Consider the following 144179-nt stretch of genomic DNA (forward strand, 5'->3'; position numbering starts at 1 on the left):
AGCATTTAAATCCCTGGAGAACGCATTTCTGAACACAAAAACCGTCCTCGACTGTCGCAGATCTCTCAACGAGATGGCTGAACAGTTCAAAATTCACCTGTTCTGGGTGCCGGGCCACAGAGATATCCCAGCGAGTTGTAAAGCGGATGGCACATTAGAATCTAGCGACATGTAAGCTAAGTTTTCAGGACCAGGCCCGAAGGACAACGAATGATAGATGGTCACAAAGAGGGGGCTGTGAGCATTCCTAAACTATGTGGCCTAATCTAGACTTGAAGAGGTATACTGCTTTGCTGTCATTGGCTAGAACAGATGTCTCAGTCATTGTGGCCGTCATGACAGGTCACTGTCTAACCGGAAAACATGCTGACAAATTGAAGGTTGCCAAAAATGATTTTTGCAGAAGCTGTAGGGACATTGAAAAAGGAGAGACTATAGAACATCTTATGTGTGTGTGTCCCGCACTAGCAGTTAGAAGAAGTTCCACTTTAGGTTCTCATTTCTTTGAAAACCTGTCTGATTTAGCGGATGTGAAGATTCGCAAGTTATTGGGCTTTTTAAAGCGATCTGTATGGTTCAATGGTAGGAACTAGATGGCATCTTCTTTATTCAGTTCCTGTGGTATTACAATGGACAAAAACGTCTAAGTGAGTCTGATGGCAGACTGCCACTTAACCCTAACCCTAAACTAACCTGTTGACATTATATTGTGTTACATCTGATGGTTGAATTTTCCAATCATTAAACTTTCGTTCGTATTTAAAATGTATGAAATTAATTGAACGCGAATTGTTTTTTATCTCTTTTTGCAGTGCATGAAAGCCTATGTGGAATTTGAAATATCCGAGGGGGCCTATGAGATCTCGTGTCCTGACGCCCAATGTCCAGAGCAGGGAGCTATGACTTTGCCGGAAATAGCCATGCTTACAACAACCAATCTAATGAAAAAACATCACAGATATCGTTTAAATCGAGGTAAGTGCAAGTGGCCACGTGCACTGGGATTGAATTACTGGCCATCTGATTATATGTCAACATTATCAACCCCACCCACATCATAATTTATGTATGTTTGCCTTTGTTATAGAAATCGAATTGGATAAAACACGTACCTGGTGTCCTCGTGCTGGTTGTGAAACTGTTTGTTTGATAGGTTCAACAATATCTTCCGCTCAAACGGATGTGGCGCCTTCAACGTCATCATCGGCAGCAGCTGCCTCAACAAATGCCTCTACGCTAAGTCCCAGCAGCAGTGGTGGTGGTGGAGGTGATATGGCCATTAGTGCCAATACTCCTCTGCTATGTGCTGTGCAGTGTCCTTCGTGCAAGGATGAGTTCTGCTCAGCTTGCAAGAAAACGGTAGGTGTATAAAGGCTTAAAAATAGTAGTGAGATGGGGGACTAGGTGCTTTTAAATAAATATGAAATCCTGTTGGGATTATATGTAGTTCTTTTGTAATTGTATTTGTGTTTGGTTCCACAGTGGCATCCGAATATTACATGCGAGGAGCATAGTCGCCGTTTGGCTGCAGATGGCCAGGATGATATTGGTATACCATTCGATAATGACCTCATCAAGTGTTGTCCCATGTGTGCAGTGCCCATTGAAAAGGACGAAGGCTGTGCTCAAATGATGTGCAAACGTTGCAAGCATGTCTTCTGTTGGTATTGTCTAGCCAGTTTGGATGTAAGTGCGGGCAAAGCCCAACACCGTCAAAGTTTAAAAATAAAATAAATCAGATACGTTGAACAACATTCGTTATTTTTTCTTTATTAAAGGACGACTTTCTGCTGCGCCATTATGACAAGGGTCCCTGCAAGAATAAACTTGGACATTCCCGTGCCTCGGTGGTATGGCATCGAGCTCAAGTGATAGGCATTTTTGCCGGTTTTGGCATATTGCTGTTGGTCGCTTCGCCATTACTTTTACTGGCAGCACCCTGTATTATTTGCTGTAAATGTCGTAGTTGCAGTGGCTCCAAAATCGATGAGGGAGATGTTGATATGGATGAAGCTACAGCGTTACAAAGGTAAAATTATTAAGCTATATAAGTGTTTTATAAGAGGAACAAAAAACAAGTAAAAGGCGTTCGGCCGGGCCGAACTTTGGATACCTACCACCTCGGGTATATATGTAGACCACCTTTATGCCCCATAGCAGCTATATCGAAATATGTTCCGATTTGTACCAAATACTAATGAGGACAAGTTATTGTTCAATTATGTATAACAAAATATTGATCTTTTTATACCCTCCACCATAAGATGGGGGGTATACTAATTTCGTCATTCTGTTTGTAACTACTCGAAATATTCGTCTGAGGCCCCATAAAGTATATATATTCTTGATCGTCGTGACATTTTATGTCGATCTAGCCATGTCCGTCCGTCTGTCCGTCCGTCCGTCCGTCCGTCCGTCCGTCTGTCGAAAGCACGCTAACTTCCGAAGGAGTAAAGCTAGCCGATTGAAATTTTGCACAAATACTTCTTATTAGTGTAGGTCGGTTGGTATTGTAAATGGGCCATATCGGTCCATGTTTTGATATAGCTGCCATATAAACCGATCTTGGGTCTTGACTTCTTGAGCCTGTAGAGTGCGCAATTCTTATCCGATTAGAATGAAATTTTGCATGACGTGTTTTGCTATGATATCCAACAACTGTGCCAAGTATGGTTCAAATCGGTCCATAACCTGATATAGCTGCCATATAAACCGATCATGGGTCTTGACTTCTTGAGCCTCTAGCGTGCGCAATTCTTATCCGATCAGAATGAAATTTTGCACGACGTGTTTTGTTATGATATCCAACAACTGTGCCAAGTATGGTTCAAATCGGTCCATAACCTGATATAGCTGCCATACAAACCGATCTTGGGTCTTGACTTCTTGAGCCTGTAGAGTGCGCAATTCTTATCCGATTAGAATGAAATTTTGCATGACGTGTTTTGCTATAATATCCAACAACTGTGCCAAGTATGGTTCAAATCGGTCCATAACCTGATATAGCTGCCATATAAACCGATCATGGGTCTTGATTTCTTGAGCCTCTAGCGTGCGCAATTCTTATCCGATCAGAATGAAATTTTGCACGACGTGTTTTGTTATGATATCCAACAACTGTGCCAAGTATGGTTCAAATCGGTCCATAACCTGATATAGCTGCCATACAAACCGATCTTGGGTCTTGACTTCTTGAGCCTGTAGAGTGCGCAATTCTTATCCGATTAGAATGAAATTTTGCATGACGTGTTTTGCTATAATATCCAACAACTGTGCCAAGTATGGTTCAAATCGGTCCATAACCTGATATAGCTGCCATATAAACCGATCATGGGTCTTGATTTCTTGAGCCTCTAGCGTGCGCAATTCTTATCCGATCAGAATGAAATTTTGCACGACGTGTTTTGTTATGATATCCAACAACTGTGCCAAGTATGGTTCAAATCGGTCCATAACCTGATATAGCTACCATATAAACCGATCTTGGGTCTTGACTTCTTGACCCTCTAGAGGGCGCAATTCTTATCTGATTGGAATTAAATTTCGCACGACGTGTTTTGTTATGATACCCAACAACTGTGCCAAGTATGGTTCAAATCGGTCCATAACCTGATATAGCTACCATATAAACCGATCTTGGGTCTTGACTTCTTGACCCTCTAGAGGGCACAATTCTTATCCGATTTGAATTAATTTTTGCACGAAGTATTTCGTTATGATATCCAACAACTGTGCCAAGTATGGTTCAAATCGGTTCATAACCTGATATAGCTGTCATATAAACAGATCTGGGGATTTGATTTCTTGAGCTTCTAGAGGGCGCAATTCCTATCCGATTTGGCTTAAATTTTGCATGACGTATTATATTTTTACTTTCAACAACTGTGTCAAATAAGGTTCAAATCGGTTCATAACCTGATATAGCTGCCATATAAACCGATCTGGGATCTTGACTTCTTGGCCCCTAGAGGTCGCAATTATTATCCGATATGCCTGAAATTTTGTACGATGGATCCTCTCATGACCATCAACAAACGTTGTTTATTATGGTCTGATCCCATATAAATCGTTCTCTCTATTTTACTTCGTGAGCCCCAATGGGCGCAATTCTTATACGAATTGGCTGAAATTTTACACAGGTCTCCAACATATAATTTAATTGTGGTCCGAACCGGACCATATCTTGATATCGTTTTAATAGCAGAGCAACTCTTTTCTTATATCCTTTTTTGCCTAAGAAGAGATGCCGGGAAAAGAACTCGACAAATGCGATCCATGGTGGAGGGTATATAAGATTCGGCCCGGCCGAACTTAACGCCTTTTTACTTGTTTTAGCTATATCCAAAAATAAACCGATCTGAATCATATACGACACAGATGTGGAAAAGCCTAATATTAGACAGTGTCTCAAATTTCAGTGAAATCGGATTATAAATGCGCCTTTTATGGGGCCAAGACTTTAAATCAGATATCAGTCTATAGGGCAGCTATTGATTTGCATATCACTGTCCCAAATTTCGCCGAAATCGTAAAATAAATGCCCCTTTTATGGCCCCAAAACCTTAAATCGAGAGATCGGTCTCTATGGCAGCTATATCCAAATCTTGATCGATCTAGACCATATTGCAGAATGTTGTCGAAGAACCTAACGCAATTCACTGTTCCAAATTTTTGGCGAAATCGGACACTAAATGCGCCTTTTATGGTCCCAAGACCTTAAATCGAGAGATCGGTCTATATGATCTAGACCATATTGCAGAAAGATATCGAGAGGGCAAAAAACAACTCACTGTCCCAAATTTCGGGGACATCGGACAATAATTGTGCCTTTTATAGGCCCAAAACCTTAAATCGAGAGATCGGTCTATATGGCAGCTATATGCAAATCTTGATCGATCTAAGTCAAATTGCAGAAATATGTCAAGAGGCTTAATTTGACTCACTGTCCCAAATTTTGGCGACTTTTATGGGCTCAAAACCTTCAATCGGAGATCATTCTAAAGGGCATCTATATCCAAATCTGGACCGATCTGTGCCGTATTGCAGAAGTATGTCGAGGGGCTTAACTTATTTCATTGTCACAAGTTTCGGCGACGTCGGACAATAAATGCACCTTTTATGGGCCCAAAGCCTTAAATCGAGAAATCGGTCTATATGGCAAATCTGGACCGATCTAGGCCAAATTGAAGAAGGATGTCATTTTAACAAGTCCACCTATGCCGCTGAACGCCAGAGTTCAAATCTTGTCAAAAATATCAGCAAAATAAACAGCGCCGAACGCCGAGGGTTCAAGCCCGGCGTGAACATCAGGAAATTTTTCGGCGGTGCTTAACACCTTAATAATGCTGGTTACATTTGTGAGGTATCCTGTCATGTTAAAACTTCTCTACCACGTGGTGTCGCCGTTCGGACTCGCCATAAACAATAATTTAGTATTAATATGCCATGTGCAAATTTCTCCCCAAAGAAGTGTCGCTCTGCAGCACGACTATTAAAAGGAGGGCTTTACACCTGCAGGAGAGCTATTGGCAACAGTTGGGGGTTTAGACCGCGTGTCATGCATTGGGTATATAGTGCGGATGTCAGACCTATAATGCTATATGGTGTTGTGGTCTGGTGGACGGCGCTTCAAAAATCTTCCTACTGCTCAATACTTAACCGGATCCAAAGGATGGCTTGTTTGTGCATCACAGCCGCTTTGAAGATGACACCATCTGATGTACTGAATTTAATGCTTCATTTTATGTCTCTGGACATTGTGGCCATCGAAATTACAGCGACCACTGTCGTAAGATTAAGGAACATTTTTCATTGCTCATGTGGCGGCCACGGACACTGTGTTGTACTTGATACAATATCCGATGTCCCAGGCAGTGTGGATTACAGCCTACCTCAGCCGCTTTTTGATAAAAAGAACTGTACCACTATTCCTGATAGAACCGATTGGGACTACGATATCCCTGAGAACAGAAGTTACATAGACTTCTATACGGATGGTTCCAAACTAAACGACCTGGTGGGCTTTGGGGTGTACTCTAAACATCTAGAACTGGTCATATCGAAGAGGTTACTCGGCCACTGCAATGTGTATCAAGCGGAGATCCTTGCAATTAAGGAAGTGGTAGAATGGCTAAGATATAATGTCATTACGACGTTTGGCATAAATATCTTCTCAGGCAGCCATTAAATATCGAGAGAACGTATTTCTGAACCAAAAAAAAAACGTCCTCGACTATCCCAGATCTCTCAACTAGATGGTTGAACAGTTCAAAATTCACCTGTTCTGGGTGCCGGGCCACAGATATATCCCAGGGAATTATAAAGCGGACGAGCTTGCGAGACCAAGAACTACCTTACACACGCCAGGGACACTGGAATCTGTGGATATGCCTCTAGCGACATGTAAGCTAAGTTTTCAGGACCAGGCCCGAAGGACAACGAATGATAGAAGGTCACAAAGAGGGGGCTGTGGGCATTCCAAAACTATGTGGCCTAATCTAGACTTGTAGAGGTCTACTGCTTTGTTGTCATTGGCTAGAACAGATGTCTCAGTCATTGTGTCCGTCATGACAGGTCACTGTCCCATCGCAAAACATGCTGACAGACTGAAGGTTGCCAGCAACGACTTTTGCAGAAGCTGTGAGGACATCGAAAAAGAAGAGACTATAGAACACCTTCTGTAAGTGTGTTCCACACTAGCAGTTAGAAGGAGTTCCACTTTAGGTTCTCATTTCTTTGAGAACCTGTCTGATTTAGCGGATGTGAACATTCGCAAGTTATTGGGCTTTTTAAAGCGATCTGAATGGTTAAACGGTAGGAACTAGAAGGCTTCTTCCTTCTTCAGTTCCTGTGGTATCACAATGGACGCAAACGTCTAAGTGAGTCTGATGGCAGACTGATACTTAAACCTAAACTAACCTACTATACGCATGCTGCTGCCGAGACAGGCAATCTCCTGGGATCTTTGCCCTAAGATATGTTTCTATCAATCTCTCAAGAGTCGTCAGCATAAAGGTTGACAGTCTAATAGGGAGAAAATCTTTCGCCTTCGTGTGGTAAGGTTTTCCTGCTTTCGGAATGAAAATCACCTTCGTGTCCCTTCATTACACAGGTACATATGACATGCTGATACAAGCAGAATATATCTCTCTAAGACAATAAACCAGTCTATCAGACACAGCTTGCAATTCAACCGGCAATACATCATTAGGGCCTGGGGCCTTTAAGGAGTCGAAACTTCTTATCGCCCAAGGGATTTTCGGCTCAGACTCAATTTCCCTAAACCGCTGGCGAATGCATACCAGTGACAAATACAGAGACATGCATACGGTGGACGCAACCGGGAATTTTTAACAAGTCCGCCTATGCCGCTGAACGCCAGAGTTCTAATCAGAAAAAACTCAGCGCCGAAGGCCTGACTAATGCTAGCTACATTTGTGAGGTATTGCGTCATGTTAAAACTTCTCTACCAAGTGATGTCGCCGTTCGAACTCGGCATAAAAAAGGAGGCCCCTTAAATTTTTAATCGGACTGCACTCATTGATATGCGAGAAGTATCCCCTGTTCCTTAGTGGAATGTTCATGGGAAATTTAGTATTAGTGTGCCATGTAAGGCAATCCCAAGGCAGCCGGTTGTACGTACCGGATTGACCCGATGAAGTCCTTCATCGGCAAGGGCTGCCGTCTCAGTGTACAACACACTGCTACAACAACAACAACAACAACAACATGTAACTGACATAGCAGCCATGTGCAAATTTCTCCCCAAAGAAGTGTCGCTCAGCAGCACGCCGTTTAAGCTCGACTATAAAACGGTCTCTAATCATTCAGCTTTTAACATGTGTCGGTCGGTACTCATTGATATGTGCGAATTTTGCCCGCTTTTTTTCGCTGAAATAAAATTGCGACCACTTAATTTAATTTTTTTAATAAATTTAAATTTAAAAAATATTTTAATATGTTTATTTTTTTTCATATCTTTTCAGCCTCAACTAAAATGTACGACTGCAATTATTTTTGTTTTTATTTCTTATAGTATTAGAAAACAATTTTAAGTTTACTATAACCTTGAAACTACTTATTGACACTTGTTCCCATGCAGAGGGAAACCCCAAAAAGGACATTATTTTAGACAGGCCCCAAAGCAGACAACATAATATATAGGAAGAGAACAATAAAATTGTTTTTTATGTTGTAAATTTAGCTAAACTAACGAAAATAAAACAACAAATCAAATCCAATAAAAAGGAACAAAAACAATATGATACTTATAGTGTAAGGAATCTAAGATATTACCCATATTACATGCGTATGTACGTTGATGCTATATAATGAAGAAGAATGTATATGAAAGTGTCATACATATACATGCCAATATATATGCTCTTAAAAATTAATAACAAAAACTTCAATTTGTTATGAACAAAAAATACAGATTACTTAATACATATATCCATAAAACAAAAATCATGTAAATTCATTTGTGTTTTCTTTTTTTTTAATATTTTTGTTCGTTTATTATAATCTTTCTGTTTTATTTTTTTCTTTGTTTTTAATCTAATAGTTTGTAAACATACATTTTTGATTAAATAATTGATAGATTAAATTATCGTAAATAAGTGCACGTATAATGTTAACTAAAAAATTGTGATATTTACAGTGATTCGGTTTTGAATAATGGAAATTATTTAAATCGATAGCTTTACACAAATTAAACATTAAAATAGAAACAAACAAAACAAAAATCAATAACAAAGATGAGATGAAGGTAAATTGTTTTCTTTTAATTATTACTATATTGCTTTTTGACTTGTAAAATAATGAATTGTAATTAACGAAAAATCCCCATTTTATTAATAACATGTACCTATCTACATACTTGCATATGTATGCAAAACACATATGCAATGTATTATATGCAAATTGTAATTACATTTAACACTAACACACACACACAGACACACATATATATATATAATATACATAGATACAATATATGGTATATAGTCACCGTTCTCCCCTCCCCCAAGTTAATACATAAATATTTTGTTGAGTTTAATTAGTCCTAAAACTTGTAAAATGTATGCATTCACTTGAAAAGCTTTCTTTTTACATTTAAATAACTAGTTGCATAAACGCTAATAAGAAATGTATTAAAAACAAAAACAAATATATATATATATATATAATAAACAAATAAACGCAAAACTTTTGAGTGTATAAATCAGTCATTGATGTATGCATTTCTATATAAGATGTATGGCCAAAAATATGTTGGTGTTTCCAAATTAAAAAAAAAAAAAACAAGCAAAAGCGTGCTAAGTTCGGCCGGGCCGAATCTTATAAACCCTTCACCATGGATCGCATTTGTCGAGTTCTTTTCGCAGTATCTCTTTTTAGGCAAACAAAGAATAATGAATAAGAACTGTTATGCTATTGGAGCTATATCAAATTATAGTCCGATTCGGACCAGAAATGAATTGAATGCAGAACATTGTAGAAGTCATTGTGTAATATTTTAGTCCATTCGGATAAGAATTGCGCCTTGTAGGGGCTCAAGAAGCAAAATCGAGAGATCGGTTTATATGGGAGCTGTATCAAGCTATTGATCAATTCAGACCATATTAAACACGCATGTTGAAGGCCGTGGGAGAAGCCGTTGTACAAAATTTGTGTTAAATCGGATGAGAACTGCTTTCTCCAGAGGCTCAATAAGTCAAGATCCCACATCAGTTTATATAGCGGCTATATCAGGTTATGTACAGATTTGCTCCATACTTAGCACATTTATTGGAAGTCATAGCAAAACACCTCATGTAAAATTCCAGCCAAATCGGATAAGAATTGCGCCCTTTAGCGGCTCAAGAAGTCAAGATCCAAGATTGGTTATATGGCACCTATACCAGGTTTTGCAACGATTTTAACCATACTTCGCACAAATGTTGGAAGTGATACCAAAACACCACGTGCAAAATTACAGCTAAATCGGATAAGAATTGGGCCTTCTAAAAGCTCAAGAAGTCAAGACCCAAGATCGGTTTATATGACAGCTATATCAGGCTATGGACCGATTTGGACCATACTTCACACAAATGTTGAAAGTGATACCAAAACACCACGTGCAAAATTACAGCCAAAGATAAGAATTGGGCCTTCTAAAAGCTCAAGAAGTCATGATCCAAGATCGGTTTATATGACAGCTATATCAGGCTATGAATCGATTTTGACCATACTCAGCACAGTTGTTGGAAGTGATATCAAAATACTAAGTGCTAAATTTCAGTCAAATCGGACGGGAATTGCGCCCTCTAGAGGCTCAAGAAGTCAAGACCCAAGGTCGGTTTATATGGCAGCTATATCAAAACATGGACCGATTTGGACCATTTACAATCCCAACCGACCTACACCTATAAGAAGCGTTTGTGCAAAATTTCAAGCGGCTTGCTGTACTCCTGGAGGCCACCGTAGCGCAGAGGTTAGCATGTCCGCCTATGACGCTGAACGCCTGGGTTCGAATCCTAAGGAGACCATCAGAAATAAAACAAGTAAAAAGGCATTAAGTTCGGCCGGGCCGAACTTTGGATACCCACCACCTCGGGTATATATGTAAACCACCTTTCATTCCGAATCTCGACCGATCTGGACCAAATTGACGAAGGAAGTCGAAGGGCTTGACACAACTCACTGTCCCAAATTTCATCAAAGTCGGATACTAAATGTGACTTTTATGGGCCTAAGACCCTAAATCGGAGGATCGGTCTATATGGAAGCTATATCCAAATCTGGACCGATCTAGGCCAAATCGACGAAGAATGTCGAAAGGCCTAACACAACTCACTGTCCCAAATTTCAGCAAAATCGGATAATAAATGTGGCTTTTATTGGCCTAAGACCCTAAATCGGCGGATCGGTTTATATGGGGGCTATATCAAGATATAGTCCAATATAGCCCATCTTCGAACTTAATCTGCTTATGGACAAAAAAATAATCTGTGCAAAGTTTCAGCTCAATATCTCATCCCCATCCTTCGGTGGTTGGTATAAAAATGTGTCAAGTCTTATATCCTTCACGAAAAGTCACATATCTTATGAACAAAATGAGATATTGGTCATAAAAATGGGTTTACATTCTACGTTTCTATTTACAAATTAAGTGAGCGTACCTCATTTGCAATAGTCTTTTGAAAACCCGTTGACGAGTTTTTTTGTGATTCTCAGATTTAAAGAAAATTGGTGAGAAACAAAAGGTTGCATCATTTTTCTGATTGTGATACGAAACTAATTTACATTCATAAATTTATGCTGAAATGCCCTTTGGTTTTTATACCCTACACCACCACTGTGGTACAGGTAATTATAAGTTTGTGCATTTGTTTGCAACGCTAAGAAGGACACGAGGTAGACCCATTGATAAGTATACCGATCGGCTTAGAATCACTGATTCGATTTATCTATGTCCGTCTGTCTGTCTGTCCATGTATTCTTGTAATCAAGGTACTGGTCGCGTTTGTTGTTCGACTGTCACAAAATTTTGCCCAAGTCACTTTTTTGGTTCAAGGACGAACGCTATAGATCCCATATATATCTTTCTTCCGATATGGGCTATTAAGGTTGTGGAGGCCACAATTTTGGTCCGATCTTTACAAAATTTTGCACGAGCTGTTTTCCTTGACTTCCTAATACGTGTGCAGAATTTCAGAAAAATCGGTTCAGATTTAGATATAGCTCTCATATATATCTTTCATCTGATATGGCTTTTGAAGGCTATATAAGCCACAATTTTAGTCCGATCTTTACAAAATTTTGCTTAAAATGTTTTATTTAATGTTCCAACATGTGTGCAAAATTTCATAAGAATCATCCGATATGGCCTAATAATGCTGTAGAAGCCACAATTTTGGGCGCGTCTTTACAAAATTCTTCACGAGATGTTTTCCTTGGCGTCCCAATACGTGTGCAGAATTTCATAAAAGTCGGTTTAGAGTTAGATATAGTTACCATATATATCTGTCATCCGATATGGCCTTTGTAGGTTTTAGAAGCCACAATTTTGGTCCGATCTTTACAAAATTTTGCACGAGATGTTTTATTTGACGTTCCAATATGTGTACAAAATTTCGTAAACCTCGTTTCAGATTTAGATATAACTCCTATATATATCTTCCATCGCATATGGACTTTTAAAGCTATAGGAGCCACAATTTTGGTCCGATCTTTACAAATTTTTGGATAATATTTTTTTTTTACATGTGCAGAATTTCATAAAAATCATTTCCGATTTAAATATAGGTCCCACATATATCATTCATCTGATATGGCCTAGTAAGGCTGTAGATGCTACAATTTTAGTCCGATCTTAACAAAATTCTGGATGAGATGATTTATATCACATTCCGATATGTGGCATTTTAATGAAATCAGTTCAGATTTAGATATAGCTCCCATCTATATATTCCATCCAATCCATACAAAATTTTTCCCAGGTGGAAAATTTCATAAAAACCGGTCCAGATTTAGTTCCCATATATATCTTCCATCCGATATGCCCCCTTAAAGCTATCGAAGCCACATTTTTGATTTGATCTTTATCTTTATAAATTTGGCGTGAAGTGTTTTATTTGACGTCTTAGTACTTGTGATAAATTATATCAAAGTCAGTCCAGATATATGTAGCTCCCATATATATATGTATATATATATATATATATATATATATATATATATATATATATATATATATATATATATATATATATATATATATATATATATATATATTTATACGATATCGCCCTTAGGGCGATATTCTATTCAATATATCAATAGGTATGCAAAATTAAAATTCCATGCATTCAAAGTAGTACGCTGACTCGGTGGGGTAGAGTATTATATAGTCGGCTCCGCCCGACTTTTGCCTTTCCTTACTGGTTTTTTTATTAGTTTAAATTCCATTTTAGAAAAATATGAGAGTGCATTTTTTATTGAAGTGCGTTTTTCCTCTGCCTACCTGTTGGGAGTGATTTTGTTACAAAAACCACATTTATTCTGGGTCATTACACAGAAAAACAAATCGCAAAAATATTTTCAATTAAAAATGTAATTGAAAAAAAAATGTTTTCAATTAAAGAATTAATTGTTTAAATATTTTTTTTTAATTGAATATGATTTTTTCAATAACTGTCGTGACAGAAATTTTTGCCTTCTCAACTAAAAAATTAATTGATTCTATTACTTTGTTAATCGAATCTGAAATTTTTAACGAAAAATTAACTAAAAATTTTAATAATTTTTTAATTAATATGGAGTTTTTTTAATTGAAAAAATTTTCAATTACTTTTTCCAAAATGGTGATTGATATTATCATTTTCGTTGTTGAATCAATTTTAATTAAAAATTTAATTGGATCATATATTTCGTGATCGAAACCGATTTTTATTTTTTTTTTCTGTGTAATTTGGAAGTTTCGAAAAAATTGCAAATTACGCGTGCTAACTCGGGTGTACACAAATGCAAATTTGCCCATGACCAATCAATGAGTGCTGTCCGATTCAATTTTAATCTCAATGATAAGGGGCCTCCTTTTTCTAGCCGAGTCCGAATGGCATGTCGCACGGCAACACCTCTTTGGGGAAAAGTTTTCACTTCGCAAAGTACCTCACAAATGTTGCCAACATTACGAGGGAATAACCACGGCCGAAAATTTTTCTGATGTTCACGCCGAGGTTTGAACCCAGGCGTTCAGCGTCATAGGCGGACATGCCTATGACGCTGAACGGACATGCCTATGACGCAACCATTCAGCGTCATTGCAGATATTTCAACGGCGCGTCGCAGTGTGTGATTCATTACACGTTCGGACTCGGCTATAAAAAGGAGACAACTTATAATCGAGTTTAAACTTGAATCGGGCAGCATTCTTTGATATGTGAGAAGTTTGCCCCTGTTCATAAATAGAATATTTATGGACAAATTTGCATTTGCATAGGACTAAAAATGCTTACCGTAAATATGAGTTGATCACATAATACACGTTAGTTCATGATCTTTACTCACGTTTAATCATAAGTGGCTAGAAAATTTACTTTCAACAAATAAAACTAACTTTCGTGAGTATAGATGAAATGGTTAAAAACTCAAGTGGTGTTAGTAATTTTACTTAAACTTATTCCTTTAGAATAAACAAGCACTTTACCAAACATGGGTAAAGGCATATTATCGTCGACAATTCTATTTCTGAAATTTATTACTGAATGAAGTACTCAAAGAAATGTGGAATTTTAGTTCAATAAAAAAACTTAAACGTATACAATTTCTTTTCTTGAGTTCACAAGAAAATGGGCATTGTCAACTCCAAAAATATATTCAAATATTTCGTTTAGATCCCCAAAAACGCTTGGAATAATGTGGGACATAGTTTTAAAGTAGGAAATAATAAAAATCATTTTGCGAGTCTCGAACTCGAGACCTTTGTATTGAAGAGCAGATACATATGCTCTGTGCCACAAAAGCTTATACACTTTTTCTGGCTAAATTTTATTTTAAATTATGCTCACTTTCACTGTTTTGTAAACGGAAGGTTCTTCTAAATCAGACAGGTTCCAATGAAATGAGAACCTAAAGTGGGACTTCTAGTGTGGGAGATACTCACAGAAGGTGTTCTAAAGTCTCTTCTTCTTCGATGTCCTCACAGCTTCTTCAAAAGTCGTTACTGGTAATCTTCAGTCTGTCAGCATGTTTTCCGATTAGATAGTGACCTGTCATGACGGACACAATGACTGAGACGTCTGTTCTAGCCAATGACAGCAAAGCAGTAGACCTCCTCAAGTCTAGATTAGGCCACATAGAGATCATGGAGAATTTTATATGAATGTCTAAGAGAGAACTATATAATATTTAGAAATACAATAGATAGCATTTGCGGTAGATATTCCGAAATTCCATTGGAAAATTCCCTTATGATAAATATGGAATATTTGAAGGTTGTATATAAAATGGCAGTTAATTACATCGCGAAATTGTCTACATGTAATTGTGGTAGCGCACAGTGGTCCATGATCGATATCCATCGGCCAAAAGTCTATAACTTCTAGAAGGATTATTTTAGTTTTGATGTTCAATACTGAACTTTAAGTTATGGCTATGGGCACAGTGGAAAATTATTGAAAACATACTGAAAGGTGACATTTTTATACCCACCACCGAAGGATGGGGGTACATTCATTTTGTCTTTCCGTTTGCAACACATCGAAATATCCATTTACGACTCTATAAAGTATATATATTATTGATCAGTGTTAAAATCTAAGACGATCTAGCCATGTCCGTCCGTCTGTCAGTTGAAATCTTTAAAAATACAGATATTGGCTGAAACTTTGCACAGATTCTTGTTTTTTTTCTGTCCATTAGGCCGATCCTCCGATTTAGAATATTAAGCCCAAAAAAGCCACATTTATTATCCGATTTTGCTGAAATATGGGACAGTGAGTTGTGTTAAGCCACTCGACATCCTTCTTTAATTTAGCCCAGATCAGTCCCAATTTGGATATAGCTGCCATATAGACCGATCCGTCGATTTAGGGTCTTAGGCCCATAAAAGCCGCATTTATTGTCTGATTTTGCCAAAATTTGGGACAGTGAGTTGTGTTAGGCCATTCAACATTTTTCTTCAATTTGGCTCAGATCGGTCCATATTTGAATATAGCTGCCATATAGACCGATCTCTCGATTTAAGGTTTTGAGCCCATAAAAGGCGCATTTATTGTCCGATGTCGCCGAAATTTGGGATAGTGAGTAAAGTTAAGCCCCTTCACATATTTCTGCAATTTGGCCTAGATCGATAAAGATTTGCATATAGCTGCCATATAGACCGATCTCTCGATTAACAGGTTTGGGCCCATAGAAGGCGCATTTATTGTCCTATGTCGCCGAAATTTGGGACAGTGAGTTGAGTTAGGCTCTTCGAATTTTTTCTGCAACTTGGCCCAAATCGGTCCAGATTTGGATATAGCTGTCATATAGACCTATATTTTGATTTAAAGTCTTGGCCCTATAAAAGTCGCATTTATAATCCGATTTCACTGAAATTTGACTTTTTGACATCCGTGTCGGATATGGTTCAGATCGGTTAATTTTTGTTATACCAATTGAACAATGACTTTTACTTATGAGTGGTTGGTCCAAATCGGAATATATTTCGATATAGATGCTAGGGGGCATAAGGTTGCATTTTTCACCGGATTTTTACGAAAGGTGGTTTACATATAGACCCGAGCTGGTGGGTATCCAAAGTTCGGCCCGGCCTTTTTTACTTGTTGTATTTGTTGTTGACAATTGGCATGCCATATCCATTTCAAAACTTTGGCCCTTCTTAACATCTATATATGGGACACGTCTATAAAAAAGGCGGAGTAAAATAGATCAGAAAGAATGTTAAAATTTGAACAAGGAATCGGTTCAAAGTTTCATTTTATATCAAGAAACAAGTTGTTCCATGAAGGCTGGTACCATATTCACTTTTCACGAAATTTTTCCGTTATTACTAGTTTTAGATAATAGATTCTGAAGCAAAAAAAAACTTGCTGATGTCATTCAGTAGGACATTCCCCCATAACACTACAAAAATCTCAATGTTATCATTGCGATTTTTGTAGTGTTTCAAAAAAGTATTTTCGAAAAACATGTGTTTTCCATTGTGAAAAACGAACTTTGTACCAGCTATAAGGTGGGATGTAGAGTCTGCGCAGCCAAGACATTTATGTATCCACTGCAAAATAGTTGTGAAGACTACAAGATGGGGACAAAACGATTCATTTTTTGCCTGATTTTGAATAATTTTTGGTTAATAGAGTATAAAAAGGTGGATTAATGAAGGTGGTCCCACGCGAACAGCTGAAAACAGCCTGCCAGTTTGACGGTATAAAGATGTCAGTTTTGTGTTTACATCCAAAGAAAACTTCCCCATTTTTGCATGTTCTCTTTGTTTGTGTTTCTCTCATTTTACTTGCACACGTGCACACACGAGGTCAAGTTTCTTTGGTTGTGTTGAGAACGATGAGAATTTTGAACTGGCATCTTAATGGCGAGATGGCGGATTGCACCATATGATTTGTGGTTGTTGTACAAATGAGATCACCTTTGATGGTTTCGCCATGAGAGTATATATGTGCAGAAATTGACGGGTTTTATTTGCAAATAACTTTATATCATGTTGCATGGAGCTATTGAAACATACATTAGCACTCCCCGCCCTGTTACGAAAAAAAAAATCGAAACCGAAAATTTCGCTTAGGATACGTCAATGCATTTCTTAGGGCAACGTAAAATTTCGTTTGTTCGGTATGCACCGGCCTTAATGCATTTTATAATTCTCATGAGATATATTCGTTTTTTTATTAATGATTCCGTTTTTGAAAGTAGGATTCCTCCAGTTGAACGCGAAGATAGTTTCAGACCATGAATGCATATTGTGATGGCAATAACATGATGAACTTAAAACTATTATAATATACTTTTGCCTTTTGTAAATAAAATATGAAATCTTCATAAGTAAGAAACTGAAAAAAATAAATAAAAAAATTATGTAAATTACATTGATCTCCCTCTTCCTTTCGCTCTTTCTGTCTAGTTGAATAAAATAAAAAAATATGTAAAGAAGTATGTATATTAAAATCTTATTACACATGGATATGAAACGAAATAGTTACGACACTTATAAAAAATTTAACACAACTTATAAACAATTATACACGCATACACACTAACACATTGTATTTATATAGCCTAGCATACAAATATAAAATGTATTAAAAAAATTGAACATATAGTTATCGATCCTTTAAATGTAAAAAGAAAAACTTGAATAAATTATAAAAATGTTTAAACAATATTTTATGTGTTTGAAATTGTTTGGTACCAAAGGTAAATTTTGTTCTGCAAAACGATGCCAATTTATCTCTTCTGGTGGCTGAAGTGCACTTCACACATGAAATTACAGCTAGGTTAGATTCTCGTCCTCGCGTTAGCATCACACCGGATCTCCGCCTGCAGGGCCATACTATGGTCAGACAGTCTAAAACAGATCTTAGTCCCTGGGTTCTCAATGTAGACCCCCAGGTCCACACTGTCTCAAGCTTTGATCCATCCGTGTAAAATGATCTTCCAGATGGCAATACAAGGGTTCCGTCAATCCAAGACATAGTGCCCAACATCTGTAAGCCTTCTCAGTACGCTCCTGAATGTGACACTTCCAACTCAGTTTCCTCTTCAAGATCACACTTAAGATAGCGAAATCGTTTTTTTGAATAAACGTGGTGCGTCAAATTTGCCAAATTTACCTTCGACTTCCTCGTGAACAGGCATATTTCTGTCCCTCAAGACCCTTTCAATCTTTCGGCATAACTGGTTCGGATCCTTACCCCTTAGAAGTATTGTAATATTGCCTGTGTAGTAGACGGGTTCAAATCCCTCTTCAGTCAGAATCCGTAATGGGTAATTTATGGTTGTTGTTGTTGTAGCAGTTTGTTGTGTTCTTTCTTTCGTCTGATTCATTCTGTTGGGTGTCAAGAGCCAGGAACTCTGCGACTAAGATGGGGTGCGTCGACAAGGATCTAGGTCTGAGTCGAGTGGGTCTGGCTGGGCAGTTAAACAGGTGACTTGTATCGTGCGGTCCCTGGTTATAATCGGGACCTTAAGGCTTCTGGGCGGTCGATATCTATCCATAAGATGATGATTTGTAGTGAACAATGTGGTTGAAGATTTGGTGGCAGATATCTTCAGATTTTTAGCAGCGATATATAAGGCAAGTTCGTTGAGGTGATGTAGCTGCAGCTTGCACATTTGTCACGGATACAATATGCTACATAAGGATAGCTCAAGAAATGGAGGATAGCTCAAGGAATGGAGAAGGCCTTCATGCACCACCATTCTGTGAAATAAAGACCCATCTCGACTGCGCCTGGCGATAGTGACCCCTACATGAAGTGCATGGGAATAGCAGTCAGGACCGGTACTGCCGAGGTACAGCTATAAAATGTGTACATACCGCCGGATGGTAGCTTTGTCCCAATTAATGGCCAAGCTTGCAACCCCAACATAAGTGGGTTACTATCCGACCATAATCGTCTGGTTCTGGGGGATAACATTTCATGGCATTTCTCCCCTGCCGGTCGAATACCCCAAGTGCGGCCCAATTTCCCGCGCAGGCAGTGTTACTCGCAGACGAGCGTGATGGGATTCGTTGTACGGAACCCACTATCCTCAGAATCAGCGAGCTAAATGTGGAAATAAATAGAGAAATCAACGAACATAGGCGGAATTCGTGGCTGGAACACTTGGAGCAATGTAACTTAGGCATCGGTTAAGACAAGCTTTGGTCTACTGTTAAGTCACTCTCGAATCCCGGTAGACGGGAGGACCTCAGTCACTTTTGGCGACATAACCGTGACTGATCCGAAGAGGTGCGCCAGGTTGTTCAACCGTCAATTTATTGTGCATCCCGAGAGTGACAGGGCAACTGGGAGATCCGTATCCGTGGGTTCCGAGCCGATGGGCAGCTATCACAAATTACCGTGGACGAAGTTACGAATGTCATCCGTGGCGCCAAATCATCCAAGGCGTTGGGCTCCGAAGAAATCTCTACATTGATGTTGAAGAATCTGGATTTGCCTGGAGTTGAGTACCTTACTACTTTCCTCAACCTGTCTTTGATGTCTTGAAAATGGGCTGAGTGATCCCACTACTGAAACCTGGGAGGACCCGAGTTTAGGTGGGTCGTGCAGACCGATCTCCCTTTTCTCACCAGTAGCAAAGACGCACGATTGTCTCTATTGGTGTTCATGGCCTCTCGATGGTTATGGAGACAGAAAAACGATTCATACTTATTTGAGTTTTGACATTTTTTAAAATTTGCGATAGAGCTAGAAAAAATACAAAATGTTTGCAAACGCCGTTTAAAATTTGTATAGCTATTTTGTTAATAACAAATAAAAAGGTGGAGTTTTTTGTTTTATTTGCTGTTTTACTTAGAATATAAACTACTGGTTAACTTTCTTAACGAATCATTTCCTTAAATAACTTAACAATTCTTTGAATTGGTGCCTACGTGGTTAATTCGTAATAGCGCCATGGAATAGACCCTGCATAGCTTCCAGTAGAGCCCGTTGACAGGCATAGGTTGCTCGATAGCCACCAGCTCTTTCGGTGATATTCTCTGCTCGGACATGAGACATATAACCACGTTTTTCAATTTCTATTAGAGGAGGTGCAGCCGGACCTTCCATGAAAAGTACCGGCCTTTGATGTATATACACGGGCCCTTCTTCTACTTTGGGTACTGGCAGGAATTGATGATCTGCCGAGCGACCAAATTTAATGCCTGACGAGAACTGTGTCGCCGGTTTAGGTGGAGGTAAAATCTTTTCTTCTTCACGCAACTTCTCAACCTTTTCAGCAAATTCGCTGACAATGGCTGTGGCATCTTTACCACTGCACATAAGTTCATCGATGAGTGCCTCCTTCTCACGAGCCTTCTTCTTTTTTTGTTCCACTTCGAGGTTTAAAAGTTCCTGACGTCTAGCCTCTTCCTGGGTCTTCTCCAATTCGAGCATTTCTTCCAGCTCGTACTCTTCACGACCCATACGTGTTCGGTTGCGTTGTATGATTTCACGATTGTCCTTTTTGTATTGTTCAATTCGTTTGTTTGTGCCTATGATATCGATGTTGTTGCAAAGATTAAAGATGATAGTCTCAATCTCCTCCAAATAGTCATTGTATTCTTGCAATGAATTGAAGTCATCTTCTTTCTTATTGTAATCCCTGAGTATGCGTTTACGAATATCAACTTCCTTTTCGACCATAGGGTCTTCGAACAGTTGTATGCGAAAATTGTTGCGTCTCAGTGCCACATTGCACTGAGGGCAAGAGCCAGATCCTTTTAAGAAAAGTAGGTCCACACACGATTCGCATAGTGTATGCCCACATACATTGACCATCAACTTAAGTGATGGGTTGCGGTATTTTGTTGTTTTACATCGTGGACAGGCCTGATCATCCATTTTATATGGTTTTTAATAAAAATATGTTTTTTCTGTTTTTAACCGGCGAGATGTGCAAACAAATATGAACAACAGCTGTCTAATGCTATCCACGGCATTACCGACAAATAACTAGGTGTTGCCAATCTGCTACAAATGTAAAGGCATGTAAGCAAGGTATATTTTGATTGTAAGGGGTATACTAATAAGGTAAAGTCATGCGGTAAGTAAAATTTTTCTGATTTTGTCAAATGTGCGAAATTCTTTTGTGAGTTGTTTTATTTACCAATTTAACGGATTCGCTAGTTAAGTGTTAATGCTATATTCGACTTTTCACATAAAAAACTGTCAAACTCCATTTAAAAAATTGTCAATGACAAATTACAATGCTTGTTTTAGGCTAATGACTTAAATATATGTAAATATGTTTAAGTAAATTAAGGTTGGAATTCTCACAACATAATTTTGAAATGCTTACAACACTGCCTTTGTGACCATCAATCATTCGTAGTCCTTTGGGCCTGGTCCTGAAAACTTAGCTTAAATGTCGCAAGAGGCATTCCCACAGATTCCAGTTCCCCTGGAATGTGTAAAGTAGTTCCTAGTCTCGCAAGGTAATATCCTTTACAATTCCCCGGAATATCCCTATGGCCCAGCAGCCAGAACAGGTGAATTTTGAACCATTTAGCCATCTCGTTGTGAGATCTGCAACAGTCGAGGTTGGTTTTCGAACTCAGTAATAGGTTCTCTGGGGATTTAATAGCTGCATGGCTTTCTGAGAAAATATTTTTATCAGTTGCCGTTATGACATTATATCTAAGCCATTCCCCACTTCTTGCATTCGAAGGATCTCCGGTTATTACACATTACAATGGTCTCGATAAAAGCCCAAAGCCCACCTAGTTGTCTAGTTTGGAACCATCAGTATAGAAATTTATGTAACTTCTATTACCGGAGATTTTGTAGTTCCAATGGGTTCTATTAGAAATAGTGGTACATACATAATCACAAAGCAGCGCAGATAGTCTGTAATCCACACAGCCTGAAAAATCAAGGCAATCCATCAAAACACCCAGGTATTTTGTGCTTTCAGTAAATGGAATATTCTCTCCTACTAAGGAGACAGATATCAGATATTCAATACTACTTAATACTAATATGCTATATCAGTTAATCTTTTGATATAGATGCCATATAAACTGATCCTGGATCTTGAATTTTTGCGTCTAGAGGGCGAAATTCTTAGCTGATTTTGGTGAAAATTTGCATGATTTTTTGTTATAACTTCCAACGACTGTGCCAAGTATGGACTAAATCGGTTTAAAGCCTAATATAGTTCTCATATATTCCAATCTCGGATTTAGACTTCTTGAGCCTCTAGAGGGCGCAATTATTTTCCGATTAGCATAGAGTGTTTTGCTTGGCTCGCAACAACTATGTCAAGTATGGTCGAAACGGTTCATGTCCTGATATAGCTCCCATATAAACCGATTTTGGGTCTTGACTTGGTTCAAATTGGTTCATTATCTGATAAGCCCCATATAAACCGATCTCGGATATTGGCTTCTTGAGCCGCTGGATGGCGCAATTATTATCTGATTTGGCTGAAATGTTTGGTTTTACCTTCCAACAACTATTCCATGCATGGTTCAAATCGGTTCATAACGAAGTTAGGGGAAATGAAAGGGCAAACGATTTGGCAATGAAGGCCAGAGGTCTGCCGTCAATAAACTTGGTTAACCCGAAGCCTTTCGGGTCGATGCAGTCCAAATTAAGGGAGTAGGCGACGAATGCGCATGCAACATTGTGGAACAGCGAAACTGTCGGTAGGACGGCGAAAATCCTATGGGGGATCCAGATCGTGAGAAGACTAAGGCTATTACTGAAAGGAAGCAAGAAGGAGGTCAGTATAGCTATTGGTATCATAACGGGACACATAGGACTCCCAGCTCACTTATGTAAAATCGGTGCGGCAAGTGATAGCATGTGCAGGGCATGCGGGGAAGATGATGAGACATTGGAGCATTTCCTTTGTCATTGCCCGGCTTTCGCGTACAACAGATACCGGTACTTAGGAGGAGACACAATATCAGACATGAACCAACTTAGGGGAGTGGTATTGAAAACAATTAAGGATTTTGTAAGTAGCACGGAATTTTTAACTTAAAATTTTCTTTTTAGAGGTTACTTTATAGTTTTTAGAACGCACAACAAGCCGATTACTGGCTTGGGGCGGATTAATATCTGCACCCTCTTTTCAACCTAACCTAACCTATGTTTCCTTCCAGATCAACCTACACAATATGCGAAAATTTCGAGAAAATCGGTTCTGCCGCTTTTCAGTCTATACGGAAAAAACAAACCGAGTCCCATATATCCGTGATTGATTAATGTGCCCATTTTGGGCGTTTTTGTGGGGGTGGGGTAAGGCCCTATACTTCGACATGAATTTGTATGCCAGATTCGTAAGCTACTCCCGGGTCACTTTTGTATTTGGGTGGTGTTTTTGCCCCCCCACCCCCCCCCCCTAGCTACGTCCCTGGTACCATACATGGTAAATGGAAACAACCATGGCTGGATGATAATTAAATTCAACAACAGGTTAATTTTAATAATTATTAACCTGTGGGAGGAGAGGGGGGGCTCGGCCCCAAGGGCCCCACCTGTCTACGTCCCTGGTACCATACATAGTAAATGGAAACAACCATGGCTGGATGATAAGTAAATTCAACAAAAGGTTAATTTTAATAATTAGTTATATTTGTAATTTAACGATTTTTAATTATATGTTATAAAGTCATCGTATATAGATAAATTTTTGTAAGGAATATCTACTATATATCTATTTATTATGATTAATCGTAAAGCCAAATAATAACCAAAAGCAAGCACTTTAAAACGGTTTTAAAATTATTAAAAATTAGTTTTTAACTCTAAAATTCTTCATTTTTTTTAGTATTTATAAATGTATGCACTATATTGCCAACACACTGCCCAAATGATACAAGACTTCTTCTTCGATAACTGTTAAGCATAGAAACTGGTAAAGGTAGTAAAAAACGCTTTCTTAAAGGTTAATGGAAAAAACTAAAAAAGTCTTAACAACATTAACACAAGAAGATGGACTTGTTTTGTTAGGGCAGAATGCTGGTTAATATTAAAATGTTATAGAATACAAAGCAAAATAGCCATGATCCTGTTAACCAAGCTTCATTCTGATATTTACAACTTGCGTGTGCTTAATGATGTATTTGAGAGTGGGTGCCTGTTTTTGGTTGTAGGGGAAAAAATTTGGAATGTGGCAGTTTTTGTTTTTAATTACCGAATTAATAGTTTGAGTTAAGCAACCCGCCTGCCTACAACCACAACAACACAAGGATACATCACAGCAAGCACAAAAGTGGGGCGCTCGATTACGTTTTGCAGCATCAAGACCATGTTGTCGTCTTCATTTTCGTATCACTTTATCAATATTGCCAGGAGATTTGGAATCTGTTGTCTGCATTGGATAAGAATAATCTCAATACTTTTATAAAGCAACAAAATCATGGACCTTTGATATTCCATACTGGTACTTTCCCTACCTAGTATGCATGCAAAGTAGATTGTGGCTATGTCAAGGTGTGTTAAATATAAATAAGTGTGGCATCACTAAATATGTAGCTATAGTGGTGTGCTCTGGGACTCACTTTCCCTTTCACAACAAGATGTTATCACGTGATCATTCGTTTCATAAATTTTCCTCACGAGACTTCTTAAATAAAACCAAAGAAGTTCTTCACCACAAGCACTGAGTTGCGGATTTTTGGCATATGTGATAATTACAAATTCTTACCTTTTTAAGGGAATAGTGAAAGTGAATCCTAGAGCACATCCGATTGTTATAGCTTTCATAGAATATATCTAATTACTATGTACTTAATTGTTTAAAATATTGTTCTTTGTTTTTTGTTTTTTTTTTATTATTCTTAATTTTATATCAGTTGATGATGCAGCAATTACATTGTTATTTATTCTTTGTGTTCGGATTCAATTAAATACTGGGGTGTTCTGACAATTGGCTGTGGAACGAAAACCAAACTTGACAGGAGACTTGGTTGTTGGCGGCAAGATTGCCCATTCCATGTCAAATAATGGCTTCAACTTATTAAATAATTATCACAACTACAGTGTGGTTGGAACACCAATCTTGGTTTAGATGAAGCTTGTCTGGTATATCAGTTCTACATTGGATAAAACGTGTTTATTATTTCCTAAATACATTGCCATGGCTTAATTTGTTCATATATATTTTTAGAATACATTTAAATTAATTTGTTATATTTTTGTTGCTGTTGTAGATGTTAATAAAAAATAGTACAATTTGCGGGGCGGGGACGAAGGTGAGGGATAATCTTACATATATTGTAGATGTAAACATTTTTTCAATAGTTTCCTCGTCGCTCGTTTGAAACGTTTTGAGATTAACATTTTTAAACGTTGACGAAATTGTTTCACAGACAATTTAGGCTTATTAATGTTGATTTCATTGATTTCTTGTTGTAATTCTTGTTCCAGCACCTTGTACGGATAACACATCAAAGCCCAGGCTACAGAGGGCTTCAGCTTATCACATAACTAAACGGAATCATCTGCAAAGAAGAGATTAAAATTAATTGTGGATGAGTTTTGATGTTTTCATTTATTTTAATCAAAGATATAAAAGACTTCTATACATATGTGAATATTGGGCCGGGATGATGGATGAAAAAAAAAAACAAGTAAAAGCATGCAAAGTTCGGCCGAGCCGAATCTTATGTACCCTCCACCATGGATCGCATTTGTTGAGTTCTTTTCCCGGCATCTCTTCTTAGGCAAAACAGGAAATAAGAAAATATTTCCTCTGCTATTAAAGCGATATCAAGATATGGTCTGGTTTGGACCACAATTAAATTATATGTTGGAGACCTGTGTAAAATGTCAGCTAATTCGAAAAGAATTGCGCTCTTTGGGGGCTCAAGAAGAAAAATAGAGAGATCGATTTATATGGGGGCTGTATCGGGCTATAGACCGATTCAGACTATAATAAACACGTATGTTGATGGTCGTGAGAGGATCCGTCGCACAAAATTTCAGGCAAATCGCATAATAATTGCGACCTCTACAGGCTCATGAAGTCAAGATCCCAGATTGGTTTATATGACAGCTATATCAGGTTATGAACCGATTTGAACCTTATTTCACATAGTAGTTGAAAGTAAGATTAAAATACGTCATGCAAAATTTCAGCCAAATCGGATAGGAATGGTGCCCTCTAGAGGCTCAAGAAGTCAAGAACCAAGATCTGTTTATATGACAGCTATATCAGGTTATGGACCGATTTGAACCATACTTGGCACAGTTGTTGGATATCATAACAAAACACGCCGTGCAAAATTTCATTCCAATCGGATAAGAATTGCGCACTCTAGATCAAGACCCAAGATCGGTTTATATGCCAGCTGTATCAGGTTATGGACAGATTTGAACCATACTTGGCACAGTTGTTGGATATCATAACAAAACACGTCGTGCAAATTTTTATTCCAATCGGATAATAATTGCGCACTCTAGAGGCTCAAGAAGTCAAGACCCAAGATCGGTTTATATGGCAGCTATATCAAAACATGGACCGATTTGGCCCATTTACAATACCAACCGACCTACAATAATAAGAAGTATTTCACTCCTTCGGAAGTTAGCGTGCTTTCGAAAGACAGACGGATAGACGGACGGACATGGCTAGATCGACATAAAATGTCACGACGATCAAGAATATGTATACTTTATGGGGTCTCAGACGAATATTTCGAGTAGCTACAAACAGAATGACGAAATTAGTATACCACCTATCCTATGGTGGAGGGTATAAAAACTTATATACATATATGTGTATATGTTTGATGGAAGAAAAAAAAAAAATGAAGTCGTATAGCAAAAACGTAAACTATTGTGTTGCCCAAAAAGTAATAGCGGATTTTTCATATAGTCGGCGTTGACAAATTTTTTCACAGCTTGTGACTCTGTAATTGCATTCTTTCTTCTGTCAGTTATCAGCTGTTACTTTTAGCTTGCTTTAGAAAAAAAGTGTAAAAAAGTATATTTGATTAAAGTTCATTCTAAGTTTTATTAAAAATGCATTTACTTTCTTTTAAAAAATCCGCAATAACTTTTTGGGCAACCCAATACATACAGTTCTAAGAAGATTCTCCGAAGAAACCATGTTTTTAAAATAAAATCCTAATCCGGGCCTCTCGACTTCAAGCATTTTTATACCCACCACCATACGATGGGGGTATACTAATTTAGTCATTCCGTTTGTCAATGCAATGCAAGTTGCCCATGAATATTCCACTAAGGAACTGGGGCGAACTTCTCACATATCAATGAATGCTGTCCGATTAATTTTAAGCTCAATGATAAGGTGCCTCCTTTTTATAGCCGAGTCTGAACGGCTTGCCGCAGTGCGACACCTCTTTGGGGAGAAGTTTTTACATGGCAAAGCACCTCACAAATGTAGCCAGCATTAGTGAGGGGATAACCACCGCTGAAAATTTTTCTGATGTTCACGTCGGGGTTTGAACCCAGGCGGACATGCTAACCTCTGCGCTACCCATATAAACCGATCTCTCGATTTGACTTCTTGAGCCCATGGAACCCGCAATCTTTGTCCGATTTGGCTGAAATTTTGCATGCTGTGTTCTGTTACGACTTTCAACAACTGTGGTAAATATTGTCTAAATCAGTCTATAAACTGATATAGCTCCCATATAAACCGATTTCCCGATTTGACTTCTTGAGCCCTTACAAGCCGCAATTTGTGTCCGATTTGGATGAAATGTTTTGCTGTAGTGTTTTGTTATGACTTCCAACAACTGTGTCAAGTATGGTCCAAATCGGTCTATAACCTGATATAGCTCCCATATTAACCAAACTCCTGATTTGATTTCTTAGATCCCTACAAACCGCAATATTAATCCTTCTTGCCCAAAATATTGGATTTGAAGTTCAATTTCCTGTCCAACAAAACACCCAGGTATTTTGGGCTTTCTGCAAATGGAACATACTCTCCACCCAAGGAGACAGGTTCCACTGTAGGTAACCTGTATCTCCTGCTGAAAAGGACTACTTCTGTCTTGCACGGATTTATACCCAGGCCACTTTCGGTGGTCTGTTGTTTCACCTAGAGCTTCCTGAAGTATATCTCTTAGAGTGCTGGGAAACTTTCCCTAACCGCAATTGCCACGTCATCAGCATACGCGACCACTTTTACGCCTTTTTCTTCCAGAGACAATAATATATTGTTAATGGCTATATTCCAAAGTAGAGGAGACAGTACACCCCCTGTTCCTCTACTAACCCATCTTTTTAGATCTACATATCCCAAGCCTGTCGTAATGCATATTTTAGTAAATTAGTTATTAATAAACTTTCTAGCGGTAGAGTTGATGCCTAGAAACTCCAACTCATTCATGATTGACGTCGGTTTTACATTATTGAAAGCACCTTCAATGGCAAGAAATGCTACCATTGTATATTCCTTGACAGCGATAGAACCCTCTATGTAGCCGACTAGGTCGTAAGTGGATTTGCCTTTACTATGTGCATGCTGCTGCCGCGGCAGGCAATCTCCAGGCATCTTTGCCCTACGATATGTTTCTATCAACCTCTCAAGAATCTTCAGCATAAAGGATGACAGACTAATAGGACGAACATCGTTCGCCTTCGTATGGTAGGGTTTACCTGCCTTCGCACATCCCACAGGTATATATGAGATTCTGATACAAGCAGAGTATATCTCCCTAAGCCAGGGGACCAGTCTATCAGACACAGCTTGAAATTCAACCGGTGATACATTATCAGGGCCTGGCGAATTAAAGGAGTTGAAACTTCTTATCGCCCAAAGGATTTTCGGCTCAGACACAATTTCCCTAATGGCCTCAGACGAATGCATATCAGTGACAACCTCTTCTGGCGCCACGTTGTCCGTTGGAGAATTTCCCGGGAAACGTGTATCAACGAGTAGTTCTTCACTAGACATTGTCCATATATATTTTCTGACTTCTGGATATACCCCATCGTAACAGGTCTCGAGGACAGAATCTTCCTTAGCCTAGAGGCCTCAGATGCATCCTCCACTGAGCTGCAGAATTCTACCCAGGATTTGCTCTGAGCCTTTCTAAGCTCACCCTTATATTTTCTTAGCTCAGTCTTATAGATGTCCCAATTGTGTGGTGCTCTTGTGGCTTTTGATCGGTTAGAGAGTTTTATGTAGTCCTTCCTTAGACCAATCAGCTCTGGGGTCCACAATGGCGGTCGCTGTTGGCTTGGCACTAGGGCATGCTGATACAAGCGGGTCATTCAGGGCCTTCGTGATCCGCTTGACCACTATGTCTATATCCTCCGTAGTTTCCACTTCCGTTTCTGGTCTAGAATATAACGATGATCAGAGAAGCTGTGGTCATCTAACACGTCCCAGTCGCATTTTCTTCCACTTATATCTTCCGATACAAAGGAAATGTCTAGTGCCCCTTTCGTTGACATCCGAACTTTCCCAATCTGGTAATGTGCATTAGCATCACTCTCTACAATGAGGCTTTTCTTCCCTACAGAAGCAGCTTCAACCAGCGACTTAAGGTTTGAAGGCGGAAGCCAGCCAGTAATGAGACTTGTTTATTTCAAGGCTGGCTACTACAAAATCTTCAGAGCTTATACTACTACCAAATCTTCAGTGCTTATGCTGTATACACTAAACCAGATACAATTTCTATTTCAAAAATTCAAGATCCCAGATCGGTTTATATGGCAGTGATACCAAAACACCACGTGCAAAATTACAGCCAAATCGGATTGGAATTGCGCCTTCTAAAAGCTCAAGAAATCAAGACCTAAGATCGGTTTATATAGCAGCTATATCAGGTTATGGACCGATTTGAACCATCCTTGGCACAGTTGTTGGATGTCATAACAAAACACGTCGTGCAAAATTTCATTCCAATCGGATAAGAATTGCACACTCTAGAGTCTCAAGAAGTCAAGACCCAAGATCGGTTTATATGGCAACTATATCAAAACATGGACCGATATGGCCCATTTACAATACCAACCGACCTACACTAATAAGAAGTATTTGTGCAAAATTTCAAACGGCTAGCTTTACTCCTTCCGAAGAAATAATTCACAACTACAAATAATTCACAACTTTATAGAAGAGTTGGGATTAAGTACGACTTAGCCAGAAGCATACGAATTTCGAAAGGAGTTGACAGGCGAGCTGCCCACTGATTCCGCAGCATTCCGTGAACTTTTCCAACAGTTGCATTAATATGATTCGATCAAGTGATAGTAGACTTGAATGTTCAACCTAAGGTTGTAGCTACCTGAATATGGTTTATAATTGTGTTCCCAATTTTTACATCAAGGTGGTCAGGGATTGTAGCACTTGTTATATGTATGATGTTTAGCTTAGTTTTGGAAGGATTTAAACGTAATGCATTATTGACAGCTCAACAATATATTAAATTAAAAACAATTATTTACATCAGAGACACAAGTTTGGATGTCATTCACTTTAGTGCAGTTGAACAGTTGAACGTCATCAGCATACGTTTGTATCTTACATGTAACAGGTACTTCAGGCAGATCATTAATGTACATGATAAAAAAATAATAACCCCAAGATCAGGCCTTGAGGCACACCATTTGGAACATGAAGCCCATTTGTGGTATTTGGCAGATTTATTAAAGTTTAAATTGTCTTTGAACATAATCCTCGAGTTATTTGGAACGCCAGACCTAAATCATTCAATTGAATTATCTTTAAATTTGAACTTGAAGATGCTTCTTCGTGATGTTGATCAGTTCGAATTGTATGTGGTCCAAATAAGTGATGTTCTGTTATAACTTCCAACACTTAACCTAATCTTTGATAACTTGATATAGCTGTCATACAAACGATCCCCCAATAAGACTTCTTTAGCACCTGGGGTTCCCATTTCTTATAGGATTTAGTTGAAATTCATTTATAAATTGCAACATCCACGAAAAATATGCTCTGAAACATTCCTTAATCTGTTGTAGTTCGGTATAGAATCTGCGAGCCAACCCACACAATCGGAGAAATTTTCAAAAAATTTCCTATTTTTATATGATATGTATAGGGTAGAACATTAACACTTTGCAAATAGAAATTTTCAACTCTTTTTTGCAAATGCCAATTTTTACTATAAACATGATATTAAGAAACTGGGGGAGATTCTATGATTAAACTCACCATGATACCACCATTTAGTCTTTTTGGGATTCTTGTTGCATGTGTTCACATAGAGGGTGTTATCTGGCGGACGCTTCTTTTCCCGACAGCTACTCAGCATCGATGCTATGCTTAGGCACACCGATTGAACGGACAGCGCAGGCGACCAGTCTTCTGTGAGTATTGATAGGCAGATGTGACCATTTGAATAGACATGAGGATGCACTGGTATATTATTGCCAATGAATGTCACTTCCGGCGAATCGAATGGATATTTATGATTGAATTTGAACAGTAGCTGGAAATTTTCACCTTCATACAGTGTACCTTCAAAGCCGGTAATATTAATTTTCCACCTGAAAAGAAGCAAAAAAGAACGATTAGGAAAAACAGAAAATAAAACAATTAAAAAGGCGTTAAGTTCGGCCGGGCCAAACTTTGGATACCCACCACCTCGGGTATATATGTAAACCACCTTTCGTCATAATCCGGTGAAAAATGCATAATTTATGCCCGCATAACAGCTTTATCGAAATACGGTCCGATTTGGACCAAATTCGACATGGATATTGAGTGGTATAATAAGTACAAGTTATTGTTCAATGTTGTAGAATCAAATATTGATCTTTTTGGTAGCCATATCTAAATATAGACCGATCTGAACCATGTACGACACGGATGTCGAAAAGCCTAATATAAGATACTATGTCAAATTTCAGCGAAATCGAATTACAAATGTGTCTTTTATGGGGCCAATGCTTTAAATCGAAAGATCGGTCTATATGGCAGCTATATCCAAATCTGAACCGATCTGGGCCAAATTAAAGAGAGCTGTGGAAGGGTCTAACACAACTCACAGTCCCAAATTTCGGCGAAATCGGCCAATAAATGTAGTTTAAAATCGAAATATCCTTGATTGAGTATTGTATGTTCCATACGCGATTTTTGACTATTTGAGTTAGGTGCTTTAAACGGGTTTTCGCCATACTCTTGCGTAATTTTTGGTCGCTTTTCCTCTTTTAGTTTCTATGGTACTTTTTTCTATGCCGACTTCACATTGCGTTTTTTGCACTATTTTCCAAGATCTTATTTTAATTAATTTTGCAAACCGATTTAAAAAACATTGAGAATATTGAACCAACACAGCAATAAAACAAGTAAGAGCGTGATAAGTTCGACCGGGCCGAATCGTATATACCCTCCACCATGTATAGCATTTGTCGAGTTCTTTGCGCGGTATATCTTTTAAGGCAAACAAAGAATAATGAATAAGAACTGTTATGCTATTGGAACTATATCCAGTTGAAGTTCGATTTGGACCATAAATGAATTTAATTAGTGCTAAACATTGTAGAAGTCATTGTGTAATATTTCAGTCCAATCGGATAAGAATTGCACCTTGTAGGGGCTCAAGAAGCAAAATCGGATACTGCTTTATATGGGAGCTGTATCAAGCTATAGATCGATTAAGACCATATTAAACATGTATGTTGAGGGTCGTGGGAGAAGTCGATGTTCAAAATTTTAGCTAAATTGAATAATAACTGCGCTTTCTAGAAGCTCAAGAAGTCAAGATCCCACATGGGTATATATAGCATCTATATCAAGTTATGTATTGATTTGCGCCATACTTAGCACAGTTGTTGGAAGTCATAGCAAAACACCTCATGCAAAATTACAGCCAAATCGGATGAGAATTGCGCCCTCTAGCGAAATCAATATCGATTTATATGGCAGCTATACCATTTAAACCGTACTTGGCACAGTGGTTGGAAGTGGCACCAAAACACCACGTGCAAAATTACAGCCAAAACGGATATGAATTGCGCCCTCTAAAAGCTGAAGAAGTCAAGACCCAAGATCGGTTTATATGTCAGCTATATCAGGTTATGAACCGATTTGCGATATACTTAGCACAGTTGTTGGAAGTGATGCCAAAACACCACGTGCAAAATTTCAGTCAAATCGGACGAGAATTGCGCACTCTAGATGCTCAAGAAGTCAAGACCTATGATCGATTTGTATGGCAGCTATATCAAAACATGGACCGATTTGGCCCATTTACAATCCCAACCAACCTACACTAATAAGAAGTATTTGTGCAAAATTTCAAGCGTCTAGCTTTACTCCTTCGAACGTTTGCGTGCTTTCGACAGACAGATGGACGGACATGGCTAGATCGATATAAATAAAATGTCATGACGATCAAGAATATGTATACTTTATGGGGTTTTAGACGCATATTTCGAAGTGCTACAAACAGAATGACGAAATTAGTATACCCCCATCCTTCGGTGGTGGGTATAAAAAAAGAAACAAAAATTCATTGCAAAGTGTGTAGGAAAAATATGGATTTTTTGACGACAAACCTATTAAAAATCCCCAAAAACTGACATTTTTCTACATCTCTGGAAGCAAAAAGATTTTTTGATGGCATTTTCAGTCAAGTAATATTTAACTAAGACGGGTTTTTTTGTAATTCCAATGATAAAGTTTTTTCCCATTAAGTTTCAGTTAAGCGAGATGATGAACTTAAGTGTATTGCGACTAAGCGATTTCAAATATAGTCATTACGACCTTTTCCACAGTTTCATTATTTCTTTATTGAACTTACTGTGATAAATTTCTTGCCACACTGGCAGTATCAACTGAAACTCCTGGTGGGGGCTCCTTGATCAGTGACATTAATTCCTTTTGTAAACGTTTCTGCAAAAACAAAAAAGAAATTCGAAATATTATTTAAAGTTTCGCAATCTTTTTTGAGAACAAAAAAACAACAACAACAACAATAAAGTTGAACATTAGTCATAAGTCTAACTTGGCTAATGCGTCATAGTTAGCCACATTGGATGGAGATATTCTCACACTACCAAAACATGGCAAACATTGACGTCATTGGTGAAATGTTTCACTGGCTTTTGTTGTGATAACATGACATATAAGGGGGAGAATCATAAGAGCCAAGGTAAATAATTTTAAAAGTGCAAATTTTTATCTACGAGTAAATATATATGTGTGTAAAAAACAAAATTAAAAATAATAAAAAAAGATATAAAAAAAAAACTTAATCAATGAGTTTTTCTGTTCAAACGTCAATGGTTCTGATCACCAGTTCGTTCCCCATTCGTTTTGCTGTCAGTATTAGTCCCATGATTAGATAAGATAAATTAATTGAGTTTTGAGTTATCATTCTGCTGATATGACTATACGGAAAGGCGAAAGGGGCCGGTCGGGAGTAATTGTCAAAGGAAACAAAACACTTCAGATACGAATTTATTAGCCTTCACAAGGGTTTAGCATATAACTTTCACCGCCAACTTTTCTAGTAAATGCGAAAATATTTTTTGCGATTTAAAGACTTTGGTTTTGCGATTTCTATACCTTTGCCAATGATAGATGGGACATGAAAAAATACGGCACATATATTTTTTTTATTAAAAGTAAATAAGTATGGGAAATATAGCAAGGCTCAATAAAAATATTGCGTTGTATTCTTTTAGCGAATGACATATACCATTTGACAACAGCTTAGGGAGTACGTGTTTTCAATCGAGTCAATAAATGGAGTTTAAGTGGTTTCAAATAAAAGTCAGTATTAACTGGCTGTATGAAAGTATTTAATACCGATATGAATGAATGTAGAAACGTCTTATCGAAAAATACACAATTTTCTCCTGCATTTGGACTACAAACCAATAGCTAATTATCGCTTATCTTGATGATATGAAGCTTGATTGCTGTTAATAAAGAGGTCTTTGCCAAAACATTCTATTCATATACATATGTACTTTTAAATAAGTCAAGTCATAAAGCGAAAAAGCCAACATGAATGAAATGAAAAATTTTGGTGTTTTTTTTTTTTTATTTCCAGTATGAAATGAACCATATTTTGCTGCAAAACGTTCTTAAAAACTGAACTTTCTAAAAGAAAGTTTATAGCCAGTCCGGGAATACCCGCAAAGTTACCCGTCCGGGAATACCCGTAAAGTTACCAAATTTCACCTAATTTACCGTTTATCTACCATTTAGTTATTTACTCTTTATACAAGCTGCGGTAAAATATTGGTCAATTTTAGTAGCAATCCAAATTAGCATATAGATTGCCCTAAAATTTGGAGTCAAATTAAAATTGAATTGACGACAAATGAAATGTTCAAAGATTTTTCATGTGAGGCCAAAATTGTCCTGTGAGCGGAAACACTGACATTTGGATTTTGACTTCGTTATCACATTGAACTCTATTCCCATATACTTTTTACAAGTTACAGAGTTTTGCTCCATTTTCAAATAACTTTCATTTGAGATTAATATCGTCACGACAGGTTGATAAAAGGGTTTTCAAAAGGTAAGCTAAAAAAGTAGACCGATAGACAAATGTCCTCCAAGTCCATATCAACCAATTGGAGCCAAAAATATTCTGTTATCATTGAACGATAGCAATTCCTATTCATAGTAACGTGCCGGACTTGATCATCATGGAAGAAGTACGGCCTAATGACGCCGCCGGCCCATAAACCGAACCAAACCGTAATTTTTTCGGGATGCAATGATGAATCATGGATTACGTGTGGATTGCTGTCTAACCAATAACTCATATTTTGCTTATTGACGAAACCAATCAGCTGGAAATGAGACTTGAACGTAGCGCTCTTAACGTTGAGTCAACTGACTGCGAATTTCAGTAGTAAATTTTAATAATTTCGACTCGATATTTGATCGTATATCGTGAAATGGCACTATTTTTGATAGAACCAATTGGAACTACGATATACCTGATAACAGAAGTTACATAGACTTCTACACGAATGGTTCCAAACTAAACGACCAGGTGGGCTTTGGGGTGTATTCTAAAGATCTAGAACTGGTCATATCGAGGAGGTTACCCGACCACTGCAGTGTGTATCAAGCGGAGAACCTTCCAATTAAGGAAGTGGTGGAATGGCTAAGATATAATGTCATTACGACGATTGGCATAAATATCTTTTCAGACAGCCAGGCAGCCATTAAATCCCTAGATAACTTTTTTCTGAACACAAAAACCGACGTCGACTGTAGCAGATCTCTCAACGAGATGGCTGAACAGTTCAAAATTCACCTGTTCTGGGTGCCGGTCCACAGAGATATCCTAGGGAATTCTAAAGCAGACGAGCTTGCGAGACTAGGAACTACCTTACACACTCCAGGGACACTGGAATCTGTGAATATGCCTCTAGCGGCATGTAAGCTAAGTTTTTAGGACCAGGCCCGAAAGACAACGAATGATAGATGGTCACAATGAGGGGGCTGTGAGCATTCCAAAGCTATGTGGCCTAATCTAGACTTGAAGAGGTCTACTACTTTGCTGTCATTGGCTAGAACAGATGTCTCAGACATTGTGTCCGTCATGACAGGTCACTGTCTAATCGGAAAACATGCTGACAGACTGAAGGTTACCAGGAACGACTTTTGTAGAAGCTGTAGGGACATCGAGGAGAGACTATAGAACACCTTCTGTGTGTGTGTCACGCACCAGCAATTATAAGGAGTTCCATTTTAGGTTCTCATTTCTTTGAGAACCAGTCTGATTTAGCGGATGTAAACATTCGCCAATTATTAGGATTTTTAAAGCGATCTGGATGGTTTAACGGTAGGAACTAGAAGGCATCTTCCTTATTTTGTTCCTTTGGTATCACAATTGACGAAAACGTCAAAGTGAGTCTGATGGCAGACTGCCACTTAAATCTAACCTAACCTAACCTTAATCGTGCAGCACTCACTTATATTTTGCAATTGGCAAGGGTACAAAAAAGTCTAATACAACCCATTGTTCTAAATGTCTAAATATCAGTTTCAAAATTCGCTCTTTTATTGCCAAAATTTAATCCGCGAAGTTTGAGTTTTTAAAGACTGTAGCGTGATTACAATTGACAGACGGACATGGCTGGATTGTCTTCTTTAGCCCAATAAAAATATTTTTCCTTTGTCAAAAAAAAAAAAAAACTTCGCAAGGAACTATCTCTTCTCTCAAGGTGAAAGATGCCATTGTCAGTAACTTAATCTTCTGCTGAAAAGAACATGTTCTGTTTTAGACGTCGAGACCCTTTTCCTAAACCCACATCCTTGTAGAGTGGCGAGCTTTCTGAATAATGTCCCTAAGAATACTGGGAAATAGAAATGTGAACGTAAGTGATTTTTCACACGCGCTCACGAAACAAAAAAAATATTCACGCACGAATTTAAATGTCGATTCAGGTTCACGCACGCTCACGAGACAAAAATTTTACTCACGCACGACTCACGAAAAAATCACGACCTACGAATTAGTCACGACTCACGAAAAACTTGCGAATCAAGTCTAAAAAAATATTTTTCCATGAAGCGAAAAAAATTATTTCTACAAACGTTGGCGAAAAAGTACCATTCTGCTTATAGTGCGGAAATTGCCATAAAAAAATTATATTAGCAGCCTTTGGAACCATTATGGCTACCATTGCTGGCATCATTTCTCCTTGTTTTATTGGTTTTAATGGTTAGCTATGTTTTTTTATTTACGAAAAAAAAAAACAAATATTGAAAACAATAATTACTGATAAAAAAACGTGTTTTCGCATGTGAACAACAACATTTTATTGCTGTCAAATTTCACTCGCGAAAAAATTAAAAATGTTTTTCGAATGCAGAATATAATACCAACCCTTCGTCGTGATTTTCTTGTGAGTTGTGATATCTCGTGATTCGTGATTTTCTCGTGAGTCGTGATTCACGCTCATGCGCGAATAATTTTAATTCAATAACGCTCACGCACGATCACGTGATTGGATTTGGATCTAACTGAGGAATCACGTGACATTACTACTTACAACTCACGTTCACGCCTCTACTGGGAAACTTTCTACCAACTGCAATAGTTTCGTAGGCAGCATACGCGACCAATTTAACGCAATTTTCGTTTCGAATCAATAAGCTTTCAGGTGTTACTTTACTGACACATCAATGTAGGTTAATAGATTTGAAGATTGGCGCAATCCGTCTTTCAGATATATAAACTCCTAGTTTCCTGTTTCCTTTTTATGGACGTCGGTTCTTCTTTATTCCTATATTCCTTGACAGAGAGGCTTCTATGATTATGACTAGGTCACGTTGGGCTATACACTCGACTAGGCCTCGATACATGAGTTCTGCTGGTGTCGATACAGACGATCATTGCTGAGACATGTGTTTTATAAGTGAATCAGAGTTTTCAACAGGAAGGTTAAAAGTCAAGATGAATTAAAATCATTTTCCTGCTTTGGAATGCAATGACGCGTGTGCTCTCCATCTCACAGGTATATACCCTAAATAGTTGAGCCGGTCTGCTTGACATGGCTTGTAATTTAGCTGGTTTTTTATTTTTAGGACCAGACGATTTCAATTGTAAAATTAATGTTGGTTTGGCCGTCAATAATTTTATATTTCCTATACCAAATTCACATTTTTTCAGGTAAGAAATTCTATTTAGTTGGATTGTAATAAAAATGTATAAGTCTATATCATGAAATCTCTTTATATGACAACGGTATGTATTGGGTAAATAATTTCCAGCCGTATATGCACTTCTTTTACTCATCGAATATTGACAGAAAAAACTAAATTTCTTCTAAATATTTATAAATGATATTGAATGGTATTCCTTTTTTAGTTGAAAATAAAAAATAAAGAAATAAAAAAAAAACGCCTTGTACAACCAAGCACATAAAGAAAATGGAGAAAGTTGGGAACCACCACTTTGAGATAGTCATTAACTTTATCTACCTCGACACCGCCGTACCCGAAACAAATGACATCAGTTTTGAGATAAAGCGAAGAATAATACTGGCAAACAGATGCTACTTTTGGAATAAGTAAGCAGTTTAAAACCAGATAAGAGCGTGCTAAGTTCGGCCGGGCTGAATCTTATATACCCTCCGCCATGGATCGCATTTGTCGAGTTCTATGCGCGTTATCTCTTTTTAGCCAAACAAAGAATATTGAATAAGAACTGTTATGCTATTGGAGCTATATCAAGTTATAGTCCGATTCGCTGAACATTGTAGAAGTCATTGTGTAATATTTCAGTTTATTCGGATAAGAATTGCACCTTGTACGGGCTCAATAACCAAATTGGAAGATAGGTTTATATCAAGCTATTGATCGATTCAGTCCATATTAGACACGTATGTTGAAGGTCATGAGAGAAGCCGTTGTACAAAATTTCTGCCAAATCGGAGGAGAATTGCGCCCTCTAGAGGCTCAAGAAGTCAAGATCCCAGATCGGTTTATATGACAGTTATATCAGATTATGTACCGATTTGTACCATACTTAGCACAGTTATTGGAAGTCATAACAAAACACCTCATGCAAAATTTCAGTCAAATCGAACGAGAATTGCGCCCTCTAGAGGCTCTAGAAGTCAGGACCCCAGAACGGCTTATATGACAGCTTATTTAAAACATGAACCAATTTAAACCATACTCAGCGCAGTTGTTGGAAGTGATACTAAACACCACGTACAAAATTTCAGTCAAATCGGACAACGCTTGCGCCCTCTAGAGGCTTAAGAAGTCAAGATCCAAGATCGGTTTATATGGCAGCTATATCAAAACAGGGACCAATTTGGCCCATTTACAATCCCAACCGACCTACTCTAATAAAAAGTATTTGTGTAAAATTTTCAAGCGGCTAGCTTGACTTTTTTGAAAGTTAGCGTTCTTTCGACAGACGGACATGATTAGATCGATTTAAAATGACATAACGATCAAGAATACATATATATACTTTATGGGGTCCCAGACGCGTATACAACAGAATGACGAAACAAGGCCACCTCTCGTCAGACGAAGATTACACTATACAAGACGCTGATACTACCCGTGTTGTAATATGGTTCTGAGGCATGGGTACTTGTGAAAGCAGATGATGCTTGGAGTATTTGAGAGAAAGATTCTTCGTAAAATATATGGACCAGTTTGTGTTAATGGAGAATATAGGCGTCGCATGAACCACGAGCTGTATGATGACGATAGCATAGTTACACGCATCAAAAATGCGTTGGCTAGGTCATGTTGTCAGAATGGATGAAGAAGCTCCAGCAAAGAAGTCTTTTGACGGCAAACACGGTGGCACACGCTAACCGGGAAGACCAAAAGCCCGAAGGAAAGATCAAGTGGTAAGAGACACCTCGAAACTTGGTGTCAGAGATTTTAGAATAAGCGCAAAAGAGCGAGGCGCTTGGAAAGCTATTCTACGTTCGGCTAGTGAAACAAATGTTCTGTCATAGCCAATTAAAGTAAAGTTGAAAATAAAATGCAAAATGTTAAAGAACCTCAAACTGATGGATATCTTTTTACTAAAGAACTGCATTAAATGTGTTGTAGATATTCCATATACACACAAATGTAGTGTTTTAATTTAAATGTTATTCAAAAATCAAATAAGATGGTACATTTATGTAATTTATTGATTTTAGGCTATTATTATAAATACTTGCCTCCCATCGTGTATTATCCAATACTAAGGGTTTACCACATTTCGTTGTTGGCGTCTCTGGTACCTGGGGTTCTGCGATGATCTCCGCCTTAGGCGGTTTGTCTTTTTTATTATTTTTAAATAATTTTACAATTTTTGACATGTTAGTCTTTTATCAATTTCCGAAGATTTTATGAACTATTTGTAATTTTTTTTTGCTTATTTTTACCACGCTTAATTCTTTTGCATTAAAACATGTTTCTATTTTTTTTATTATTCGCTTCAGTGGAAATTCAGCAATACAAAAATGAAAATTTTGTTAAAAAGAATTCGTTTGGTAACACGGCACAACTTTCTCTATGCGCAACGCAATGCTAGGTTGACAATTATATTTTTATTCACTCGAACAACTTTACTCGCGAAACGAAAATGATTGTTGTTGATTGTTTTAGTGCCGCAAAGTGAATAAAATAAAATTCATTTTGGTTTTGAATACAAACAACAAATGGGCAAATAAATGGCAGCACAGCTAGAAATATGAGTTTTCTTTCACGTCCGCAAAAAAAGTGTAGGAAAAAACCAAAACGAAAAATACAACAACATTTTGCTATCAAAAACAAAATATTTACAACGAATAGCACTCACATGGGAGTCCCGTCGTACGAGGTGTGTTTTATACAAATGAAAACTTTCCTGGAACCAAATCTTTGTAAAAGAGATAAAGACCGGTAAGCAAAACAACAAAATACAAAAACAAATTTTGCCCATGAACATTCCACTAATGAACAGGGGCAAACTTCTCACATATCAATGAGTGCAGTCCGATTCAAGTTTTAAGCTCAATGATAAGGGCCTCCTCTTTATAGCCGAGTCCGAACGGCGTGCCGCAGTGCGACACCTCTTTGCAGAGAAGTTTTAAATGGTATATTACCTCACAAATGTTGCCAGCATTAGTTGGAGAAAAACACCGCTGAATTTCTTTCGAACCAGGCGTATAGCGTCGTATAGCGTCATAGAATTTTGAAAAAAGTCATCTTTATCATCACAGTCTTGCTTCGGGTGGATTATTTTATATTTTTGTACATTGATTGTGAATTTTTGTAAATTAACAAGGCCTTGTTATTAGTTAGATTGTTACAAAATGTGTAAGAAACTTTATGTATGGGAAAATATGTTATAATACAAAAATTCACGATAGAGCGCCACCTATATGTCAAATTTAAAATTATAATACAGAAAACCTAATACACAAAATCGTAATACAGACAATCCTAATACAAAAGTAATACGAAAAAAACCAAATACAAATATGAAAAAATCCTAGTATAAAACAGAAACTCAAATACAAATATGACGAAGAATGAAATTATAATAAAAATCAAAATAAAACAAGTAATAAAGTTAAGTTCGGCCGGGCCGAACTTTGGATACCCACCACCTCGGGTATATTTGTAAACCCCATTTCGTCACAATTCGGAGAAAATTGGATAACTTATGCTCCAAAATTTGTCATGGACATTGAGTGGTGTAATATATATAAGTCACTATTCAATTTTGTAGAACAAAATATTGGTCTTTATATTTTCGGATATCGTGAGGCTCAGAAAAACTTATTGTTTCAAATTTCAGCGAAATCGGGTAGTAAATAACGCTGTTATGGGCTTCAGTCCCCTTATCGGCAGATCGGTCTATATGGCAGCTCGCTCTATATACCTAAATATAGTCCGATCAGAACCATATTTAGGTTTGATGTTGGGAGGTTTTAACCTATTCACTGTATCAAATTTCAGCGAAATCGGGTTATAAATAAAGTTTTTATTGGACTATATTTAGATCTGAAATATATATACTTTGTAGGGTCGGAAATTGATATTTCGATGTTTTGCAAATGGAATGACTAAATGAATATACCCCCTATCCTACGGTGGTGGGTATAACAAGTAGAAAGGCGTTAAGTTCGGCCTAGCCGAACTTTGGATACCCACCACCTTGGGTATATATGTAAACCATCTTTCGTCATATTGCAAGTTATATCGAAATATTGGCCCATTTGGACCAAATTCGGCATGGACATTGAGGGGTGTGATAAGTACTAGTCACTACTAAATTTTTTACACTCACATAACTCACTGTCCCAAATTTCGGCGAAATAGGACAATTAATGCGTCTTTTATGGGCCTAAGACCTTGAATCGAGACATAAGTCTATATGGCAGCTATATTCAAATCTGGACCAATCTGGGCCAAATTGAAGACTTATTGGTGTTACTGGAATAACTGGTAAATTTGATGGAAATCGGTTCAGATTTAGATATAGCTCTCATATATATATATATCGCCTGATTTTAACATCTACTTCTATCTATTGCTCCATCTTGCCAAAATTTTGCAAAATGCTTTCCTCGACGACTGCCATAGTGTCTGAGGAGTTTGCTCGAAATGGGTTCAGTTTTAGATATAGATCTCATATATATGTTCGTCCGATTTTGAGAAATATTGCACATTTTTGTTATCGGATTCTGTCGAAATTTTACAGGAAGATTTTCTTATGACTCTCAATATTACTGGTGAATTTCATAGAAATCGGCCAAGATTTAGATATAGCTGTCATATATGTATATCGCCAGATTTTCATCCCAAGAGCCACTGCAAGCGCATTGTTTGACCAATCTTGTCAAAATTTTGCACAACGCTTTCCTCGACGACTACCACATTATAGGATTTTTACATATTTGTATTTGGTTTCTATTACTTTTGTATTAGGATTTTCTGTATAAGGATTTTTTTGTATAAGGTTGTCTGTATTATAATTTTAAATTTGACATATAGGTGGCGCTCTAACGTGAATTTTTGGTATTATAATTTATTTCCACATACATAGGAAATTCTTATTTAGAATCAAACTTTATTGCAAATAAACATGTCTGAAACTTTCAACACGACCCTCTAATAAAATAAGAAGATAAACATTAACAATAAAAATGGAAAAGAAAACACATAATGCTTAATATAATTTACCTCGTCCCTCTGTTTGCAAAGAAAAACAAAGCCTCATATTTCTGTTTGGACTGTTTTGTTCTTTTCTTTTTTTTAATTTGTTATTGTCAACGGTTTATTTTTGCACAATAGCAAAAAGACGAAGCAAAGATGGGAGGTGGTATTCTTCACTGAGTCTACCAAAGGTGGTAAATAGATAGATAGCTATCTGCTTTGAATAGGGTGGTGTATGATTATGGGCCATGCTTATCTTATCATGTCAACACTGCTCAGTCATAAAAACGTCCCAAGATTATAGGCCACATTAATGCCATAAAAGCATTTAAGTCTATGAAGAGAAAGGCTAATAAAACTCACAATACAAAAAAAAAAAAAAAACGAACTGTTATATTTGCCCTTGCTGGACCTATGTTTTTGCTCTTCAAAGAAAAATTAAAATTTCTTTCTCTGGTGAGGGCCGGGCGATCACTGACCTATAACAATAAGATATAGTTAAACAATAAGGTACCATTTATTATCACATCTGTTTTGTGTAGTTTGTTTCAAGCCAACATTCTACTTTGGCTTTGCAATTTTTTTTATATCCACTACCATAGGATAGGGGATATGCTAAACTAGTCATTCTATTTTTAACCGAAATATTGATTTGCGAGCCCATAAATTATACATATTCAAAGTACGCAAAGTTTGTTTACACCCTTCAACAACCACACCAAATTTGACCAGATAGGTCCATAAAAATAGATATACCCCCATAGAAACCTTATCCCCGATTTTACTTCTTGAGCCCCTAAAAGCCTTAATTGTCATCCAATTTGGCAGAAATTTTGCTTGATGTGTTTTGTTACGACTTCCAATAGCCGTGTCAAGTGCAGTACAAATCGATCCATAATCTGATTTAGTTCCCATATAAACCGATCTTCCAATATAATATCTTGAGCTCCTTGAAGCGGTCTGTTACTACCGTGTGAAGTACGGTTTAAATCGGTATGTAAACTGATATAGCTTCCGATAAGCCGATGTCCCGTTTAGTCCTTTACGGCTCCTAGAAGCTCCGAACGAAGAAAGATATCCGTTTAATAAATTTTCGCTGATACTTCTTATTTATGTAGCCCATTTCTGTTTAGATTTGGATATAGATCCCAAATAAAATGACACTTCGGCTTGACTTTGTGGACCCCTCGAAGTCTGAATTTGTCTGATTTGTTAAAATTTTTGCGTATAGTGTTTTTTCATAACTTCCGTGGTGTTTGGTCGAAATCGTTCTATGCCCGCGGGCATGTGAAAAACGAACAGTAGCAAACGTATAGTGTAAGCAACTTCCTATGCTTTTGTTCGATCGACGCATTTTTGTTATTTTACATAGCATTGCTGGCATTTTACTCTTGGTTGATTGTTCGGGGTTTATTGCACCTCATACCAACACAATTTAGTATTTTTAACAGTTTTAGCGTGCCCATCACTGCTCTATAAGCTGATATAGCTCCCATATAAAGCGATTTTCCGATTTGAGAATTTGAGCCCCTGGAAGCCGCAATTGTTTTACGATTTGGCTGAAATTTTGCAAGTACATGGCGTTATGACTTTCAACATCTGTGGCAGGTATGGTCCAAATTGGTCGGTAACCTGAAATAGCTCCCATATAAACGGCTATCCGGATTAGTCTTCTACTGCCCCAAGAAGCTGATTTGGCAACTAAGAACATTTTATGTTAAATTCTTGGTCTCGGGTTCTTGTTGATAACATACACGGAAAAAAGTGTCACCAAATTTTTTCAATTAAAAATTTAATTGAAAAGAAAAATGTTTTCTTTTAAAAAATTAATTGAATCAATCACTTTATTAGGCAATTTTCAATTTAAAAAATTAATTGAATCGATCTTTTTTTTATTAAATCTGAACTTTTTTCAATTACGATCGTGAGTGAAATTTTCGATTAAAAAATCCATTGATGAAATAATTTTTTTAATTGAGTTTTAAAAGATTTTATATATAAAATGTGTTTGTTTCGCTTTCGAGACGAGCTCAATGATCGGGGATGCAAATGGAAAAGGAAAGCCAAAGATGGTAACACACACCAACCGCTATGGGACGCGTTTCGTCTTTGGTTAGAAGACTTTTCAAACATATTAGGTGTGATGGCTTCAAGGCCGTGAGTTGGTATGTTGTATTTGACTCGTATTAATAGCGAAAACGCATTTATGATACAATTACCACATTAACCAAGCTCGACAACTCTGCTTATTAGCCGTACTTTTCGCAATGCATGTATTTTTGTGTAATGACAGACATTCTTTCTGTAACAAATTACACTTCATCCGTACTATACATGATTTTGTTCATCTGTTGGAAGTTGTATTGATGGCTTCGAACGCTAAGACAACGGCAATAATAAAAACGCTTCAATCGGTCGATACTATCGATTTGATTTCTTGAGCACCTGGAGGTCGTATTTTTTTAAGCGATTTAACTAAAATTCTACATGGCTTGCACATTCCGTGTGATGTAGCTTGCATATAAACCGATTATTCAATTATACTCCTTGAGAATCTGGAGGGCGCAATTCTTTTCCGATTTCTTCTTAATTTGGAACGTCTGAAGCAACTGCAGATGTCAATTTTTATCCAAACTGTGCATGCAGATTAGTGGTCTAAAGTATGTTTACATAAGTTAATAACAAGAGCGTGGCAAGTTCGGCCGGACCGAGTCTTATATACCCTCCACCATGGATCGCATTTGTAAAGTTCTTTGCGTGGTATCTATTTTTAGGCAAACAAAGAATAATGGATAAGAATTGTTATGCTATTACAACTATATCAAGTTATAGTCCGATTCGGACCATAAATGAATTGAATATTGAAGACCATAGTAGAAGTCATTGGGTAAAATTTCAGTCCATTCGGATAAGAAATGCGCCTAGTTGGGGCTTAAGAAGTTCATGAAGAAGAATGTTGTAGATCGTGGGAGAAGCCGTTGTACAAAATTTCAGGCAAATCCAATAAGAATTGCACACTCTATAGGCTAGTTGTTAAGATCCCAGATCGGTTAATATGGCAGCTATATCAGTTTATGTACCGCTTTGAACCATACTAAGTACACAGATAGGAAAATATGTTGCAAAATCATGCGCCATTGTCACACATGGGCGTTGTTGGAAATATTGTCAACAAGCGTGAATGATTTTGTGAACACGCGTTGTTGATTCATGCAATGACCGTTGTGGGCATCATCCCTTTAAATCACTCTTAAAACCTTGCATGTGTATACCCGGCCGTGATGCAATGTGGTAAGGCGTGTTTGTAAACACACAATGAGATTGATGGACTACAGGTTCGATACTCATCGGCACAAAAATTCTTTTTGTAATCTTTAAATAAGCTGTGCACTAGAGGTTGTCAGAATGTGAACGTCTGTGGACATTTTGTTCAACATAACTGTTGTTGGTTTATAAATATTTGTTGTTGATCCAATAACATCTGTGTGTGGATTCACATTTATGAACGAATGTGGCCACTTTGTCAACGCCGTGCTAATTTTTTCTATGGGTGTATAGTTTTTGGAAGTCTTAACAAGAAGAAAGGATGAGAATTGCGCCTTTTAAGGGCTCAAGAATTCAAGACCCCAGATCGGTTGATATGGCAGCTATATCAGGTTATGCGGAGGCCACCGTAGCGCAGAGGTTAGCATGTCAGCCTATGACGCTGAGTGCCCGGTTCGAATCCTGGCGAGACCATCAGAAAAAAAAATCAGCGGTGGTTTTTCCCTCCTAATGCTGGCAACATTTGTGAGGTACTATGCCATGTAAAACTTCTCTCCAAAGAGGTGTCGCACTGCGGCACGCCGTTCGAACTCGGCTATAAAAAAAAGGAGGCCCCTTATCATTGAGCACAAAACTTGAATCGGACTGCACTCATTGATACGTGAGAAGTTTGCCCCTGTTCCTTAGTGAAATGTTCATGGGCAAAATTTGCAAAAATATCAGGTTATGCAACAATTTGAACCATTTTTAGCACAGTTGTTAAATGTCATAACAAAACACTTCATGCACAATTTCAGCCAAATCGAATAAGACTTGCGCCCTCTAGAGGCTCAAGAAGTTAAGCCCCCAGATAGATTTATATGGCAGTTATATCAAAACATGAACCGATATGGGCCATTTACAGTCCCAAGCGACCTACACTGATAAGAAGTATTTGTGCAAAATTTCAAGGGACTAGCTTTACTCCTTCGAAAGTTAGTGTGCTTTCGACAGGCTGACGGACGGAGAAACATGGCTAGATCGACTTAAAATGTCATAACGATCAAGAATATATATACTTTATGTGGTCTCAGACGAATATTTCGAGGTGTTACAAATGAAATGGCGAAATTTTTATACCCCCATCTTGTGATGCAGGGTATAAAAAGTAGCCCGGAGAACTTGCCGAAGATTATTTATGGTGTGTATAATTAATAGCAAACCTAGGCCGAACTTATAGCGTTGTTATTTATTTAATGTCATCCCACTGTGTAACAATACATGATTGTTATAGCATTATTTGCAAAAAAATAATAAATAAAAACTCATGTTTGTAGTAGCTCGTATGTCTAATTACGAGATCGGCTTATATCCGTAAAATAAATACGAGTCAAGTTTCCAAGGACAAAGTGCATGCTATAACGGTTTTCATACCCATCGCCATGGGTTGAGGGTATATTCATTTCTTCATTCCGACACAATATACTTAACTTTAAAAATTCAAGCCATTTTTAAAGGAAAAAGTTTCTTTGGCAAAAAGGGTTTTTACTTGGTATTTTTTTTTATACCCAACACCAAAGGATGGGGTTATAATAATCTAGTCATTCCGTTTGCAACACCTTGAAATATTGATCTAGGAAGTATATATATATTATTGATCGTCTCGACATTCTAAGTCGATCTTATTTTATCGTAGTTAAATACATTCTCAACTTTGCGTTTTGTTATTAAAGTCCAAAATCTTTGAACGAACGTGAAAATGGTGTTGAGGGTTAACAAATAGGAACGTCTTTTTTTCAACAGTAAGGCGCCGATTTCAATTATTAAATTAAAAAAAATTGAAATTGAGAGTAAACTGTGAAGTGAAATGAGAATCAGTGAGAGCATCCTTATTTTGAAGATTCGCTTCATTGGCTCGTAATCATTATCAAAATTCTTAAATCAAGGAAATAACTTTTTTATGTGTGTGCGCCTGTCATTTGTTATCACTCTACAGTCTTCAATGGAGATAATGAGCTGAAATTATGCACAGATCGCTATTTTATCAACACACAGGTTAAGTTCTTGAACGGGCCAGATATGATCATATTTGGGTATAAAGGTCGATTTGTTATTTAAGTTGTTAGCCCTTGGAAGGTGTATATGCTTCTCATTGAAATTCGGAACAGCGAATAGTAGTAGCGAATAATAGCCCCTCGACTCCCAAATTAGAAATGATACATATCGGAACATATTAAAATATAGTTGGGGTAAAGATCCATGTAGCGATTTAGGATCATAGGCCCATAAAATAAGCATTTATTACCCGACTGTGCTGAACAGTGGGTTCTTTTTGACTCTTTAACATCCGTAACTAATATAGTCCAGATCGCATATTATTAGGATATAGCTGCCATAAAGACCGATATCAATATTAGTATCTTAAGTCCATAAAAAGTGCCGATTTCGCTGACATATGCATTAGTTTGTCGCAGTATATCTCTCGACATCTGTGAAAAATATGGTCGACAATGGATCACATTTTTCATTCATTCATGTAAAAATTCATGCGTTCGGACACTTGTATGATGATATAGTAGATAGCTTATTATTATATAGGATTGGAAATTGCCCAAGGTGTTGGGTATCCAACGCTCGGTCCGAACGCACTGAATCCGTTTTGATTTCTTTATGTTATATAAAGATGACTTGCTAATAACTGCGTTTTATTCCTTTCAATTAAACCAATAATTGGAAATGATAAAGCAAGTTATAACACTAATAATAGCAATATTTTCTTAATTTAATTAGCCTTTAACCCAATAGCAATTGAACGTTGCAGTTAATAGATATGAGTTAATGTGTTTTTGATAACTTTGCTAATTGTTTGTATTGACAACTAAAACTTTAGTCATAGCTTGTTGCGCAACCAGGGTATCTACCAAAAATCGTAATACAGATGCAATAACATACAATACAATATAAACTAATTTTAAATTGCTCATCATTTCATATAAGAATCAAAACTATAACCAGGTTACGTTGATATCAAAATAGCATACGTGCATTTGTGTCAATTGCTCTAGTCACTTTCTATTGCCCTATACGTTGTGTTCTGCTGGTTGGTTATAAAAAATGGTCAGTTTACAGCAAAATAACACGCGGAAACAAAGTGTGAAGACTATGTTATTCTATAGGTATAAAAATTAGAAATTGACACCACTATTTTTGTCATAGATTCAGTTAAAGTTTATTTAGACAGTATACAAATTCAAAGAATTTTGACCTGATGAGTTTCAAAACTAATTTACAATCTAACCAAAGAACTTAATGGCATCTGAAAGGAATCGTCAGTAAAATCGGGTGCACCATTAAACTCCTCTCGAAAGAAAAAAATATTTTTTGAGAAAATTTAATTTTGAAAATCTACAGGGTAGCTGACAAGAAGTGTTACCAAGTTAACACTGGCATATCACTAGAAATCGCAGCTACATGATATTTGTTTAATTGACAGCTCATTATGTTGTTAACATGCCATCAAATGCATTTGGAGTTTATGTAAAAAGAAAGTTATTCGTGGTGGATTTCGGGCGTAGTAGCATGATTACGAGAGAGCGGATATATATGCACTTTTTGTTTATGGACCGATTTTGGGCGGCCACTCATTGTCTTGCCCCAAAAATTTATCTCAGATTCGTGTTATACTATAAAATACCTTGGGTGGTGTTATGGGGGTGGGGTGGCCCCATAGATACTTTTCCCGAATATTTATATCAGATTCGTGCTTTACTCCCAAAGACCTTTCATTTGAGACCCATGTTGCTAAGATCGTAAATTTGTCCTCTTGGGGGGTGTTTTGGGGAGGGGCGACCCCACAAACACTGGGTCCCACATTTAATACCAGATTCGTATTCTTCTCTCAAGTACCTTTTATTTGAGCCTCATATTGCCAGTAAATAAGTCCTGTTTGGGAGGTGTTTTGGGGAAGGGATGGACCCCCTGAAACTTGGTCCCACATTTGATATCAGATTCGTATTTTACTCGCAAATACCTTTCATTTAAGTCCCATATTGCCATGGTGGGTAAATATGTCCGACTTGGGGGGTTTTGAGGGTTGGGATGGTCCCCCAAACACTTGGTCCGACAATTGAATATCAAATAAAAATTCTAATTTTCTTATCATAAATACCTTTCAATAGAGTCCCATACTATCGTGATATATTTGGTAGGTTTTTGATGTGGGGTGGCCCCCTTAGGTACCCCATCCGAAATTTGGACACCAAATTTTTGCTTTTAGGTTACTATAGGAGAACACACAAAATTTCGCTAAAATAGCACCACCCATCTTCGAAATACGGCATTTTTGAAAATTAGGGTAAGGGGCAGGGTCCGCCCTCCCTTTGGATACAAAAAATGAAGTACCCTATTTTCACCACGGGTCCATAGCGCACCATCAGTGAAAATTTCAAGAAAATCGATTCAGCCGTTTGTAACGGAACATACATATAAACAAACAAACGCAAATTCATTTATATATATACATATAAGAAGATATCAATATTTTGAATTGTAGCCCCTTTAGAGTCTTTAAACCGCAAACCACATGTGTATGTTCTTATATATTTAACACAAAAATAGCTGACTATCATCTATCTGTCTATTTTTTTATGAATAAAATTTTTTTTTTAGCATTTGTGAGTGCGTCACATACGATTTAATCGATCATTGTAATACAGAATTGAATATTTTATGACACATGTAAATATTTACATTTCACAGCTCGCTACCAAAAGACATGAACATTTCACGTGCAGTTGTTTTGATTTTGTTTTATGATTTTCTTTCCTGTTATTTTTTTTTTCATTTTGAAATTGTTTTTTGGGCCAAAAGAGCAAAAAAGTCTGAAATGAAATTGTGTCGCATGGGAACAAGCATTTAAAAGCTTACAAATGTGTGCATAAAAATGACAATTGCATTAATGAATGTCGGGCAACAATATAAGGTGATAAATAAATTTACCTTTGCTACATTTAAATATTACTTCACGTTATAGCGGATCGAGAGTGAACTAAGAAAAAATTCGGAAAAAGCGGCGTTTAAAGAAGGAAAAGCGTGCTAAGTTCGGCCGGGCTGAATCTTATATACCCTCCACCATGCATTGCATTTGTCGAGTTCTTTTCGTGGCATCTCGTCTTAGGCAAAAAAAGGTTAAACGAAAAGATTTGCTCTGCTATTAGAGCGATATCAAGATATGGTCAGGTTCGGACCACAATTAAATTATATGTTGGAATTCTGTGTAAAATGTCAGCCAATTCGAATAGAAATTGCGCCCTTTGGGGGCTAAAGATGTAAAATAGAGAAATCGATTTATATGGGAGCTGTATCAGGCTATAGACCGATTCAGACCATAATAAATAGGTACGTTGATGGTCATGAGAGGATGCGTCGTACAAAATTTCAGGCAAATCGGATAATAATTGCGACCTTTAGAGGCTCAAGAAGTTAAGATCGCAGATCGGTTGATATGGCCGCTATATCAGGTTATGAACCGATTTGAACCTTATTTGGCACAGTTGTTGGAAGTGATAACGAAACACGTCGTGCAAAATTTCATTCCAATCGGGTAAGAATTGCGCCCTCTAGTGGCTCAAGAAGTCAAGATTCCAGATCGGTTTATATGGCAGCTATATCAGGTTATCGACCGATTTGAACCTAATTTAGCAGAGTTGTTGGAAGTCATAGCGAGACACGTCGTGCAATATGGCAATCCATACTTGGCACAGTAGTAAGAAGTCAAAACAAAACACCTCATGCAAAATTTTTGTCAAATCAGATTGTAATTACGACCTATAGAGGCTCAAAAAGTCAAGTCTCGAGATCGGTTTATATATGAGCTATATCAAAACATGGATCGATATGGCCCATTTATAATTCCAACCGACCTACACTAATAGAAAGTAAATATTTGTGCCTAGCTTTACCCTTTCGAAAGTAAGCGTGCATTTGTTGGATCCTTGTGCATTTGTTTCACTAGAATACATTCCCTCCCCCTTACCCCAATGTCACCTTTTTGTTCCCCAAAAACAAGAAATTGTATAAAATTTTGGGTTCAAATCTAACAAACAAATTTATTCCTTGATGCCTTGGGGGCCTCCCATCCCCCAGCTGGACATGTTTAGCAATTGGGATATGGATATAAAATGAAAGGTATTTAAAAGTAGGGTAAGAATCTGATATAGAAATGTATTCCTTAGTGTCTGAGGGGCCTCACCATCCCCAATATTTACCAATTGGTACAATATGGATATCAAATGAAAGGTATTTAAAAGTAGAGTTAGAAACTGATATAAAAATTTATTCCTTAGTGTCTCAGGCGCCTCCCCACCTCCCAAAACCCCCTATTGGATATATATTACCGATTGGGACAATATGGGTATTAAATGAAAGGTATTTGGAAGTTGAGTTCACATCTGTTATAAGAATTTGGTCCAAGTTGTCTACGAGGCCTCTCCAACCTTAAAACCCCACAAAATGGGCATTAATGTCCAACGTCACAAAATGGGTGTCATATGAAAGTTATTTGGGGGTTGACTACAAGTCTGGTATACACATTTGACAAACTCTGGGACCGGCCCACCAACTAAATATCCTTCAATAGAACGTTTAGTTCGATCGGGATAGTATGGAAATTAAAAGCAAGGTCTTTGGTAGTAGAGTATGAATCTAATGTTGATATAAGGATGCAAGTATCTGGGTCACGCCCTGCCGTTCAGCAGGACAAGAAGATCGCGATAGAACTCAAATAAATGGTCTTTTGGGTCTTAGCGTCGGGGAGACCGACCCTCTCCTCCAAATATAAACAACACTAAACGGTCCTGTAGGACGATTGAGAACATATTGTACATAACTGAAAGGACATGTCAGAAGGCAATCCCCCTCTCCCTATCCTACCCAAAACAAACAGGAATTAAAAGTAATATATGAAGACCGATCAGGATAGAATAGGGCAGCAATAAAAAGTCTTTGGCAGTAGAATACACTTTTTGCCCTCAAACTGGGATGGACACAGGAAGGACCTGAGGATCTTTCCAAATGTGATATCCCAAGTGGTAGCTTTGAAATATGATTTTGAAAGTAGTTACCCAATATAAAAAAAAAGTTAATTAGTGTGGATCTGAACGAGACCTGTAGCCCTGAATGTCTTGAATTAAAATGTTGAAAGAAAAATCCATTTCAAAAAGCCATTTTATGGTGTAGCAAAGCACACAGGGCCAGCTAGTCTCATATATAAACTGATATTCCGATTACACTTCTTCCGGCCCCGGAAGAAACAGTTCTTATCTGATTTGGCTGATGACTTATAAACTCACCTCCCGATTTTACTTTTTAAACCCCATACGGCGCAATTATAATCCGATTTGAGAGATGACTTCTACTATGACCTTCAACATCTATATCAAGTATGACCTGAATTGATAAATAGTCAAATGTAGCTCCCGAGTTCATTTCTTAAGCCTCTAGAGGGCGTAATTATTTGTCCGATTTTGCTGTAATTCAAACATTTTGAACGATGATTTCTGATATGATAGGTCCTTAACCTGATGCTGGTTCTAAATAAACCGATCTTTCGATTTGACTGTTTGGCAAAAAGGAATTCTTATCCAAATATATAAAAATATTCATTTAAAATTTCATGTTAAAACCTAAAACGCAATCAATCATTGCAATTTTTAAGTAATCATACTTTTAAATTCCAGGAAGGCAAGTACCCAATTGTTGGTTTATCACATGTTTACGTAGAAAATAAATTTGCAATTGATTACCGGCAGACCATATAAATATTTATGAAACAGAAAATGCGTCGAATTGGAAATCATGCGGAAAATGTCGTCGTACTTGCAAATGGTTCAAGCAAAGTTCGAAAGAAAAGGATTTGGCTTTGCCAACTGAAAAATGCGTTCGCAAATGGTTTATTTTTAAGACGTGCGTATTAATATTTGCCGGCGAATCGGTTGATGATTAGTTGGCCCTTAATATGACACCGCAAAAAGAACAATAGAAACCAAAAGATATGGTGGTCAACATGATCATTTCATTGGATTTCACCGAACTGGACATATAAGATCAGAGAATTTATATATAGTTCCGGTTATGGTTAAAGTGTTGGGAAAAAACTTGTTGTGATGAAATATGAAACAGCTCACAACGCATACGTGCCATATCTTCATAATTAAAAAACAAATAAATGTTCCAAGAAGCGTTATACATTTGTTTATCTGGCACATTCATGAACTGTAGCATACCCCTCACAACTTTCATTGCAATTTAAGAATACTTTTTATACCCACCACCATAGGATAGGTGCTGGGTATATATATTGATTTAGGAACGCATAAAGTATATATATTCTTGTTCGTATCGACATTCTGAATCGAACTAGCCATGTCCGTCCGTTCGTCTGACGCAATCACAATAACGGTCGATAGCGTAAAGCTAACCATTTGAAGTTTTATACAGATACTTAAAATTGATGTAGTTCGTTGGGGATTGAAAATGGGCCAGATCAGTACAGATTTGGATATAGCTCCCATGTAAACCGATCTTCCGATTTGACTTCTTGAGCTCCTGGAAGCCTGTCCGATTTGGCTGTAATTTTGCACGTAGTGTTCTGTTATGACTTCCAACAGCTGTGACAAGTACGGTTTAAATCGGTATATAACATGATATAGCTCCCATATTAACCGATCTCCCTATGTGACTTCTTGAGCCCCAGTAAGCCCCAATTTTTGTCCGATTTGGCTGAAATTTTGCACGCAGTGTTCTGTTATGACTTCCAACAACTGTGCCAAGTACGCTCATAATCTGTTTATAACCTGATTTAGCTCCCATATAAACCGATCTCAGGATTTGACTTCTTGGGCCATTACAAGCCGCAATTTTTATCCGATTTGGCTGAAATTTAGCATGTAGTGATTTGTTACTACTTTCAACAACTGTGGCAAGACGGTCTTCAACCTGATATGGCTCCCATATAAACCGATCTCACGATTTGACTTCTTGAGTCCTTACAAGCTGCAAATTTTGTTCGGTTTGGCTGAAATTTTCCATGCTGTGTTCTATTACAACTTTCAACAACTGTGCCAAATAAGGTCCAAATCAGTCTAAAACTTGATATAACTGCCATATAAACCGATCTCCCGATGTGACATCTTTTGCCCCTGAAAGCCGCAATTTTCGTCTGATTTGGCTAAAATGTTGCATGTAGTTTTCTTTTACGACTTTTAACAACTTTGCCAAGTACGGTTGAAATCTGTCTATAACCTGGTATAGCTCCCATATAAACCGATCTCTCGATTATCCCTGTTCGGTTCCTAGCAGCATTCGTTTTTGTCTGGTTTGGCAGAAATTTGGTACGTAGAGTAAAATTATGCCTTTCAAGTACTTTTATTTGGTGTAAATTTTACGCAAATACCATGTTGGTGGGTTTCAAAGCCGGCCGAACCTGGCACATTTTTACTTCTTATTATTCAATTTAACGTTTGTATTGTGCTCTGCAATCTCGAATATTTGACGAAATATAACCTTCAGTGAAAGCACTCTAAAAAAAGTTTGGCCAAAGTTTGCGCTCGTCCTTGAAGATACGTTATACCAATAATCCATAAAAATGTTAAGAACGTGAAGAAAATTGTTATGGCACATCATTAAATCGCTATTACACAGAAAAAAATAACTCTAAGAAAAAACCAACTACCAGGTGTGTATGTGAAACTTTAAATTCTCAACGAATTTTAGCATTGAATCGAAGACATTATTTGTTGAGGTACGTAAGCAAGTCTCCACAAGAGACTTGACAGACAAAATTATTGAAATTTTGTTGACTTTCAACACATTCTTTAGTTGAGGTAGTCGTTAAAATAGGCGTACTATCATGTAAAGCACAAAACTCCCATGCCGTTAATGACTTGCAAACCGAGGTTCGAGTCCCCCGGTCAGCCAAAAAAAAATTTTTTTTTTTGATTAAATTTATTTTAGAAAATTCTTCATAAAAAATATAAATTTCGTATTTAGAAAAAAAATTTAGAGGTGTTTTTAACTTTTTTTTTTAATTTAGTTAATTGAGACACTTATTACTGTGCAGCAGTACTTTTTGATTTATTTCATCATTAAGAAGATGATGTCGATAGGCTACAGGATGCGTGCAAGCCTACCAAATATGAGATCATGAGTTCTCAATACTCTGCGCCACCAAAATCATTAAAATTTGTTTTTAAGGGTAATGTAGAGAGTGACAGAGGAAACCCGAGAGCAGCAGTACAACGAATGAGACAAAGCAGCGCAAGCCGAACAAAGAAAACAAAAACACCACCACCCGAAGCAAAGCACATGCGTTAGCTGGTTAGATGGTTTTTTGCCTTGCTTATGGATATATTGTTGTTGTTGTTATATGTTGGCTTGCAAAAAGTGCCTTTCAACAACAAATTTGTACTTTTGTCGTTGAGATTCAAAATAAATTGTTGCAGGAAAATTAACAACTTTCTTTTTTAGATCTATGTTTTTTCGATCTTTTGTCGGTGTGTGTCTATTTTAGAGCTGTCACTTGATATGCTCTGCTTGTCATTTCATAATAAAACTTCCTAGAAAAAGACTTACGACTATAAATGCTGCAAAAAGTTCTCAATAATTCATAAAAAAGACTACATATAAATTATTGAGAACTTTTTGCAGCATTTATAATCGTAAGTCTTTTTCTAGCTAGTTTTATTATGCCAGTAGTTTGCCATTTCACAACAAATAGACCTATTAATAATGAATAGATTTATTGGTGATGTACGGCCCAAATCATCGAAAATTAAACCCTTTAGCTGAAATTTATTAGAGCCAGCCAACCCTTATCTTATATATAAAAATCAATTTGTGTTTGCAGGTTTCTTTGTTTGTTTGTGTGTTCCTTATAGACTCAGAAACGGCTGAGCCGATTTGAAATTTTCTTGAAATTTTCACATATGGTGCATAATGATACCGTGGTGAAAATAGGGTACTACATTTTTTGATATTTGAAGGGAGATCGGACCCTCCCCCTTACCCAAATTTTCAGAAACGCCAGATGTCGGAGATGGGTAGTGCGATTAAAGCGAAATTTTGTGTGCTCTCATATAGTACCCTAAAAATAAAAATTTCGTATCCAAATTTCGGATGGGGTACGCCCCACCCTAAAACCTACCAAACATATATTTAGACCAATCACGACAATATGGAACTCAAATGAAAGGTATTTAGGATAAGAAAACGTATCTGATATCCAATTGTTGGACCAAGTGTTAGGGGGACCACCCCAAGCCCCAAAACACCCCTAAATCGGACATATTTACCTACCTTGGCAAAATGGGACTCGAACGAAAGGTATTTGCGAGTAGAATACGAATCTGATACCAAATGTGGGACCACGTTTCTGAGGGTCCACCTCTTCCCCAAAACGTATTTAGTGACCATGGGAATATGGGGCTTAAATAAAAGGTATTTGAATGTAGAATTAGAATCTGATATCCAAATATGGGACCAAATGTATGGGGAGCCGCCTCTCACCAAAAACATCCCCCAAAGGGAAAAATTTACGACCATAGCCATATGGGGCTCAAATGAAAGGTCATTGGGAGTGAAGCACGAATTTGATATAAATATTCGGGAAAAGTGTCTATGGGGCCACCCCCACAATACCACCCAAATAGTAAGTATTTTCTGACTATTGCAATATGAGGCTTAAACAAGAGGGGTTTTAAAGTGGAACACGAATCCGATATATATTTTCAAGGCCAACTCACTGAGTGGCCGCCCATCCCCCAAAACACCCCCCAAGCCGGTCATGTTTGCCGACTATGGAAATATGGGGCTCAAATTAAAGGTATTTGGGAGTAGACCACGTATCTGATATCAACATTAGGGACCAACTATCTAGGGGACGTTCCACCACCATAACAACCCCCAAATAGGACGTATTTGCCCACCAAGACAATTTGGGTCTTAAAGAGAGTGGAACTAAATATTTATAATTTTTAGGGCCAATACCCCAAACCGGACATATTTGCTGACTTTTGCAATAAGGAGTTTAAATGAAATTAGAAAAGGAATTTTATATCTAATTTTGAGGGCAATATAGGTTAAAATAAATGATATATAGATATATGAGAATAGAGCACGTTGCTGATATATTTTCCGGGATTTGTATTTGGGGGACCACCCCAATCCCCAAAAACACCCCTAAATCGGGCATATTTACCGACCATGTCAATGTGAAGCTTAAATGAAAGGAATTGGGAGGTAGAGCAAGAATTGATACCCATTTTCGGGACCAATTTTCTGGGGATCTACCCCTTTCCCAAAATACCCCACAAACAGCAATTTTTTACTGACCATCGCAATATGGTGCTCAAATAAAGGTATTTGGGAGAAGAATACGAATTTAATATCCAAAAATAGGACCATAAATTTAGGGGTGATGCCCAAAACACCCCCCAAAGGGAAAAAAAATTGTCGACCATGCCAATATGTGGCTCAAATGAAAGTTATTTGAGATTAGAAAACGAATTTTATAATCAATTTTGGCGTCATGTGTTTGGGGGACGCCTCATCGTGTAAACTCCCCTTAAACCAATGGCAATATGGGGTTTAAATAAATAGCATTTGAGAGAAGAGCACGAGGCTGATATTTTTCAGGGCCAAGTATCTGGGGGATCACCTCTCCCCCGAAAACACCACTAAATCAGACATCCTGAGAATATCGGGCTGAAATGAAGTATTTTAAAAATGGAGTACACCTTACATCCAAAATTAAATTCGTGGACCAATAAAGATCATATGGAATTCAGATAAAGGCACTTATATTGTTAAACTGTTAGTCAAGCGATATACCATTTTCGTAGCATGATATTTCATTAAAAGCTCTTTAATTGTCGAAAAAAAATATACCAAGGAAACTTCCATATAAAGTAAAAGAAGGCGCAGCGGAGCGGGCCCGGGTCAGCTAGTCTGTATAATAAAGTTAAATTCTTGGCCATATGATTTAATTATACGTGGTTTATTTCTTGTAATAAAACAACACGTCTTAAAACACCCTGTTGCATACATACGGCCCTATTCTCAAAACTTAGTAAGGGCTTAAAATAGGGTCATTGTTAGTTTGACAGAAATCTGTCAAATTTCAAATCTACATTAATTTTTGTGAACACATGATCGTTGTTATGGTTTCTGATTGAAAATAGAAAAATAAATGCCTTTGAGAAAAACTTTAATGCATCGTTTCTATTGAACAGATCTGTAAAGTTAGAGAGTATATACATATATCCTACTTATGTGTGTTTTAAGCATTTCATTTCATCTCAATTAAATTCTTGTTTGTCTAAACAAAGGTGTTAACAACAAATTAATAGTTTTATATACAGGATTTGATTTCTCTTTGGTTAGTAAATATGAAACGATGACTATTGAAGATGGAAAGTGGAAGCATAAACGCTTCTATTAAAATAGTTTCGACGATGGCGGCTTTATTGACTATAATTATATGATTAAAGCAAAAGCATCAGAATAAATTCCCTGGGTTGTTGATATTCATAACACACGCTTTGTGGGCATAAAGAATGTTCGTATAAATCTTGTGACGCCAAAATGTTAAAATATTTTGCCATGCGTCTGACAGTGGAGTCCAATTCACGCAAGACAAGCAGATCGCCTGCTAGACAGGCGGACTTATTTGGAATTCTTCACACACAGCCAATCAATATGATTATGTATAAATATTTATAGAAGAGTTTCCTCAGCAAATGTGCAAACAATTGATTTTTTTTATTTTGACTTTTTTCTGGTTTTATTTTTGGAGGTGTGGTCTAGTGCGGAGACCATAATTGCTGTTGGCTTCTTTTTAAATCTTATTGCTATTTCATTGCGTCTAAAGCGTTTTGCTTATTTTTGTGGTGAGCAGAATTTATGGCAATTAAAATGCGGACTCCATACGAAAACATGCAAATCTTGCATTTTGCATTCAATGCCGCAAGCTATGGACTACACTAGGTGAATAAACAGAAAAGTTTTTAGTTTCGCATAAAGAAAGAACGAAACCAAAAATTGTAAACAGCAATAAAGAACGCGCAATGTGCATTTCCAAGTTGGGCCAATGTGGGTTGGATTGTCTGTTTCTGGTTTCAGAGTTAAAAAGAAATGCGTCATTCTGTTTATACTAGGACCAAAGGAACATAATCATAATAATATCTGCAAAACATTTAAGTGTATTTATATTTTTATACCCACCACCATAGGATGGGGGTATACTAATTTAGTCATTCCTTTTGTTACACCTCGAAATGTTGATCTGGGATCCCATAAAGTATATATATTCTGGATCGTCTTGACATTGTGATTCTATCTACCTATGTACGTCCGTCCGACCGCCTGTCGAAATCATGATAGCGGTCGAACACTTGGCGCTTGAAATTTTGCACAGACACTTAGTATTGATGTAGGTCGTTGAGGATTGCAAATGGGCCATATCGATTCAGACTTAGATATAGTTCCTATATAAACCGATCTCCCAATTTGACTTCTTGAGCCCTGGAATCCGCAATTTTTTTTGTGTTCTGTTATGACTTCCAACATCTTTTCCGAGTACCGTTCAAATCGGTCAAGAACCTGATATAGCTCCCATATAAACCGATCTTCCCGATCCATGGAAGCCTCAATTTTAATCCGATTTGGCTGAAATTTCGAACATAGTGTTCTGCTATGATCCCTGATTTGTGTTAGGGATCTTGGGTTAATGCAATTAATTGGATTCATTGGGATCAATTACCTTACAGCGCTTTGTTTTCCTACTTGCATTCAAGTATTAATAACAAGTGAGACCAACTTTAATGAAAAGTTATCCGAAACCTAAAACAAATTTGAGTGGCAATATAAGAAATAACCCTATAGGTGATCAATGATTACACAGCGGGAAACCAACCAAGCCGCCAAATGCGGCAGGAATATTAGTGGTGTTTTATTTACCCATTAACCGGATTTTCTAACTTAGTTTGTATGGAGAAAAATGCTATCAACGATTAGCTAAGCGACTAATCTTATCGCCGTTTATCAAAACATATGGTGCCATCATTCAATTTGAATGACAAAACTAAAAGAGGAAGAAAAGTTCTGGAACACCGAGGAACATTTATTTAAAATGACTTATTTTGTTTGTTTTGTTGATATTTGATTATTTCGGATGTGTGTCAGTGCTGCCAACGTTAAAGTACAAAGCATTTAGCGGAAAGAGCGCTACATGCTTTTGTGCTTCCACTTCCACATTAACTTCTTTAAAACATGTTTTGGAACGTATTCCGTTTGAACTTCAAATATGGAGAAAGAGAGGTGAGTAGTTGATGCGTTTGCTTCTGTTGTGCAGAATCGATTAGCAATCTCTGTCAGTGAGTATTTACTTTCAAGAGATTCAATGAGATTAAGTGTCAGTTGCATAAGAAATTCTTTTATTTGGGAATAAGAAAACTAGTTTTGGAAGTCTCATCCCATTATAAAAAGAAGTAATTAGAAAAGCAGCTTTGCAACACGTTTCTTCAAAAATGCTTAGTTCTTTTATGCGTTGTCTTCGTGGTAAATTTTTTACAGGGATGTGATTCAATGAACTCGAAAAGACAATAAGCTTTATTAACAATCCACAACACATTGAACAGACGAGACAATGTGTTGAGGACATATGGAACGGACTACTGTAAGTTGGATTAAACCAGCTTTACGAAATGAACGAGTTTAAGACCCAAGCTTTTTTTTCCACGTCCGGAAATAGGAATGTCTAATTAAAACAGTGGCAGTGGAACGTATGCCACCCATGTTACATGGGACAACACGAATGCAAAATACTAAAGTAAACAAATGAAAAAAAAAAACTTTATTCTAATAATAATAACAAATCCTGTGGAAAAATAGACCTACATTCATAAAATCTCATATCGGCTCGAAAGTACATATCTGTATATGGGAGATATAGCTTAATCCGGATCTATTTTGATGAAATTTTGACCACGTGCACAGAAAAAAATATCACAAAAATTTTTTCAATTAAAATTTCAATGAAAATAAAAATAATATAAACATTAATTGAATCAATGATTTTTTTATTGAATATGTAGCTTTATTTTTCAACTACGATCGTGATTGAGTTTCATTTTCAATTAAAAAATAAATTGGATCAATAATTTTTTAAATTGAATCCGGATTATTTTAATTACGATTGTGATTGAAGTTGTTGTCATTTTCAATTAAAAAATTAATTGATTCCACCATTTTTAAATTGAATCTTAGTTTAATATATGTAACTGTGATTGAAAATTGTATCTTTTTCAATTGAACAATAACGTCCTAAACCACTAACGTTTTTCTCCTTGTCTCTCGATTTGTTCGTCAATTCATTGAAATCAGATGATTTTATAAAGGGAAAACAGCTGTTTTCATTGAGTTAGTAAACGAATCGAGTTATCAAAAGAAAAATAAGTTTAAGTGGTTTTGGCAGTATGTTCTTTCAATCATTATTTAATTGAATTGGAAACTTTTTTAGACTCAACTACACTGTTACGACTGTGCGTGTTTTAAAGAGGCTAGCTGCTCGAAATTTTGATACTCGTAATTACTTTCTATATATAGAAGATAAAACTCCCAAAAAAACAGTCTTTCGACTACCTTTTTAAATTTCTAGACGCAGTTCTAATCTTATTTATGATAAAACTAGTAAGGACGGACCAAAGCCGGGCGGAGTCGGACGAATCAGGTTAATTGGAAATTGGGTATGCAGTTTAATCGTCGAATTTAAAATTAGCTTAAATTAAATTTTTTTAAAAGATCGATTGATAAATGGGTTAGCGTAGGCCTTAAAAGAGAAAATCAGGAAATGCATACAGCGGTCAAAAAAAGTATTCATCATTCAATGTTTTTTTTTTAATAAGTCTACAAAAGACAATTGGAATAAAAACATATTAAACTAATGATGCAGTAGTGTTTGTGTGATATATATGTACACAATTTCATTGTTTTTAAAGAAAAAAATAGTATTTATGGAACAAAAAGGGCCATTTTACAGCTGAACACAAAAAATTAAACAAAAAAAGTATTCATCATTGCAAAAAAACAAAAAAATAAATAACATAATTTAAAAAAATTAATACTTTGTTATTCGACCACCGCGTCTTATAACTTCTTTTAAACGGTTTGACATCGATTGGACTAATTTAGCGGTTATATTTTGGTCTATATTAGTCCATTCCTCCATTATCACCTGTTGCATTTGACTCTTGCTCGAAAAATTGCGCGTTCTCAATTTGCGTTCGAGATGTTCCCAAAGATGTTCAATTGGGTTCAAGTCGGGACTTTGAGAAGGAGTTTTAATGACTTTGGGGCAGTTATACAGCATCCACATCTTGATATTTAAAGCAGAATGTTTGGGGTCATTATCTTGATAATATTGAAAGTTATTACCAAGCCCAAGTTTTACAGCACTATCTTTTAAATTCCTCTTTAAAATGTCAATGTAATACTTATGATCCATTACTCCATTAATAATTTCAAGATTTCCCGCTCCTGAAGCCGCCATACACCCCCAAACCATTAAACCACCTCCACCATGTTTTACAGTAGCAACTGTGTTTCGTTCTTCAAGCTCTGTATTTGGTTTTCTGTACACTATGACCTTTCCATCGCACCCAAAAAGATTAAACTTGCTCTCGTTTGCAAAAATGACTGTTTTCCAAAATGATTCGGGCTGTTTTACATACATTTTTGCGAAGTTTAGCCTTTTCACTCGGTTTATTTTATTTATAAAGGGCTTCTTACGTGCAGTTCTTCCTCTGTAACTATGCCTTTTGAGTGTATTTCGAATTGTTTGTGTAGTAACTTCCTTCCCTAAATATTCCATAGTGTTTTTACGAAGAATGGTCGCATTTGTCTTCGGAGTTTTCTGAACTTGCCGCACTAGCCAACGCACATCTCCAACTGAAAGTGCTTTTGGTCGACCAGATCTTGGTTTATTGTCAACAGTTTTCGTTTCTGTCCACTTTCTGATGATGGATTGTATAGTAGATCGTGGTCTATTTAATATTTCACTGATAGTTTTTTGAGTTAAACCATTCCTGTGGTGTTTTATTATCAAAACTTTTACCTCATCAGAAACCTCGTTTTGCTTACGACCCATTTTGACAAAAACTATATTTTCAATGAAATTAAATATTTGCTGTCAAGGGCAAAGCCTCCTTTACTAAATAAAACAGAAAAGGGGGATTCCCAAATAATATTTGAATTTGACTTTGATGATAGCACATCAATGATGAATACTTTTTTTGTTCTGTTTTTGGTGTTATTATATAAAATTGCATTTTTTGCGCTAATTAAATTTATTTTTTGAATTTATTTTAAAATATATTACGAAAAATAAACTATTGCATAAAACTGCATTATTTGTTTACTTTAAATTTTCTTCAATTACCCAAAATAAGTGAATTTATTATCAATTTTGCTAATGATGAATACTTTTTTTGGCCGCTGTATATATGGAAGCTAAATCTAAAACTGAACAAATTTATGCGAAATTCACCAGTCATCAGAAGATTTATAAGAGAAACCTTCGTGACAAATTTTACGAAGATCTGTTAACAAATTACTAAATTATTGAGTATTATTCAAAATCGGACGAAAATATATGTGGGAGCTTTATCTAAATCTGAACAGATTTCTATTAAATTCAAGAGCAATACCGTTATAAGGAAATCCTTTGTGACAATTTGCATGTGAATCGGTTAACAAATGACCAAATTATTGCAATACAAGTCCAAATCGGACGAACATATATATGGCAGCTACATCTAAATCTTAGACCCTTTATTGCTCGATTACGCTGGAATTTCAAAAATTTTGTTGTATATGAAATTCACAAATAATCTCGACGCTTATAAGATAATCCCACGTGCAAAATTTGGTGAGAATCGGTTTACAAATGACGATATAATTGCAATTTTAGTCGAAATCGGAGGAACATATATATAGGAGACATATCTAAATCTGAACCAATTTGTATGAATTTCACTAATAATGGCAAATGCTTGTGCCAAATTTGAAGACGATCGGATGAAAATTGCGAAATGTACTTTGTACACAAATTAACATGGACAGACGCACAGACAGAGAGACAGACGGTGATTCTGAGTCGATCGGTATACTTATCAATGGGTATATCTCTCTTCCTTCTGGGTGTTACAAACAAATTCACTAAGTTATAATAACCTGTACCATAGAAGTGGTGTAGCGTATAAAAATCCTTGACGTCCGTACCGAATTTGGTGCCAAGTTTGATCTTAATCGGTCTATAAACTGATATAAACCGATCTCCCGTTTTGACCTTAGAATATTAAATTTTCATCCGATTTTGGTTAAAATGGTTAAAAACGCGAATTACGTTTATACCCCCAACATCCACACCAAATACCGCCCATATGGGTTCATAAATAGATATAACCCCCATATAAACTGATCCCTGAATTTTACTTCATGAGCCCCTAGAATCCTCAATTGTCAACCAAATTGTTTTAAAAATTTGCACAGTGTGTTTTGTTACGATTTCCAATAGCCATGCCAAATAAGGTCTAAATCGGTAAATAACCTGATATCGCTCCCATATAAACCGATCTTCCAGTTAGCCTTCTACGGTCCCTAGGAGCTTAAATTTTTGACTGATTAATTTTTAGCATTGAATTGAAGCATTAATTTTTGATGTAGGTTTGTAGAGACTTGACAGACAAAATAATTGAAAATTTGTGGATTATCAACAAATTCTTAAGTTGAGTTAGTTGTTATAATAGGCGTACTACCTTGTAGCACACCAGACTCTCATGCCAATTATGATTTGCAAGCCCAGTTTCGAATCTCCTGGCCAGAGATTTTTTCTTTAAATCTATTTAAGAAAATTCGGATAAAAAAATTATTACGTATTCCAAAAAATTTTTTTAAAGTGTTTTTTACATATTTTTTTCAATTTAATTTATTTGAGACGCTTATTACTGTACACTAATGCTTAGTTAGTTATTTCATCATCAAGAAAATAATGTCGTCGTTTTTCGACAAAAGTTGTTGTTTTAAAAAAAAAAATTTAATTATTTGTTTATGCATGCATGATTCATTCAAATTAGTTAATTTATGTAAATTTGAATCCATGGTGTTGGATTCCCAAAACATATGTAGCTGTCATATAGACGTATCTGCTGATTCGGGGTATTAAGCCCATAACAGCCACACTTATTGCCCGATTTCGCTGAAATATGTTGTACTAGGGCCCCCGATATCCAAGCCCAATATGAACCTTAACGGACTATATATAGATATACCTACCATATAGACTGATCTGCCGATTCAGAGTTTATGCAAAATTTGTTGCCTAATTTTGGGATAGTGAGTTGCACTAGGACCCCGTATATCCGAATCGAATATGGTTCCTATCGGAACTTATTTATATATAGATGACATATTAAGGGTCTTAAGCCTATTAAAGCCACATTTGCTACCCGATTGGAACACAGAGTTGTACGAAGCCCCTTCATAAACATAACGAATTTGTTCAATATTAGATCATTAAAGATCATATAGCTGCCATATAGACCAATCGGCCGATTAATGGTCTTGAGTCCATTTAAGCGGTATTTTTTGCCTGATTTCAGTGAAATTCCGAACAGAGAGTTGTTCGAACCGAATAGAAGTCGAGATCGACCTTCATTTAGATATAGCTGCCATATAGACCGATTTGCCCATTTAAAGTCTTATCCCCATAAAAGTCACAATTATTGTCCGTTTTCGGTTCATGCTCATACCGAATATGAGCATTGGTCGGGCAGCATGCGTTTTTATTTGCTGTAACTATTTCTAGATCCTATGGGAAAAATACATTGAAAGGTCACTTAACAATATCTAGAAATCTACTCATGCCCTTTGCAGTTGTAATTGTAATCAAGCTGTTTATTACATAAAATCAATAAAAAAGCTGGAAGAATAAACCGGTTTTCCCCTTTGCTCTCAAATCAAATTCTTGGAATTTTAATTAAATAATAATTATAAATGTTAATTATATTGCAAACTAAAGCAATGATAAATTTTCCGCTTTCATAAACTGCCAAGGAATAACTTGCCAATTTTTTTTTTTTAATATAAGCAAATATTTTTTTTCAACATTTTATTAAATCACTTTGCATTTTTCAAATATTTTTTTTTTCATTTTTGTTTTAGTTTTAGTTTCTCACGCCAGCTATCAAAACCAACAACAATCACTGATATTTTGCACATTTCATTAAAACCAAATGCCGTTACGACAAAATATTCTTTCAACAAAAATCCATTACACTCAATTGTTTTTGTTATATTAATTGTTTCTACACAGCTGTTTTATATAAAAGCTATGGCGGGGTTTTTGTGTTACTTTATAAACAATTTGTTACTATTTGCCACAAAATGTTGTCTGCTCTGAGCAATTTTTATGCAAATCAAATGAAGAGGAGAGTTTTCTTAAACAATAATCCCAAGTCGTTCGTATTCATTCGCGTGCCAAACGTAACTGACTAATGTCAGACAGTGTGGTTGGTCTCCATGCCAAGCTACAGAGATCCCATAGACCGTGTTGTGTGAAATCCCGCTAAAATGGAATGAATAAATCTGCTGTTGTGGGGAGTGCGGGAGAAACCCGCTGACGGCTTGCATACTAACAAGACGAAAAGGAAAAGACCCAACATGGCATGAGAAAATACATCATATTGATTAGGTTAAAAAGCAAATGAACTTAAGAAGAAATTATATTTAATATAAATTTAGCCTCCAATGTAGGTATGGGTGTTATTATATTTTGACTTTACGATTTGAGAATGTATCGGTTCATATGGGAGCTATATCAGGTTATGGACCGATTCAAACCATATTTGGCACGTGTATTAAAATTCACAGAAAAAGTCACTTTGCAAAATTTCAAAAAATTGGATAAGAATTAGGCTCTCTAGGGGCGCAAGAAGTATAATCTGGAGATCGGTTTATAGGCGATATGGGCCATTTACAAACCCAACCGACCTACCCTAGTGAGAAGTATTTGAGCAAAATTTCAGGCAACTTCAAGCCTTCGAAAGTTAGCGTGTTATCCACAAACGGACGGACGGTTAGATCACCTTAAAATGTCATGGAGATCAAGAATAAATATATACCTTATGCGGTCTAAGACCAATATTTCGATGTGCTACAAACGGAGTGACGAAGTAAATAAACCCCCATCGTATGGTGGAGGGTATGAAAATATTGACCAATAACGCGAATAAAATAATACCAGCCGGTATTGGCTACTTTTTTTTTATCAGCGTGATAATTGACAACATTGCTTGGACAATGTTTTAGAATGCCAAAATCATAAATACCCAGATTTTGGATAAGCATGGGTAAATATCCAGGGTTTGCCCAATTTACCCGGTAAACACCTTTTGGGTTTTAACCCAATTACCTATCTTACGTATATTCACCGTAACGCAGAGTTAAGCATGTACTTCTATGACGCTGACGGCCTGGGTTCGAGTCCTGTTGAGAACATTAGAAAAAAATTTCAGCGGGAGTTATGCTTTAAGAATCCGAACCAACTGTGCAGAAGGGCCGAAAGGATGCTGCAAATGGAATATGACTGGGCTAGACCTAGGGGTCTCAATGTTAACTCAGAAAAAAACAAAATCAGCATGTTCGCGAGGAAGACTAAGCTGGAACAATTTAACGCACCACGTTTCCTCAGTAGAACGATTTCGATATCTGATAAGGTCAAATACTTAGTAGTGATCTTGGACTGAAAACTCAATTGGAAATGTCATATTTAGGAACGTACCGAGAAGGCTCACAGATGCTGGGCACTATGTAGACGGACCGTAGGCTCGAAATGGGGCTTGAATCCACTGGCTCTAAAGGAGCGTGATTAGATCAAAACTTACTTACGCCTCTGTAGTATGGTGGACTGCGATGGAGAAAAAGTGCAACGTTAGGATAATACAACGGGTTATGAGAACATGTTGTCTTGGCATAGGCGGAGCGATGATGACCATGCTCACTAGTGTACTAGGGCACTAGAGACTATTCTAGATATCCGACCATTGACATACAGATTAAGTGTGAGGCAGCCATTGCGGCTATGGGAGAATGTTTAGAGGATAAGAGCAGGTCATACTATCGCGGTATAATCGAGGCAACGATAGGAAACCTAGAAGAAATGGAAGAGGTTTCCGATCGGATACCTGTAACGACACTTGAGGTTGAGTTCGAGGCACTGCTGTCAGCGGCACAGTCTTGGATTGACAGAACCTTAGTTACACGGATGGATCAATGCTAGAGAACAGAGTGGGCCTGGGGGTCTACATTGAGAACCCACTGACTGAGATCTGTTTTACACTGCCTGACCATAATACGGTCCTGCATGCGGAGTTCCGGGCGATCACGGAATGCGTGAAGTGGTGTAGTGCTAACGCGAGGACGTCGAGTGTGGACATCTTTACGGACAGTAAAATTGCCATAAGGCAATAACAACCAGGACGGTAAGGTCACGAACAATCTTGCATTGTAAGAAGAAGATTAACGCCTTCTCTGAGGATGGCAAAATCCCCATCGTTTGGGTGCCGGGCCATAATGAAGTAAGGGGAAATGAAAGGGCCGACGATTTGGCGGTGAAGCCTTTCGGGTCGACGCAGTCCGCGCATGCAACATTGTGAAACAGCGAAACGGTCGGTAGGACGGCGAAAATCCTATGGGGGGTCCAGATCGTGAGAAGACGAGGCTATTATTGAAGGAAGCAAGCAGGTCTGTAAAGCTTTCGGTATCATAACAGTACACATAGGACTACGAGCTGATTTATGCAAAATCTGTGCGGCAATTGATAGAATGTGTAGAACATGCGGCGAAGATGATGAGACGGTGGAACATTTCCTATGTCATTGCCCGGCTAACAGACACCGGTACTTAAGTGGGGACCCAATACCAGAAATAAACCTACTAATGGGCGTGTTATCGAAAACAATTAGGGATTTTGGAAGCATACCGGAAGTCCTGACAAAAAAATATTTCCGTTCATTGAGTTCATCTCTAAAGAGAAACAAACACAAATTGTAAAATTTAATAATCTTCGCCCTAACAGGCAAACAATTTGAAAATGAAAAAATTCGGCAGAGCCCGACCGGGATTCGAACTTGGGTACACAGAGCAACAGCGAGAGCCGTCACCGTTGACTAGTCACCAATACAACTTCCAATAGATGCAAAAAATCATGCGCATACCATGCGAGTAGTGTAAATTGTGCAGACAAAAAATTTGGCATTACACACAAACACATGCAGTGGGAAAAGTACAGCCAATAGACAGGGTTGTCGAGTGTTTAATGTGGTATTTGAATCAATGAGGCGTTTTCACAATAAATTCGGTACAAGTACAATATACCAACGTACAAGTACAACATATCAACGTACGGCCTTCACACCTAATGTGGCTGATTAGTAATTCTAAACCAAATTACGAAACGCGTCCCATAATGGTTGGTGTGTGTTGCGATTTCTGGCTTTCCTTTTCCATTTACAAAGAAAAATCTCCGATCATTGAGCTCATCTCGAAAGAGAAACTAACAGAAATTGTAAAATTTAATGATCTTCGCCCTAAAAGGCAAAAAACTTGAAAATAAAATTTTCTTTTTCTAGGTTACTTTTTAGTATTTAGAGCGCACAACAAGCCGATTACTGGCTTAGGTGTATGTCCATAGTGGTATGGGGCGGATTAACATTCGCACCCTCTTTTCAACCTAACCTATCCCCTCTTAATACTGACGATATTTGTGAGGTACTGTAATATTTGAAAAAATGGGATAACAGCTATATAAAAACTTGTCCCCAACGCGGCAAGGCGTTCGGACTCGGCTATAAAAAGGGGGACTCTTATCGATGAGCGTAAACTTGAAGCGGACAGCATTCATTGATATGTGAGAACTTTGCCCCCGTTCCTTAATGGAATGTTCATGTGCAAATTTGCATTACGTATATTCATTTCTGTTGACCTCCAACATATACGGTAAGTTCGATCAAAATTGGTTTATAATCTGATTAGCATCCTATTAAAAATCTTTGGTCTTTATATAATAAAAATGTGTTGTTCACATTTGCATTTTAACTAAATGCTTACAGACTGTAAACAACGTCAAACAAAAGCTAAGACAAAACAAAAGAAAAACAATTTTTACCGAAAAAGCAGAGACTAGTACTGACTTTATATATCATCACGTTTTTACACCATTTGAAGTCCGTCGAAATAATCTTCCCTGTATAGTATGTATTGGGTTGCCCAAAAAGTAATTGCGGATTTTTTAAAAGAAAGTAAATGCATTTTTAACAAAACTTAGAATGAACTTTAATCAAATATACTTTTTTTACACTTTTTTTCTAAAGCAAGCTAAAAGTAACAGCAGATAACTGACAGAAGAAAGAATGAAATTACAGGGTCACAAGCTGTGAAAAAATTTGTCAACGCCGACTATATGAAAAATCCGCAATTACTTTTTGCATTCTTACCCAGAAGTCTAAACGTCTATCATGACATTGTCTTCAAAGACTTCTTTAAGATAATTTGAATTTTGTCACCGATGTGGTGTTTTTGCTGACAAGTCTTGCCTATTATGTTATAAAATTTTATTGTCGCCATATTCACTGATCGTGTCCACAAAAAGTCAGCATGGCTTTTTTCATTCTCTCCAGCTCATAAAAAAATGTAAACTCTACTCTGTAGAGGACTTCTTAGAAGACAATCGTATAAACCGTCACCTGCCAAAAGACTTTGTTTTGTACATTAATGAAAAAGAAATCTAACTGTACAAAAAAACAATACAAAAAAAATTATCGAACATGACCAACTCATTTGAGTGTCAACGTTTGACGAGGCTAGAACTTGTGTTATATTATTTTAAAAAAGTGAAAACGATTAATAAAAAAAACTTAAAAAATATAATAACATATTTAAAAAAGAAATTTGTTCTAAGTATATCTTTTATTAGAAGCCGTAAAATACGAGGCAAGTATGTGAGAAAACTGCATTTATTAATGTCTGCTTTCACTTTTACGGCAGAAAAAATGTGCTGTTTTTGCAAACATTTTTACTATTTTGAATAACGAATTTGGTTGATTGTAACTAATTAGCTGCTAGAAAACAACTTGGTTACATTGGTAACTAAAAAATTTTTATTCTTTGCAGGACAGAAAAATCAAAGATATATAATAGTACTTCATGTCTATTTTTTCTCAACCCATATAATGCTGCTCAATGCTACGGTTTACGTTTCCGCGAAACGAAAGATTGCTTTGCTCCATTAAGTGCAAAGCTTGCCATATCACTGTTTGAACACAAATTCTAATCAAGAAGATATAGGAAAAGCACCTTTTTATTTTTACATCCACCACCGAAGGATGGGGGTATATTCATTTTATCATTCTCTTTGCAACACATCGAAATATCAATTTCCGACAATATAAAGTATATATTCTTGGTCAGCGTAAAAATCTAAGACCACGTCCTCCCGTCTGTCCGTCTGTCTGTTGAAATCACGCTACAGTCTTTAAAAATAGAGATATTGAACTGAAACTTTGCATAGATTCTTTTTTTTGTCCATAAGCAGGTTAATTTCGAAGATGGGCTATATCGGACTATATCTTGATATAGCTCCCATATAGACCGATCCGCCGATTTAGGGTCTTAGGCCCATAAAAGCCACATTCATTATCCGATTTTGCTAAAATTTGGGACAGTGAGTTGTGTTAAACCACTCGACATCCTTCTTCAATTTGACCCAGATCAGTCCAGATTTGGATATAGCTGCCATATAGACCGATCTCTCGATTTAAGGTTTTGGACCGATAAAAGGTGCATTTCTTGTCCGATTTCGTCGAAATTTGAGACAGTAAGTTGCGTTAGGTTCTTCCACAACTTTCTGCAATTTGGCCCAGATCGGTCCAGATTTGGATATAACCGCCACGTAGACCGATCTCTCGATTTAAGGGTTTGCGCCCATAAAGGACGCATTTATTATCCGATGTCGCCAAAATTTGGGACAGTGAGTTAAGTAAGACCCCTCAATATCTTTCTGCAATATGGCTCAGATCGGTCCAGATTTGAATATAGCTGCCATATAGACCGATCTCTCGATTTAAGGTCATGGGCCCATAAAAGGCGCATTTTTTGAGATATTGCTAAAATTAAGGACAGTAAGTTGCGTTAGGCAATCTTCTTCAATTTGGTTCAGATCGGTCCAGATTTTGATATAGCTGCCATATAGACCGATCTCTTGATATAAGGTTTTGAGCCCATAAAAGGTGCATTTATTGTCCGATTTCGCCGAAATTTGAGACAGTGAGTTGCGTTAGGCTCTTCCACAACTTTCTGCAATTTGGCCCAGATCGGTCCAGATTTGGAAATAACTGCCATATAGACCGATCTCTCGATATAAGGTTTTGGGCCCATAAAAGGCGCATTTATTGTCCTATTTCGTCGAAATTTGAGACAGTAAGTTGCGTTAGGCTCTTCCAAAACTTTCTGCAATTTGGCCCAGATTGATCCAGATTTGGATATAACTGCCATATAGACCGATCTCTCGATTTAAAGTTTTGGGCCTATAAAAGGCACATTTAATATCCGATTCCCCGAAATTTGGGACAGTGAGTTGGGTTAGGCCCCCCGACAGCTCTCTTCAATTTGGCCCAAATCGGCCAAGACCAATCTCTCGATTTAAAGTCTTGGCCCCATAAAAGGCACTTTTATAATATGATTTCGCTCAAATTTGACACAATGACTTATGTTAGGCTTTTCGCCATCCGTGTCGTATATGGATCGGTCTATATTTGGATATGCTATCAAAAAGACCAATATTTTGCTCTACAAAATTAAAAAAATGTGACTTGTACTTATTAGACCAGTCAATATCCGTGTCGAATTTGGCGCAAATCGGTGCATATAAAGCTGCTATGGGGACATAAATTACGCATTTTTCACCGGATTATGACAAAAGATGGTTTACATAAATACCCGAGGTGGTCGGCCTGGCCAAACTTAACGCTTTTTTACTTGTTTACTTTCTTTTCTTAAGTACTTTAAGCATAGTGCAATGTCTTTTTATTGTAAGTCTCCTTTTGGGCATTATGAATTATTCAAAAAGTAAATATAACTCGCGAAAGAGCATACAGATTTGAAGAGATCACCGCGAGGAGAAACGAGGATAAAAGATTTGCATCCAAAAATTCAATGTGTGTTGATAACATTATGACGAATTCGCTCGTATGATTTTTTTACATTTTTAAGATATGAATTTCTGTAAGTCATCTAAATACAAACTTTGGGAAGATCTTAATAAACTGAAAAAAACTGATAAATTTAATTTTTTAACATTAATCATGGGTATTATCGCTTTCATGATATTTCCAATGCTATAAATAGCCAATATTCTGGAAAAAATGCTGCGAAAAGTGTTCGGAACACTTATGGAAGATCAAATATAAATAGTACATATAAGTATGTTTACGTGTAAATAAGTTCAGCTATTATAAATGGACAAAGTCGGTCAAATGCCAAAAATGGATCACCACGAGAAAAGTCTTTGGGAATAGTAGTATTTAAACTCGACAGTAAGAAATCATTTTGAAATTTGTGAGTCTTGAGCACCTAGAGTATACAATTGTTGTGCGTGTACACAAGTTAAGTATGGCCGTATCGATTTTTATCGTCAATGGATCGCATTTGTGCAGTTTTTTTGGAGTATTTTTCGTGCTAGAAAGTACATATTGTTGAATGTCATAACTAGTGTTGCCACTCAAGTAACTTTTTTTCCAACCAAAATTTAAAAGAAATCCTACCAAACCCGACCGAAACCTACCAAATATTCCAAAGGGTGATTTTTGAGAGCTATAGGCCACCGTAGCGCAGAGGTTAGCATGTCCGCCTGTGACACTGAACGCCTGGGTTCGAATCCTGGCGAGACCATCAGAAAAAATTTTCAGCGGTGGTTTTCCCCTCCTAATGCTGGCAACATTTGTGAGATACTATGCCATGTAAAACTTCTCTCCAAAGAGATATAAAAAGGAGGTCCCTTATCATTGAGTTTATAACTTAAATCGGACTGCACTCATTGATATGTGAGAAGTTTGCCCCAGTTCCTTTGTGGAATGTTCATGGGCAAAATTTGCAATTTGCATAGAATAGTTAAGAAAAACATATAAAATTCAGAAAAATACATGAAATCTTTATTTGAATCGATAGTACGGTCCATATAATTTAATGTTTGAAGATTATTTCATGCAAATGTTGACCGTGACTGCGCCTCAAATGGCCCATCCGGTTAGTCCAATTTTGGCATTCTCTTTCCAACATTTCGGCCGGTATATCGCGAATAAATGCTTCAATGTTGTCCACCAATGCGTCAGTTGAAGCGGGCTTGTCTGTATAGACATGAGCTTTAACATAGCCCTACAAAAAATAGTCTAAAGGGGCTAACTCGCACGATTTAGGCGGTCAATTGACCGGTCCCGAATGTGGAATAAAGTGTTCACTGAACTCGCCTCTCAATAATTCCATTGTTACGCGTGCTATGTTGCATGTGGCACCGTCTTGCTGAAACCACATGTCATGCATCATCTTACGATAGTGCTCACCATTTCCAATTATTGTACATTACGATCTTCTTTGAAGAAGTACGGTCCAACGATGCCACCAGCCCATAAACAGCACCAAACTGTGACTTTTTCTGGATGCATTGTTAGCTCTTGCAATGCTTCTTGCTGGTCTTCACTCCAAAATCGACAAGTCTGCTTATTTACGTACCCACTGAGCCAAAAATGAGTTTCATAAAGAAAATATTAGAAAAATCCTTCGATGCCAAAACGTTCACACTGGCGGTATGCATTGACATCGAGGGCGATTTTAACAATGTGCGGACCGACACATTAGACCAGTACCGGGCGGACCTGTTCCTTAGAGACTGGAACAAATGGATAAATTGTGTGTCTCATAGCATAAATATAAGGTAGAAAGTGGCACAGGGCACACCACAGGGGGCATTTTATCGCCACTCCTATGGGTGACCACCATAAATGACCTATTACGGAGGCTGACTGAGGAGGGATTTAAACCCGTCTGCTACGCAGACGATGTGCTCATACTTCTAAGAGGTAAGGATCCGAACGAGCTATACAGAAGAGCCGAAAGGGTCTTGCATATGGCATATGACTGGGCAAGACCCAGAGGTCTCAATGTTAAACCAGAGAAGACTGAAATATGCCTGTTCACGAGGAAGACGAACGTACCACGTTAACGCACCACGTTTCCTCAATAAGACGACTTCGACATCTGACAAGGTCAAATACTTAGGTTTGATCTTGGACAGGAAACTGAATTGGAAGTGTCACATTCAGGAGCGTACTGAGAAGTCTTACAGATGTTGGGCACTATGTAGACGGGCCGTTGGCTTAAAAATGGGCCTGAATCCGAGGATAGTCCACTGGCTCTACAGGAGCGTGATTGGACAAATACTTACTTACGCTTCAGTAGTTTGGTGGACTGCTATGGAGAAAAAGTGCAACATAAGGACCATACAACAGGTTCAGCGAACTGCGGCTATGTGACTTTAGGCGATGGGAGAATGGATTGAGGATGAGAGCAGCTCACACCATCGCGGTATAATCGAGGCGACGATAGGAAACCTGGAAGGAAGGGAAGAGATTTCCGATCGGATACCTGAGATGAACCTTGAAATCGAGTGCGAGGCACTGCTGCCATCGGCACAGTCTTGGATTGACGAAACCCTAGTATTGCCCTCTGGAAGATCATGTTGAACGGATGGTTCAAAGCTAGAGGACAGAGTGGGCCTGGGGGTATACACTGAGAACCAATTTACTGAGATCTGTTTTAGAATGACTGACCATAATACGGTCCTGCAGGCACCACACCACTTCTCGCAATCTCGCGATCGCGGATTGGGAGAAGTGGTGTGGTGCTAACGCGAGGACGTCGAGTGTGAACATCTTTACCGACAGCAAAATTGCAATAAGGCAATAACAACCAGGACCGTAAGGTCACGGACAGTCTTGCAGTATAAGAAGGAGATTAACGCCTTCTCTGAGGATGGCAAAATCCGCACCGTTTGGGTGCCGGGCCATAACGGAGTAAGGGGAAATGAAAGGGCAGACGATTTGGCGGTGAAGGCCAGAGGACTGCCGTCAATAAACTTGGTTAACCCGAAGCCTTTCGGGACGACACAGTCCGAGTTAAGGGAGTGTCAACGAATGCGCATGCAACATTGTGGAACAGCAAAGCGGTCGGTAGGACGGCGAAAATCCTAAGGGAGGATCCAGCCATACTGAAAGGAAGCAAGAAGGAGGTCAGTATAGCTATTGGTATCATTACGGGACACATAGGACAACGAGCTCATTTTTGTAAAATCGGTGCGGCAAGTGATATCATGTGTAGGGCATGCGGGGAAGATGATGAAACGTTGGAGCATTTCCTTTGTTATTGCCTGGCTTTCGCGTCTAACAGATACCGGCCTTTAGGTGCAGACACAATACCAGACATGAATCAACTTAGGGGAGTGGTATTGAAAACAATAAAGGATTTTGTAAGTAACTTAAATTTTTTTTTTTTAGAATTTTTTTGTTTAGTTTAGTTTTTAGAGCGCACAACAAGCCGATTACTGGCTTAGGTGTATGTCCATAGTGGCATGGGTGGATTAGTATTTGCACCCTCTTTTCAACCTAACATAACCTAACCTAAAGCAAGTATTGCTTTGAGTATACTTTCCAAACCTTTAACTTTTAAGGTTTAAAATCACAAGAGGTTCCTCTTTCTGGGTAAAAATTTGATTAAAGTCTGCATTTGAACTTGTATACGCCAAGGTTTTCAAAAAAAACTTAACTTGGCATTTATTTGTTGGAAACCCCTACGAAAAATGGAGGTCATCCTGCCAACCTACCAATTTTGGTAGGAATCTACAAAACAATGGCAACACTGGTCATTACAGAAGTGCAGATGCAAGTTTTTTAATTCGGCTACGAATTGCACATGCGATGGTTATCGCCTCCTAATACTGGCGACATTTGTAAATTGCCATTTAAAAACTTCTACCCAAAGAGGTGTCATACTGCGGTACGCCGTTCGGACTACTTGAATCGGACAGCACTCATTGATATGTGAGAAGTTTGCAAATTTGTAATCGCGAAGATGATTGCTTAGGTATCAACATTTGTGAACTTATTCATGGAAACGTGCTATGTTGACATATAGTCGGCGTTAGGCTATTTTGTTCTGGGAATTTATTGGGTAGATGTCCATCTCTATTTATTAGTGATAACGCCTAATCATAGGATTTTTTTGTATTTATAAAGTGGTGTCGCAATAAATTTTTTATTGATTTGAAATGTTTACCCTTATACGTCTTTTCCCATTTAAATCACATCATATCTCAACGATAAGAGATTTCTCTTTATACCCACCACCACAGGATGAGGGGAATATTTTCTCATTGCGTTTGGAATACATCGAAATATCGATTTCCGGCACTTGAAGTATATATATTTTCTTGATAATCGTAAAATCCTAAGACGATTTAACGATGTCCGTCCGTCTATTGTTATCACATAAGGGTTTTAAAAATTGAGATATTGTGCTGAAACCAAATAGATAACATTGGGTATACCTAGCTACACTCAACGAAATTTGTTATTCAAAACAGCAAAAATGTTTGCTAAAACAGTTGTTTGCTGAAACAGGGAAAGCGGACAGTAGTGCCGTTTCAGCAAACATAATGCTGCTGGGAGTAGTGTTTATTGTCTTAAATATCTGAACGTCAATGTCGGTGAATTTTCTCGATAATGCATAATTCCGTCGACTGGCAAGTCTAACGTCAGTGATAAGAAGACGAATATCCCTGAAACACTCGCCATGCAAATAAAGATAGAGCAGTACAACGCTATCCACATTCCGACGATGTTCAAGAAAAGCAATAGAGTTGGATGCTCTACTGCAACCAATTAACACCATCGCTCGCTTATTTTTAGTTTTTTATGGACACTTTTATTTGCAAAATTCAAAAAAAAAATACTGAAATATCTCTATTCTTTTTATACCCACCACCGAAGGATGAGGATATATTAATTTTTTCATTCCTTTTGCAACATATTGAAATATCCATTTCCGACCCTATAAAGTATATATATTTTTGATCGGCGTAAAAATCTAAGACGATCTAGCAATGTCCGTCCGTCTGTCTGTTAAAATAACGCTACAGTCTTTAAAAATAGAGATATTGAACTGAAACTTTGCACAGATTTTTTTTATGAGCAGGTTAAGTTCGAAGATGGGCTATATCGGACTAAATATTGATATAGCCACCATATAGACCGATTCGCCGATTTAGGGTCTTAGGCCCATAAAAGTCACATTTATTATCAGATTTTGCTGAATTTTGGACAGTGAGTTGTATTAGACTCCTTGACATTCTTCTCCAATTTGGCTTAGATCGGTCCAGATTTGGCTATAGCTGCCATATAGGCCGATCCGCCGATTAAGGGTCTTAGGCCAATTTAAGCCACATTTATTATCCGATTTTGCTGAAATTTGGGACAATGAGTTGTGTTAGGCCATTCGACATCTTTCTTTAACTTGGTCCAGATCGGTCCAGATTTTGATATAGCTGCCATATAGACCGATTTCTCGATTTAAGGTCTTGCGCCCATAAAAGGCGCATTTATTGTCCGATTGCGCCGAAATTTGGAACAGTGAGATGTGTTAGACCCTTCGAGATCTCTCTTTAATTTGGCTCAGATCGGTCCAGATGTGGCTATATAGCTGCCATATAGACCGATATCTCGATTTAAAGTTTTGGGACCATACAAGACGCATTTATTGTCCTATTTTGCCGAAATTTGGGACAGTGCGTTGTGTTAAATTCTTCGACATTTTTCTGCAACTTGGCCCAAATTTGTATTTTTCTGGAAACGAAATTTTAAATCCAAGTGGTGAGAGACACCTCGAAACTTGGTGTCAGGGATTTTAGCAAGAGTGGAGACGATCGAGGCGCTTGGAACGCTATTCTAAATACATTCGGATAACGGGACAATTGTTCTGTCATAGTCAATTAAAGTAAAGTAATGTAACAACAGGCCGCACAACGTCAGTACCGAATATGGTGCAGATATATATAGACCGATCTACCGATTTAAGATCTTGAGTTGATAAAAGGCGAATTTATTGCCCAATTTCGATAAAATTTTGAACGGCGATTTAAATTAGACCACATCGATATCCATTCTGAATATGGTCCAGCTCTCTATTCAAGGTTTTGAAAAATTTCAATGAAATTTGGAACTGTAAGTAAAACAAGGCCCCTTGTAGCGAATATAATTCAGTAAGCTCTTATTTGGATCAAGTTACCATATAAAAGGGCGCCCCGGTAGCCGAGTAGCCGGTAGCTTGGATTACCAGTGCAGAGGTCGTGGGTTCGATTCCCGCCAGAAGCCTTGGTCTGTCGTTACTGTGGTATCACAATGGACTTAAAATTGTCTATGTGAGTCTGTAAAGGACTGCCACTCTTACCTAACCTAACCTACCTCTAAATGACCTAAAACGAGGTCATTTATGTGACAGCGAAAAAATTGTAAGTGCCAACATTTTTTTTATCAGCCAAAGAAGTGATACATATTTGTAAAAATCATATCTCAATCTAAAATATGCTATGATTTATTAAAAAATATGTAAAAAGGCATTAAGTTCGGTCGGTCCAAACTATGGATACCCACCACCTCGGATATATATGAAAACCCTCTTTCGTCACAATCCGGTGAAAATTGGATAACTTATGCACCAAAATTCGACACGAATATTGAGTGGTCTAATAAATATAAGTCACTGTTGAATTATTATTTTAAATTTCAACAAAATTTGGTAATAAATAAAGCTATTATGAGTTTCAGACCCTTAATCGGCACATCGGTCAATATGTTGAATTGTTTATTATGTTAAATTTCAACAACATCTGGTAATAAATACAGCTATTATGAGCTTCAGACCCTTAATCGGCACATCGGTCTATATGACAGCTATATCTACAATATATACAGTCCGATCTTTACCATATTTGGGTCGGATGGCGGGTGGCCTAAATCTACTTACTGTTTCAAATTTCAGCGAAATCGGATAAAAAAAACTTTTATTCGCTTCAGACCCCTTATCGGCAGATCGGTCTATATGGCAGCTATATCTAAATATAGTCCGATCTGAACCATATTTGGGACGGATGTCGGGAGAACTAAGACTACCCACTGTTTCAAATTTCAGCGAAATCGGGTAATAAATAAAGCTTTTATGGGTTTCAGACCCTTTATCAGCAGATCGGTCTATATGACAGCTATATCTAAATCTGAAGCATATTTGGGTCCTATTTTAGGAAGCGTAAAACTACTAAATGTTTGAAATTTCAGCGAAATCGGTTAAAAAATAAAGCTTTTATGGGCTTTAGACCCTTTATCTGCAGATCGGTCTATATGGCAGATATACCTTAATATAGTCCGATTTGATCCATATTTAGGTCAGATATTAAGAGGCCTAAAACTACTCACTGTTTCAAACTTCAGCGAAATCTGATGAAAAATAAAGCATCTTTGGGCATTAGATCCTTTATCGGAAAATCGGTCTATATAGCAGCTATATCCAAATATGGTCCGATTTGGTCCATTCAAGAACTTCACCAGCGTGCATCAAAAAGACGTATCTGTGCCAAATTTCAGCTCAATATCTCAATTTTTAAGGCTGTGAAGTGATTATAACAGGCGGACGGACAGATACACGGATATCGTTAAATCGTCTTTTACGACAATCCGAAATATCGGGTTGCCCAAAAAGAAATTGCGGATTTTTTAAAAGAAAATAAATGCATTTTTAATAAAACTTAGAAATAACTTTAATCAAATATACTTTTTTTACATTTTTTTCTAAAGCAAGCTAAAAGTAACAGCTGATAACTGACAGAAGAAAGAATGCTATTACAAAGTCACAAGCCCAATATATTGGGTTGCCCAAAAAGTAATTGCGGATTTTTCATATAGTCGGCGTTGAAAAATTTTTTCACAGCTTGTGACTATGTAATTGCATTCTTTCTTCTGTCAGTTATCAGCTGTTACTTTTAGCTTGCTTTAAAAAAAAAAGAGTAAAAAAAGTATATTTGATTAAAGTTCATTCTAAGTTTTATTAAAAATGCATTTACTTTCTTTTAAAAAATCCGCAATTACTTTTTGGGCAATCCAATATATACTTATAGATGTGTTGCAAACGGAATGACTAAATGAATATAACCCCTATGCTACGGTGGTGGGTATAAAAACCTTCTCCTGTAAAGTTTTGATTTTGGCACTTACATCTTTTTGGCAATATGTAATGATATTCTGCATTACTTCCCAAGGCATAGGAATAGATAAAACTTTGTTACTTTTGGAAGTGCATAAAATGCTGTTCTTTTAGAATAACTTCCAATTATGACGTTATTATGCCGATCTCGGCGAAACTTTTAATAGTGAGTAGTCCTACGCCAGTCTTGATTTTTTGATTTAGTTAAGTCCGAATTGCGTGTCACAGAGTGAAAGTTGCAATTTTCAAAATATGTCGCCTCATGCATGACGCGCTAATTACTCTCAGAAAATAAATATGTGTATCTCATCTCGTGCTTGTTTCCATAGTTTGTTGGAAAATAAAAACCGAACTTAGTCATCGTTTATCTAATGTCCAAAATATAATAAAGGAAATTAATCACGCCAAATCTCATGGAAATTCTAGTGAAGGCCACCAGCATAAGTGACGCACTTTATTACTAAATAAACATTAAAAAAAAACCAAAAAAAAAAACGAAAGTAACACGAAAGTGTTAAGTAATTTTGTTTTAATGGCAAATATTATGAATTACATCGTATTGCATTCGCATACCAGCTGCTAAATGTTTATACCAACGTATTTATATGTTGTAATTGGCTAAAATGGTGTAACAAGACAAATGTGGTGTAATAAGACAAAATATAGTGGTTGTTATGAATGTTGAGTTATTAAAAAATAAAGCATCGATTGGCACAAGATAAATTCATTAAAATAAAAAAAATAAAAAAGGGTAGGAAGAGTTTCATAACAAAACGAGGTTTCAGTATCTGCAACACTACTATAATTAAGAGTAAGATGTAGTAAACAATGGTCTCTCAATTGTCAGGAAATTTAAGAACAAGTAAAAATGCGTTAAGTTCGACCAGGCCGAACTTTGGATACCCACCACCTCGGCTATATATGTAAACTACCTTTCGTCATAATCCGGTGAAAAAACCAAAATTTAAGGCCCCATAGCAGCTTTATCGAAATATGGTCCGATTTGGACCCATCTGAACCATATACGACACGGGTGGCGAAAAGCCTAATATAAGTTACTGTTTCAAATTTCAGCGAAATCGGATTATAAATGTGCCCTTTATCGGGCCAAGACTTCGAATCGAGAGATCGGTCTAAATGGCAGCTATATCCAAAACTGAACCGATCTGAGCCAAATTGAAGAGGGCTGTCGAAGAGCCTAACACAATTCACTGTCCCAAATTTCGGCGAAATCGGATAATAAATCCGCCTTTTATGGGCCCATAACCTTAAATCGAGAGATCGGTCTATATGGCAGCAATATCCAAATCTGAACCTATCTGGGTCAAATTGCAGAAGATTGTTGAAGACCCTAACGCAACTCACTGTCCCAAATGTCGGACAATAAATGCGCCTTTTATGGGTCCAAAACCTTAAATCGAGAGATCGGTCTATATGGCAGATATATTAAAATCTGAACCGATCTGGGCCAAATTGCAGAAAGATGTCGAAGACCCTAACGCAACTCCCTGTCCAAAATTTCGGTGAAATCGGACAATAAATGCGCCTTTTATGGGTCCAAAACCTTAACTCGAGAGATCGGTCTATATGGCAGCTATATCCAAATCTGGACCGATCTGTGTCACAGTGCAGAAAGATGTCGAGGGCCCTAACTTAACTCACTATCTCAAATTTTGGCCCAAATGTCGGACAATAAATGCGCCTTTTATGGGCCCAAAACCTTAAATCGAGAGATCGGTCTATATGGCAGATATACTAAAATCTGAACCGATCTGAGCCAAATTGCAGAAAGATATTGAGGGGTCTTACTTAACTCACTGTCCCAAATTTTGGCGACATCGGATAATAAATGCGCCCTTTATGGACGCAAAACCTTAAATCGAGAGATCGGTCTACGTGGCGGTTATATCCAAATCTGGACCGATCTGGGCCAAATTGCAGAAAGTTGTGGAAGAACCTAACGCAACTTACTGTCTCAAATTTCGACGAAATCGGGCAAGAAATGCACCTTTTATCGGTCCAAAACCTTAAATCGAGAGATCGGTCTATATGGCAGCTATATCCAAATCTGGACCGATCTGTGTCACAGTGCAGAAAGATGTCGAGGGCCCTAACTTAACTCACTATCTCAAATGTTGGCCCAAATGTCGGACAATAAATGCGCCTTTTATGGGCCCAAAACCTTAAATCGAGAGATCGGTCTATATGGCAGATATACTAAAATCTGAACCGATCTGAGCCAAATTGCAGAAAGATATTGAGGGGTCTTACTTAACTCACTGTCCCAAATTTTGGCGACATCGGATAATAAATGCGCCCTTTATGGACGCAAAACCTTAAATCGAGAGATCGGTCTACGTGGCGGTTATATCCAAATCTGGACCGATCTGGGCCAAATTGCAGAAAGTTGTGGAAGAACCTAACGCAACTTACTGTCTCAAATTTCGACGAAATCGGACAAGAAATGCACCTTTTATCGGTCCAAAACCTTAAATCGAGAGATCGGTCTATATGGCAGCTATATCCAAATCTGGACCGATCTGTGTCACAGTGCAGAAAGATGTCGAGGGCCCTAACTTAACTCACTATCTCAAATTTTGGCCCAAATGTCGGACAATAAATGCGCCTTTTATGGGCCCAAAACCTTAAATCGAGAGATCGGTCTATATGGCAGATATACTAAAATCTGAAGCGATCTGGGCCAAATTGCAGAAAGATATTGAGGGGTCTTACTTAACTCACTATCTCAAATTTTGGCGACATCGGATAATAAATGCGCCCTTTATGGGCGCAAAACCTTAAATCGAGAGATCGGTCTACGTGGCGGTTATATCCAAATCTGGACCGATCTGGGCCAAATTGCAGAAAGTTGTGGAAGAACCTAACGCAACTTACTGTCTCAAATTTCGGTGAAATCGGACAATAAATGCGCCTTTTATGGGTCCAAAACCTTAACTCGAGAGATCGGTCTATATGGCAGCTATATCCAAATCTGGACCGATCTGAGCCAAATTGAAGTGGGATGTCGACTGGCCTAACACAACTCACTGTCCCATTTCAGCAAAATCGGATGATAAATGTAGCTTTTATGGGCCTAAGACCCTAAATCGGCGGATAGGTATATATGGGAGCTATATCAAGATATAGTCCGAATCTATGCAAAGTTTCAGCTCAATATGTCTATTTCTAAAGACTGTAACGTGATTTCAACAGACAGACGGACGGACATGGCTAGATCGTCTAAGATTTTTACGCTGATCAAGAATATATACTACATAGGGTCGGAAATGGATGTGTTGCAAACGGAATGACAAAATGAATATACCCCCATACTTCGATGGTGGGTATAAAAATAAATGTAGGAAAATACATTGAATATTAAATGTAAAATAGATTTTTCATCATGCATCATAAGAAAAAAGTATGATCAGTACTCTGTGCACTGCAGAAAAATATTATAGACCCATTTGCACAGAGATTCTGAACGCAACTTTTTACTGACATTTTAAGTTAAGAAGAGAAAAGATTTAAAAAAAATTTAATTTCTAAATTAGGATACCGGCCGGGCTTCGCTACACCCTTGTGCTAAATTTGTATTTAACTCTCAAATACCATTCATTAGAATCACATATTGTCCCGTTTTGTATACATGTCCATTTGGGGCATAATTTTGGGTTGGGGCGACTCCCTGGGAATTGATCCAAATTTTTATATAATTTTCGTATTATACTCTCAAATACGTTTCGTTTGAATCCCATCTTGTCCCGTTCGGTGTACATGTCCATTTGGTGCATAATTTTGAGGGGGGCGACCCGCATGGAAATAGATCCCAAACTTTTATGTAAGTTTGGTATTCTACTCTCAAGTGCCATACGTTTGAAACCCACATTGTCCCGATTGGACTAAATTTTTTGTTTAGGGGTAGTTTTAAGGTGGGCGGTCCCCTGGGACTTGACCACAAAAGTTTCGTATTCTACTTTTAATTACCTTTCATTTGATACCCACATTGACTCAATCGGTACACATGTAATTTTTGGGCGGTTTTTGAGTGTCGGGCGGGCTCCCATACTCTTGGGTTTAAATTGTTATATCAAGTTCGTACTCTACTCTTAAATACCGTTCCTTTAATGATCATATTGACCCAACATGTCTGTTTGGGTGGGTTTTGTGGTAGGGCGTCCCCCACGGACAGCCCCTGTGTTGCTACAAACTGACAGCTCTATCGTAAAGCTTGACATTTTCGAGGTTATACGTACTCTGAACATTTTGACAGACGAGCGCTATTTGCGTTGTTTACAGTAACTTAAAAGATTCATCTCGTTAAAAAAATTGAATTAAATCGTGAAAATGTTCGTGCGTTTATTTTTTACAACTTTCGACGTGGATGAACTCAACAGCGCATCGATGAAATTAATACAATTTTTGGCGACGAAGCTCCATCATGGTGAATTCAACCGAGGTCCTAGTTCGCTCCAAGACGAATTTCGTGAAGGTCGTCCAAAATCAGTTGTTGTTTCAAAAACCATTGATGGTGTGCGCCAACTGATATTGCAAGGTCGTCATGTGACCTATCGTGAGATTGAGACAACCTTAGGGATTAGTGGAACCAGCATACATTCAATATTGCATGAACATATCACCGTCAAAAAAATTTGGATCTCACACAATTTGTCAATCGTTCAAAAAAGGCCCGTTTCGATTGGTCGAAAAAATGCTCGAAAAAAACAAAAACAATCGCGGTGCTTCGAAACACGTCTTTGACATCGTGATAGGTGATGAATCACTGCAGTCGACTGTATTGGTGTTTCAAGATGAGCCAAATCTAAAAGTTACTCGTGCACGAAGCTCTTCCAAGCAAATAATCGCCTGTTTTTTAGGAAAAACTGGACATGTCGCAATCGTACCACTAGAACAACGCAGAACAGTCAATTCTGAGTGATATACAACCATTTGTTTGTCAGTTATCTTCCAAAAAATCAGGAAAACCAACCGCCGAAGACGAATCACTCTTCACCACGACAATGCGAGCTCTCACACATCGGCTAAAACAACTGCATTTTTTAACACTCAAAACATCGATTTAATGAGTCATTCGCCGTATAGTACTGGCTTGGCACCGAATGACTTCTTTTTATTCCCGTACGTAAAAAATAAAATTAGAGGTCAACGTTTTTCGACACCTGAAGAAGCGGTTGATGTGTTCAGAATGCATGTTTTGGAGAGTAGCAAGTAGCATGTTTGGAATCAGAGTAGCAAGGTTGTGCTTCGACAATTGGTTCAAACGCATCTAAAAGTTTATTGATCTTAATGGGGAATATTTTGAAAAACAACAAAGCGGTTTTCGATGATTTATATTTGTTTTCTTCTCTAATCAATAAATATAAAAGACAACCTACCAATTTTGTGGTTTCGGGTTACCATAAAGGGGCACACACACTTTCGCACACACTTGAAAATTGGAGTTAGGGAGAGGATCCGCCGCTCTTCAACAGAGCAAAAGCCACAAGAGCACCACACTATTGGGACATCTATAAGGCTGAACTAAGAAAATGTAAGGGCGAGTTTAGAAAGGCTCGGAACAAATCCTGGGTAGAATTTTACAGCTCCGTGGAGGATACATCTGAGGCCTCTAGGCTAAGGAAGATTCTGTCCCCGAGACCTATTACGGTGGAGTATATCCAGAAGTCAGAGAAATTATGGACAATGTCTAGTGAAGAAACACTAGAACTTCTCGTTGATACACATTTCCAGGGAAATTCTCCAACGGACAACGTGGCGCCAGAAGAGGTTGTCACTCATATGCATTCGTCAGAGGGCTGAAATTCCTTTGGGTGATAAGAAGTTTCGACTCCTTTACGTCGCCAGGCCCTGATGATGTATCACCGGTTGAATTACAAGCTGTGTCTGATAGACTGGTTCCCTGGCTTAGGGAGATATACTCTGCTTGTATCATAATGTCATATATGCCTGTGGGATAGAGGGACACGAAAGTCATTTTCATTTCGAAAGCAGGAAAACCCTACCACACGAAGGCGAAAGATTTTCGCCCTATTAGTCTATCATTCTTTATGCTGAAGATTCTTGAGCGGTTGATAGAAACATATCTTAGGGCAAAGATCCCTGGAGATCACCTGTCGCGGCAGCAGCATGCATATATAGTAAAGGCAAATCCAATGAAACAGCCCTTCACGACCTAGTCGGCTACATAGAGGGTTCTATCGCTTTCAAGGAATATACAACGGTAGCATTGTATTTTCAATAATGTAAAACCGACGTCAATTATGAAGGAGTAAGAGTTTCTAGGCATCAACTCTACCGTAAGAAAGTTTATTAATAACCTGCTTACTAAAAGATGCATTACGGCTGGCTTGGGATCTGTGGATTTAAAAAGATGGGTCAGCAGAGGAACAGCTCAAGGAGGTGTACTGTCTCCTCTACTTTGGAATATAGCCATTAACAATATATTATTGTCTCTGGAGGAAAAAGGCGTAAAAGTGGTAGCGTATGCTGATGACGTGGCAATTGCGGTTAGGGAAAGTTTCCCAGCACTCTAAGAGATATACATGAGGAAGCTTCATGTGCAACAGCAAAGTGGGCTACCAAAGGTGGTCTGGGTATAAATCCGTGCGAGACAGAAGTAGTTCTTTTCAGCAGGAGATACAAGTTGCCTACAGTGGAACATGTCTCCTTGGGCGGAAAGAATGTTCCATTTACAGAAATACCTGGGTGTTTTGCTGGACTGGAAATTGAACTTCAAATCCAACATTTTAGAAAGGGCAACAAAGGCCACTCTTGCCCTATACACCTGCAAGAGAGCGATTGGCAGAAGTTTGGGGTTTAGACCGAGAATCATGGATTGGATATATACTGCAGTTGTTAGACCTATAATGCTATATGGTGTTGTGGTCTGGTGGACGGCGCGTCAAAAATCCACCTACTGCTCAATACTTAACCAGATCCAAAGGATAGCTACTTTGTGCATCACAGCCGCACTGAGGACGACACCATCTGTTGCACTTTAATGCTTCATCTTATGCCTCTGGACAATGTGGCTACCCAAATTGCAGCGACCACTGCCCTGAGGTTAAGGGAGCTTTTTGATTGGTCATCCTTGATACAATATCCCATGTTCCAGGCAATTTGTATTACACCCTATCTGAGCCGCTGTTTGATAAAAATTACTGTACCTCTATTCCTGATAGAACCGGTTGGAACTACGATATCCCTGATAACAGAAGTTACATAGACTTCTTTACGGATGGTTCTAAACTAAACGACCAGGTGGGCTTTGGGGTGAACTCTAAAGATCTAGAAATGGTCAAATCGAAGAGGTTATCCGACCACTTCAGTGTGTATCAAGCAGAGATCCTTGCAATTAAGGAAGTGGTTGAATGGCTAAGATATAAGGTCATTACGACAATTGACATAAATATCTTCTCAGACAGCCATTAAATCCTTGGAGAACGTATTTCAGAACACAAAAACCGTCCTCGACTGTCGCAGATCTCTCAATGAGATGGCTGAATAGTTCAAAATTCACCTGTTCTGGGTGCCGGGCCACAGGGATATCTCAGGGAATTGTAAAGCGGATGAGCTTGCGAGACTAGGAACTGCCCTACATATTCCAGGGACACTGGAATCTGTGGGTATGCCTCTAGCGACATGTAAGCAAAATTTTCAGGACCAGGCTCGAAGGAAAACGAATGCTATTGTAGATGGTCACAAAGAGGGGGCTGTGAGCATTTCAACAAATGAGTTTTTTATTGCTATATTTCTCAAAATCGGATATGGGAACTATTATATTAGATAGTGTGGTAGCCGTCAAGAAAAGCTTTGTGTAAAATTTTGGCAAGATTGGAGAATAAATGCGCTTGCAGTGGCTATTGGAGTGAAAATCGTGCGGTATACATATATGACAACTATATCTAAATCTGGGCTGATTTCTATGAACTAAACCAGTAATATTAAGAGTCATAAGAAAATCATTCCTGCCACATTTGGAGAGAATCGGTTAACAAATGAGAACTTAATTGCAATATTGCTCAAAATCAAACGAACATATATATGGGAACTATTTCTAAATCAGATGCGGGCAAACTTCTCAAATATAGTGGTAGTCGTTGAGAAAAGCGTTGTGCAAAATTTTGGCAAAATTGGTTAACAGCAAGCGCATTTGCTGTGACTTTACTAATTAAAATTGGGCTATAAACGATTTCCAAGAAATTCACCAATAATGTCGACAGTCAAGGGAAAATCTTTCCTACCAAATTTCGAGAGAATCGATTAACAAATGACCATTTTATTGCATTATTACTGCAAATCGGACGAACATAAATATGGGAGTTATATCCAAATCTGAGCGGATTGTTTCCAATTTCAATAGGTTTCGTCCCTAAACCGAAAAATATGCCGGTACCAAATTGAGACGATCGGGCGAAAACTACGACCTGTACTTTGTATACAAATTAACAAGGACAACGGACAGACAGATGGGCATAGCTAAATCGAATCAGAGAGTGGGTCTATCTCTCTTCCTTCTGGGTGTTACAAACAAGAGCACTAAGTTATAATATCTTGTACCACAGTAGTGCAGAGGCCATCGTAGCGCAGAGGTTAGCATGTCCGCCTATGACACTGAACGCCTGGGTTCGAATCCTGGCGAGACCATCTGAAAAAATTTTCTGCGGTGGTTTTCCTCTCCTAATGCTAACAACATTTTTGAGGTACTTTGCCATGTAAAACTTCTCTCCAAAGAGATGTCGCACAGCGGCACGCCGATCGGACTCGCCTATAAAAGGAGGCCGCGTATCATTGAGCTTAAACTTGAATCGGATTGTACTCATTGGCATGTGAGAAGTTTGCCCCTCTTTCTTTGTGGAGTGTTCATAGGTAAAATTTGCATTTTTACCACAGTGGTGGTGTAGGGTACAAAATATACAATACAAACCTTCTTAGCCACGAATGCCTATATATTTACCTCATCGCACTATACACTGTGGATTCAATAATTGTTGCATTTGCCCAGCACCTACATCAATACTTAACGCAACCATTACACATGTACTACTGTTTAGGATGTTCTTTTCCGGCCATTCCTCTTGTCCATGCATTATTGATTGCAAATTACACTGCATCCACTGGCGGACTACGTATTACAACTATTGCAATGTAATTACATTTTAACATTAGAAAAGGCAGAAATAAATGTAAGAACAAAGCGACGTGACGTGAACTTCCGTACTTGTGGGCCTATGTCAAGTTGACGGTTGTCGTAGTGTCTTCTGGTGGATAGTACAAATATGCATCACAGCAAGAGTGGTCAGGTGTTTAACCATTGTATAAGCAAATGAACGTCCAGCGGATTATTAAAAGAAACGCCGTTAAAGGAAAACAAATCGAACGATTGCGATGTGCCTAGCATGGACACACTTGACCTTAGAAGTATTAAATCGATACGGAAGAGACATTTGCATAAAGAAATTTCATGTGCAGATAGCCACGATTTGCTAAAATAATGTTGAGGAAATTTGTTTAGATTTCATTTCATTCATGTGCTTATAATTGTTGTTTTCGAATTCCACCTGATGCTCTTCAAGTGCTGAAATAGCATGTGATGTTTTAGTTATTCCGCTGTTAAAGCATGTGTTGCATAAAGTGTTTAAAATCGGACAATTCTTAAAACATGGTGAAGACAATGTTACAATGTTGCAATAGTAGAATTGAGAAATCTCTGCAAGCCAGTTTGTTTGAATTTCCTATGCCAATTGGTATAGATAGATATAGTACCCTATGCTAATTTGCATATATATATATATATATATATATATTTTAACAATATAATAGAGATCTTAACTTTTGAATACCCATCTGTCTAACTTCATTTGCAACACCTCGAGATATTGATCCCTTTCCCTTATCCTTCAAAGCATGTTCAACAAGTAAAAGCGTATTAAGTTCGGCCTGGCCGAATATTACATACCCTCCACCATTGATCACATCAAGTTCTATGAATAAGGTTTGGTGTTTTATAGTGGCACAAGAAGTCATAACTGCAGATCGGTTTATGTGGGAGCTATATCAGATGATGGACCGATTTGGACCACACTTGACATGGTTGCTGGGAGTCTTATCATCCAGGGGGTGGTTAGGTTTTGGCCTGTACTGTACTGTAGCTTAAAATGCTTGGTTTTATAAACCGAAACCGGGATCATAGTTTTACAGCCGCTACACAGAAAAAATTTCATGAAATTTTTTTTTAATTTGAAAACACAAATGTATTCATTTGAAAAAATAATTGATTCAATAAGATTTTTAATTGACTCTCATAACTCCCATGTATATGTATTACCAGATTTTCATTTCTTAAGCTAATGCAGGCGTATTTATTCACCAATCTTCCCCAAGGAGTTTGGTCGAAATCGGTTCAGATTTAGATATAGCTTCCATATATATGTATGTCCGTCCGATTCTTCTGAAATTTGGCAGGGTGGATTTTTTATGACAGCAAGGCCATTTATTGACCAATCTTGCCTACAACACTTTCCTCTACGACTCCCACACTATCAAAGGAGTTTTGCGAAATCGGGTTAGATTAATTATAGCTCCCATATATATCGCACGGTTTTCACTTCTAGAGCCACTGCAGGCACATTTATAAACCAATCTTCCCGAATTTTGCAAAAAGCTTTTCTAGACTAACACCACAATATCGGTTCAGATTAAGTTATAGCTTTCATATATATGTTTGTCCGATATCCACTTATAGAGTAGATGTAGGGTATTATATAGCGGCACCACCCGACTTTTGCCTTTCCTTACGTGCTTAATTGAATATTTGTGAAGAAGAAGACGATTTTTAATTTTTTCTGCGTGGAAGCCTCAATTTTTATTTGATTCTGTTGAAACATGGTGTGTAGATATGGCCCGCATAAAAAACGACCCTCCGATTTGAATTATTGAGGCCCCACGAAGAATCTCAGTGGAAAAATAATAAAGCCAACAAAAACCTGATAACAGCGTTTACGTTTTCTGACATAAGGACCGTATGCCTTTAAAAGTGAAGCGTGCAAGAGGACTACCTTGTACTTTCTATAAGTTTTTCTAGTCTTTAAGTACTCCTTTCAAAGTACCCATAAAATATACGATGTACATGTGAGTGGCTATATAACTTGTGATGTATCTAATCAGAAAGTCTGTCATTCAAAAGGCCAAGTAGTAGCCGTGATAGGCAAGAACTAACCAAACAGAAAAAATATAGATCTATATTTGACCGATTAAATTTGGTGTTGACTTATAAAAAACTTTTCAAACAAGTTGTTAATTGCTTTAAGAATTCTTGACATAAATGGATATGAACTATAGAATGGATGAATTCCGAACGCAACAAATTGCAGAATGCAAACTTGATATTTATAAATATTTTTAATAGTTTAGCTTATTTTAATAGTTTATTGTCCATAAAGAGATTATATTAATTTTGAATACGGCGCTGAGAACGGAAGATAACATATGTGGATCTAGATTCCGTGGTACTGCGAGCAAAATGCCAAGATTGTATTGTAAAGGGTGATTTTTTTGAGGTTAGGATTTTCATGCATTAGTATTTGACAGATCACGTGGGATTTCAGACATGGTGTCAAAGAGAAAGATGCTCAGTATGCTTTGACATTTCATCATGAATAGACTTACTAACGAGCAACGCTTGCAAATCATTGAATTTTATTACCAAAATCAGTGTTCGGTTCGAAATGTGTTCATTCACCGTTCAGCGATGAGGCTCATTTCTGGTTGAATGGCTACGTAAATAAGCAAAATTGCCGCATTTGGAGTGAAGAGCAACCAGAAGCCGTTCAAGAACTGCCCATGCATCCCGAAAAATGCACTGTTTGGTGTGGTTTGTACGCTGGTGGAATCATTGGACCGTATTTTTTCAAAGATGCTGTTGGACGCAACGTTACGGTGAATGAACACATTTCGAACCGAACACTGATTTTGGTAAAAAAATTCAATGATTTGCAAGCGTTGCTCGTTAGTAAGTCTATTCATGATGAAATGTCAAAGCATACTGAGCATCTTTCTCTTTGACACCATGTCTGAAATCCCACGTGATCTGTCAAATACTAATGCATGAAAATCCAAACCTCAAAAAAATCACCCTTTATTTATGTTAAAAAAAATAATTTTTATACCCACCACCGTAGGATAGGGATATATTCATTTGGTCATTCCGTTTGCAACACATCGAAATATCAATTTCCGACCCTACAAAGTATATATATTTCGGATCGTCGTAAAATTCTAAAACGATTTAATGATGAAATCGAAATGTAGAGCCTTCAAAAATTGAGATATTGAGCTGAAATTTGGCACAGATACGTTTTTTTGATGCACGCCGGTTAGGTTCTTGAACGGGCCAAATCGGGCCATATTTGGATATAGCTGCTAAATAGACCGATCTGCCGATAAAGGGTCTAATGCCCATAAATGCTTTATTTATTACCCGATCTGGCTGAAATTAGGAACATTACCCGATTTCGCTGAAACTTGAAACCTCCTGACATCTGACATAAATATGGTTCAGATCGGACTATATTTATTTAGATATAGCTGTCAAATAGACCGATCTTCCTATAAACGGTCTAATGCCCATAAATGCTTTATTTTTTTATCCGATTTCGCTGAAATTTGAAACATTGAGTAGTTTTAGGCCTCCCAAAATTCGACCCAAATATGGTTCAGATCTGACTATATTTCAATATAGCTGCCATATAGGCCGATCTCCCGATAAAGCGTCTGAAGCCCATAAAAGCTTTATTTTTTTACCGATTTTGCTGAAATTTGAAACAATGAATAGTTTTAGGCCACCCAATATCCGACCCAAATATGGTTCAGATCTGACTATATTTCAATATAGCTGCCATATAGACCGATCTCCCGATAAAGGGTCCGAAGCCAATAAAGCTTTATTTTTTAACCGATTTTGTGAAATTTTACACAATGAGTAGTTTTAGGCCACTCAACATTCGACCCAAATATGGTTTGGATGGTACTATATTAAGATATAGCTGTCATATAGACCGATGTGCCGATAAGGAGTCTGAAGCTTATAAAAGCTTTATTTATTACCCGATTTCGATGAAATTTGAAAAAAATAATTTTTGTTTATTTGTAGGCTATATAATTTTTTGATATCGGAAGGGGGGCGGACCTACCCAAAAATAAAAGTGGACCGATCGGGACAATATAGGACTCAAATGAAAGGTATTCAGGAGTAGAGTACGAATATCATATTTAAAATTGGGTTAAAGTAACTGAGGGGCCGACCCAAAACCCCCTAAATAGGCTTTTTGGACGATTATGACAATATGGGACTCAAATGGAAGGTATTCGGTAGTAGATTTCGAATCTGGCATACAAAATCGGATCGAAGTATAGGGGGTCACCCTACCCCCTCAAAACGCCTTAAATGGGCATATAACTCATCATGACTATATGGGACTCGGTTTTTTCGTTTGTTCCGTGGAATCAAAAACGGCTGAACCGATTTTTTAGATATCGGGTCCCTCCCCGATCCCTCCCCCTTACCCCAACAACGCCATCCAAAACCAAAAGTGGACCGATAGGCACAATATGGGTATCAAATGAAAGGTTTAAGAGACAAAACAAATACCGTATTACAATTTGAGTCCAAGTACCCAGCGGTTCTCCCCAACCCAAAAATTCCTCTAAACAGATATATTCGACGTTCATGCCAATGTGGACCTCAAATGAAAATTATTTGACAGTAGATTACAAATATGAGATAAAATATTAGGTACAAGTAATGGGAGGTACCCTACCCCCAAGTACCCCCAGATGGGCATATTAACCGACCATGTCTATATGGGATTCAAATGTAAGGTATTTCGGAGTAGATTATGAATATGACATTAATATTTGTGTTCAAGTCTAGTAGGCGTTTTTCCTTCCAAAAATAAGTCAAATAGGTTGATTGACCAATTATAACAATATGAGACTCAACTGAAACGTATTTGAGAGTAGAAAACGAATTTGACATCCAATTTTGGAGCCAAGTGCTTGGAGACATGCCCTAAAGCACCCCCTTAACTAAAATTAATTTCCGATTATGGCAATATGGAGGTCAAATCAACGGCATTTGGGAGTAATGAACGAATTTGATATCTATTTTCAGAGCAAAGTGCCGGTAGCCGCCCCATCCCCAAAACCCTCCAAACTGTTCATATTTAACGACCATGGCAATATGGGGCTCACATTAAATGGATTTGGGGGTGCAGCACGAATTTGATATCCATATTTAAGTCGAAATGTCTGAGTGACATCCCTCCCCTAAAAAGCACTTCTCATTACCCTAATTTTCAAAAATACCAGATCTCGGAGATTGGTAATGCGACTCGTTCGAATTTTTTTTCACTCTCACAGTCAAAACAAAACATGGTTTCCATTGATGGGGTCGGGGGCCGTCCAAAACCCGTTAAATGGGTATATAGACCAATCACGACAATATAGACCTCAAACAAAAGGTGCTTGAGAGAAAAAAAAACGAATTTGATATCCAATTGAAGAGCCATGCGTTTGGGGAAATGATCTACCCGAAACACCTCCCTGTTATATAAAAGATATTTGATGTTTGATTGCTTTTCGGGGAATTGATACTTCTTTTTGGGAACAAGTCCCTGTGCTCCAACCCACCCTAAAATTCAGAGTTTATTTAGCGATCATTACACTATGGGACTCATATAAAATGTATTGGAAAGTAGGGCAGGAAGCGAATTGTTAGATTAAGGACCAAGTGTCTCTCTAAACCGGAATTATTTACTAATACGATACTATAGGACTAAAAAGAAAGGTATTTGGGAGTGGAGTAAAAATTTACCCAGGAACGGAGAAGGGGCACACTACCATACATCAATGAAAGCTTTCCGATTCAAGTTTAAACACATTGATAAGGGATTTTTTTTTATAGCCGAGTCCCAATGGCGTGCTGCAGTGCGACACCTCTTTGGGAACATTTTTTACATGACCATGCATGGCAAATATCACCAGCATTAAGAGGGGATCACCACCACTTTAAATTTTGTCCGATGTTATCGCCAGGATTTGAACGCAGACGTTCAGCATTATAGGCGGACATAGGCTACAATGCCACGAATTCGATATGCACATGCAGGACGAAGTGCTCCAACCCTATAAATATATAAGAGAGTTAAAGAAGGCGCAGCGGAGCGGGCCCGGTTCGGCTAGTTACATATATATTTGTACGGAACCCACATCTACACTTTGAAATGCAACAAAGAGTTACAAAACTAACACGTTACAAGCTCACACACTAATTTAAACAAACCTTCAACAAGATTGCATGTAAACATGGAAAACAAAATGCAAACTACAAATATAATGAAATGAAATATAATGCTTTGCTATATAATAGAATATTTATATGTGCAAGTACTAAAAAATGAAAGAGGACTAACGCCCAAGTTGCTCCTTGCAGTCGATAAGTTGATGAATGAATAACTGAGTAGTATTTGCCTGCAGCGGAAATAGAATTTACTCAAAAGTGACCTACATCTGCACGATACTAGAACGGCAATAGTACGATTATAAATATGTACATATATGCCCATAAAAAAGGTAAACAAATAATTTTGAAAATATAACACGAATTGAGAAAAAATTACTATACACTCGAAGAAAATGGACTGTTAAAAAGATCAAGTAAATTTCTTCGGTAAAAGCATAAGAAGGTAAATCAAGAAGAGGAAAATGAAATGTTATCGTAACCATGATAAGAAAGACAAGGAAGTTGATTGGTGGTCGAGCACTCTTCAAAATAATTTACAATCTTACAAACACTCAAAGATAAGCTTCCATTCATGTTGGAAGAAAACTAATTAACGTTGTTGATGATGAATTCAGTAAACACAAATATTTACCGAATATGTATTTAGAAAGCCCAATTATACACTCGAACTCACTCATCACATTATAAAAATAACGATGAGCAGTGGGAAAAATCACATTCAGACAAATTAAAACATATTTTTATGATAACGCTTTAATACATTACACACAGATGTAGAGAAGGTACAAACAAAACATTTAAGCGTAGAAAAGTGATTAAAACGAATTCAAAATTGCATCATATTTTCAAAAAGTATATAAATTGCATAGAGCACTCAAGTTTTAACGAAAATAGTTCTGAGGTGATCGTGGCTCACCGGTCTAATTGTCTGCCTTTAATAATTCACGCCTGTTCAAATGTTGACGAGAGCATCGAAAAATTTTGAAATGGTGGTTGGTTCTAACCAGGGCTGCGGAGTCGAGGTTTTGAGACTGGAGCCGAAGTCGTACTATTGAGCCGGAGTCGGAGTTCGGTTCGAGCAAGCTTGCCCCAACTCCGAACCACTCTCCGAATCCGGTTTAATACCCCGACTCCGACTTAGACTCCAACCCAAGGTCGCAGTGTAGGGCCCAATAAGCCTTACGGTATTCCTAAAGTCGACATCATGGTCAAGGGTAGGATACTGAGGAAGTTCCTTCAGTACAGACAGCGCACCTATGTTAAACGGAGTTCGGCAGAGACCGACTACGGAGGTGGTGCAAAGGATATAGGAGTCCTTCGATGCAAAAATAATGTGTACATTTTGACATCGAAGACAGTTAACCCCGAGAAAATAGAGATATGAAGACGTACATACATCAATACGAGGGCCTACTTTTTCCAGAATACAGTTCAATACCTGTGAGTGATCTTAGACAGGAAGCTGATTTAGAAGAACCAGATTCAGGAGCTTACGAATAAGGCGCATAGAAGGTATGCGATACACAGAAGAGCAATAGCCTCGAAATTGAGAATGAATGCCACTGGCCCTACGAATGTATGATTGGGCCGATACTGACATACGCATCGCTAGTATGATGGACAGCAATGAAGAGGAAATGCAACGTTAAAGCATTACAACAGATCCATAAAAAAAGCTGTGAGAGGCACGTCGACTAAAGCGCTGGAGACAACTGTTAAAATCAGACCCATAGATGAAGTGTAAAGCGCTACTCGCGGCTAGGGGACTAAAAAGATGGAGGAATGGATTGAAGGTTTGAGCAGGTCCCACCATCGTCGGATAATCGAAGTAACCTTATGAAAACGGGATGAATCTGCAGACGTTGCGTACAAAATCCATGAGGCGAAAATCGAGATCGAATGTGAAAAATGAATGTCAGAGATGCTACAACAACAACATCAATTCTTATCACGGATAGTGGAAGTCATAACAGAACACTATATGCAAAATGTAGGCCCAATCGGACAATAATTGCGACTTTCAGGGCCTCAAGATGTCAAATCGGGAGAACGATTTTTATGGGAGCTATACCAGGTCATAGACCGATTACGACCATACTTAGGTCTAAATCGATATGACTAATTTGCAATCTCCAACGATAGAGCATACCGCCGGTAGAGCAATTGGTCGAAAACTCAAAGTACGGCCAATTCCCAGCGAAGGCAGAGGTACTCGCAGACGAGCGTGATGGGATTCTTTACACAGACCCTCCCAACCCCATAATTAGCGAGCTGAATCTGGAAATAAACAGGGTAGTCAACGAACATAAGCGTAATATGTGGCTGAAACACTTGAAGCAATGTAACTAAGGTACCGGATTAGGCAAGCTGTGGTCTACACTGAAGTCAGTCTCGAATCCCGTAAGAAAGGCGACGTAACTGTGACTGACCCGAAGAGATGCACCAGGATGTTCAACCGTCAATTTATTGACCATCCCGAGAGTAATAAGGCAAGGTGGAGAGCCATTTGTTGTTGCTGTGGTTGTTGTAACCACATCTTTTTTGTGGAGAAAGCGAGACTCTCCATTCGAAACCGCTTATTGTCCGCGACTGCATTTGCAGCTACTCGGTATACGGAGCATTCCACTCTCCGCAACCTGTGGATGCGCCCGGTACCTCTGAGCCGAACTTCTCATGACAACAATGAAAACTGCACAGATCGAAGTTCAAAGTTCCAGCCAGTGTGTGACGATTATTGTGAGCACAATCCAGTGTTTCAAAATACTTGGCGGCACATTTGACAGCTCTTACATATTCTCCCCACATGCCACAGCAATTTGCGTTAAAGTCAAAAGTAGAAACAAGCTCCTCAAGTCACTTGCCGGCAGCACTTGGGTTGGTGACAAAGAAACCTTGTTGACCACGAGCAAAATAAAATAAATAAGTTTGACCTCGTTGGATTTGTGACACGCAGTGGAATAATATTCAGATCTGTCAGCAAGCGAGCCGTGCGAAGACATAACTAAATGCTGTCCAAGCAATACCTTCTGGGCTGTCATCGCATGGCCCATCTAAATCATCATCTTTCGGATAGGCATCCACCGCCCAGAAGCGTTACGGTGTATTTACATGATCTACCGCAAGAGGATAAGCGCTACAAGAGAGAACCTCTATCAATCGGGTCTAGACGACAGTAATGCAGGCACGATAGCAGATGCGGTGAAAAGGTACCTGAAAAAATCTACTTCCCCCGGGCAAACCATAGCAGTTCGGGATCAATTACCATTCGGTTGAACGTCTACCTTAACGAACTTGCTTCATATTTCGCTGCAAGAGATCTGAAGATATCTGCCACCAAATCTTCAGCCACATAGTTCACTACCAATACGCGTGAGGTGAATACTGAGCTGAAAGTGACGGTCGATGGAGAAATGATTCGGACCATCAAGTGTCCCAAAATACTTGGTGTCACATTTGACAGCTCTTATACATACTCCCCACATGCCACAGCAATTTGCGATAAAGTCAAAAGTAGAAAGTAGGTCCTCAAGTCACTTGCCGGCAGCACTTGGGGTGCTGACAAAAAACCTTGTTGACCACATACAAAGCAATTGGCCGGTCTGTGGTAAGTTATGCACCACCAGTGTGGTCTCATCACTCTGTGACACGCCGTGGAATAATATTCAGATCTATCAGAATACCGCGCTTAGAACTGCGACGGGCTGCCTCCTCTGTTCTCACGTGGACCACCTCCATCAGAGGTCGAGATCCTACCAGTGCGTAGACATAACTACTTGCTGTCTAAACAATACCTTTTATTGGCTGTTATCGCAGAGACTATCCAAATCATCATTTGTGGATAGTTATCCTCCGCCCAGAAGCCTTAAGGTAGATCTACATGATCTGGAGTCTGAGGTTCAGCGCTACAAGAGAGAGCCTCTAGATCAAACAGCATATTAAGCGGTTCTAAATTCAACTACCGGGTGAATGTAGTCCTCGCAGAACAACCGCCTCTCATTGCACCTGAAGAAATTAACCTCCCCCGGCAAACCAGAGTAGTTTTGATTCAATTACGATACGGTAGATGCAGCCACCTCAACTCCTACAGAACAAGTATTGATGCCGACGTGCAAGATGTATGACCAGGGACCACACGTTACCTGTTTAACTACCCAGTCAGACTCACTCAACTCAGACCCAGATCCCTCTGGACGCACCCCATCTTAGTCGCAGAGTTCCTGAATCTGGACATTCAACAGAATCTAGCAATGAAAACCCGCAATCATATGCGAGTGTCACCGGAAATATCGTTTCAGAAGCTCCAAACAATATACTGTCACAAATACTCAGTAGGCTTAGTACTCAAGAAAACTTTTTTAAAACTATTGAAATCAGACTAGCTAATCTCGAGAAAACATCAAACGTATCTAAACATGTATAACCCGCTTAAGATTATGTTATGGAACGCCAATGGCCTCCACAAACACCAAAGGGAGCTTGAAGTCGTGCTCAACAACGAGAAAATAGATGTTTGTCTAATATCAGAAACCCATTTCACTACTCAATCATATATAAGATTCAAAAATTACGAGGTGTATCATACCACTCACCCAACGAATACTGCTAGAGGAGGTAGCGCAGTTATAGTTAGGAAGTCGATAAAGCATATAGAAGATGAGGAAATAAAAACGGATGAATTTCAGGCTACCACAATAAAAATATTCACTAAAAATGAAAATTTACTCATAACAGCTCTCTACAGTCCACCGAAACATCAAATTAAATACGAACAATATAAACAGCTGATAGAAAAACACAACGACAGGCACATTATTGGAGGCGACTTTAACGCCAAACATACTCACTGGGGATCCCGATTAACAACTACAAAAGGCAGAGAACTACTCAAAGCGTCGAATGATACTGGTTGCTCAATAATCTCATCAGGTACACCAACCTATTGGCCAACTGATACAAACAAAATTCCCGACTTAATAGACTTTTTTCTGGTCAAAAAAATATCGACGTCCCGAATAAAAATAGAAAATGGTTTTGATCTAAGCTCAGACCACTCTCCAATCTTCCTTACACTTTTTGAAAAAATACTAACAAAAGAGCCTCCACCCTTTTTGATAAATAAATTTACCGACTGGCAATATTTCAATTTAATCTTGTGGAATGCAGATTTGAAAGTCGAAGCACCAATCTCTGTAGACGATTTGGAAAATGAAGTTGAAATACTAACTGCAACTATTCAGAAAGCCGCATGGCAAAGTACTCCTGATTATCGAAGTACTGCTTCTGAACAAACCTACCCGGTATATATTAGAGAAAAAATTCAACTGAAACGCAAAATACGTAAGAAATGGCAGCAAACTAGACATCCGTCATACAAGACACTCTTAAATAAAATCACTAAGGAACTCAGTGCAGAAACCAAACTTTTCAGAGATATGGAACTTAGGCAACATCTGTTGTCGTTAACAACTGATAAAAGTACCGACTATTCACTTTGGAAAGCAACAAAAGGAGTTAAGAGGCCTGTACCAAGAAATTATCCAATAAGAAAAGATGACTCATCATGGGCCAAAACGAATATGGAAAAGGCGCAAATATTTTCAGAACACATGGAGAACGTTTTCTCCAATAACAATGAAGTTCCAACTAATGGTAATGAAGGTATAGGAAATTTCGAACAAAGCATCGAGAATGTTACAGTTGGTGAGGTATATGCAGAAATAGGCCGTATGCAGCTAAAGAAATGTCCAGGTTTCGACTTAATAAATACTGAAATACTAAGAAATCTTACATATAATTGCATCATTAAAATAACCCAATTATTTAATTCCTGCTTCAAGTTAAGAAGAATGCCAACTTTTTGGAAAATTGCAGAAATCCGTATGATACCTAAACCAGGTAAACCTACAACAGAGGTAACCTCATATAGACCAATATCTCTACTACCAATGTTATCCAAACTGCTAGAAAAACTGTTTTTGAGTCGTTTAAACCCCATTATTGCAGAAAAAAATCTCATACCAGACCATCAATTTGGTTTTAGAAATTCCCATTCAACTATTGACCAGATACACCGCATAACTAATACTATTGAACAAAGCTTTGAGGATAAAAAAATATGTTCTGCTGTATTCTTAGATGTGTCGCAGGCTTTTGACAAAGTATGCCATGTCGGGCTTATAAGGAAATTAAGCAGGATGTTGCCTGAAATATATGTTGAATTTCTAAAATCATTCTTATCGGATAGATTCTTCAGAATTAAACAGGATGACTCCTACTCAGACATGAAGAAAATTGGTACAGGTGTGCCTCAAGGAAGTATCCTAGGTCCCGTCCTATATCTTTTATACACTAGCGATTTGCCAGAACCACCAAACTCAGTCATTGCAACTTTTGCGGATGATACTGCTATACTTGCTGTGGCAGATACAGAGGAGCAAGCAATCACTAAATTGCAACAAGCTCTTAATGAAATAAATCGTTGGGCCTCTGTTTGGCAAATAAAGTTGAACCATTCGAAGTCGGTTCATGTAAACTTTACAAATAAAGCTACCAGGAACATCCCCGTGCATATAAATGGAGTCAGTATCCCTTATTCGGACAATGCGAAATATCTTGGTATGACCCTGGATTCGAAATTACGCTGGAAAGCGCATGTCAAGAAGAAAATCGAAGAACTTAATATTAAATGGTCAAAACTCAAATATCTTATGGGCAGGAAATCTGAACTTTCCATTCAAAACAAATTACTTTTATATAATCAACAATTAAAACCAATATGGCTATATGGCATCCAACTATGGGGTTGCACGCATAAGAAATATATCTACATGATTCAAAATTTTCAAAATAAAGTACTAAGGAGCATAGTTAACGCCCCTTGGTATGTTCGCAACAGTGATCTCCATAGAGACCTCCGCATGAACACAGTGTCAGAGGAAATATCAATTGCAGCAACGAAACATGATGCCAGATTACGCCTTCATGTAAATCCAGAAGCCATTAATCTCAATGATCCAAGTACCAGACGTAGACTGAATAGAACTAAACCCTATGATCTCTTAATATCATGAGCTTTAAACTTATTTATTTTCTTTTTGTTTCCAATGTAAAATAAATTTTCAGATAGATTATATAAAATTTACATATTTTCAATGATAATTATGTTAAATTTGAAAAAAATTGCTTGTTAGCTTCTTATTGAAAGCTAGTTGCAATTAAAATAAAAAAAAAAAAAAAAAAAAAAAAAAAAAAAAAAAAAAAAAAAAAAAAAAAAAAAAAAAAAAAAAAAAAAAAAAAAAAAAAAAACAGAATCTAGCAGACGAAATATAGAACACAACGAACTGCTACAACAACAACAACAATCCATAGACGCCTCAATTCCTCAATAGAGCAAGGATTGATGCCAACGTACAGGATATGTGTCCCGATTTTGACCTGCGACCCCACGATACACGTCACCAGTTTAACTGCCCAGCCAGAACCACTCGACTCAGATCCAGATCCCTTTGGACGCATTCCACCTTAGTCGCAAAGTTACTCGACCTTGATATTGAAAAGAACAAAGCAGATGAAAGATAGAACACAGCAAACGGCTACAAAAAAACCCATTGCACTTGAAGAAATTGACCTCCCCCGGCAAACCAGAGTAGTTCTGGCTCAGTTACTATGCGACAGATACAGCCGCCTCAATTCCTACAGAGCAAGGATTGATGCCAGGATGCCAAGGATTGATGCCTGCCCAGCCAGACCCACTCAACTCAGAGCTAGATTCCTCTGGCCGCGCCCATTTTAGTCGCAGAGTTCCTGGATCTGGGTACTCAACAGAATCAAGTGGATCAACACACTGCTACTACAACATGAAAAACAGCCTATATTAATAAGATGTAGTTGTACCAGCGGATATCTTTTGTCGTCCGACCGCTGTCGTTATTTTAAGAGACAGATGGACGGACATGGCTAAATCGAGTTATAATGTGAAGACGATCAAGAAGAGTAGTAGATTAATACCCCCATCCTTTGGTGATGGATATAAAAATGAAATAGGTGTTATTCTCGTATGTTGTATTTTTTCCTGTGTACAATATAAATGATTATAAATCAAATGATATTTCTATATCTTCTTGTCATTCTAGGAAATGTCGAAATGTGACGAGAGTAAATGGCATTGATCCAGAATTTCATTTACCTGCATGTAAAATACCCATCGAAATTTGTGTTGCTAACGTAAACTCCCCAAACTCAACCAAAAATGGTTTCGTTTGTCACGAAATTATCAATGCATGCAAAATTGGACAATCATTATGGCAATACAAAAAGAAGGCACAGTAAACAAATGACATGGATTTTCTTGCATAATATAATCTCTTAAACTTCCGCAGTCAAAATTAAAAATTGATAGGACTAACGATCCAAATGCATACGCTTGAATACAAGTAGAGATGTATATGAAGAATGCGATTTCCGAATGTTTCCTCATTTCTGTCGCCAAGTTGCATTAACTCAACCATGAAATTATAAATTTGTACTAATATTAAAAAAGCTGATAAATCTTTCGACAACCTTTGGCTCTGAATAATGGTCGAACAAATGCACATATTCGGGAGACTACATGCAAAGGAATTGAATCTATAAAAGACAGACCATAATTTTGAACGGTTGTAAAGTCAAGCTCATCATTTTGGCTGTATATGATTTTAAAATTCGACATAATACTAGTATTCTTATAAATGTTTAGCAAATATGGCAAACAGTGAGTCCATTTTAGCGAAAGTTGTTTCAATTTAATTTAATTGAATTTCAAAGTGCTTAATTACATTTAATATTTAAGCTATGTATATATGGGGATAAAAGTAGATCATTGGTAGTGAATTCGGTCTGTAACCCAATAACGCCTTTTTTGTTTGTTCATTCCAAATACGAGTAAGTTCATCGTAATAATAACTGATAAAAATATTGTGGCACTGGCAATTATGTTGCGGTTTTTTTGGTATGAATCTGCGTGAGTGCTGATATATAAGATTTTATATAGGAAGTTTTGTTTTGTTTTTATTAATATTTTTCTGAATATAACCCGTTTGGAAAAAGGAAGTTGAAAATATAAAATAAAACAAAAAAAATGGATTGGAGTAGCCAAACCCTTTGCCACGAAAGTGGATATCAGATTCATACTCTACTCCCAAAAACCACATTTGAGCTACATATTGCTATAGTCGGTATATATGTGTGGTTCAGGAAATGAGTTGTCCCTGAAACATTTGGCCATAAAACGGATATCAGATTTGAGCCCCTTTTTGCCATAATCCACAAATATGTCCAGTTTGAGGGGTATGTAGGGTGGGACGGCCACCCATGCACTTAGGGGAATACATTTTTATTAGCTGTTTACTATACCTTCGGTTCAGATGTCCTGCTGAGGTGTTTTGGGGGTTGGAAAGGCCCCCCTTTCATTTGATACCCATATTGCCAAAAGCGGTAATAGTGTCCTGGTGGGTGTTTATTTTTTGAGGTGGGGAACCCCCCACACTAAAGGTGAAATTTTTATGCCAAGTACGTACTCTACTTTTAAATACCTCTCATCTGATGCCCAAAGCGGTAAAATTGTCCTATTGGGTGATGTTTTTGGGGGTGGGATACCCCCCGACACTTAGAGCGCCATTTTTATGGCCAGTTCGTACTCTACTCATAAATACCTTTCATTTGATACACGTATTGTCCCAATCGGTAGATATGTCCTCTTGGGGGGTTTTGCGGTGTGGGGAGAGGTGAACGCCTCATATACCAAAAACGAAACTTTTATGTCAAATTTATGTCAAATTAAATACCTTTCATTTGATACCCATATTGCCCAAAGCGGTGAACGAGTCCTGTTAGGGGGTTTTTTGTGGGATGGGGGACCCCCCCGAACACTTAGGGTTAAATTTGTATACCATGTTTGTACTCTACTCTTATATATCTTTCGTTTGATACCCATATTGTCCCAATCGGTAAACGTGTCCGTTGGGGTGGGTTTTGGGATAGGGCGTCCCCCCAGGTTATATGACCCTAAAATTTTATACCAATTTCGTGTTTTTGGGGTACCATAAGGTGACGTACAAAATTTCACTTAAATTGGTGGACCCATCTTTGAGATCTGGCATTTTGAAAATTTAGGGAGGGTCCGGATATCCAAAAATGTACACTATTTTCCCCGGGGGCTTAAACTCTACCATCTGTGAAAATTTCACGAAAATCGGTTCAGCCGTTTTTGAGTCCATACGGAACAGACAAACAAACGCAACAATTTAATTTTTATATAATAGATATTAAAGGTTGTGTTATGCATGGAGGCCACCGTAGCGCAGAGGTTAGCATGTCCGCCTATGACGCTGAACGCCTGGTTTCGAATCCTGAGTAAACCACTGGAAAACAATTTTCAGCGGTGGTTTTCCCCTCATAATGCTGGCAACATTTGTGAGGTACTATGCCATGTAAAACTTCTCTCTAAAGAGGTGTCGCACTGCGGCACGCCGTTCGGACTCGGCTATAAAAAGGCGGCCCCTTATAATTGAGCTTAAACTTGAAACGTACTGCACTCATTGATATGTGAGAAGTTTGACCCTGTTCCTTAGTGGAATGTTCATGGGCAAAATTTGGAACTTGGATTTGTGTTATGCATAACAGGATAATAATAATTTCACCATCATGACTTTCTATGAGAGCTAGACCTGACCTATACTTAGCATGTGCGAACAGAACTCATCAAACAAAATTTCAGCCCAATTGTATAAAATGTCGCGCTCTATGGGCTCTAGTACCCGAAAAGAGAGATTGGTTTATAAATGTCATCGGCAAAGGCTGCCGCCTCAGCGTATAACACACTGCTACAACAACAACAACCTACATGTGTAACAACATAATAGAAACAAGTAAGAGCGTGTTAGTTCGGCCGGGCCGAATCTATTATACCCTCCAGTTTTTAGGCAAACAAAGCAAACAATTGAAGCTATATCAAGTTATAGTCTGATTCAGACCATAAATCAATTGAATGCTGAATATTGTAGAAGTCTTTGTGTAATATTTTAGTTCATTCGGATAAGAATTGCGCCTTGTAGGGGCTCAAGAAACAAATTCGGGAGATCGGTTTATATGGGAGCTGTATCAAGCTATAGATCGATTCAGCAATCCCATGGCAGCCGGTTGTATGTACCGGATTGACCCGATGAATTTCGTCATCGGCAAGGGCTGCCGCCTCAGTGAACCACACACTGCTACTACAACAACAATATAGATCGATTCATACCATAATAAACATGTATGTTAAAGGTCATGGGAGAAGCTGTTGTATTGAAAATCATAACAATACACCTCATGCAAAATTTCAGCCAAAACGGATGAGAATTGCGCGCACTATTGGCTCAAAAAGTCAAGATCCAAGATCGGTTTATATGACAGCTATACCAGATTATAAACCATTTTGAACCGTACTTAGCGCGGTTGTTGGAAGTGACACCAAAACACTACACGCAAAATTTCAGTCAAATCGGACATGAATTGCGCCCTCTATATGCTCAAGAAGTCAAAACCCAAGATCGGTTTATATGTCTGAATCGGTTCATAAAATAATACTTCTGCCATATAAAACGATATCCCGAATTTACTCCTTGAGCCTCTAGAGGTACAATATTTTTCCGATTCGGCCGAAATATTGACGATGGCGTATCTTTCATCTATTTTTGAGATCTTGTGATAGCAAACTAAACAAATTCTTATCCAAGTATATAAAAAACCAAGGGAATTTCAGATTATGTCTTCCCATTATTTTTTTTAAAACATCCGCCGATAAAGGGAAACAAACAGTGCAAAAAAATTGACAAATGCAATCCATGGTAAGGTAAATGAGATTCCTTTCAGCCAAACTACGCACACGTTTACTTGCTTTTCCTTGTTTTAACTTGCCAAAGTGGAAAATTTAAGCCACTGTATATCCGTATTTCCAATAAGATCTTAATATATGTACATAGGTGTATTTATATTTTTTGAATGTTTGAAATTAGATTCCAATATTAAATAAATTTTAAATTTTTAAACCCCACAAACTTCCGAGTTTTCCAATTTTACCAATTAGTTCTGTGTTATATTCTTTTGAACAGAATCCAGGGCAAAAAATTGTCCTTAGGTATTAATTTAGCAATACTGCTTACAGTGTTGTTGCACCGCCAAACAGGTTTTATGGGAAATTTATTTATAACATATTGTAATTTTAAGAATTATTATTGATAGGGGACCATTTTTAAAGTATAAATCTCAGCCACTGACGAAGAACCCAGAGAAGTAATTTGTTAAACTTCATATTTGTGAATGCATCTTCTTTGTCTCCGAGGCCGTCTTCTCAAAAACAAAGAAAACTGCAAACAAACGTCCTTCCTTGGACTGCCCACCCCTAAAAGTAAAAAACGACATAGACCAAACATACAACAAAACAACAGTGATGCTGCCCAAAATGATGAACGCAAACTTCACCCCCTCCTTCTTGTGAATAAAGAATTTTCATCCTCGACAGTTCATTATAAATATTCCCAATAGCCAGCTGTAACTATGGCAATCACTTTCTGCCTTACGAAGTCGTGGCAAATCCGTATGCAGGTTGTTTGTTTTCTTAAAATTCCAATATATTCCTTACCTCACTCGGTGATGACATGTTTCCGTTTAAAAAAGCCTGGTTTTCTTGTACAGCTGTCTGATGTGACACACTTTTGCTAGCAATAGGTGTCAGTAATCACTTGACTTGCTCACAGTAGCCCAAAAATGTTATATAGTTTAAGGGTTTTCTATTTATTTTATTATCAAATTTTTTATTTTTTTTTTATTATTGTTTTGTTGTTGATTGGGACTCAAATGTCGATTTTTAACTAATCGATTATTGAACTTTTTGTGTAGTATCGAAAAAAGTATTCGATGAAGCCATCGAATAATCGATTGTGAATGGTAATCGACTTTTGGCAATTTTGATTCCCTGCTAATAAAGGCCGGTACGTTAATAAAGGCCTTTTGTAAAGAAAGGCAAGTGCGTTAAAAAAAACGTTAAATTCCACAAAGCTAAACGTTAAATTCCATGAAGATTAATAAGCAATTTCAAATGTAAGTTACATAGTCGCTTATTTGTTTTATTTTCCTTTTGCGTGGATGTTATTCACTGTATTCAGAATCACCAAATGTACATTTTTTTAGTTGCATTCGGTTTGTACTGTGGGGAACGAATGACATTTGTACAGACTATTATAATCTGTGTTGATAGCGTGCTTGGATTGCCAGTGCAGGGGTCGTGGGTTCGATTCCTGCCAGAAACCTCGGAGTGTCGCTACTTTGGTATAACAATGGACTTAAAATTGTCTGAGTCTTTAAAGAACTCCCACTCTTACCTAACCATAGTAATCCAAGTAAGTGTTTTTATTTGACTAAAGACATGGTGTTCTACGGGACCATAGACGACAAGAACACATTTCTGAACTTAAACATATCGACTACTAACTAGTCTATGCTTACACGGGAACTCGGACGAGGACCTGCCATATTTGTCATAGAATTGTAAATTATAAGGCCTGTTCCGGTTCTCGAATTCTTACAACGTGAAAAGTTTTTTGCGTAGATATACCAAGTGCTTCTCACTTCAGGTTATTTTTGTTATATAGAGGGTTGATAGGAGAATGCATTCAAACATCGACGTTACAAGGTTTGCAAGAAATAGGACAACGAAATTCTTTCGTTTGGCGTTTTGGAAAACTGGAACAGGCCTGTATATATTTTCCTCATAGTTTATTACGTCGGATGCCACAGCGCTGAGACAGGGAGACGGTGGAGCATACTGGTATACTTACACATACTACATAGTTTATCTTTCTTCTTCAGAACCCTTAGTTGAGCAAATCGGTTGAGCTGACAAAAGCTGTAGCCCCTTGAAGGTTGGAGAAGTGGAAAGTGAGCATCTTTGACACCCTGTATTAAAGATATAGACCAACAACACAATTTTCTGGAATGCCTATGTCCTCCTCTAGGAATGTCTAGAACATTTTTCACTGCTCAGATTAACAAGAAAAAAGTTGTGGACTTATTTCCAATTTTTTCGCCGTTTGGCCAACTGTGCGATAAAAAAAGGTTCTGTCAAAAACCCAAACTAAAGCTTTAGTAGATAACATGGGAGAGGAGATACAATAGAATACATGCTGACTCTTTTTATGAAAACACATTTTCACATGATACGACGGGACTCATGGAGACACAGGAATCTTGGAATATGAAGGTTGAGCGGCGGCTTTTTTTTTACAGAATTTATGATAAAACCTGACCTGATGGGATATTATCGGAGTTACTATAAAAGAAGGCCGACTATCTGGCCACTATTTTCATTACATACATAGGTCTTGCATATACTCTGTAAGCCTGGCAGGAGACAAGAGTAGTATTTATAAACAAGCCCGGCAAGACAAGACCTACAGACCTATAAGCCTTACGTCCTTTCTACTCAAAACCATGGAACGTATTGTGGATACCATGACAAAGAGTAGGACATCCAGCGAAATACTCAAATAAAGGGTGATTTTTTTGAGGTTAGGATTTTCATGCATTAGTATTTGACAGATCACGTGGGATTTCAGACATGGTGTCAAAGAGAAAGATGCTCAGTATGCTTTGACATTTCATCATGAATAGACTTACTAACGAGCAACGCTTGCAAATCATTGAATTTTATTACCAAAATCAGTGTTCGGTTCGAAATGTGTTCATTCACCGTAACGTTGCGTCCAACAGCATCTTTGAAAAAATACGGTCCAATGATTCCACCAGCGTACAAACCACACCAAACAGTGCATTTTTCGGGATGCATGGGCAGTTCTTGAACGGCTTCTGGTTGCTCTTCACTCCAAATGCGGCAATTTTGCTTATTTACGTAGCCATTCAACCAGAAATGAGCCTCATCGCTGAACAAAATTTGTCAAAATTTGAACACATTTCGAACCGAACACTGATTTTGGTAATAAAAATCAATGATTTGCAAGCGTTGCTCGTTAGTAAGTCTATTCATGATGAAATGTCAAAGCATACTGAGCATCTTTCTCTTTGACACCATGTCTGAAATCCCACGTGATCTGTCAAATACTAATGCATGAAAATCCTAACCTCAAAAAAATCACCCTTTACAAACAGCATGCCTATGTCAAGGGAAGTTCAGGTCAAGAGACTGCCCTGCACGAGGTGGCGCATAAAATAGAAGAACCTTCGATGCCGGTGTACGTCATACATTGCCGGTATTTATTGACAACGATGGGGCTTTTAACAATGTGCGGAGCGGCACACTGATTCAATGCTTAGACCAGTACCGGGTGGACTGTGTCTTAAGGGACTGGATTAACGATATGCTAAGGAACAGGTAGATAAATTGTGGGTCCCATAATATAAATATAAGGGAGAAGGTGGCACAAGGAGGGATTTTATAGCCACTCTTCTGGGGGACCACACTAGGGCACTGGAGACAATTCTAGATATCGGACCCATAGACATATAGATTAAGTGTGAGGCAGCCACTGCGACTGTGGAAGAATGGATCGAGGAAAGGAGCACGTCATTCCATCGCGGTACAATCGAGGTGACATAGGAAACCTGGAAGGAATGAAAGAGGTTTCAGATCAGATAGTTCAGACTATACTTGAGGTCGAGTGCGAGGCATTGCTGCCCGCGGTACTGTATTGGTTTGACGGAAATTTGATAATGCTATGTGGAGGTTCATGCTACCTAGATGAATCAAAGCTAGAGGACCGAGTGGGCCTGTAGGTCTACATTGAGAACCCAAGGACAGTAACCTGTTTTCGACTGCCTGACCATAATACAGTTCTGAAGGCGGAGATCCGGGCGATCACGAAGGGTGGTGTTAACGCGAGAACCTCGAGTATGAAAATCTTTTCGGACAGTAAACTGACCATCAGGACAATAACAACCAAGACGGTAATCTCACTAACAGTCTTTGAGTGTATGAAGAAGATTAACATCTTCTATGAGGATGGCACAATCTGCATTGTATGGGTGCCGGGCCACAGCAGTGGTTAGCATGTCCGCCTTTGACGCTAAAAAATGCAGTTTGTGAGGCAATTACCGTAGAAAAACTTCTTTTTTATACCCACCACCATAGGATTGGGATATACTAATATGGTCATTCCGTTTGTAATACCTCGAAATATTCGTCCTAGACCCCATAAAGTATTTATATTCTTGATCGTTTCGACGTTCTGAATCGATCTCATGCCCGAGATTTTAATGAATTTTTTTAAGGACTTATTTTCAGGGAAAAACTCTCTTAAGATAACCTAACCTCGAGTTTATTTTTTAAAACCAAAATTTAAATTTTGCATAAAGTTTTTTAAAGTCTTTTTATTATGCAAACTAAATTTTCCTAACATTTTTTCTAAAGACAAAATATTTTGAAAAATAAAAATGTCAACCCATTACGCCTGACCCTCAATTCCGTTGTTTGATTTTGATGAAATTTTATCTCTTATATATAAAAGAGGCGCGTGATGGACTGACTGACTGATCAACGCACGAATGTGGGTCCTGGGTCGCAGGCGCGGATTTGTGGTATTCGTACGTTTAGGTACTAAAAAGTACAAAATGGTGACTATTTACTCAGCGTGAACGGATGGGGCTAGATTGATTTTGGACTCAAATTAAAGAGCGTCTTAAAAAAATAAGATTTGGTGACAAAAATTTCCCAAAATAGTACCGGAAATGGGAAAAATGGTACGTTTAGTACGGTAATTGGTATATTTTGTTTCCTTGTTTGTTAATTGACCTAAATTGGGATGCCAATAGGGTTTTTGGACATTTAGAACCAAAACAACTAAGAGCTTAGTTCGGCCGGGCCGAATCTTGTATAGCCTTCACCATGGATATCATTTGTTGAGTTCTTTGCGTGATATCTCTTTTTAGGCAAACAAAGAATAATGAATAAGAACTGTTGTGCTATTGGAGCTATATCAAGTTATAGTCCGATTCGGACCATAAATGAATTGCATGTTGAAGACCCTAGTAGAAGTCGTTGGGTAATATTTAAGTCCATTCGGATAAGAATTGCGCCTTGTAGGGGCTCAAGAAGCATAATTGGGGGATCGGGTTATATGGGAGCTGTATTAGGCTATATATCTATTCAGACCATATTGGACACGTATATTGAATGTCTTAGGAGAAGCCGTTGTACATAAATTCAGCCAAATCGGATGAGAATTGCACCCTATAGAGGTTTAAGGAGTCAAGATCCCAGATCGGTTTATATGGAAATTATATCAGGTTATGTACCGATTTGAACCATACTCAGCACATTTTTGGAAGTCATAACAAAACATTCAATATCCAAAATAGGTTTATGTGGCAGCTATATCAAGTTATGGACCGTTTTGAACCATACTTAGCATAGTTGTAGAAAGTTATAACGAAACACGCCATGCAAAGCCAATTCGGATAAGAATTGCGTCCTCAAGTGCCTCAAGAAGCCAAGAACCAAGATCGGTTTGTATGGCAGTTATATCAAGTTATGGACCGATTTAAACCATACTTAGCACAGTTGTTGGTCAGTCATAACGAGACATTTCGTGCACAATTTCAGCGAAATCGGATAAGAATTGCGCCCTCTAGTGGCTCAAGAAGTCAAGATCCCAGATCGCCCATTTACAATCTCAACCGACCTACGCCATAACGAGACATTTCGCGCACAATTTCAGCAAAATCGGATAAGAATTGCGCCCTCTAGTGGCTCAAGAAGTCAAGATCCCAGATCGCCCATTTACAATCTCAACCGACCTACGCCAATAAGAAGTATATGTGCATAATTTCAAGCGTCTAAAGTTGTTTTCTTGAGCTAAGATGTTCACGTCGTTGAAGTTTGGTTTATGACCAGTCAATGCACAGTGAGCTGCTAGAGCAGTTTTTTGCTCGATTGGTTTATCCTTGGCTTTTTTCAATTTCGTAGTGCCAATATATGCCATCGAGCATATATTGGACTTGTCGCCGTTACATTTAATTTTATATACCACATTTGATTTTACCTCATTTTTATACCCTCCACCATAGGATGGGGTATACTAATTTCGTCATTCTGTTTGTAAATCCTCGAAATATTCGTCCCAGACCCCATATAGTATATATATTCTTCATCGTCATGACATTTTATGTCGATCTAGCCATGTCCGTCCGTCCGTCTGTCTGTCGAAAGCAAGCTAACTTTCGAAGGAATAAAGGTAGCCGCTTGAAATTTTGCACAAATACTTCATGTAGGCGTAGGTCGGTTGGGATTGTAAATGGGCCATATCGGTCCATGTTTTGATATAGCTGCCATATAAACCGATCTTGGGTTTTGACTTCTTGAGCCAATAGAGGGCGCAATTTTAGTCCGATTTGACAGAAATTTTGCACGTGGTGTTTTGGTATCACTTCTAACAACTATGTCAAGTATTGTTCAAATCGGTACATAAATTGATATAGCTGCCATATAAACCGATCTGGGGTCTTGACTTCTTGAGCCTCTATAGGGCACAATTATTATCTGATTTGGGTGAAATTTGTACAACATGACCTTCAACATACGTGTCAAATATGGTCTGAATCGATCTATAGCCTAAAACAGCTCCCCTATAAAACGATCTCCCTATTTTACTTTTTGAGCCCCTAAAGGGCGCAATTCTTACTCGATTTGGCTGAAATTTTACACAATGACTTCTACTATGGTCTCTAACATTCATTTCATTATGGTCCGAATCCGACCATAACTTGATATAGCTCCAATAGCAAAGCAATTATTTTCTTTTAACCATTCCTTTACTTTGTTTGCCTAAAAAGAGACACCGGGAAAAGAACTCGACAAATGCGATCCATGGTGGAGGGTATATAAGATTCGGCCCGGCCGAACTTATCACGCTTTTACTCATTAATTGTACATTTTGTCTTTGAATAATTCAATCCATAATCCAATTTTTCTTAAATTTGGCAAGCGACATTTTCTCGGCATGGCAAATGTATATTCTAATCATGATAAATCAATAAATATTTCGATGAAGCTCCAACATTTAAAAAAATAGATTTTTTCCTGCTATAGAATAAAAATTACCTTTGTGTCTCTCATCCCACAGTATATATACGGCATTCTGACACAAGCAGAAGCAGTCGTTCTTTTATTCCCCAACTCCACAGTTTCTATACACTTTCAATTTCAACTTGTTGATCCGTAGGATACAACTCCCTAAGACTTTTTGAGTTCTGCGAGACAGCCGGAGTTTAGTACGAATAATGGATGTCTCCGTCCGCCATCAGCCTCATCCAATCTACCAATCTTCCAATCGGTGGTTGAAAGTTTTGGAATACAGTCTCCAAAGTATGGATTCAGGATCTGAGGAATCCTTGGTATCCAAGCGTGTGTGTGACTCGGAGCAATAGTCAAGAAAAAAGGAGTCATATCAAGCAAAAATAAATTGATTCTGAAATTTAGATTACTTTCACATATTTTTATAATTTGAAGCAAAAAAATATATTTTCAGCTGCCCTGTGTATCTGAATTGCAATGTGTAGTGGAATAATAAAACATTTCCACGCTGATAGGAACAAAGATACGAATCGTTTTAATTTCGATGCCAAACGGTATTGCTAATGAATGCCAAACGGTATTGATAATGAAAACAATAAGTAGTATTAGATGGTATTAGATTTATAACCAACAGGTATTGGTTTTAATTTCAAATAAAAACAATTTAGTAACAAACCATTCTCGTTATCACTTGAACATTCCATTCCACAATGACTTAAAACAAACGCTATTACAATTTTTATTTGCGTTTCTCAGAAGTGGCATTTGTATGAGCACGCCAACACACATACCTTACAAGATACTTTAGTAAATTCTACGATATAGATATCTTTCTTGAAGTTTAAAATAATTTTCACCACTAAAATCACATTTTAACGCACAATAGTAATATTAACATTTTACAGTGGCTTAAATATTTTAAGTACAAAGTTAAACAAAACTACATAAACATATAAACTTGGCGCTTTTAAATGAAAATAGTATACTCAATCTGGTATTGAATTAATACCAAATGGTGTTTAAAATAAAAAATGAGATTAAAATAATACCAGCAGGATTTGGCAAAGTACCGTATTTTTTTCTTCAGTCTATGGTTGTTAGCCTCAAAACGGGAGGGAGTATGGAAGCCTATTAATTCTCTAAACAGTATCATCTGGAAAAGAGCAACAAGTAATTATTCTAATTATATCAAGAAGCAACTGATGAATGGATATGTCTATAGTTTACCATCAAATCTCCACTGAGTTAATTTTGGGTTTTCCCCGGCCCTACTCACATAGCTCGCATCATTTGGCGGCCGTTGTTTTACCCGACAACTGCTAAGCATGGAGACGATGCTTAAGCAGACGCTTTCAATGGTCAATGAAGGTAGCCATCCGGTGGTGAGTATTGACAGACAGATGTGGCCATTTGAATATACATGGGGATGTATGGGGATTTTACCAGTGAATTTTACAACGGGCGAATGGAAAGGGTAATTTTCATCGAATTGAAAAAGCAGTTGAAACGTTTCACCTTCGTAAAGTGTATTTTCGAATCCATGCAAATTCATTTTCAATCTAGAAATATAAACACAAAAGAATTACGGATAAAGCAGTAACATAACGTAGGAAATCCTCTCATGATTACACTTAAGTTATATATTTGAAGACCTACAGTGAGCGTCAAAAAAAAGTATGTAAAAACCTTTGCAAATAGCCGTTTTGTGTGGTGATAGCACTACAGTAGTGAACGCATTCTGTAAGACATTAAATGAGATCAGTCTTTCGAGCGACAATGTATACCCCCAGAACAGTTCTTTCCCTTAGCTGTGTAACAACAGCTACCAGAGCATTTGGACTAGAGTCCCTCCTATTCCTGCATGCTTGGTACTGATGTTTAACACTCGACACCAATCGTATCCGATCGAAAACTTTTGCCACTCCAGCTCGTTCCTATATCGATACCCAGCAAAATGTTTGCTTCCAATGATGTAGGAAAGAAATTAGTTTTTGGGAATCTGGATATACTCCAAAACTGCACCAAATGTTGTGATTTTATCATAGGACTGTCGCCAAAAATGCATCGTTTTCAGTGAATTTTATTCGCTAGCAGATATGAACCAACTTAGGGGCGTGGTATGGAAAACAATTAAGGATTTTGCAAGCAGCACGGAATTTCGAGGTTACTTTTTAGTATTTATAGTGCCCAACAAGCCGATTACTGGCTTAGGTGAATGTTCATAGTGGCATGAGTGGTTTAATAGCCGCACCCTCTTTTCAACATAACCCGACTTATTCGTATTTTATACACCCCACCATAGTATGGGGAAATACTAATTTAGTTATTCCGTGTGTAACATCTCAAAATATTGATCGGCGACCCTATAAAGTATATTTGCTCTTCATCGTCTTTACACGCTGAATCGATTAAGTCATGTCCGTCCGTCCGGTTGTGGAAATCTCGATAGCAGTTGAACGGTCCCTACTTGAAATTTTGTACACATAGTTCTTATTGATGTAGGTCAATGGGGATTGGAAATGGGCCATATCGGTTCAGATTTGGATATAGTCGCCATATAAACCGATCCACCGATATGACTTCTTTAGCCCTTAGAGGGCGCTATTCTCACTCATTTGGCTACTACGATCTGCAACATTCGTGCCAAGTATTACCTGAAACGGTCCCTAACCTGATATATGTAGCTCACATATGAACCGACCTTCCGATTTGAAATTTTGAACCGTACTTATCACGGTTGTTGGAAGTCATACACTTATAGTAAAAATTTTACTGAAAATAGCAAACAGTGTCTGCTGAATATTAGTAGTGAATTTTGCTGCTATTGTAGCAGCAGTTCTGCTATTACAGCAGTAGTTCTGCTATTACAGCAGTAGTTCTGCTTTTACAGCAGTAGTTCTGCAATTTTAGAGCAACAGGCTTACTGCTGAAAAGTCTGTTGTTTGCTGTAAATGACTGCTGCTTAATTATGAAGGGGATGTTAGAAGAAACAAGTAAAAACCGGCCGAACAAGTAAAAGTTCGGCCGGACCGAATCTTATATACCCTCCACCATGGACCACCACATCTGTCGAGTTCTTTGCGCAGTATCTCTTTTTAGGCAAACAAAGAATAATGAATAAGGACGGAGGAAGAAGAGGTTATAGTCAGTTTCGGGGCTCAAGATCGGAAGATCGTTTTATATGGAAGCTGTATCAAGCTATAGATCGATATCTTTCTTGAAGTTTAAAATAATTTTCACCACTAAAATCACATTTTAACGCACAATAGTAATATTAACATTTTACAGTGGCTTAAATATTTTAAGTACAAAGTTAAACAAAACTACATAAACATATAAACGTGGCGCTTTTAAATGAAAATACATTACTGGTTCAGATTTAGGGATAGCTCTCATATATGTATATTGCCTGATTTTCACTCCTAGAGCCACTGCAAGCGCATTTATTGACCAATCTTCCCAAAATTTTGTACAACGCTCTCCTCGACGACTTATACAACGTCTATAAATTTTTGTTGAAATCGGTTCATATTTTGATATAACTCCCATATATATGTTTGTCTGATTTGCAGTAATATTGCAAAAAAATGGTCATTTGTTTACCTATTCTCTCAAAATTTAGCAGGATTTTCTCTTGACACTTTACATAAATGGTGAATTTCATGAAAATCGGTTCGGATTTAGATATACCTCTCATATACCCGTTTTTAACTCCTAGAGCCACTGCAAACGCATTTTTTGACCAATCTTGCTAAAACTATGCACAACGCTTTCCCCGACGACTACCACATTATTTGAGAAGTTTGTTCGAACCGTTTCCATCATCAATTTTCATATTTTTCTTTTTACCCCCTTTATTCCGCCACAAAACCATTTAAGCCAAATTTCAAAGTTCTAGCTCTACCCGTTCGCCCTATTCAAAGTTCTCCTATTTCGAACGTTTTCTGGTACTTTTTATACCCATAGGATGGGGGTATACAAATTTCGTCATTCTGTTTGTAACTACTCGATATATAGTAAAGTATATATATTCTTGATCGTGACATTTAATGTCAATCTAGCCATGCCCGTCCGTTTGCTGTCTGTCGAAAGCACGCTAACTTTCGAAGGAGTAAAGCTAGCCGCTTGAAATTTTGCACAAATACTTCCTATTAGTGTAGGTCGGTTGGGATTGTAAATGGGCCATATCGGTTCATGTTTTGATCTAAACCGATCTTGGGTCTTGACTTCTTGAACCTCTAGAGTGCGCAATTCTTATCCGATTAGAATGAAATTTTACACGACGTGTTTTGTTATGTTTTTCAACAACTGTGCCAAGTATAGTTCAAATCGGTGTATTACCTGATATAGCTGCCATATAAAATGATTTGGGGTCTTGACTTCTTATCCGATTGGAATGAAATTTTGCACAACGTGTTTTGTTATGATATTCAACAACTGTGCCCAGTATGGTTCAAATCGGTCTATAACCTGATATAGCTGCCATGTAAACCGATCTTGGGTCTTCACTTCTTGAGCCTCTAGAGTGCGCAATTCTTATCCGATTGGAATGAATTTTTGGACGAAGAATTTTGTTATGATATCCAACAACTGTGTCATGTATGGTTCAAATCGGTTCATAACCTGATATAGTTGCCATACAAATCGATCTGGTATGACCATCAACATACGTGTTTATTATGGTCTGAATTGGTCTATAGCCTGATACAGCTCCCATATAAATCGTTCTCTCTATTTTACTTCTTGAGCCCCTGACATTTTATACAGGTCTCCAACCAATAATTTAACTGTGGTCCAAACCGGACCATATCTTGATATCGCTCTAATAGCAGAGCAAATCTTTTCTTATATCCTTTTTTACCTAAGAAGAGATGCCGGAAAAAGAACTAGATAAATGCGATCCATGGTGGAGGGTAATAAGAATCGGCCCGGCCGAACTTAGCACGCTTTTATTTGTTTTATTTCTAAATGTCCAAAAACTCTTTTGGCATCCCAATTAAGTTGCCATAATCAACCGAAATTCCAAAATTTAAAGCTCTAGCTCAATCAACAAACAAGGTACTAATTGAGGTACAAAACGTTCCATTTTTCCTACTTACGATACTATTTTGGGAAACTTTTGTCACCAAATGTTATTTTTTCGAGCAGATCTTTAATTTAAGCCCATAATCATAATTCTAGTCCCATCCGTTCGAGCTGAGTAATAGATCACTATTTCGTACTTTTTAGTACCTAAACATACGAATATCACAAAACTTCGTCTTATCGTGAGCCTTCGACCCAAGACTCAAATTCGTGCCAAATTTCATGACTATAGCTTTAGCCGTTTGGGCCATTGATCAGTCAGTCAGTCAATCAACCAATCAGGCAATGAGTCAATCACGCGTCTCTTTTATATATAGAGATAAAATTTCATCAAAATCGGACATCGGATTTCTATTTAAAAATATTAATTGAAATTTGTCCATAAAAAAAAATTGGGAAAATGTTGTTTGGGAAAGGTAAGCATAATAAAAAGACTTTAAAAACGTTTAGGAAAAATTTAAATTTTGGTTTAAAAAAATAATCTCGAGGTTGGTTGTATTTGGGGAGTTTTTCGCTGAAAGTTAGTCCTTAAAAAAATTCATAAAAATGTAGTCTTTTGAAAAAATGTAATAAATTTTATTTTATAAAGATTTGGTCTTTAGAAAATTTTAAAGAATAATTTCGAAGGGGATCCGACCCTTTTGTCTCTTTTTTGTCTCTAGAAAAATATCATTAATTTTTTTTGGAAAAAATTTCATTAAAATTTTGTTTTTACTAAGAATTTCATTACAATTTTGTCCTCAAGAAAAATAATGTTAAGGCCCAGGGCAGCCTCGGCAAAATTTTGTCTTTGTAGAAAATTATAAATATGAAATTTTGTCATTATAAAAAATGTTAATGAAATGAAACGATCTTCAGGCTCATATTTAAGGCCAAATTTAGAACAGTGAGTTGTATTGGACCTTTCGTCTACCATGCTGAGTGTGGTCTAGATTGATCCACATATAGACTGATAGATTAGATCAAAACGATAAAGAATGAAATCTCATAGTTTATTTTTGTTACATTCTTTTGTAAAACGTTTACATAAATTTATCTATTTAATACTTACTCTGATAAATTATCTTCCAAACTTGCTACATCGACGGAAATTCCTGATGGGGGTTCTTCAGTTAGTTGACGCAATTCTTTTTGCACTCTTTGCTGTAAAATATTTAGAACAAAGGCAAATTACATAGTTTATATCAGTGACGAATTGCAACTTTAAACTAAAACACAAGTAATGACCTGTTCGCTGATCTTGAAGTCGAACCTAAGTGTAACACAAGAGTTTGCTTGACAGGTAATTCGAGCAAAAGAAGTATTTCGATATATAATCAGATTCGTCAATGCCAAAAAACATCTAAAAAGAAGAATCTTGCAAACTATAATTGTGCATTGGAAAGAAAGTACATCGTTTACATAATACGACTAAAACTGGGGCATACTAAAAGAAGTAAGGTAGGTCAAAAGGATATATAGACCAATCACGCCAATATAGGGCTCAAATGAAACAGGACTTATTCTCCGACTATGATAATATGGGGCTCATGTAAAAAGTATTTGAGAGTATAGCACAAAGCTTATTTTTACTATAAGGGCAAATAGGCTCCCAAAATACACCCCAAACCGGATATATTTACCCACTACAATAATGATTTCAAAGAAAGGCATTAGGAAGTAGAGCAAAAATTTGCCCATGAACATTTCATTAAAGAACAGGGGCAAACTTCTGTCCGAGTGATGTCCGATTCAAGTTTAAGCTCAAGTCGTTTTATAGCCGAGTCCCGCAGTGTGACACCTCTATGAAGATAAGTGTTTACATGATTTCTATGCATGTTATAGTACCTCACAAATGTTGCCAACAATAGGATAACCACCACTTGAAATTTTTCCAATGTTTCGCGAGGTTTTGAACCCTCCCGTTTAGCATCATTGGCGGACTTGCTTACCTCTACGCTTCAATGACACGAATTCACACAATTTTAAAATCCCGAAACGATTACACTGATTAATTCACATTTTAAAATAATTATTTCATATGATACGGAGCTCATAGTGATTAAGCATCGAAATCTATCAGTCATTAGCAAGCCGATTTCTCGTAGAATTTAATTACTTCTGCAGGCCTTGAACGTAGATTTGGGCACAGTGAAATATTTTTTTTTTAATTTATATACCCTCTACCATAGGATGGGGGTATACTAATTTCGTCATTCTGTTTGTAACAACTCGAAATATGCGTCAGAGACCCCATAAAGTATATATATTCTTGATCGTCATGTCATTTTAAGTCGATCTAGCCATGTCTGTCTGTCTGTCGAAAGCACCCGTACTTTCGAAGGAGTAAAGCTAGGAGCTTGAAATTTTGCACAAATACTTTTTATTAGTGTAGGTCGGTTGGGATTGTAAATGGGCCAAATCGGTCCATGTTTTGATATAGCTGCCATATATAAACCGATCTTGGGTCTTAACTTCTTGAGCTTCTAGAGGGCGCAGTTCTCGTCCGATTTTTGCACGTAGTGTTTTAATATCACTTCCAACAACTATACTAAGCATGTTTCAAATCGGTTCATAACCTGATAAAGCTGACATATAAACCGATCTTGGATCTTGACTTCTTGAGCTTTTAGAAGGCGCAATTCGTATCCGATTTGGCTGTAATTTTGCACGTGGTGTTCGTGGTATCACTCCCAACATTTGTGCGAAGCATGGTCCAAATCGGCTCTATAACTTGGTATAGGTGCCATATAAACCGATCTTGGCTCTTGACTTCTTGAGCTTCTAGAGGGCGCAATTCTCATCCTATATGACAATATAGAATAGGAGATATGGAGAGAGCAATTCTCATCCGATTTAGCACACATTTTGGTTTCTCCCATGACCCTCAACATACGTGTGCAATATGGTCGGGACCCCCGATCACGATAAGGTGGCATACAAAATCGGTGCACCCATCTCCGAGACTTGGTGTTTTGGATAATTGGGGTAAGGGGGAGGGTTTGAGGTTTGATTTCAGTTTGTTTGGGAAAAATGTTATCGTAATAAAAGTCATTTAAAAGCAATTGAACGACGCACCAATAACCTGTCGAAATCATAAAAATTGTTTGAGAGCAAATCAAAATGAGCGCACTGCAATTTCAAAACCATCTTTGCCCGAAAGCGGTATTTTGGGGATTATTGTAAAAAAAATTCGGGCAGAATGTGTTTTTGGTTTTTCAAGGGCACTTTTATTAGCAAAACGAAAAAAGAATTACTGAGATATCTCTATTCTCAGCTCTAACAATTCCAAATTTCAAGGAGATATATCTACCCGTTCCCACGCGGCATATTTTTGACTAGTTTTTTCTTCGATTTTCTCCCACTGGGTGTCGGCTTTTTATGTACCACCATCACATATCGGTTTTCACACGCTTTGCGCTTTATTCGGTCTTGAAATAATTCATGCAAAAAACGGGTTTTTTGTTCTTCTATTTGTCATAGAAACAGATAAGATATCCGATTGTATGACATATCGGCAATATCCGATTGTATCGGCGTATCAGCATTCGTTTACTGGGAATAAAAGGAAAAAATATGTGAAATGCGTTTCAAAAAAAAAAAAAAACTGTTGCTGTTTCGGGAGACTCTAATATACAGTTCTTATGTATTTTATGAAAGGTTCTTGTTTCACAGAGCAAATTTAAGTTTTTTGTTTAAAGGTTTTTGTGCTACTTATTTCGATTTTTATTGTGAATCTCATAACTAGTTCCCACATGAATCACTCAAAAACCAGTAAGGAAAGGCAAAAGTCGGGCGGTGTCGACTTTATAATACCCTACACCTACCCTATAAAAACAAAAGGAGGCTACATCTAATTCTGAACCAATTTTGATGGACTTCGGCGGATGTATTCAGATAAATTATTAAAATTCCTGTATACAATTTCGAGCGAAGCTAATATGTTCAAAATGTAATAACTACGGTTGACAAATGACAATAAATTACCCAAAATCTGACGAACATATACATGGGAGCTATATCTAAATCTGAACAGATTTCGACCAAACCTTATGGATATTGTGGAAGTCATCGAGGAAAGCGTAGTACAAAATTTTGGGAAGATTGGTCAATAAATACACTTGCAGTGGGTCTAGGAGTGAAAATCGGGCGATATATATATATATATATATATATATATATATATATGAGACCTATATCCAAATCAGAACCGATTTTAATGAAATTCACCAGTAACATCGAGAGGAAATCGAAGGAAATCTTTCCTGTCGAATTACGAGAGAATCGGTTAACAAATGACCATTTTATTGCTGTATTACTGCAAATCGGACGAACATATATATGGGAGCTATATCCAAATCTGAATAGATTTCTATAAAATTTACCAGTAATATCGAGAGTTATAAGAAAAGCCTTCCTGCCAAATTTCGAGAGAATCAGTTAACAGATGATCATTTTATTGGTGTATTACTGCAAATCGGGCGAACATATATATGGGAGCATATCCAAATCTGAACCGATTTTAATGAAATTCACCAGTAATGTCGAGAGTCATAAGGAAATCCTCCCTGTTGAATTTCGAAAGATTCAGCTAACAAATGACCCTTTTATGGGTGTATTACTGCAAATCGGTCGAACATATATATCGAAGCTATATCCAAATATGATCCAATCCAATCCAATGTTCCAATTTCAATAGGCTTCGTCTCTAGACCTAAAAACATGCCCATACCAAATTTGAAGACGATCGGATAAAAATTGCGATCTGTACTTTGTAAAGTGATTCTGAGTCGATCGGTATACTTATCAATGGGTCTATATCTCTTCCTTTTGGGTGTTACAAACAAATGCACTAAGTTATAATACCCTGTACCACAGTAGTGGTGTAGGGCATACAAATTGAAATTTCAATACGTTCACATGTTTTGTTTTAATAATTTCTTTGATGAGGAGTGATTTGTGCAATTTTTTTTAGACAGTTTGACTTGAAATGGTGAGGAACAGTTTGACTTAAAAATATATAATCCTATTTGCTATTTGGACTAAGTAGTTGCTTTGCTTTGTTTAAAATTCTTAAAATTTCACAACATTATTTATAATAATATTCGTCAAACTGGCGAAAACGAAACTACTGCTTTTAATTTCATAAGAAATTGTATTTCTAAGCATATGTCTCGTGCTTTGATCATTTTAAGCTTTACTTAACTTTATATTAATATTAATTTATTTATATTAATATTTCTACTTGCCAGTCTAAAAGATGACATTTTCTTAGAAATTTGTTTTATTTATTTATTAATTTATGCGCTTGAGAGAGAATTATGAGGTTATTGCTTGAAACCGTTCGACTCAAGCTACGAGAGCTTACTGCAGATTGTATTTTGTTTATTAATAAATTTCATGATAACGCGCTGTCAATTATTGATGTAACCAATAGTGACCAACTTCTAGTGTTGATCTCTACACAGAAAAAAAGGTTTGTCCTAATTTTAAAGATTCGAGCTAAAGGTTAGCAAACTTAATTTAAAGATGATCAATTTTCCAACTTTTTAAGGGAACAAAAATTAAAAATGAAAGTCAAAATAAAGGTGAAAGTTAAGAAATTGACCTTGGGACAAGACGGCAATGAACCGTAGTTAAAGACGAAAAATAACCCTAATAAGGAAAAAGGCGTTAAGTTCGGCCGGGCCGAGCTTTGGATACCCACCACCTCGGGTATATATGTAAACCACCTTTTGTCAAATTCCGGTGAAAAATGCATACCTTTAGCCCATTAGAAGCTATATCGAAATATGTTCCGGTTTGAACCAAATACTAATGAGTACAAGTCATTGTTCAAGTGTGTATAACAAAATATTGATCTTTTTAGTAGCTATAAATAACAAGTAAAAGCGTGCTAAGTTCGGCCGGGCCGAATCTTACATACCCTCCACCATGGATCGCATTTGCCGAGTTCTTCTCCCGGCATCTCTTCTTAGGCAAAAAAGGATATAAGAAAAGATTTGCTCTGCTATTATTATATTATTAAATGTTGGAGACCTGTGTAAAATGTCAGCCAATTCGAATTAGAATTGCGCCCTCTGGGGGCGATTTATATGGGAGCTGTATCGGGCTATAGACCGATTCAGATCATAATAAACACGTATGTTGATGGTCATGAGAGGATCCGTAGTACATAATTTCAGGCAAATCGGATAATAATTGCGACCTCTAGAGGCTCAAGAAGTCAAGATCCCAGATCGGTTTATATGGCAGCTATATCAGGTTATGGACCGATTTGAACCATACTTGGCACAGTTGTTGGATATCATAACAAAACACGTCGTGCAAAATTTCATTCCAATCGGATAAGAATTGCGCACTCTAGAGGCTCAAGAATTCAAGACCCAAGATCGGTTTATATGGCAGCTATATCAGGTTATAAACCGATTTGAGCCATACTTGTCACAGTTGTTGGATATCATAACAAAACACGTCGTGCAAAATTTCATTTAAATCGGATAAGAATTGCGCACTCTAGAGGCTCAAGAAGTCAAGACCCCAGATCGGTTTATATGGCAGCTATATCAGGTTATGGGCCGATGTGAACCATACTTGACATAATTTTTGGATATCATAACAAAACACGTCGTGCAAAATTTCATTCCAATCGGATAAGAATTGCGCACTCTAGAGGCTCAAGAAGTCAAGACCCAAGATCGGTTTATATGGCAGCTATATCAGGTTATAAACCGATTTGAGCCATACTTGTCACAGTTGTTGGATATCATAACAAAACACGTCGTGCAAAATTTCATTCCAATCGGATAAGAATTGCGCACTCTAGAGGCTCAAGAATTCAAGACCCAAGATCGGTTTATATGGCTGCTATATCAGGTTATAAACCGATTTGAGCCATACTTGTCACAGTTGTTGGATATCATAACAAAACACGTCGTGCAAAATTTCATTTAAATCGGATAAGAAGTGCGCACTCTAGAGGCTCAAGAAATCAAGACCCAAGATCGGTTTATATGGCAGCTATATCAAAACATGGGCCGATTTGAACCATACTTGTCACAGTTGTTGAATATCATAACAAAACACGTCGTGCAAATTTCATTTAAATCGGATAAGAATTGCGCACTCTAGAGGCTCAAAAAGTCAAGACCCAAGATCGGTTTATATGGCAGCTATGTCAAAACATGGACCGATATGGCCCATTTACAATACCAACCGACCTACACTAATAAGAAGTATTTGTGCAAAATTTCAAGCGGCTAGCTTTACTCCTTCAGAAGTTAGCGTGCTTTCGACAGACAGACGGACGGACGGACGGACAGACGGACGGACATGGCTAGATCGACATAAAATTTCACGACGATCAAGAATATATATACTTTTTGGGGTCTTAGACAAATATTTCGAGTAGTTACAATCAGAATGACGAAATTAGTATACCCCCCATCTTATGGTGGAGGGTATAAAAATAAACCGATCTGAACCATATACAACACGGATGTCAAAAAGCCCATCATAAGTCACTGTGGCAAAATTTCAGTGAAATCGTATTATAAATGCGCCTTTTATGCCAAGACTTCAAATCGAGATATCGGTCTATATGACAGCTATATCTAAATCAGGACCGATCTGAATGAAATTGAAGACGGATGTAGAACGGCCTAACACAACTCACTGTCCCAAATTACGGCGACGTCGGACAATAAATGCGCTTTTTATGGCCCCAAAACCTAAAACCGAGAGATCGGTCTATATGGCAGCTATATCCAAATCTGAACCGATCTGTGCCATAATGCAGAAGTTGTTAAGGGACTTAACTTAACTCACTGTCCCAAATTTCGGCGACATGGACATCGGATGACCTTAAATCGAGAGACCGGTCTATATGACAGCTATATCCAAAACTGTACCGATCTGGGCCAAATTAAAGAATGATGTCGAAGGGCCTAATACAACTCATTGTCCCTTCGACATCCTTCGTCAATTTGGCTCAGATCGGTTCAGATTTGGATATAGCTGCCATATAGACCGATCCTCCGATTTAGGGTCTAAGGCCCATAAAAGCCACATTTATTATCCGATTTCGCTGAAATTTGGCACAGTGAGTTGTCTTAGGCCCTTCGAGTTTTTACTGGTTTTATTTCTGCTTTGAAATTGCTGAAATTTGACACAGTTACTTATATAAGGCTTTTCGACATCCGTGCCCTATATGGTTCATATCGGTCTATATTTGGATACCGAGTTACAGAGCGAGTTTTACATAATCACTCGTACGCGAAATCATGATAGCGTACGAGTGAATAAAGCTATCCATCTTAATTTTGTACACTTGTTATTCCCACCACCATAGGATGTGACTATATTAATCTAGTCATTACATTTGAAACACCTCGAAATATTGACAAAGAGACCCATAAAGTATATATATTCTTGATAGTCTCGACATTCTGATTCGAACGAGCCATATCCGTCTGTCACGATAGCGGTAGAACACGTAAAGCTAGCCGCTTGAAATTTTGCACTTTTACTTAATATTGATGTAGGTCATTGAGGATTGCAAATAGGTCATATCGGTTCAGATTTGGATATAGCTCTCATATAAACCGGTCTCCCGATTTGACTTCTTGAGCCCATGGAAGCTACAATTGTTGCCGGATTTCGCTGAAATTTTGCATGTGGTGTCCCGTAGGGATTTTCAACAACTGTGCCAAGTACAGTTTAAACCGATCAAGAACCTGATATAGCTACCATATACACCGATCTCCCGATTTGACTTCTTAAGCCCCTGGAAGCCTCAATTTTCATCCGATTAAGCAGAAATTTTGCACTAGTATACTGTATATAACCTGATATAGCTCCCATAAAAACCGATCTCCCAATTTGGGGACACTTTACTTAGTAAATAGGACTATTCTTAGAACGAATATGCAATAAAATCAAAACTTTATCGAGCGGTTAATTCTTCGCCCTCAAAGTGTATCCCTCAATGACCAAAAATGTATAATAACATATAGGAAATGATTTAATAACAGTTTTGAAGCTCATTTATTTGATAAGGTTACCTTTCATAGCTACATTGTAAAATTTTAATTTAAAGCCAGCAGATAGTGTTTGCTGATATCAACAATCTTATATCTCTGGGTACAAGGATATCCCTTAATCCTCACAGTCATAAGAGTACCCTTAATCAAAAAACTACCCAAAGGGCGCCCTCAAAAGATTTTCGAGACTAAATTACAACTATAAAACATATTACAAAATGTGAACTGTAAAGGGACCTAAAGGTCCCTTCAAATTGTACTAAATATGTTTGCTGATTTCAGCAAGCACTGTCTGCCGATTTTATAACACAATTTTTTAACTTTGGAAAGACACCTTCAAAAAATTTATTAGATCCAAAACAATATTTAGAAAAATGATCAAATTGTAGAAAATTCAAATTTCATTTCAGGATATTGCCCGGCTGTGGACCATTCCGTTCAATGCTTTCTATTCAAAAAATAGCACAGCAAAGAAATTTCAAAAGTAAGGCAAAATGTGTGATGTTACTTAAAAGCATTTGACGGGTTATCTGTATCGCGATTTTTGATTCGCCTAGAATCTTCATCAGGAGAATTGGTCAAATGGATCATGGTTCTTTACATACCAACCCAACTAGAGTAGGTTGCAAAGCCCACATCTGAATTTGAACAGGGCTCTTAAAGACGACTTGTTACACAAGCGCAATAGAAAACAATTAAAATCATACTTCCCTTGTTCAAATCCAACTCATGCAACAATGCCAATAGCAACAACAAACACAACCTATTTGTACTCTACACTGTAGAAAATTATAATAAAATATACTCTTTATACCACCAATAATAAAATATAGGTTAGGTTAGGTAAGAGTGACAGTCCTTTACAGACTCACTTAGACAATTTCAAGTCCATTGTGATACCACAGTAGCGACAGACCAAGGCTTCTGGCGGGAATCGAACCCACGACCCCTGCACTGGTAATCCAAGCACGCTACAAAATCGGCTAACGCGTTGCCCTGATAAAATATAAGATGCAATAGACTTTGTTTTAGGGAATTTTGTAAATTTTAGGCTTTTTACCTTCTGAAAACAACCGCGAATGTTTGCTGTTTTAGCAAAAACTTACTTGCTGTCCCATTTTCAGCAGACTTGTGTTGTGTCAGCACAAATGTTTGCAGTTTTTACCAACAAATTTCTCTGAGTGTATACCAGGCATCTGGAAAACTCCTCGAGTATTCATGAATCTTACTGCCACAACCACTAAGCGTTTGTCATTCGTCAATTCATCAAAATCAGCTGATTTTCTAAAGGAAAACAGCTGATTTAGATCAGGACAAAATGGAAATGAAAGGTTTTGGAGTTGTTCAAAAGGCATTAAACCTATGAGTCCTTGGAAACATTTGTGTGACGTTTTCAATAAGATACATGACCGAAATATATTGGATCATTGATAACTTTTGTAGATTCACTAGACAATTTTTGGCCTATTGCGATACCACAATAGCTACAAATCGAAGCCCATGGTATGCATGCAACCTACGAGTCCCGCGCTGGTAATACGAACTCACTACCAATACGGCTATCGGGGGTGGGTGAATGTTGCATGAAAAATTGACCAGGGAAGGATTAGTAAAAGTCAATGAATAGAAAAATACAAATTGCAAATATCATTTTTAACGCGTATTGTGAAAGAAGGCGCTCACGTACGCTCACAGCCAAACACAAATTTTTGATAAAGAAAGCAATTTCTGTTTGCTTTTATTTTACTTGATACGAGTATTTGAATTTATTTGGTACTAGCTGACCGGGGCCCGCTCCGCTGCGCCTTCTTTTACTTTATATGGAACTAAAGTTTCCTTGGAATATTTATTTTCGACAATTAAAAGGGCTTTAAGTGAATTACCATGCTACGAAAATAGTATATGCATATGCCTAGACAAACAGTATAACAATATAAGTGCCTTTATCTGAATCCCATATGATCTTTATTGGTCTACGAATTCCCTTGGAGGGTTTAATTTCATTTGAATTTGGCCCTTAGATGTACTCTTCTCAAGACTTTATTTCAGCCCGATGCTCTTATGATGACCGATTTAGGGGTGTTTTCTGGAGTGAGTTGGTCCCCCAAACATTTGATCCTGAAAAAATATCAGCATCGTGCTTTTCTCCCAAATACCTTTTATTAAAACCCCATTTCGCCATTGGATTAAGGAGAGTTTATAGGATTAGATGTCTCCCAAACATTTGGCCCCAAAATTGGTTATCGAATTAGTTTTCTAATCTCAAATACCATTCGGTGAATTTTTACCCTTTGGCGGTTGTTTTGGGGAAAGAGCGGTGCCCCAAATACATGGTCCCGCATTTGGATAGCAGATTCGTATTCTACTCCCAAATAGCTTTATTTGAGCCCCATATTGCTATGGTCAGTAAATATTTGCTGTTTGTGGGGTATTTTTGGGGGGGCTACACCCCAGAAAATCGGTCACGAAAGTGAGTATCAATTTCGTGCTCTACTCCTCAATACCTTTCATTTGAGCCCCACATTTTCAAATTAGTTTTCTAATCTCAAATGACTTTCATTTAAACCACTTATTGCAAAAGTCAGCAAATATGTCCGGTATGGACAATATCGAGCTCCACTGTCTGAAAGACCCAAATTGTTTTGGCGATCAAATACGTCCTATTTGGGGGTTGTTATGGTGATGGGACGTCCCCTTGACATTTGGTCCCGAATGTTGATATCAGATTCATGGTCTACTTCCGAATACCTTTCATTTAAGCCCCATATTTCCATAGTCATCAAACATGCCCGGTTTGGGTGGTGTATTGAGGGATGGGGGGGTAACTCAGTGATTTGACTTTGAAAATATATATAAGATTCGTGTTCTACTCTAAAATACCTCTTATTTGAGCCGAATATTGCAATGGTCAGCAAATACTTCCCATTTGGGTGGTGTTAGGGGAGTGAGGTGGCCCCATAGACACTTTGGCCCGAAAATTGATATTAGATTCGTGCTTTACTCCCAAAGACCTTTTATTTGAGCCTCATATTTGCCACCGTAGCGCAGAGGTCAGCATATCTACCTATGACGCTGAACGCCTGGGTTCGAACCCTGGCGAGACCATCAGAAAAAATTTTCAGCGGTAATTTTTCCCTCCTAATGCTGGCAACATTTGTAAGGTACTATGCCATATAAAACTTCTCTCCAGAGAGGTGTCGCACTGCGGCACGCCGTTCGGACCCGGCTATAAAAAGGAGGCCCCTTATCATTGAGCTTAAACTTGAAGCGGACTGCACTCATTGATATGTGAGAAGTTTGCCCCTGTTTCTTAGTGGAATGTTCATTGGCAAAATTAGCAATTTTTCATATTTGTATGGTCTTAAATTTGTCATCTTTGGGGCAGGAGGGGCGGCCCCCAAACACATATTCGGATATCAGATTCGTACTCTACACTCAAATAGCTTTTATTTAATCCCCATATTGCCATGGTCAGTAAATGAGTCCTGTTTGGGGAAGAGGTGGCCCCAAAAAACTTGTTGTCACATTTGGATATCAGATTCGTATTCTACTCGAAAATACCTCTCATTTGAGTCCCATATTGCCATGGTTGGTAAATTTGTCCGATTTAGGGATGTTTTGGGGCTTGGGGTGGTCCCCCTAGCACTTGGTCCGACAATTGGATATCAGATACGTTTTCTAATCCTAAATACCTTTCATTTCATTTCACCATCTGTGAAAATTTAATGAAAATCGGCTCAGCCGTTATTGAGTCTATAAGGAACAAACAAACAAACATATAAACAAACAAACCGACAAACAAACACAAATTGATTTTTATATATAAGAATTTTTATTTTAGATATAAGCAGCAACGAAGACAACTTTGAGTATAAAACTGCAGTTTTCGCCATTGGGTAAGTACTTTCCTAGACAGAATCATCTGCAAAAAAAAAAAGAAATACAATTTTAGTAAGATTATAATATAATTATATTCATATGTATGTATGTACATATGTATGTGGGCATGTATGTGTGTATGTATGTATGATGTTTAATATTTCTTAACAAGGATGTGAGTTGTGTATTCAAGAGTTACAAACGAACCGACATTAATCCTTAATAGAGATGTGGGCGAGAGCAATTTTTCACTCACACTAGAAAAAAATGAATAACGCGCAAATTATGTCGACTTAAGTTCACGCATGTACGCCAAATATTTTAATCACGCACTACTCACGAGAAACTCATGACTCGCGTGAAAATCGTGACCCACGAAAAACTCACGACTCATGGTTTAAAAAAATATTTTTTCACAAAGTGAATAATATTTGTTTGCATTCGAATATGAATTTATCACTGCATAAGCACAAATTCGCTTGTTTTCTTATGCATTTTTAGGCAAAAATTCCTAACTAAGATTTTCTTTTTCGGGGCTACTTTTTAGTATTTAGAGCGCACAACAAGCCAATTACTGGCTTGGGTGTATGTCCATAGTGGCACGGGCGGACAATTATCCGCACCCTCTTTTCAACCTAACCTAACATACACACAGAGACTTGTCCTTCATAAATGTAATGATCGGGTTTCGTATCCTTTTGTTCATATGTATATATTATGAAAAGTTTTATTATATTAATGAAAAAATCATAACTATTATGAAAATTCTTAGTGGTAGAAAATGTATGAATATGATCGTTGATGAAAAAAGTTCTTATATTTATGAAAATTTGTTTCATACATGTAAAGAAACTTTTCATAATATTAAAATTAATTTATTGAAATATGTGTCCACGTAGGTATTTGATGGGGGGAATTTTTCAAGTCAATTACAAGTAAACTACATAATTTATACTTGGAAGAGGTTCAGAATTTTGTCATTATTTCTCGTTTGTTTTCCATATTTGCTCACATGCTCTCCTGTGTGCAATAAAAAATTTAGAAAAATCACAAGCATACCTACATGCATGTTTTACATTACAACAATACAGAACATGACAACATGCACAGTTAAGTTGCCATTAGATGATAAGACATGTCATATGAGCTGTCACTTTCTGGTTTCATAATGGCTCTATTACCCGGCATGTAGTTGTCTTATATGACATGTGTGATTCAAATGAAACTAACATATGAAAATCACCTTTTAAAATTAGATTGTTTTCAGAAATTTATGCTTTAACCAGCTTTCTCAAAACACTCAGAATTTCTACGCATAAAAAAAAATTAGCTTTTGCTCAAATTTTTAGGTTATGTCATGCGAAAATAACATACAGGTGTGATAGCAAAAATTATGAAACGTGTGTAAATTAACAAATTTGACGAACATTTTCAATTACATGTAAATACAAAAAATGACATGTCATAAGACATCTACATGCCGTGTAGTAGCTCCTTAAGACTTGTATTATGTTCGTCAAATACGATTAGAGCACGTCCTAATCCTGCACGTATTCTCATATGTATTGTCCTTTTTTATATACATGTATGTTCGATGAAATAAAAGCATGATTTAATCGAAAAACTTGCATACTTATTCCAAAATTCATTTGTCATATTAAATTTGTCGTACTTACGTTCACAGTTGCTGTTTTTGAAATTATATATGACATGCCTTATCGACTAATGACAGCTTTAGAAGTCTGTCACATACATTCTACGTAAAATCTTGAAGCTATTGGGTGTTTTTAACTTTGCAATGAAGTGAAAAGTGTAAAAATTACGTATAGCCAATTTTTGTGCCAAAATAAGTCTTCCAACATGAAATAAACCTGAGGATACGCGATATTTCATTAAAGTTCCATAAATCTAACCTGAAATAGCTCCCATAAAAACCGATCTCTCGAATTTACTTATTGAGCCCTTACAAGCCGCAACTTTTGTCCGATTTGGCCGAAATTTAGCATGTAATGTTTTGTTATGACTTCCAACAACTATGCCAAGTACGGTCCAAATCGGTCTAAAACCTGAAATAGCTCCCATCTAAAACGATCTCCCGATTTGACTTCTAGAGTCCTTATAATTAGCAATTTCTGTTACATCTTTCAACAACTGTGCCAAATACGGTGCAAATCAATCAATAACCTGATATAGCTGCCATGTAAACCGGTCTCTCGACCATCCTTGTTTGGTTCCTAGAAGCTTTAATCTTTGCTGGTTTGACAGAAGATTGGTATGTAGGATAAAATTATGCTATTCAACCTAATTTATTTGGTAATAATTTTTAGCAGAATCCTTGGTGGTGGGTTCCCAAGATTCGGCCCGGACGAACTTAGAAACTTAGCATCTTTTATTTTTTATAGATGTAATGAAAACATTTTATAAACAGTAGAACAGGGTTTCATAAATATTAAAAATTTTATTAAATTTTTTCTTAAATGTAATGAAAAATACTCATAAATGTTATGAAAGTTTTCCATAAATGTTATGACAACTTTTCATAAACTATATGTATGATTGTCATAAATATTATGAAATATTTCATTGAATTGAGATTTATGAAATGTGTTACAAAAATGTTAATATGAAATCATTAATATCATCATTAATCATTAATATCATGAAAATTTTTTTCCTTTTGCCTACAAGGAAAAAAATGTTCATTAATATCATGAACATTTTTTTCCTTGTAGGCAAAAATTGTTTCTACATTTCCAAAAGTATCAGTATGACTGAATTTCTACGTCAATAACAGTGTGATTTGGGACGCATCCAAAAAAACTTTTTTTCTTTATATTTTTAACCTTTAGTCGTGATTTTCTTATGAGTCGCGAGTTTACCGTGAGTGTCTCGTAAGCCCTGAATGTCTCTTGAGACATGATCAGGGTCGTGAGCACGATATAACTCATGCACAAAGAATTTAAATTTAATTACATACGTTCATGTGACTAGATTTGAATCTCTCTCAAGAATTACGCGTGACGCGACAACTTTCGTGCATACCTCTAATATTTATTATTCAATAGCCTATATCGAACTTAGGTATACAAAAGGACAATAAATACAACAATAATCTAGGACTTACCATGGAAATACCAATTAGTCAATTTGGGATTTTCGTTGGCAAATTTTACATGACGTTCGTCGTCGGGAGGTCGACGTTTATCTCGACAACTGCACAGCATGGACACTATACTTATGCATACAGATTCGACGGAAAGCGATGGTGACCATTCCGTTGAGAGTATAGATAAACAAATATGACCATTTGAGTAGATATGAGGATGAATTGGAATATTATCGCCAGTGAATGTTACTATCGGCGATTCAAATGGATACTCTCCAACGAATCTGAAAAGCAGTTTAAAGGATTCCCCATCATAGAGGGTATTTTTAAATCCATCAAGTTTCATTGTCCATCTAAAAATAGAAAAGAAAATCGATTGTTCCAAAAATTATAAAAGTTTTTCTATATCCACCACCGAAGTATGGGGGTATATTCATTTTGTCATTCCGTTTGCAACACATCGAAATATCCATTTCCGACACTATAAAGTATATACATTCTTGATCGTCGTAAAAATCTAAGACGATCTAGCCATGTCCGTCCGTCTGTTGAAATCACGCTACAGGCTTTAAAATTAGGGATATTGAGCTGAAACTTTGCACAGATTCTTTTTTTGTCTATACACAGAGAGAATTTTTCTTCATAAATGTAATGATCGGGTTTCATAACCTTTTGTTCATAAAAATTATGAAAAGTCCTATTACATTAATGAAAAAATCATAAATTTTATGAAAATTCTTAATGAAAGAATATATATGAATATGATCGTTGATGAAAAAAATTCTTATATATATGAAACTTTGTTTTATACATGTAAAGAAACTTTTCATAATATTAATATTTTTTATCATATTATGTTATTGAAATATGTCCACATGTTTTCCAAGTCAAGTCCAAGTGAACTACCTAATGTATACTTGGAAGAGGTTCAGCATTTTGCCACCATTTCTCGTTTGTTGGTTTGTTGTCCATTTTCGCCCACATGTCTCTGTTGAATGAAAAAAATCCACACACGCATGCATGTTTTAAAATACCCTTACCCCAAAAGTACTACCCAAAAATAAATATCTAGGGGGCCGCCCCAGCACCAAAACCCCTTAAAATAGGTTTATTTGACGATCATGATAATATGGGACTCAAATGAAACGTATTTGGCAGTAGATTACGAATATGGTCAGGAAGTAGGAATAGGCTTCATTATTTATTAATAACGGAAGGCGGCGTACCCTCCACCGTAACCACCCAAAATCAAAAGTGGACCAATAAGGACAATATGGGTATCAAAGTAAAAATATGCGGGAGTAGATAACGAATCTGGCATATAAATTCATGTCGAACTATAGGGGGTTACCCCAACCCCACAAAAACGCCCAAAATGGGCACATTAGCCGTATAGACTGAAAAACGGAAGAACAGATTTTCTCGAAATTTTTGCATATTGTGTAGGTTGGTCTTGAAAGAAACATTGGCTATATAATTTTTCGGTATCGGAAGGGGGGCGAACCCTCCCCCTTATGCCAAAAACACAACCCAAAATCAAAAGTAGACCCATCGGAACAATATAGGTATCAAATTAAAAGTATTGGAGAGTGGAAACTCCCCCAAATAGACATATTAATTATTTGGGTTCAAGTACCACCGGTGGCTGCCCCAGCCCCAAAACCCCAACACCAAAACTCCCCCAACCATACATATTCGACGTTCATTTCAATATGGGGCTCAAATGAAAGGTATTCGGGAGTACATTTCGAATCTGGCATACAAAATCAGATCGAAGTATAGGGGGTCATGCCACCCCTCAAAAACGCCATTGGGCCCTTTATGACTATATGATAATTGGCTGAACAGATTATCTTAACATTTCATAGATTGTGTACGTTTGTCTGGATGGAAACATAGGTTCTTTAATTTTTAGATATCGGGTGGAGGCAGACCCTCCACTTTACCACAAAAACGCCACCCATATCCGGAAGTGGTCCGATGGGCACAATAAAGGTATCAAATGAAAGGTATTGGAAACCAGAACACGAGTATGGTATTAAAATTTGTGTTCAAATACCACCGGTGGCCGCCCAGCCACAAAACACCCTCCAAACGGGTCATATTTACCGGCCATGTCAATATGGGGCTCAAAAAGATATAAGATATTGGAGAGTTAAAGAAGGCGCTGCGGAGCGGGCCCGGTTCAGCTAGTTATGAATAAATTTTATCTCAATTAAGTCAACTAAATATTATTTACTATACCCCCACCATAGGATGGGGGTATACTAATTTTGTCATTCCGTTTGTAACACCTCTCAATATGCGTCTAAGACCCCCATAAAGTATATATATTCTTGATTGTCATGAAATTTTAAGTCGATCTAGCCATGTTGGTCCGTCCGCCCGTCTATCGAAAGCACGCTAAGACACGCTAGGCGCTTGACATTTTGCACAAATACTTCTTATTAGTGTAGGTCGGTTGGGATTGTAAATGGGCCAAATAGGTCCATGTTTTGATATAGCTGCCATATAAACCAACCTTGGATATTGATTCTAGAGTGCGAAATTCTTATCCGATTTGGCTGAAATTTTGCTTGAAGTGTTCTGGTATAACTCCCAACAACTGTGCCACGTATAGTCAGTCCATAACCTGATATAGCTGCCATATAAACCGATCTTCCGATTGGACTACTGAGCCTCTAGAGGGCGCAATTCCTATCCGATTTGATTGAAATTGTGCATGACGTGTTTCGTTATGACTTTTAACAACTGTGCTAAGTATGGTTTAAATCTGTCCATAACCAGATATAGCTGCCATATAAACCGATCTTGGCTTATATGGCCGAAATTTTGCGTGAAGTGTTTTGATTTGACTTCCAACAACTGTGTCAAGTATGGTATAAATCAGTCCATATCCTGATATAGCCGCCTTATAAACCGATCTTCCGATTAGACTTCTTGGGCTTTGCAATTCTTATCCAACATGGTTGAAATTTTGCATATGTCGTTTTGGTATGACTTCCAACAATTGGTCCAAGTATGGTCTAAATCGGTATATAACCTGATATAGCTGCCATATAAGCCAATCTCACAGTTTGACTTTTTGAACCTCTGAAGGGCGCAATTATTACTCTATTTGCCTGAAATTTTGGAGATGGTGTTTTTCTATGACTGATGTTTTTCTATTTTAAAATCTCATTCAAAGAATTTGACAAATGCAATACATGGTGGAGGGTGTATAAGATTCGGCCCAGCCGATCTTAGCACACTTTTACTTGTTATAGATGTAATGAAAACATTTTATAAACAGTAGAACAGCGTTCTATGAATATAATAAATTTTATGAAATTTTTTCTTCACTGTTATGAAAAATACACATAAATCTTATGAAAGTTTTTCATAAATGGTATGGCAACTTTGCATAAACTATATTCTTGATTTTCATAAATATTATGACATGTTTTATTGAATTGAGATTTATTAGACGTTGAATTGAGATTTATTAGACGTATTTCATAAATGTTAAGAAAAGTTTCACTGGGACGTATTTAAACATTTTTATTATAAATTTTATGACAAAGGAGGCCACCGTAGCGCAGAGGTTGGCATGTCCGCCTATGACGCTAAACGCCTGGGTTCGAGACCATCAGAAAAAAATTTCAGCGGTGGTTTTCCCCTCCTTATGCTGGCAACATTTGTGAGGTACTATGCCATGTCGAACTTCTCTCCAAAGAGGTGTCGCACTGCGGCACGCCGTTGGGACTCGGCTATAAAAAGGAGGCCCCTTACCATTGAGCTTAAACTTGAATCGGACGGCACTCATTGATATGTGAGAAGTTTGCCCCTGTTTCTTAGTGGAATGTTACTGGGCAAAAATTGCAATTTGCATTATGACAAAATTATTAATATCATGAACAATTTTCTTTCGGTGTAGGCAGGTTAAGTTCGAAGATGTATGAATTGTATTAGACCACTAGACATCCTTCTTCATTTTGGCCCTGATCGATCCACATTTGGATATAGCTGCCATATAGACCGATCTCTCGATTTAAGGTCTTGGGCCCATAAAAGGCGCATTTATTGTCCGATTTTGTCAAAATTTCGTACTGTGAGTTGTGTTGTGAGATTCTTCTTCGATTTGGCTCAGATCGGTCCACATTTGGATATAGCCGGCCGTTTAACTTGTTTTATATATATTTTTTGCCGAAAGATTAAATATTTTTTTTTTGTTTTTTATAATGGGTATGTAAGTTAATAGCGTACATGTTTTGTTTGATTCAATTATTTTAACAAAAAAATTAATTAATACATTTTTCAAAGTATAATCGAAGACATAGTTCAAAATTTCGAAAAAATAGTTTGATAATTGCGTTTGTATGGCTCTTATAGCATAAGGTATTCTGAACCGAATTCCATGGAATGCGCCGACAAAGACCCTATCACACTACTCGTTCTTGTCTTATGACATGTCACTATTTATGTATCATTGGTATGTGTTAATATTATCACTTTACATACGATTCATCATTTATGCTATCACACTAGCATGTTTTTTTGTTTTGTATGACATGACCTACAAACTTGAACAAAAGCTGATTTTTTTTATGGCTATAAATTTGTGAGAAAGCTGTTTAAATCATAAAGTTGTGAAAACAATTTTTCATTCGTAGCACACTATGTGTGAAACTTTAACAATAGCAAAATTTGACATGTCATAAGACAATAACATGTAGTGTAATGGCACCTTAAGTGTACCTTAAGTGTTCGGCATGGTATACGCAGAAATTTAATATTAATTATACTAACTGCGCCAAATCATTGTCTATACATGACATATCGACCGAAATCCCCGGTGGTGGTTTCTTGATTAGCTGCATTAATTCCTTTTTAATTCGTTTCTGCAATTAAATAGCATAGAAAAAATAGATTAGAGATTTATTTAGGGTGAGTACCTATTTGCATTTTGACTAGCATACTATAAATGATAATTGTGAACCTAACTCTTTAACTAAGTTATTTTTATACCCGCCATCCTATATACTTATTCATGGGGGTGTACTTCACTCCGTTTGTAACACCTCTAAATATTCGTCTCTAACCCCATAAAGTATATATATTCTTGATCGTCTCAACGTTCTGAATCGATCTATCCGTGTCCGTCCGTCTGTCGAAATCATGATAGCGGTCGAACGCATAAAGCTAGCTGCTTGAAATTTGGCACCGATA

General features: G+C 37.5%; 5 protein-coding genes and 1 long non-coding RNA gene across 9 annotated transcripts in view; 2 read left to right on the forward strand and 4 right to left on the reverse strand.

Moving 5' to 3' along the window:
- Nucleotides 1-9306, forward strand: part of LOC106080685 (uncharacterized) — a 563977-nt gene extending 554671 nt beyond the window's left edge. Inside the window, exons 6-10 of the mRNA XM_059370172.1 lie at nt 813-975; nt 1088-1359; nt 1483-1686; nt 1779-2029; nt 7986-9306. Of these exons, the coding sequence (XP_059226155.1) occupies nt 813-975; nt 1088-1359; nt 1483-1686; nt 1779-2029; nt 7986-7995 (900 nt within the window). The 3' untranslated portion in view covers nt 7996-9306. The remainder of the gene's footprint in view (nt 1-812; nt 976-1087; nt 1360-1482; nt 1687-1778; nt 2030-7985) is intronic.
- Nucleotides 9307-19988: 10682 nt separating this feature from the next.
- On the reverse strand, nt 19989-21148 carry LOC106080699 (CDK-activating kinase assembly factor MAT1). The gene has a single exon (XM_013242168.2). It carries the CDS (start codon nt 21048-21050, stop codon nt 20103-20105), a length of 948 nt encoding a protein of 315 aa, XP_013097622.1. The 5' UTR covers nt 21051-21148; the 3' UTR covers nt 19989-20102.
- A 3799-nt stretch (nt 21149-24947) lies between these two features.
- LOC106080694 (ubiquitin-conjugating enzyme E2 W) lies at nt 24948-111630 on the reverse strand. 4 transcript variants are annotated; one of them, XM_013242160.2, is made up of 5 exons: nt 68478-68595; nt 40785-41042; nt 33914-34005; nt 31321-31655; nt 24948-25660 (listed from the first exon to the last, which is right to left on the reverse strand). In XM_013242160.2, exons 2-5 carry the CDS (start codon nt 40923-40925, stop codon nt 25647-25649), a joined length of 582 nt encoding a protein of 193 aa, XP_013097614.1. In that variant the 5' UTR covers nt 40926-41042; nt 68478-68595; the 3' UTR covers nt 24948-25646. The 4 variants fall into 4 exon arrangements, with proteins under 4 accessions (XP_013097614.1, XP_013097613.1, XP_059224800.1 ...); XM_013242159.2 differs by having other exon boundaries at nt 68459-68595; XM_059368817.1 differs by lacking the exon at nt 68478-68595 and adding an exon at nt 68382-68399.
- LOC106080695 (uncharacterized) lies at nt 106092-107662 on the forward strand. The gene is made up of 2 exons (XR_001220253.2): nt 106092-106836; nt 106915-107662. It is a non-coding gene; the product is annotated as an uncharacterized LOC106080695 (long non-coding RNA).
- A 6966-nt stretch (nt 111631-118596) lies between the features above and the next one.
- On the reverse strand, nt 118597-128303 carry LOC106080683 (probable ubiquitin-conjugating enzyme E2 W-A). Its single transcript, XM_013242143.2, has 4 exons — nt 128195-128303; nt 124018-124109; nt 119109-119440; nt 118597-119034 (listed from the first exon to the last, which is right to left on the reverse strand). Exons 1-4 carry the CDS (start codon nt 128210-128212, stop codon nt 119021-119023), a joined length of 456 nt encoding a protein of 151 aa, XP_013097597.1. The 5' UTR covers nt 128213-128303; the 3' UTR covers nt 118597-119020.
- Nucleotides 128304-135795: 7492 nt separating this feature from the next.
- The window catches only part of LOC106080679 (ubiquitin-conjugating enzyme E2 W-like), an 11479-nt gene continuing 3095 nt past the window's right edge, over nt 135796-144179 (reverse strand). Inside the window, exons 2-4 of the mRNA XM_013242137.2 lie at nt 143760-143851; nt 138990-139324; nt 135796-135908 (exon numbers count right to left, since the gene is read on the reverse strand). Of these exons, the coding sequence (XP_013097591.1) occupies nt 135895-135908; nt 138990-139324; nt 143760-143851 (441 nt within the window). The 3' untranslated portion in view covers nt 135796-135894. The remainder of the gene's footprint in view (nt 135909-138989; nt 139325-143759; nt 143852-144179) is intronic.

This window comes from Stomoxys calcitrans, chromosome 5, assembly GCF_963082655.1.
Source record: "Stomoxys calcitrans chromosome 5, idStoCalc2.1, whole genome shotgun sequence".
NCBI lineage: Eukaryota > Metazoa > Arthropoda > Insecta > Diptera > Muscidae > Stomoxys > Stomoxys calcitrans.

Excerpts from the sequence above, each read along its gene's own strand:
- LOC106080699 (XM_013242168.2), bottom strand. The coding sequence starts at position 21,050 with ATGGATGATCAGGCCTGTCCACGATGTAAAACAACAAAATACCGCAAC.
- LOC106080694 (XM_013242160.2), bottom strand. The coding sequence starts at position 40,925 with ATGTCAAAAATTGTAAAATTATTTAAAAATAATAAAAAAGACAAACCG. Across the intron at positions 34,006-40,784 it reads TGGATAATACACGATGGGAG|AAACGTTTACAAAAGGAATT; the intron begins GCAAGTATTTAT and ends TTGTTTTTGCAG. Across the intron at positions 31,656-33,913 it reads GTGGCAAGAAATTTATCACA|GTGGAAAATTAATATTACCG; the intron begins GTAAGTTCAATA and ends GCTTCTTTTCAG.
- LOC106080683 (XM_013242143.2), bottom strand. Across the intron at positions 119,441-124,017 it reads TTGGAAGATAATTTATCAGA|ATTGAAAATGAATTTGCATG; the intron begins GTAAGTATTAAA and ends TTATATTTCTAG.